The sequence below is a fragment of the Anopheles ziemanni genome, chromosome 2 (genome assembly GCF_943734765.1).
Source record: "Anopheles ziemanni chromosome 2, idAnoZiCoDA_A2_x.2, whole genome shotgun sequence".
In the NCBI taxonomy this organism is placed as follows: Eukaryota; Metazoa; Arthropoda; class Insecta; order Diptera; family Culicidae; genus Anopheles; species Anopheles ziemanni.
Genome location: NC_080705.1, coordinates 81,244,241 through 81,388,419, shown reverse-complemented (window position 1 = coordinate 81,388,419; position 144,179 = coordinate 81,244,241). Strand labels below are relative to the sequence as shown.

General features: G+C 43.4%; 6 protein-coding genes across 6 annotated transcripts; 3 read left to right on the top strand and 3 right to left on the bottom strand.

Moving 5' to 3' along the window:
• Positions 1 to 48,918: 48,918 nt before the first annotated feature.
• On the bottom strand, positions 48,919 to 61,235 carry LOC131294525 (transient receptor potential cation channel protein painless-like). Its single transcript, XM_058322571.1, has 7 exons — positions 61,206 to 61,235; positions 56,309 to 56,527; positions 52,324 to 54,244; positions 52,121 to 52,251; positions 51,472 to 51,563; positions 50,962 to 51,401; positions 48,919 to 49,052 (listed from the first exon to the last, which is right to left on the bottom strand). The coding sequence occupies exons 1-7, from the start codon at positions 61,233 to 61,235 to the stop codon at positions 48,919 to 48,921; spliced, it is 2,967 nt and encodes a 988-aa protein (XP_058178554.1).
• Positions 61,236 to 61,873: 638 nt separating this feature from the next.
• Positions 61,874 to 123,265, bottom strand: LOC131281975 (uncharacterized). The gene is made up of 9 exons (XM_058311355.1): positions 122,879 to 123,265; positions 83,545 to 84,060; positions 83,433 to 83,514; positions 75,318 to 75,386; positions 67,256 to 67,308; positions 64,448 to 64,517; positions 63,324 to 63,818; positions 62,496 to 63,233; positions 61,874 to 62,413 (listed from the first exon to the last, which is right to left on the bottom strand). The coding sequence occupies exons 1-9, from the start codon at positions 123,160 to 123,162 to the stop codon at positions 62,327 to 62,329; spliced, it is 2,394 nt and encodes a 797-aa protein (XP_058167338.1). The 5' UTR covers positions 123,163 to 123,265; the 3' UTR covers positions 61,874 to 62,326.
• Positions 123,266 to 127,934: 4,669 nt separating this feature from the next.
• Positions 127,935 to 128,204, top strand: LOC131281992 (uncharacterized). The gene has a single exon (XM_058311373.1). The coding sequence runs from the start codon at positions 127,935 to 127,937 to the stop codon at positions 128,202 to 128,204; it is 270 nt and encodes an 89-aa protein (XP_058167356.1).
• Positions 128,205 to 128,648: 444 nt separating this feature from the next.
• On the top strand, positions 128,649 to 131,277 carry LOC131281977 (phenoloxidase 8). The gene is made up of 4 exons (XM_058311357.1): positions 128,649 to 129,173; positions 129,340 to 130,423; positions 130,731 to 130,986; positions 131,076 to 131,277. The coding sequence occupies exons 1-4, from the start codon at positions 128,649 to 128,651 to the stop codon at positions 131,275 to 131,277; spliced, it is 2,067 nt and encodes a 688-aa protein (XP_058167340.1).
• Positions 131,278 to 133,202: 1,925 nt separating this feature from the next.
• On the top strand, positions 133,203 to 133,745 carry LOC131294524 (mucin-2-like). Its single transcript, XM_058322570.1, has 2 exons — positions 133,203 to 133,214; positions 133,281 to 133,745. Exons 1-2 carry the CDS (start codon positions 133,203 to 133,205, stop codon positions 133,743 to 133,745), a joined length of 477 nt encoding a protein of 158 aa, XP_058178553.1.
• Positions 133,746 to 135,678: 1,933 nt separating this feature from the next.
• Positions 135,679 to 138,017, bottom strand: LOC131294522 (mucin-2-like). The gene is made up of 3 exons (XM_058322569.1): positions 137,997 to 138,017; positions 136,246 to 137,438; positions 135,679 to 136,174 (listed from the first exon to the last, which is right to left on the bottom strand). The coding sequence occupies exons 1-3, from the start codon at positions 138,015 to 138,017 to the stop codon at positions 135,679 to 135,681; spliced, it is 1,710 nt and encodes a 569-aa protein (XP_058178552.1).
• Positions 138,018 to 144,179: the final 6,162 nt, after the last annotated feature.

Sequence of the window (144,179 nt, the reverse complement as noted above, 5' to 3'; positions counted from 1 at the left end):
GAGGTAGTGAGTTTCATAGGAAGTATATTTAGTTCAACAAGTGATTTAACAATCACCGGGTGGGTTGTTCTGCTTGAAAGCCAACGGATGTTGAACAATTTCTCCGAATCCAACGCGCATTCCACTAGAGGTTTTCTGGCGGCATTGGATGACAACGACCTCTACACACACTGGTTCAACGTACTGGTCAGGGTAATTATTCGCTTAAAACAGCAAGGTTGGCTAAAAGAATTGGAAATTTAGTCAAAACTTGCCTAATTAGGCTAATACTTGCACTTTAAATTGATGTTGTCGCGAAGCCAAGCATTCAGTGCAACAAGTGTTTTCGAAATTAAAGACTATTGAAATTCTGTATTTTACTGTTTTTTATTTTACGTGTAATCAATTATCCCAGATGAATAATTTAATGTTTATGACAAAAAAGGTTTTTATAGAAGCATAAATAACTATGCGATAATGATACATTGAAAGTAGCTAAAGAGGACGGTGTTAGATGAATTTCGTATCCATCTTATGAAACGAGGGAAACATATAATTTTCATGGTATGTTTAAAATAATTTTCCAGTTCTTTGATGGTGTTCTCTGTATCTTATGTAACGAGAGACACATATAATTTTCATGGTATGTTTAAAATAATTTACTAGTTATTTGGTGGTGTTCTCTGTTTAACAAAAATAGTGAAAAAAGTGTAAAATGCTGAGGAGTGGTTAAGAATTAGTTCTACATTCCTTAGTGTATCCATTTTAAAATAAAATTATTTCGTAAAGAGGAAAATAAATCATAATAAAACAATGTTTTAAACAAATTAACTTGATAAGATGCACTATCTAAGTTACCGTACGCCAACTTCGCAACATCAGCATCGCTCCCACGATGCTCACGACGACGCGTGCGGCAGCCCGTAAACCACCGGCAACATGATGCGCGCATAGAACGCAGCGTCAGCACCGTTCCCACGGGAGGGACACATAGGGACGCAAGATCAAGAGAGCAAAATAAAATTAAAATTAGTCTGAATAAGACCGTCAACCAGGACGGTATCTTTTTTAAAAATACCGCCCCTCGGTTGAAAACTTAACTGGCGCCCGAAGTCGGGACCCTTGTGCAGTAACAGTATAACAGTTGCACCCAAAAACTGAAGACACCTCTAGCTGCCTCTATAACGAGAATTCGGTAACCGGACTATTTTCCATCGCGGATCAACTCTACGATTTGCGTTACCGGAGCGCGACCAGGTGCGCTGCATAACAAAGGGCATGAATTTCCTGATCACCATCTTATTGTGAGTATTTCCAAATTCCGAAAAGTGAAAAGTGTTTACTCGCATAAATATTAAGAAGTGATTAGTGAAATTGTCACACATTGAAAGGCAAGTAGCTTTCATACAACGTGGTGACGTAAATGAAAGGCAAGTAGCTTTCATTGGAGGAAATATTAGTAAAATTGTCACACATTGAAAGGCAAGTAGCTTTCATAAAACGTGGTGACGTAAATGAAAGGCAAGTAGCTTTCATTGGAGGAAGTGAAGTGATCGAAAGGCAAGAAGCTTTCGTTTAGGAGGAAGTGACGATAGTGCAAGGCAAGTAGCTTGTATTCTAGAAGGTCACATAAGTGAAAGGCAAGAAGCTTTCACCACAGGAAGTGAAGTAAGTGAAAGGAAAGAAGCTTTAGTTGAAGGATACTGAGCAAGATGGCAAACCCAAACCCAATCATCTTCCCAGCACGCCTTAACGCGTCAACCCATGTACCGATAGCTGATCCATCGGCCTCCGGACCGATAGCCGCTCCTCGGTTTACTATCGACACAACTATAAGTTTCGAAGATCGTGGTAAAATCCCGCAGATTGTGAGAGATCTGCCCGATTTTAATGGGAATCCACGAGACCTCAGTCAGTGGATGTTGGACGTCGAAGATGTCCTAGAACTCTTTGACGATCTAAAGGATAGTTTTCAGTACCATCTACTGATTAAAACTATTCGTAGGAAGATAAAAGGGGAGGCAAACGATGCCTTGATAACAAGCAATACCCCTACTAAGTGGGAGAACATCAAAGAAGTGCTGAAGTTGTACTATGCAGATAAGAGGGACCTTATGACCCTCGATAATCAACTGAAATCGTTAGTACGAACCAAGCAGGAGAGCATAGAGAGCTACTACTCTAGAGTTAGGGAGCTCGTAACGCTCATTAGTTCAGCCATTTCCATGGATGACCAGTGGAAAGGGCACGAACTTGTGCTAATGCGATTGTACAATCAGATCGCACTAGACACATTCATTCGTGGACTAGGTGACCCGCTCTCCAGATTCTGCAAAAATTTCAGACCACAAAGCCTCGCTCAAGCATACAGCTATTGCGTGGACTATTTGAACCTGGACGCACGTAACGCCCCTGTTAACATACCAGCGTGGCATCCGATTCCAACTGCGGCACCCCGCCAATTGATCGCACCACCCAGACCAAACCCCATTGCGAGAGCACCTGTCCCGCCACCGAGACAGTTTATTGCTCCGAATAATTTCACAAGGCCACCACCAATCCCGCAACCCCGAAATTTTAAAACAGATAATGGACCGAATGTATTCGCACCAAACAGAACCTTTGTTCAGCCACAAACACGTCCGGAACCAATGGACACGAGTACACTTCGTACCCAGCAAATTGACTACGGTAATAGACCAACAGGGCAAAGGCGAGGGCCAAGTGATTCTATGAGAGCTCATGGACCTGACGCAAAACGATTCGCGCATGCGTTGGAAGAAATATTTAGTTCCGAAGAGTACGAGAAATGGTACGATCAACAGTACGAACAAACCAAGGAACCGATAAGCATCGATGAATGCCTTGAAACCCTCGGTAGTATCAAAATCGAGGATAAGGAAGACGAACCCATTGAAGTAGAGGTACACCAAGCCGAAGACGGGGGAAAGGAAAAAGATCCTTTTTTAGAAGAAACGGAATGGGTATCGAAGTGGTTCGGGTAAAACCTCTTCCGTACATTTTGATACCCACGTCTAAAGGACCCCTCAAAATGCTTGTTGACAGTGGGGCCAACGTTAACGTTATTTCAAAAAAATGGGCCTTAGCATCGGGAAAACCAATAGAAACCACAGGAGCACAGAACGTAAGAGGAGTCACGGGAGATCAAGAAATAAACCAGTCTGTGACACTAAATTTATTTCAACCTCTTTTAGACACAAAATTCAAATTTCTAATTTTTGACTTCCATTCGTTTTTCGATGGAATCTTAGGAACCGAAATAGTTTTTGGAGATAGGTTTAACCTATCTTCTGGAGCAAAGACACTCCAGATAAAATGCAACTCAGGAAAATTAAAAACCATACCATTGGAATTTTACACGCCCACTCCAACCCCAAGACGGACCATTAATAAAGCTGAAAATATCGATAATCTGAACAAAATTCGAATATCCCACCTGAATGACACTGAGAAAGCTTCGCTTCTCAAAATCCTAACCAAATCGAAACCAGTTTTCTATAATCCTGACAGGAAGCTTACTTGTTCAACTAACGTCGAATGTAGCATTCGCACTACAGACGACATCCCAGTGTATCAAAAAACATATCCATACCCACTAGCATACAAGGCAGAAGTAGAGAAGCAATTAGAAAAACTGCTTCACGATGGCATAATAAGACCATCTAGGTCAGCATGGAATTCACCTGTGTGGGTTGTCCCCAAAAAAATGGACTCTTCAGGTGAAAAGAAATTCCGACTAGTAATAGATTACCGTAAGATTAATGAAAAAACAATTTCAGATAAATACCCCATGCCTGAAATAGCTAACACCATAGACCAACTAGGCGGCAATAGTTATTTTACTACTCTCGATCTCGCGTCGGGATTCCACCAAATCAAAATGAAAGAAGAAGACATCGAAAAGACAGCATTCTCTGTCAATTATGGTAAATATGAATTCGTTCGTATGCCATTTGGCCTGAAAAACGCGCCTGCAATTTTTCAAAGGGCCGTGGACGATGTATTGCGAGACCACATCGGTAAACGATGCTTCGTTTATATTGATGACGTAATAGTCGTAGGTAAAACCCTCGAAGAACACCTGGAAAACCTAGAAATCGTCCTAAAAACCCTGCACGAAGCCAACCTCAAAGTCCAGTTGGACAAAACAGAATTCCTGCATAAATCAGTAGAATTTCTTGGTTACATCATTACAGACAGAGGCATAAAACCAAATGAGAAAAAAATAGAAGCAATTAAAAAATTCCCTGAACCCAAAAATCTTAAGCAGCTCAGAGGATTTTTAGGAATGATGGGATACTATCGGAGGTTTATTAAGGATTTTTCTAAAATAGCCAAACCCTTAACTAAACTCCTAAGGGGGGAAGGAGACTCTAAGAGTGCGAAAAGAATAGATTTAGACGCAAAACAGAGAAAATGCTTTGACAACATGAAACAAATTTTGTCTGGGAACGATATCTTAATGTACCCAGATTTTTCTAAGCCATTCTGCTTAACTACAGATGCATCTGACTACGCCCTAGGAGCTGTTTTAAGTCAAGGCACCACTGGAAACGACAAACCAATCCACTTCGCTTCTCGAACCCTTAACAAAACCGAAGAAGCATATAGCGCCACTGAAAAAGAGCTTTTGGCCATTGTCTGGGCCCTAAAGGTTTTCAGAGCGTATCTTTATGGGCAGAAGGTAAAAATCTTCACAGACCATCAACCACTCACCTACAATCTCTCCTCTAAAACTTGTAATAGAAAACTAATGAACTGGCGAAACTTTATTGAGGAACATGACTATGAGATCATGTATAAGCCGGGAAAAGCGAATGTAGTAGCAGACGCTTTGAGCCGGATCCAAATAAATTCATTAACGCCCACCCAACATTCCGCCGAAGATGATGATTCGCATTACATCATCTCTACCGAAGCACCTTTAAACAGTTTCCGCTCACAAATAATTCTCGAACAAACGACCAATAATCCGGAAACAGTGGTTTTACAACCCTTCCCTGGTTATCGCAGAATTTTGATCAAAAGGACCAAATTTAATGAACAAATTTTGACCACCATTTTAAAAGAATTTTGTGACCCGTCAAAAACCAATGGACTATACACCTCTGAGAAAATTCTGGGACAACTTCAGGAAGTATACAAAAAATATTTCAGCAGAGCTGGTCTGCTCAAAATTCGATTCACCCAAACACTATTGAAAGATGTTACAGAAGAAGCCGAGCAAGAAAAAATCATTCGTGAAACTCACGACAGAGCTCACCGCGGTATACAAGAAAACAAATTTCAGATTTTGCGTGAATTCTATTTCCCGAAAATCACACAACATCTGAAAAAGTACATACGAGTTTGTGACAAATGCAACACGTCAAAATACGATCGCCAACCGTTAATTATCCCAGTCCAGGAAACCCCCATACCAAACTATCCCTATCAAATTATCCATTTAGATATATTCCAGATAGAATCAAATTATTTCTTATCATGCGTCGACAAATTTAGCAAATACGGTCGCATGATACCGATAAAGTCACGACACAGCATCCACGTTGGAAAAGCTTTATGGAACGCAGTTACTTCCTTTGTAATACCAAACACAATCGTAATGGACAACGAACGAGCATTCCAATCACCCGACATTAGAGGGAAATTGCTTGACTTGAACATTACGGTTTACCTAACTCCCAATAGCAAATCCGAAGTGAATGGTGCTGTCGAACGATTTCATTCCACCATCCTCGAACTATATCGAATCCAAAAACAGATCACCCCACATCTACCACCCCGTAACCTCATCCATATAGCAGTCGAAAAATATAACAACACGATCCACTCCTCAACACTGCGAACTCCGAAGGAGATTCTTTTTGGCAAACAACGAGACCCAGACAGACAGACCGACCCAGACACATTAGAACAAATACGAAGCAAATTACATGACGAAATAATTCTTAGATTGAAGGAAGCACAAAGAAAGCAACTTAGAACTACCAATAAGGATAGGACGCCTCCTCCAATACTAAGACCAGGCCAAACAGTATACGTAAAAGATAAGATCATCAAACCCAAGCATAAAAAGATATTCAAAAAAACTGTTGTCAAAAACAATAACGAAGTAACATTCAGGAATCAAGGTAACGCTAAATTACATAAGTCTAACGTAAAAAACATTGATCTTTCCACAGAATCCCAGCAGCCTTAGGGAACCTCAGCATACAAAACCTCAACAATGATCATGTCGCGATAGTCCACATAGCGCAAAGCAAAATAATCCAAGGACATTCAAAAATCATTCATAAAATTAACACAACCGAGCTACGACACACAGTTGACGACATCAAAGACAAAATATTAACACTCGACTACAACGACACCCAAATCACTGACTTAATGACATGGAAGTTGAACGAACTCGAAGCAAACCTCCAAATTATCCAACCAAACCATCAACGGCAAAAACGATGGGATGCGCTTGGCAGAGCCTGGAAATGGTTAGCTGGTTCACCTGACGCTGACGACTTACTTTACATTAACAACGGACTAACAAACCTATCCGAAAACAGCAATAGGCAAATAATCATTAATAACGAAGCTTTCGAGGGAATCAACAACATTACCGATACAATCAACAGCATAATAAGAGAAGAGGAAAACATGTTAGAACAAGTTAAGTCTGTAAACGTTCTATTAAAAATAATTCTTAATCTAGACATCCTGAACCACGAGGTAATTAAAATCCAGAATGCTATAACATTCTCAAAGTTAGGATTAGTTAGTAATAGAATGATAAAACTAGAAGAAGTAGATTTTATAAACAGAATGCTCTCTGATCAAGGAATACCAACAGAACTCCCCGATGAAGCAATAGGTTTAACTACGTCTACCGTAGGAACGGACGGAGAAACTATCATCTATGTAATCAACATACCGAACCTGAGCAACGCATTATACCAGCTTTTGAGAATCGAACCGATAATTTCTCAATCAATGCGGATAAAACTGGCAGGAAACGAGTACCTTCATGGCGACGGTAAAATCTACCTTAAAACCAACCCCTGTTCTGGACTAGGCAATTGGAGCCTCTGCAACTTTAATAACCTGAAAGATGTTTCGTCGGATGACTGCATAGCCAATATAGTTAAAGGGCATGACAGCAAGTGCGTCTACGAATCCACCGAAGACCACCCGATCGTAACCGTAATGAGCCAAACCATTCTACTGCTGAATGACGTGAACGAGACGCTCATCAACGATTGTGGAATATCCAACAGGCATCTCTTGGGATCATTCTTGGTCACATACAAGAATTGCACCATCTCGATCCGAGACTTCACTTTCACAAACCAAATTGTGAACACCACAGAATACCCTATTTTTTCGTTGACCACAGGCCTAAACGTCACCAAACATTCCATCGAGCAGCGAACCGATCTTCATATGCTGACGAAGCTTCAACATAGAAATTTAAACCACCTCTCGGATCTTCAAACAACTGCAGCCAACCACCACTGGACAATCATGGGAGGATTCACTTTCACCACCCTCGTCATCATAATTCTGGCAGCCTATATCTTTTTTCACTTCAGAAACCAACCGCGCACCATGCTAATCAACACAGCCACCCCGGTCCAGTTCATCGGAAAAGAATGCGCCAGCCTGCCACGTTCATACAGACCTCCGTCTTTGAACGTTTAAACATCGAACCAGGAGGTTCGACACTTCAGGGGGGAGCAGTTACCGTACGCCAACTTCGCAACATCAGCATCGCTCCCACGATGCTCACGACGACGCGTGCGGCAGCCCGTAAACCACCGGCAACATGATGCGCGCATAGAACGCAGCGTCAGCACCGTTCCCACGGGAGGGACACATAGGGACGCAAGATCAAGAGAGCAAAATAAAATTAAAATTAGTCTGAATAAGACCGTCAACCAGGACGGTATCTTTTTTAAAAATACCGCCCCTCGGTTGAAAACTTAACTTCTATCATACATGTTATACAATTTAGTGTACCAGCTCGTTTTTTGCACAAAAAATGGTCATGGTAATTATACTCGTTTGTTTTATCAACCGATACAATATTAGTTAATAGTTGCAGTTAGTAATTCTTACCTGTAAAACAACTTCACCTAATCATAGAGTTTTCGAGCTATAAAAAGTTATTATTTGGCCATTCGTCATTTGAGCAAAAGCAATAAAAGTAGATCGTCCGTAAAATGATACAATCGATTACCGTTCAATCAATCAACGAACATAGTCGAAACCCCTTGTCAAGGTATTATCGTGTCTTTTCGAACGCCTTTCGGGTGTCCATTCGAACGAATCACTTTGGCTCAGCGTGGCCCGCAAAAGCCCATCCGGGTTAGCGAAATGGCCTTAGCAGGGAACGTCCAAACACACCGAGAGAACAATCGTCCAAGCGACCCTCATCATCCGGATGCATCCGAGGGATTTGTTTGGAAGTTGTTCGCCAAAGCTTACCACCAGCTCGGCCCGTACACACGTACACACTCGCACACGTACACTAATAGAGTGCGGTTTGGGGGAGTGCGTGCGAGCCGTTTCCTTATGCGAATGTAGGTCGGGTCAGCAAGCCACGGGTCGTCGGTTCGCCAGGATCGTGGCCTGGACTGCCGGGCACCGCGTAATCTGCCACCGCGTCGTGGGTAGTTTTGTTTCGAAAAATAAACTTCAGCTCGAAAGGACCCCACCGTTCACCTCTTGCCTCTCAAGATGGCGGCATATTTAAATTCATACGCTCCGGTTTGCCCATTCGCCCGATGGGAGGACCGTTTTCCGCCAGGCGCGCCACGCCACGAGGACATATTGTTCCCGGGTGGACTCCCGGCAATGGCGACGACTTGGTCTGGCGTTGGTGACAGTTCTGGACGCACCGAACGGAGAAACAAAAACCACCAAACGCTTACTTCCGTCAACCCGGGGTGAGGCCGTTCCGGGGGAAACCCGGTGGGGCGGAGGTCGGAAAAAACCCGGAGCAATGATAGAAAAGGGCCATAAAAAGAAGGTGGGCAGCAAAATGTTCCACCGCGTTGGTGGGGAGTGCCTTTTTTGTTTTCCTTTTTTAAAGTTACATTACAGCATACTTTTTAAATTATTGCGGCCTCCGCTTACATGATGGTTTCCCTTTTTCTCTCTCTCGCTTTCCCTCTCCCTTTCCCACCGGAGTGGGTCGCAAGTGGCGGGATTTACTACGAAGCAATAAGTATATATATGTGTGTGTGTGTGTGTGTGTTTTCAGGGACATGGTGCTTCATTTTTCACGTTCACCTACCCATCCAACTTTAATGAACGCTATTGTTCTGTTTTAACATAATGTTTCTCACTCCGAGAGGCCGAAGGCAGGGGAGGCACCGGGCAGGGCAGGGTGGAACCGAACCGAAGGCTTCTTGAGGTCCTTACCATCGCCACTCCTGCACCTGCCCTACCACCCTACCGATCCCGACCAAAATCCCCCATTCACTACATTTATCCTTATGGTTTATTCCTATGCGATTCAATAGCGTCCACATACCAGCGTAACGTAACGCCATAATCCATCCGTCCATGTCCAACACGGACTGGTTTTTCTTTTTCCTATTTTTTCTTCGTATTTTCCCCCGCTTGCTTACTCTCCGGGAAAGCCGATGGAAAACTCATCTCCCATTCGCGCGTGCATGTATGCACACCGCTTCGTTCGTTCCGAAAAGCGATGGGAAGGAAGAGTCGTATAAGAGTAGCAGCAAAAAAAAAAAAAAGCGAAACATCCCATACAAACCTTAAAGTATGAAACGCAAGAGAAGAGGAAAAAGATAAACACATCCGATAGCATAGGATCTGCTTTTGTGTGCGTGTGTGTTTGTCTGCGGATGCTGCATGAAGCAATAGTGGAGCCGCCTGATAGTGGAAAATTGAGGAGAAACGGTTATCAACTTCTGTTTTTTCGCATCCATGCATGTGTCTCTGTGTGCATGTGTGTGTGTGTGTGCACTGTGATAGTTGGTAAACACTCATATTCCATTTACAGTGCAATGAATGCAGTATGCGGCGTTCAAGGCAGTGTTGCACCGGATTGCATTGCATGTTGCTTGTGTGATGCGCCGCGAGGCCCGACGAATATTTTTGAATCAAATTTATGTTTCCCATGCTCATCTCGGAATGTGAAAAGAGGGAAAGCAAACCAAAAAAAAATACACACATACATGTACAGTAAAACACCAGCCCGCCGGTCCTGGCCCATTCGTTGTTTACAGGCACGTTTTCGAATTGTTTCTCGCCGTTCGAGAGACGGACCGCAGTTGAAGTGCGGTGAAGTGCGATGGGAAAACGTATGCAGCGTGCAAAACTATGCCGCACTTTTCACGCAATAGGGGTTCCTTTTAATGATAATCATATGGTTGATAAAGTTGATGGGTGGTGTTGAAACCACGATCCGCCGGACGGGCGATGGAAATATGTACGCCAGATACAGTGATGACGACCATCAGGAATGGATTCCTTCACGAAATCGTATAATTTCGTACTTGAACATGTGCAAATGGGATGTTTTTAGAATAAATAAGAACGTTTTGAAAATGAAATGCTGCATGACGTCTTAAGTTAGGAACCTTCAAAATAATTCTAGTCGAAAGAGTGAAATGTGAAATATTAAATTCATCCTATATTTTGCATAGTCCCTTGCCCATATAATATATATTTTTTATGGCAGTTTCCCACAACTTTCATAGTTCTACGAAATTTGTTAAATCAATTTGTTGTTTAATGCTTACAATTTTTGATTTATGTTATTTTAGAAATATGCTCACATAAATCTCAAATTTTTATCTCATTTTCATCTCAAATTTGAATTTTTTCTTCAAAAATTTTCTATATCTGAGAATAGACAAAAATCAACCCAAACTATTTTGCATACAGTTAACCTAGAACATTTTGCAACAGTTATCCTAGAAATAAACATGAAAAATGACTCCAATCTCCTCTAACTGAATTAACTGTTTAAGAATATACTTCATTGAAGCATTTGAGCTATAAAAGCTTAACATAACATAAAAGATATACCAACATTATGTAAAAAAACCTTGTAAAAGCTGTGCTGTATGTGATTTAAAGGTGGTAAACATTATTCTTTGACCTTCGCGTTGAGAGCTTACTTTAATGCTAACTGAATTATGACATTCCATGAAACAGCACAATATAGGTTCATTTATGTATTAAAAATGTTCTCGTTTGCGCGTACAATGTACAATCACACAGCAAACGAGCAAAATAACGATGAAAAATACAATGTAATTCATGGAAAGATTATTACCATCGTTGATCAAATAGTGCCAAGTTTTTCGGAAGAAAGTGTAATTGAGTCCTAAAACTCGTTAAAAAAAGTGATAACAAGCACATTCAAGTTGGCCATATTTCACCGGAAAGAGGGAGATAATTGCGAGAGGCAAATATGTGTTGTCCATTGTGCTTATTTGGCTTCGCTTTGTAATGAACATTCATGGAAGGAAATCTTTTATCAATATGCGTATCGTAACGAGTAAATGAGAGTTTTTCTGTTAACTGAAAACAAATCGTTCAAAAGCTCATTTTCAATTTTACAAAAATGATACGCGATTGATCGCTGCCGGTATGATTAATGGCTTTCCAGTTGGTTATTTGGAAAGACGAACCTGCTCGATGCCTTCAGAGAAAATGTCAACGATTTGTTAGCCAAAGCCTCGAACCCCGAACAGCAGCTCCGCCCAGCTGGCCGGAAGGTGTGGAAATCAATTAGAGATTTTAGCACCCGTTCGAACGGAAACGACCGACGCCGTGCGTCGTTTGACCAATTTCGTTAATTTGTTTGCACATTCTTGCCCACGCTCACTTCCTTCCGCTCGGTCTGCACGCTGGTGTATCTCACACTTTTCCACTCCGAATCGGGCCAAGAAACCGTTTGCCGAACTTGTTTCCCACGCCAGCTCCCTTCGACCCTTCTTCGGTGATGGGTGTCAAAGCAACAAGTCCGAGGGTGGTCAAGAAAAGAACGAAAAAACACTGATTTAGCATACACAAACACACACATACACGAAGCGCCATATATGCCCTTCTTGGGACCGCAACTTCTTCTCGAGCACGAGGACAATCTTACACGATTAATTACACTTCGGGCGGGGGAGGTTTCGTTCATTTCTTTCGTTATTTTCCATCGCCCACAAAGAACCGATTTTCCGAGTTCGTTCACGCCCGGCGAAGATAACAATTTGACGGCGCGAACAAAATGCCAAAAATAGTTTTCTCCACACTCGCCAGACACACAACAGCAACAGCAAAGCGCGGAGAAACACAAACCATCCATAACTCTTAGCGGATAATCACCCGTAAGAATGGATAGCGATGTAGTGAAGGGAGGAGAAAGTCGTTAACCGATGATCGTAACAAAAATGCGGCATCTTTTATCATAAATCTGGTGACACCGAAGAACAACAACGATAGAAAAACGGAGAAAAAAAAATACGCAAGAAGGGGTGTGTGAAAATTCCGGTCCTAAACCGGAAAATTCAATCCGAAAAATCACCACAAAAATCACGACGAAGAGATTTTTTCCCGGGTGGGTTTTTTTCACGCGACTTCTCTAGCGAGGCACCAAAACCGCACCAGCATCCTTTCGGAACCGATGCTCGCGGTCAACTGACTGATGTTCGCTGCCAGCTGGAGCTACCGGCGAACCGTGTCCCGCCTAGCGTTAGGTTAGGGTTTTCCTTGCGCTTGCGCTCCCGGTTTTTCCAGCGTTCGAACCCGAAACCGGTGCATCGGAAACATCAGCTTGGCCCGAGCGGTCCGCATCGTCACCATCGGCGTCGTGGCCTGCCGGAATGTGCAGGGTTCACTTTGTTTATGCCTCCACCCCGCCCTCCCCCGTTACTTCCTTCCCCGGGAAGATATGTTTACAACGCCTCGCAGTCGTCGTTCGTCGAAGGAAGCGCAAAGGCGGTCGAGGAAAAGGGGTGGAATTGGCGCGTTTTTCCAATGAACCCGATCCAGCTTGACACGACTGCACGACTTCCGACGCTTGAGCGACGATCTGACGAATTTTTCCCGCGCCAATTGAAACGTCCCTTCGCCTTGCCCGAGGAACATATTTTCCCTCAATGCAAATGAACGGATTGTGCTTTCTGTTCGCCTACACGAAAATTGCACACCGCACAAAAAGGGAACGGATACATCAGTTGAAATCAGTCGCCTTTGAATGAAGGTGGCAACGGAATGGGGTTGTTTTCCTTTCACCTCCCCCGCAGCGGGTTGGTGGATTCTTTGCGATTGATTGATATTTCCTTTGCGGCGCTTTCGAGAAAGGTGTAGATATCGATTGCAAGCGTGTCAGTTACCGATCCGCTTGCTCGTGGGGATCGGTTCAAATGGTTTGAAATACGTTCCCACTCCCATTTTCCGTTTAACATAAAATAAGAGAAAAAAAGCACACGATGGTAAACTATTTATTTTAAAATATCAAAACAAACCCCCTCACTGGTGAGGGAAAACATTAGTCGGTTCCATCTGCAGTCGGTTCTTGTGAAAAGTCACTTTTTCCGATACGGTGTTCTATTGCTTCTAACGTCATCGTTGGCACGCAGGTACGGAGTAAAACGAAATTTACATCACCATAACGTGACAGTGATTTGTCAGTATTTAGTTTACATTTCAATTACATGCTTCATGTTACGTGGTTTACCTTGCGCGTTTATTCCAAAAGAAGGTCCCATTTTTGGCACTCAAGGTTTTCTTGCAAAAACTTTGTCCGTCTTGCTTTGTTTTCCATTCTGTGAACGGAGAGTTTATTTTCTTCTTAGTAATCTTTCTGGGTGGAAAGGTGTGTGTTTTTGTTTACCTACAACTTTCTTGCACGAAAAGGTATTTTGATTTGATAACTTTTACTAATAGGTAGGGGTAATGCTTTTTTACAAACTCATTCAAACCACACAATACCATATCATCTAATCGTTAATTATAGAACAAAATTGATCTCTATCGGATCAATTATAAATATCTTCAGCGAATTTCTCAGCAACAGTAAATACACCGTAAGGAGCATTCGATGAAGTTTGTAAAAAAACGATTCTTTCTTTTGTTGTTTGGATCGATTATTTCCCTTCGGGGTGTATTTTATTATTCAGTAATACTTTTAAATTAAAAAGTGTTGTTTCACTTTTGTTCTCCATGGTACCAAAGCTATAATCAACTCAAATAAGAGTTGATTTAGAACAATGAAGAATCTTATTTTCCTTACAATATCTTTTCCTTGCAACATTTGATTTGGTAAAGATCTCAAGTATATTTTCTTCAGACAGAAGTACGAAAAACTGATCGTTGAAGAGATATAAAAAAAACATTACATTCTAATTTCCTACCATGTTTAATACATAAGTACTTTTTATTCGCTCTTTAATTCTTCAATAAATAGATCCATTTTACATAATTCTGCTACGAACAACTCACAAAGAAAATGTTTTATTGTTATCGAATAATTCTTCTTCAGAGAAATCGAAGGCGACCTTATGGACATTAGAAGTTAATGTTTCGCTATAATATATAGTCAGTTAAATTGGGTAGTAATTTTAACAACAGTGTAATGGGATTCAAAAAGCCCTGTGCATGTGTTCAAGTGGTTTCTTCGTTCCTTCCTACCATGGGACCATCGTACCTTCTTATCAGATATTTAACATTAACCTGATCTTTTGATATGAGAGATATTTTAAAATTTGATTCTCACCTAACTAAACATTGTTGTAATACTAAGCCCATACCAAGTAATCGTCAATGTATGAGAACACGTTGCAATGGACAACAAAACGAAGAAACTACTGTTTCCATTCAACTATGGGAATATTTTCATCATCCACTATTCTATTGTGACTCAGACAAGAAACGAACAACAATCTACTTGCTACCCACGGCTTACATTCTCCACCGGATCGAGCAACGCTGATGGGTGCTGGTAGAAATAGATCACCTGTAACCAAGCGAACATACGATCCACCGAGTTCGACCACACCAGACGCGTGCGGTTTCCATTTGGCAACGGAACGCACAATTGTGGGTGGTTGGTTTTCCACACGCGACGCTCGTCGACCACTCGCGTATTATTGAAATAATAAACCAGCGCTTCGTTGTGACACATGGAGATTTCGGTTTCCTCCTATCCCGGCTGGGACAACAAACATAGCCGATTCCCGCCGCCAGCGTTAGTTACGATCGGCAGACGTCTATTAATAGCACTTATCGAGCTGAGTATCAATTGATTTAATGGATCGATTGGAGTCGCGCCAGCGAACAGACATTGTTGCTCATTGTGACTAATGTCCGAAAAATAGAAAGCATTTTTACTCACTCCAAGCAAGAGTGCACCTTCAAGAGCTATTCCTCCAAAGGCAGTATCGGCTGAAGCGTTGTGTGCATTTTCGTTCTCTATTTTGTCTCAAAATATCTTGAAGGTCGTTCGACGGGGCTCGATCCAAAATAAACATCCCCGACGGACGCAGGAAAACTGAAGGTCGTCCGTACGGCCGCCACATTATGCCTGCCTCAGTGCTCCCGAAAAAGTTCTACCATCAATTATCAAAAACTCCGAACAAGTACGCACCCTGCCGACCAACCGGACCGGAAGCGGATCGGGAAAGCGAGCAGAAATTATGAAATTATTTGAAATGAAATTGGCGTTTCTTTGGGATGGAAAATTGGATGTCCACTCGCTGGACGATCTTACGGACGAATGGAAAAAGCGTGAAAATACGACGAAGGATCGTTTGATCTTCGTGGCACGTGGAAAACGCGCCAGACGCTCATGGAAACGAATTATTCTTCTCGACTTGTTATTTGAGAAGTTATTTAATTTTCTCATTTAAAATCTATTCGTACAAAACGAGTAACTCGTAGTTCAGTGATTGAATTCGGTTTTCGTGAAAAGATAATTAAAATCATTTTTGGATAACCACTTTGAGACGCTTAACGCATGTTTCCTATAACTTCGAATCGTTCTTCTCTGAACAATAAAGCCGTCTATTATGTGCTAAAATTATGAATATATTTCACACAACATAGCGCCAGTAATGACTCCAACAATTTTCTTTAGTCACAGTCAGAGCCTAGACACTTGTTCTTGTGGCTCATTCAAACCACAATCGACTCAACGTGGAAGGAAATGACAGCATTTTTATGAGAATAAATCGGTTCCTTCGCGCAACACGTGTTCGCATTTGACAGCATTGAAACATTGGGGCGAGTCGGCAGATCATAAATCATAAAAAATGGCTACTAGACCTCACCATTGGACAGCTTTAATGCGCCAATCTGTCTGCTACAACATGTTGAAGATCGCGGGTCAACTCGAAATACTCATACTCGAAAACGCTGCATGAGGAATGGTGGTGCGTGTTTTGGTTGTTTTCTTAAAATTTTCCCTTCACCAAATTTTCCTACCATTACATTGAAACCCAGCAATGAGTAGAGGGGGGAGAGGGGAGTTGGGAAATGGGAACCCTTTTTTTCGTTTTCCTCGTCGCCATTCTTGTCAAAACCGATGGTAATGGTGGCATGTTGTGGTAGGGTTTGTTTTGCCTTTCCGCGTACGCTTTTCCTCAGTGGCCGACGCTGCCGGCATTGTACGTACATGTTGCGTTTTTTTCCACTTGCTTCGTTTGGCCTTTTTTCCCCCCGGTGCCTGGAACCCCGTTGGTCGCTTATGGTACCAGCTTTTGTGGAGAAAACGAAATAAACACCGTAAATCTTCCAAACGACCACACGGACGGGGAATCGTAGCCAAACGTCGTGGCGTAAGGGTAAACTTTCCCCGGTCAGCCTTCCATATGCTAACGCACCCAACATAAGCTGGCTGGCCAGGAATGCCACCCGACCAAACCAGACGCATGGAGGGCGTTTGAGCGGGTCCAGGTCCGAAAGAAAGAGGTCGAGTTTCGGGAGGCGGTTGGTTGGTTTAAATTAGATAATTTATGAACGCTCCTGTGTGCACACAGCAGTGGAGGTCAGCCGCGATTGTTTCGTGATTTTCATTTCACACTCTGTTCCCATTAATTACCGCGAGCGCATAGATTATGCTGAATACAATTAAACGCTCAAGTGAAATCCTTCCGTGCAATGGATGAGGTTTCGATTGTAATTTGCCATTTGGAGCAATGGGTGCGATTGCTTGCGGTCAAATTAGAGAGATAAAGAGGAGGCTCACCTTCGCCGACAGGATTGCTTTAGCCGTTTTGATGTGCATGAATCATTTCCTCCATTGAACAGCACTGACCGCACGAAACATAATACACGGTTTCATTGGATTTGTTTTGAGCTACATTAATTATCTTTTGATGGTAATTATAATCAATTCCGATGGCATTTTGATTGCGTAATGTTGATGGTTTTGTAATAATCAGTAGCAATATTTTTTCGAACCCAACGGATCCTCGGTCCCAAGTGTCGTCGGGGTCAGGATTTTAAATGTGTTACTTAAAATCGGCCAGGAAATATTGCACATTTGTAACCAATTTGATATGATGTAAGACTGTTTGTTTTTAGCCAGACATTCAACAATTATTAGTATTTTTGTATCACCTAACAACATCGACTAATCGTTTTTTACCTTTCTATTTCATTATAATCAAATATTGGTTATTTTTAGTTCTTTTTTAATTTGCAATCCCTTGATTATTTCGGTTCTAAAAAGCTTTTATTCAAGTACTTTTGTTGTAAATTATATTCTTTAAAAAGAAATCGCATAGGTAGAACACAAGATGTCCCATTCTACCAACTCCGCGAGCGCCCACCTTTATTCATCCCCACCCGCCGCTCATTGTTCGCTCAGAACGACCCTTGGCTGCGTGCCCTGCGTGCCTTCAATGCCGTAGGTGATCTGTTCGACCACAACTTGTCCATTGCTAGTTTTCGTTCTCGTTTATTGTCTCCTTCATTGTAACCGTTCCTCTTTTCCTACCTCCTAATTGCTCCATCCATTTCCTATCTATTGCGTTCCGTGTGATTGTTTGATGAGGCGGTATTCATTGTATAGCCCTAGCGGCAAACAATATGTAAAAAAATAAACAAATAAACAAACAAACAAGATTCCATAGATGAAAATTCAAAATTCGGTACAAAAAAGAAATAAAGTAGTTCCCGTCTATAAAATCATGTTTTCTTCAATGATTTTGTATGGAAACTGTGGTGTTGTTCGTGGGGAAATACTGTATTTTTTAAGCAAAGCAAAGTACTATTATGGAAGAGAGATGATTGATGCAGTTATGCTAATACATTCAGCTACTATTAATTCATAATAGTAGGAAAAAATCTCATGACAAATCTCTTTCGGTAAATAATGGAAAAAGCATTGTTAAAAGTTGAATGTAAGCAACAATACTAATGCCTACCTGGGGAGTTAAAATTGCTTTACGAGAAGCTATATCTTTGGTAAATAGTAAACGATATACTTTTCGAAATAAGATTTAAAAACAGAACACAGTACTTGTTTTGATGATAACATAAAACTAAAACCAAAATTGATTTCAATCTTATAGTTTGTATTAATTAATTTATACTATTCAACACGATAAACTGCTTTTTTGAAAATGCCCCTCAGTTGAAGTTAATTTGCTGATTTTCAATTCCAAATCCCGAAATAGCCCGCATGGAAGCAAATACCCGAAAATTGTCCACCCCATGTATCGAATGCGATAAAATCCACTGATTAGAAATTTCCATTAGCACTACCGGGAAGGAAAACTGCGATTAAATCGATTTCCCTTGTACCGAGCCGTGGGCCACAAAGCCACGCGTCCGTTCGTCAATAATTAGTACCATCCATCTTGCGAAAAGCTCGAAGCTTAAGTCCGCTAGCGGGCGGAGGGGTGTTTCAGGATCCGAGCAAATGGTTTTTTGGAAGCCGAGTTTTTCACGGCTTAGAAGTAAATCTGCGGTCACCAAACCTAAAGGGCCCAGACACAGTTTTTTTTCTCTTCTGATGATGTGTATTTTTATTATTCTGTTGCGTCTTCGAGTGGTTTGTCGTCAACAAGCGGAAATCGATTCCATGTCCGGCCATCCCTCGCCATCCACGCACACTCGAAGGTGGGGATCCGATTGCTGACTGTGCTTTCCTTTGCGTGATTCCTTTTTCCAAGCATTTGTAGTAATATTTCGAGACGACGCGCCGACGAGGGACGGAACACGGATCGGAACTTCATCGTACGCCGGGCATAATATAATACCGACACTATTTTCAGTCCCATCAACGCGATGGATGGATGGTTCGGTATTGCTGTTTACGCGGCAGGAAACATAATGCTGATCAAATCCATCCATCTTACTTCCAGTTTTGTCACGGCTTTTGTTCAGTTTTCTTTCGGCCCGAGCGTTCGAGTGTTCCCGTGTTTACGATGATATAATTAATCATTGTCACGAAACGCACGCTTATGCATTGCGTGAAATCATTTTCAGCATTGAATCATGCCGTTGATGTTAATTATATAAATATTAGGGCAGTGATCGTGAGTCCTTCGTTTTGCTAGAGGAAGTTAAAAACATTTCATTTAGTGGTACCGCTATAACCGGCATAAAATGTTTGACGTCAAAAAATGTCTAGAGCGCTCTTAAAGTAGACCCTTAATCCTTTTAACCTTTTACACTCCCGAGGCAGGTCCTGGAAATGTTGCCTGGTACCCACAAGCATTTTTAAGACATGCTTCCATGATTAGCTTTCTGCTTAAAAAGAAAATGAAAATATTTCGAAACGGTACCTTTGAACCTACACACTTATATCGAGGAGGTACGTTTAACGTTCTGCAAGGAAATAAAAACCCGCTCGAAAAAATCGTGGGTGCCAGCACCACTTCATACCCTTAGGGCAGATTAAATATCTTAAAGATTGATATAAGCTTGAAACGCATGCTTCATGGAGCCTTTGGAAGGATTCATACATTAAAGTTGCTAGGCTTGCCTTAAGAATGTGGTCGGAAAAACAGATCAAAGTCAGATTGAGACGGATTCAAATATTACTCATCTCAGTACTACAGGGAAGTGCTCTTATCTTAGCTTACGGGATGCGAGATTTCTGCTTATCGGTTCTTGCATCATTAATTCATGAACCCTACACGAGCCTTCGAAATGTGCGTATGTGAAACAAACAAAACAAATCTCCATTTTGGCGTGGGGCTTTCCAGCCCAAAACCACCATCGCAAACCATCAAGCAAAAGGTTCACGTACGATACCGTTAAATCCGTGCTTTAATTTCCATCGTTTATGCATGCGTACACTCGTAAATGCGAGTATTTGGTATATTTTATTTTTCAAACCCGTTTTACTTTGTGTTGATTTTTACAATGTTTCATTGTGCCTGTAATGAAGCGGAAAATTGCACATAGCGAATTAACAGCTCAGGGAGCAACCTAAAATTGCCCCGATTAACACGACAGTCCCAATTAGAGTCGCTTAATTAAGTTGTTTGGAGCATAGAAGCGTAAGCTGCAAAGCTTGGAGTTGAAGACAATCCGAATAAATTGGTTGTTTAAAATGCAACCGACGGTACCGTTTATGGCTCTTTATTCTACCTTAGTCTACATTAATTCCTTCAAGTAAGTTGTTTGTTTTGTTTCAAGAGGGACAACATCAGCCGTTAGTGTTGGTGATATGGTCTCTGCGTTCGTTGATTGATGGGTAATATGAGCACAATGTCTGTAACGAAAATCACAGATTTGTCCTATTAGAAATACAAAAATAATACTCAAACTCTATATTTACTTTCGAAAATAAGACGCTTCATTAATCGTCCTTGGAAATCTTTTAAGCAAAATATATTTGCAACGAGCGAGGAGTTTGCCGAACCTTACTTTTGATATTATTTTAATGATGTTTTACTCTAACCCACAATTGAGTATTATGAAAAATTTAAAAAAGCAACACCAATCTCATTTGGTAATATTACATTGTGATGAGCACATATTTCAATATGAATTCTCTTGAGAAAAAATATTGTTTCAGTTAAAGTATTTGAAATTCCTCTTCGATTTGCTTTATTATTCGACTTTTAAAAACGATTGAGCTTTGTCTCTTTTCACTTTCACAATCACTTTTACCTCGCTTTAAATTTTTAATAGATCCACAGGAATTTCAAAAATAGCATTATATAGCAGCACGTCCAAAGATAAAGTCACATGTTTTAAGTCAGTTTTTCCGCAGTTAAGCACGGGAGAGCGAGCATCAAACATTATTACGCTAGATGAGTATATCCTTTTTGATTTTTTTTTCTCCCCAACGCGAAAAGCTACGTCGTATACGTACCGAAATTGATTTCATTTCGTAGCTCCACCCGCCTGTAGTCGTTCAGTATGTCGACTTACGTCGTCTAATTCCAGCGGACGCACTTGAAACGGATACACGTAGTCAACTCCTAATGGGTTTCGGATTCAAGGCAAGGCCAAAGCTCACATTCCCCCACCCAAGTGGGTCTTCGGAGAAGAAAAGGAAATAGAAAAGCCACCCGAGCCCCACTTTAAATACCCGTAGTCGTCCGTTTCGGCCAAACACCGGTCGCTGAAATTGCTGCCATTTTGCGTTAGCCCTCAAGCCGGTGCTCGGGAAAATTAACCTGTTAAAAGCGAATGGGATCGCACCACCCACCACCGAGGGCCGCCGTACCGTTGCGTTGATGCCATGTGACAGATACACAACATGTCCCGCATCCCCGCTCATTTGGCCTCACCCTCCCCCCTTGTTCGACAATATCCGAACGAATGGACCGGTATTTTCGAGGAACCGTTGTAATGTCATGGTCCCGGCCTCTAGTTGAATGTCCCCTCAGACGTCTAGCAGGCGTCTTCTCGGGCCATCATCTGGGTGTGTTTGGGGTGGCGTGTTTCGTGTTTCACCGGGGCCGACCCTTCTTACCACCGAACCGCCAAAAAGTCCCCCGGGCTTGACTGGCAGAAGCTTTTCAGCGGAGAAAGTCGAAGCACGAATCCTCTTCAAGCTCAAGGACGATTATTAACTGTGGTTGGCTCATGGGGGAAGGAAGGGCCCTTTCGGTGGGACGAACTGCTTCACTGATGTTTATTTCATTTCTGGCCGTTTCTTAGACCCCGGCTCTCATTTTCCCTCCGCACGTTCTACCCTTGATTGAAGTCGTCAATCAATAGAGCAGAAGCCAATTGATTAGCTAACGAATCGAATCCGTGCACGGAGGGTTTAAACATTTCTTTCTCGCTTTTCCTCACGATGTGTGATCGTCACTTTCACACACATATACGTCGATTTGTAAAAGCATAAGTTGACCCAGTTCTATTGAGTGTTTCCGGCTTCGTTCCGGACCGACGGTGGCGTCAAGGGTCGATGAATTTGATAAATCGGATGCTACATTTCTATTGTCCTGCTCCGCATGGTTGATGAATGTTAGGAGTGCAATTATCGCTGTATATTATACCGGACTCAAAACTGAGCTGAACGGAAAATAATTAGTGGGAAAAGGGTAAAATATCATACGGTTGGGGCTCTATAAAACAACTCCTAGTAAAATTTTAACTGATGATTAACGAAAAAGACTTGACGCAGAGTACTTTTCCTAAAAGTTTCTTCACTAAAATATGTTTGTTGTACCAAAACGGGGTGAGAAACTTCGTCATTTACTTGAACATGAGTCGATCAATTCAATTTCATTGAATCAATACCAACTATAGCTGAGTAAGAAGTAGATATATAGGACTGAGAACCTGATAGGACTGAGTAAGAAGTAGATATATTTAATATTGAAAAACATGTTATGACTTCAGCCGCGACCGAGAAGATTAATAATAATGAAAAAAAAAAACAGTAATGTAGCGTTTGTAATCATTCTCCTAGCTTTCGGACACTCGACGCAAAAACGTAAACGAGTGACAATAATCAAGCACCGCATGTTTTTTTTAGTACAAGGCGCTGTCTTTCTCGATAGCAAACAGAAATCTCAAATTACAAACAGCCCCGAAAGCAGCAACGTAAAAACTTTGTGTATAAATTTTATGTAGAATCCGTTTGTATAATTCGCTTTATTTGTTGAATACATTCGTTTTGATTGAACGAAAATAGTCAAGAAAACTAATCCCAATCTTAATGGATTCCAAATCCGTATCCGCAATGCATTATATGATCTATCTGCCTACAGACTTGTCGAATAGGAATCTTAATGCATTGCTTTGAGCAAAAGTTATTATGAATTGTGTTTGATTTGTGCGATGTCTTCTTGTATGGTTTTGATATCTTTTTTAATCGCAACCCAAGTAACATTTTCAAGACCTAATAAACTTTAACAAGTTTTATCAATGTTTTAACATGGGTGTACCAAGTCCAATTGGTTTTATAGAGGTTTCTCAGCAGGCAAAATAGTTTTAGTAATTTTGACATCCTTAAAACCTTTTGAGGATAGCTATAAAACCGCTCATTAAGTCTAAAATCTTAGTAGACTTGAAGAGTCTGTAAATACGCTGTTAAGTCCTTCTTAAAACCTTCTCTTAAAACCAATCAGTGACTTTTGGTCTAGAAAAGGTTTTAAGGGATGGTTTTGACAACGTTCTGTAGAGTGGGCCCTCTTACACTTAAAACGGGTGTACGAAGGTTTTATCACAGCCTTTAAGATATTTTACTCTTGAGATGAGACTTAATGATGAGCATGAACAACATCGTTAGAACCATGATAAAACTTAAAATGTTACTTGGGAAGGATGGCCTGTTTCAGCTCGTCCTGAAGCAGTTTTATGTCCGTTTGCAAGCCCTCGCTCCCTTTATCGATCGCACGCACATGTTGATGGTTTACGATTTCAATAGCACGTTCAACTATCTGCTTGTCCATTTGTTTGAGATGCAGTCTTTTTGTGTGCACCTTAGAGCTTCCATCGATCTCCACCGTCAGTCGACATTCTTCAGTAGTGCCGGTACATTCTTCATTCGTTCGTGCTTCATCTTTGATCGGTCCCTCCGGATAACTGATCTCGTTTGATTGGTACGGTTTGATTGTTATATGTTTATAGCCAATTACGTATGGAAATAAGCGCAACCCGTCAATGGGTAAAATGCAACTAAGCCAATTGGTTACCTCGGTTATTATGGGCCTGGGAGGAAATAAATGAAAAACTGGTGAAATGAAAACATATAGTATAGTTGGAAAAAAATAATCACACAACACTTACGTTGACCTCAGTCGATGCAAGTTTTTCAGCTGTCTTTCATACTTTCTTACAAGGAAGACCTTCTCTTCGATGCCGGTAAGCTCCGAATCAGCCACAATAGCCTGTGTGGTTTTAAATGAAATAAGTAAACAAGGTAGCAGTGAGAAGGGTGATTCGTAAAGCTTACAATTTCTTATTTCTTATCCATTCAGCAGTAAAATTACTGTTTTCAAAATAACAAAAACCATTTCAGTAGAGAGTAAAAGAATGGTTTAGTGAAATACAAACACGGTGCCTTACACTAGGACTATTGTGTGAATATTTGCATAACATGTTTTGCAGAGTATTTTAACTAAAAGCCATCAGTAAAACTACTGGACAGGAATATTGTTTTGTCACACTCAAACTAAATGCTAAATTTAAAACATACTTATACATTTTTGTGTTAGAAATTGTAATAATAACGAATAAAGTTGACATGACTCTCTCACTTGAAGAATTTTTTCGTATTTGCCAGTACATTTTAAGGACATTTACTAACCAACTATTAATTATGTTTAACGTAGCTATTCTAAAATTTTTGCAACGAAGGCACGTTTTCCTAATTTTTCTACTTACTCCAGTATCGCCAACCGCCACACCGTTCATCACATTGTAAAGAACGCAGAACGCAACGAACAGGAAAACCAAAAAGAGAATAGTTCGCCAGACCGACTCGTGCAGGTGCATGTTGGCCGCTTCAAACTCGCCTGTAACCGATATGGATGAATCAGGTTGCATATAATAAGTATGACATATTAAACACCACTCCCGAAATTTACCTGTAAACATGACGAACATCTTAGGCAGCATTTGGCCAATATCGTTAAAGGTATTGAACGAGTTATCGTCGCTGGTGGAATTTTCATCTTTTCCCGAATCAGCGATTGTTGTCTCAGAGCTTACATTGGTCCCGAAGGTATCGTTTTCCCATGATTTCGTCTGTCCGGATTTGTTGGCGTGAGGTGATTGATACAGAATGTGGAACATAACACCAAACGGTAGTAAAATGACGCAGTACGGGATGAGGAGCTGAAGGAAGTTGGCACCGACTCTTTTCAGCATAATGATGTGCGTCGAGATGTGGAGCAACGGTATCGTACCGATCAGCAGTACAAACTCCACCGTTAGAAGACCGCAAGCTAAGATCGACAGTACTTGACGCGAGCCGTGTTCCACAGTTGGCTTCACTAAAACGGTGACACAGATGATGATCAAAAATATCTCCAGCCAGTTCACTATGGACTTGAAGTACGACTTCCAGGTTAGTATGAGCTGAAACAACTCGCGCAGGACAATGTAACCCAAACCTCCCCAGGAGATAAGTTCGGGAATCCAGATCCAAGCCGAGCTATCCGTGTGGAAGTCAAGCACCAAATAGGTCATGAACGATAGGAAAAAGCTGGCGCATAGAACGATGTTTGTATAGAAGCACCCGCACAGTAGATGCCACTTCAGCAGCAGCATGCTGGCGATCACCGGATGTCGCAGAAGTTCCCTGGAGGGGCCAAGCGAACGGGCTAACTGCACCACCGGAGCCAGCTCGCTTATTTGCTCGCCGTCGGGTGGTACAAAATTGCGGAAATCGATCGTCAACGCGTACTCTTTGTAGTCGTTGGAGGAATACAGTTGATTGCCTTTAATGCACCAGTCCAGATGCCGCTCGAGAAGGGCCGAGTTGATCTGAGAGATCGGTTGTTTCCCGAATACGTCCTTAGAGCCCAGGTATGCGCCTTTCTTGAGTAGTAGTTCCTGTGCTTCGTCAATCCTAAGCATGGCCGCGTGATGCAATGCTGTGCAATCTAGCGGATCTCTTTTGTCGATCTCACATCTTCCATCCTCCAGCAGTAGGTTGATGCATGAAACAAAGTCGTCCCTGCTGTCCTTTGGCCGTTCTGCCATTTGCTTCACCAAAGTCACGAAGAGCGGGTTGTTATTGATCCAAGTCTTGTTCGAGCGAGGTATGATTTGCAGGAACCACTTCACTGCTTCAACGTAGCCGTAGGCGCAACATATCTCCAGAAGATCGGATATCCACGGTCCTGGATCATTCAATTCTTCGTTGGCCAACAGGTCCTCCATCAGTACCTGCGTCACCAGTAGCTTCCTGTTCTCCAAGGCCGTGTTTATCATTTCTTGACGCACGTTTGTAGTAAGTATATCCCTTGCTTCCTCGTAGAACTTCCTGTACTCGGATATAAACTTTTCCTGGTCGGGGAGCCAAATATAAGATTTCAGCAATAGAATCGGCTTCTCGCCAACCGTTCGCACTTTCTTCATCAGGTCGGGAAAATGTTTTTCAATCGCTCTGTGAAGCTGCTTGTTACGGGCATCCAGGCAGAGTTCATGATTTTCGATGCAGTATTCTAGGATACTTTTACGCCAATCATCGTCACTAGTCAGAAGAATGGTGAGTGGGTAAATGTTCTGCTTGTTGGGTTGGTTGATATCCGCATGGTGTTGCAACAGCAGTTTAATGTTTTCTGTAATAATTCCACGCACCTCCGCATGTTTTTTTTTCTCTGGTATTTTCTCGAACAGCTTTTCGTCTGTTATTTGCTCGAACAGCAGAAAGAGCGCAGTTCGATCCTCGAACTTTTTGTCTACCAGTACGTCTTCGCATTGCAGCAACTCGTACAGATTGTCACGATTGCACGACAGAGCGGCCAGATGTATCGGGCATAGGTTGGTATTTGGGTTTACCTGAAAAAAAAAACACATTTGTTCATCGCATGGTATAAGAAAGTTTATTTACGTCCTCACAATCCTGGTATCATTTGTGGTACGTCTGTCGGTACTACAGTTATTAAAGAATATCAAAGGCAATATTTTAATATTACTAGGTTATATTAAAATGGCCACCGGTACACAGGTCCATGTTGATGAAATAATGTACATTAAAGTCTAGTAAAGTTCCGGTAAATATTCAGTCCATTTGAAAGCTTCAGTCACTCTATCAAACTGTTAGAGGCTAATACGAATCCTGATAATTTAGATAGTATTCTAGGTTACTGGCTGGCTAATGAGATGCTCATGGCTGAATGGTAATGAATAAATTATGGGACCAAAAAGAGGAACTATTGGTTACCACGAAACAAAACTCTAACTGAGAAACGTCTTGAGCGAGCGTGGTCAGGCAAAATGGCTGAACAACCAACTTCAATGTTAAAACTATTCCAGAACAACTGAATGAAAACGCGACGCGCACGGATTGCTGTTTCCCTTTATATTACAATTAAATGGTCTTATATACTATAACCAACCCAGTTGTCCCTCCAGCTCTCCGCCCCTTGTTATCGCCGCAAGCCTAAGCCTCCACTTTGCCGCTTCGTCTTCATCATTCCGTGATGGAAACATTCGTCGATTTCCGCGATGTTTCTGCTACATGATTGATCAAAAATTGCTGGAGCTGACCTGGGTGTGCATCCAGTTGGTCCACGCGCCTATTTTCGTGGACGCAGTGTACATTCCTCCCGACCGTTGCTCTCCTTCCAGCATCGACGAGCTTTACGACAACATCGGGCTAATTCTTGAACGCGCTAAATCGTCCGATCACCTCCTTTTGTTTGGTGGACGGACGGGATGTCCCTTAACCCCTGGTCACAGCTTTACGCATGCATACGCATGCGTTTGCGTGGAACAATATTTTCTATTGACATATAAAAACGCAAGAGTCTGCGGCAAGAATCAAACTCGTTTGATTTATAGTACAGAAAACTCACGGTCTTGCGTCATTGGTGACAGCCCCTATCTCTCCCATGGGAAAAAAACGCAAACGCTTGCTCTACGCCGATGATGTTCAGATTTTCCTGCCTATCTCCTCACTTGCCGACTCCCGTCTCCTCCAGAGTGTCATTGACGATTTCTCGGCTTGGTGTATCATCAACGGGCTTACGCTTTGTCCCGGTAAATGTTGCGTGGTGTCGTTCGGCAGACCTCGTAACCTTGTTCATGCGGACTACACGATTTGTGGGATCCCCTTATCCCGTGTGTCCGTGGTCATGGACCTCGGGGTCTGGTTGGACAACGCCCTTACCTTCGACGCACATCTGGACGCGATCGTCGCCAAAGCGACCAATATCTTTCGGCTTTATAATGCGAATTGCGACCGAAATTTGCGACCCTCTTTGCCCCAAGTCGCTTTCCTATTGCTAGGTTCGCTCTGCCCTCGCCTACGCCTGTGACGTATGGTCTCTTCCTGGGGTGACCTCTATGAACAAGCTCGAGGGCATGCAGCGAAGGTTTACGCGGATTGCCGTCCACCGCTTCCTTGACAACAGCTCTTCTTCTCTTCCTCCCAATTCATCGCGGTGTCATTTCCTGGAGTTGGAGGAGATTTCCGTGAGGCACAAGAACGTACAGGTACTCTTTGTCACGAGGGTTCTGCTCAATCGCTTAGACGCCTCTTCGCTTCTCTCCTCCATTCCTTTCTAAGTCCCGTTTCGCCCGCTACGCGATAGGCTTGCATTGGCCATCCCGCGTGGCTTCACCCGTTACGGCGAAAATGATCCGTTCTCCCGCGCACTGCCTGCCTTAAATGATGTTTACAGTCTGTTTGACTTAAATCCCGCTATTCCTCAATTCCGTTTTCGTCTACTTTCCTCTCCTGCTTAATTCATCTGCAAATTGTTTGTTACTTAAGTTTAGGTGTTATAACGCCCGCAGGGCAAATAGGCGTATAATAAAAATTTAAAAATAAAAAGTAGAATAAAGAAATAAATAAATAAATAAATAAATAAATAAATAAATAAATAAATAAATAAATAAATAAATAAATAAATAAATAAATAAATAAATAAATAAATAAATAAATAAATAAATAAATAAATAAATAAATAAATAAATAAATAAATAAATAAATAAATAAATAAATAAATAAATAAATAAATCCTCATTGATTCTTAATGAATTTTTCAAGTTATGTTTGTAAAGTTATGTTTTGTATAGCTTCATAAAAAGATAACTCAACAAGATTTGTTATTTCTACCACCAGAAATGATCGCTTATGCTTAATGATCAATAGCTTTCAGCATCTCCTCAATCGCTATACAAATTGCAGCAACTAGGTGGTTCCATTAGATAGCACGATTGAGCGATGCGAACACGTAAGCGAGATGCACTGTTCGGACGCTTTCTGACGCTAAGCTTAGATAGCAATATACGGAGCAGCGAATGCGAAAGCGAGATACACTGTTCTGACACTTTTCTTACGCTTAGATAGCAATATAGCAACGTACGAGCGAAGCGAGCGTGAAAGCGAGATGCACTGCAGCATACCGGTTTTCCCACGCGTTCTGCTTTTGCTAAGGATACTAAGGATGAAGGGGAAATTTTTGTTGCGCTCTGATCCGGTGAACGATTTGATGAGCGAATTTTTTTTGGTAATCGATGGTTACATTGATTATCGATGGTTACTTTGCCGGAAAATAAAACAAAGCAAAGCGGAAATCTGCAGACATAGTTTCATTCAAAGTTTGTAATAAGATGGAAATGAAGCGTTTTCGTGATTATGGAAACTATTTTTTCGAACATTGCATTTAATCTTGGGAAAGGTAGTGCTTCAACGTGATGAAAATAACCAATGTAGAATAAAATTAAATTAATAAAAATAAAACTACATCCATAAGGTTGGGCCCTGTACCCGGGACCTGTAAACGGGCCCTGTAACCGGGTCCTGTAAACGGGCTCTGTAAGCGGGTCGTATAAACGGTCTATGTAAACGGGCAACGTTACCAGGCCGTGTTACCGGGCCATGTAAACGGGTCCTGTAAACTGACAATGTAACCAGGTCCTAAAACTAGCCTTTGTAACCGGGACCTGTCAATGGGCCGTGTTACCGGGCCATGTAAACGGGTCCTGTAACCGGGTCCTGTAACCGGGAACTGTTAACGGGCCAACTTACCGGGCCCTGTAAATGGGTCCTGTAAACGGGCCCTGTAACTGGATCCTGTAACTGGGTCCTGTAACTGGGACCTGTAAACGGACCGTGTTACCGGGCCCTGTAAACGTGCCGTGTTACAGGGCCCTGTAAACGTGCCGTGTTACCGGGTCCATGTGAACGGGTCCTGTAAAATGGGTCCTGTAACTGGCCCGTGTAACCGGGCCGTTTTACCTAGTTCTATACATATAAGGGTAACCTCCAGTAATCCAAAACCGTTGAGCTTAGTAAAAAAAGTGTATTATGTCTATTTCATTGTGTTACTGCGATTACACACTAACGTTTTCCAGATCTCAGTAACGTTAAATAACCAGATGTTAAATAAGTAAAACCAAATCATTAAAATGATGAGATGGTAAATTGAGAATACGCAAACTTTTTATGGAACCTTTTATTTGAGGATAAATATACAAAATGCTTAGCGTCTTATCAATTTTGACTGTATTGATATATTTTCAACTGCATTCAAACGTGCATCATATATTTGAGATGACATCGGTCAGTGACCGATTAAAATTCTGGTATTGGTTTCGTCGCATAAGTTTAGTAACTGGTCAATTTATTTAGGGGGTTAGTGCAGCTATAACCGTCAGCCCGAAAGGTCGGCTGTTCAGGAAATCGAATGAACAGAAAAGTGATCGCCAAATGTTCTCCCTTCTATCTGACTCTGAGGAAGCGTGATTTTGGATTAAAATGAACCCTAAAATGTGCAAGTGAGTAGTTGGCGATTTGGAACGACGAATGTTATCAATGAAAAAGTGGGTCGTGTAAGTTCTTCTAATTAGAAGTAGAGCTGTGCTATAAGGTTTATGCATCGCTACCAGAAATCATTATTTGGAATTGGTGATCCAAAAACTCCAACTACAAAGTGTCTTCGAAATTATTAATTTGCGTTTACCGACACTTCTTCGAACCGTTCAGCATTTTTTTCTCACGTAAAATAGTTTCGAAGTAGACACAACCTTGACCTAGTAGAACCTAGGGTATTTTAAAGTAGACACAACCTTGACATAACGTTTATGGATAATTTAATTTGTTTACACTGTTACGATTATCGTGAAACCAACAGCAGAAACGAAAGATAAGTTATCAATAACTATCGACGGCTTAATTTTTCGTTTTGTTATATATTTAAAACAAAGAAACAGTAACACATTAATCACTTCTCGTTACGCCTTGAGGTTTTGAGCAATTTAACTTAAGTTAAATAAGGTTTTTGGAATTCATATTCGTTAGTGGAATGTCAAATGTCTTTCGGCAGGATTTGTACGATACGTACCGCGTTCACATCTGGTAGTGAATCACTTTTCACCTTGGCTCGACGCTCAATACACGCTTTGATGTACTCGCTTCTTCCGGGTGTCTTGCAAGCCTGCTCGAATAACGAGAGTCCAGTTTTTCGATCACGTTCGTATGCATTTCCACCGTCATCAAGTGCCCGGATAAAGTTTTGCAGATTCTTTGCATCGTAGCTGCCGATCAGTCGTTTCTACAATAGTTTAGAAACACGTGAATGTTTTTTAGCGCCCGTAATCAAAGATACGGACGTTGATAAACATTTGGAAACGAAATGGTTCACCTTCAGTCCACAATCACTGTTATCCGTTTGGTCTACACAAACGCACAGAAACGCGCTACTCCAGAAATTGTAATCTGGAATGGTATCCATTAACACTTTTTGAAAATTTAGTCAGAGTAAGTCGATGCTTGAAAGATGCTGACGGACGACTAAGCGATCTGTTAAGTCGTTGGCTTATATAAACTGTAGCGAACAGTTGTGGGTGCAACTTTGCACAACTACAGCTAAGATAACGCGTAAGCATAGGATACGCATGCTCGTAACGATAGGCGTAACGCTGTTGTTTAGTAGATGCTGATTCCTCGAATTCTTTTGTTTGTCTCTCTACACTCCGCCGGACTCCAGTTCTGCCATACGAATCATCAAACTTTTACGAGACTGTGTGGGCGAAGTACCCTACAAACGCAAGCTTTGGGTCGAGATAGGATTTCCATGGGAAAAAGCGAGATGGTGATAGCCTTGTCTCTTTTACACTAACGCGGAAATTCTCCACTTCCAACTCCACCAACAATTTCTCTCTGCCGCGCTCATCAATTCACTCGGGTTTGTTCCAGCGCGAGCAATCGCTACATGACCCATGCAACACGCGTGTTCGGGACAGGATTTAAAGCCAACCAAATCCCCTACAAATAGAAAAGAGCGAGCTGGTGTTAGCCTTTTTTCTTTTACACCAACGCCGAAATTCCCCAGTCCCGCCACCGCCAGAAATTTCACCATACCGCGCCTATCAGCTGCCGCGACAGCCGATCCGAACTGAAAAGTTGGGGCTTGTGATTGGCTAACCGAACCCTCATGTGTGAAGCCCTCAAAGTGCGCAATACGATACGAAGTTTAAATGTCCCGCTTGGGTTGAGCATGCACTCTGCCATGTGAGAGCAATCCGAAATGCTCTGAGCGTAATAGTGACGAGCGCCCATATGTCCCGCTCTTGGTTGTAGAGTTACCGAGCGCTAACGAAGCATTCCCATACAGCCCACTCAAACGGCTACGCAGTAGATATATATTGCGCCTTTAGCACACCATTCTCAACAAAGAGCGACGGTCTTGCGGTTGTTGAGCACAGACTGGAGTGGAAACAACGCGGTTCAAGTCCGCGTAACAGCTCGAGACATGAGAATGTGTAGAAGAAAGAGAAGAGAAAAAGTGGGAGGGCCCGAAAGGGGCCGACAAATCTGAAAATCGTAATCGGATAAAAGTCGGCCTACGTACGGACCGCGTTTTACAAGGCGCGGTGGCGCTTGGGATATGTAGAAGGAAGTTTTACGTTTTTTACCGCGGCAACTTCGGTTCGGCAATTTTCGACCAAATTGTTCTGAATGTTTGGATCCCGATTTGGCCAAATTTTGTTTTCCATTACTTCGTGCCGTGCTCCATGGGTTTTGCGTTGGTGTAAAAGAGACAAGGCTATCACCATCTTGCTCATTCCCATTGAAATCCTATTTCGACACGAAGCTTGTGGTGGTAGGGTATTCTCTGATTATACCGACGAGAATCCAGTTATTACCCAGCCGCGTTTTACAAGGCGCTGCGTCGCCTGGATTAAAAATAACCTAACATTATCACGGGGACGAATACTTCGATGCGAGATCCGTGGTTTCTACTGGTTTAACATTACTCAGCATTGTTTGAAGGTTAGTTACAAACTCTGGAACGATCTTGGCTGGCGGTTGGTGGCTTGAGGTGGGAGACGGCTGGAGTTGGCTAGCTGTTGGGCCAGCTGGATCGCTTCATGTGATTGGACGCCAAGCTAACCAATAAATGGAGAAAGAACAACGAAAGGGTAGAAACGGGGATTGAACATTCCACACTGTTTATACTAGACTTGTTTCCTTTACGAAATTTAAATATAACGCAATTTCGAAAATACAGCAATTAGGAATATTGCGCACATATTTAAGTCGAACATAGCGCATAGACTTCAATGGTTCATCGATTAACCATAGTAACGTGTTCTCGTACAAGAAGCGGTTACAATGGTGTACACCAATTTCTGCGATTAATGCTGCTGTAGCATACGCCATGCACAATCAACGCTATTTTTACCAATGTGCCAAAAATACAAAGTGGAAAAATCGGAACTAACCAAAAGGAAACAAAAAACTGATGTCAACTTATCACATAAGTTCGATGAAATAATTACTATAAAATAAAGAGCACGGCTAATGAAATTCGTTCATGCGTTGCGCAAACCACCAACGGAAAATGTACTTTGGACTGATCCACCAACTTCGCAACGGACCTTGAGGACTTCACCCCGTTGGACCCAACGATTCGGACGAGTAAGACCGAACCCCCACACTGCTCGGGTGCTCGGGTCGATGAAATTTGATCATCTCATGATTAGATCTTCCCGAAGTAATATACAATTAAGAAAGAGAAAATTTACGATTCATATTTCTCAGCAACAAAAGCCACGAGTCATCAGGTTTGAATAGAGAGATACAAATTCAACGACCGGTGATTTGATTAGTTCGAATAGATTGTAATATTAAATGCTACAGTTATTTAATTCACAAACCCTACAATGTTTCCTGGTGAAAAACCTTTCTAGCTCAACTATGGTTTATTTTCATTTTTAATATAAAGCGATGCTATATTGTGGACGACAGAAAAATGACGTGAGGTGTTTCGGTAACGATGTGCTGGAGCCATGGCTGTGTTTTGATGATGCGATGTTTTCGCTTTCGCCGGCCTTTCGATTGCGATGTGTCATACACAGTGTTGCTGAGTATTCATTCTGCTGACATCGTTGTTTACGACCTTGGCTGGCGGTTGGTGGCTTGAGGTGGGAGACGGCTGGAGTTGGCTAGCTGTTGGGACAGCTGGATCGCTTCATGTGATTGGACGTCAAGCTAACCAATAAATGGAGAAAGAACAACGAAAGGGTAGAAAAGGGAATTGAACATTCCACAATGTTTATACCAGACTTGTTTGCTTTTCGAAAATACAGTAATTAAGAATATAGCGCACATATATAGCTCGAATATATGCATAGACTTCAATGGTTCATCGATTAACCATAGTAACGTATTCTCGAACATGAAGCGGTTACAATGGTGTACACCGGAGGTGTCAAACATGTGGCCCGCGGGCCACATGTGGCCCGCAAGAACGATAGATGCGGCCCTCGACCTCTTCGAAACAATACATGGAAAGTTTTCAGTTTTTAGTATTGGCTTTCGTTTGAATGACATTTTTTTTGTGAACGTGGTTTCACGAACTGTAAATTTCATTCTAGCAAGAGGACTAAACCACCGTAAACTTTAAACAATTTCTATAAAAAAAAGTCATACTCCCCATTGATCTACATCATTTCGACATATATGATGGATATGAGCAATAGTTAAATACATTTTTCGAACAAATCTGATGAACTACAAGAGCTTTCAGAATAAAATTACAGATGTGTAGCAGAGTTGCAGATGTGTAGCAGTATTATCCAACAACCTAAATTGCAGGGATCAAGAGAATGTTTTTGGAATTGCTCAAACTTGTCCATTACCTGAGTTGAATTGTGGTAAGACGAACAGAACAGATATATTTTTTTCAATTAGTGGTATTCGATCTGTGTTCGATACAAAAAAACTGATTATTAGTTATCCGTGATTTTATTTTTTTCATTATGTAAAAAAAGTTACTCAGGATAAAAAGCTATTCCCCACAAATTGGTAGAATGTTTGTTTCTGATTGAATTAAATTTAGAGTAATTTGGAATAAGTTTTTTATAAGTGTAACCGCATTGATGAAGCGCCAAACATTTTCAAATTTGTTTGCCCATATTTTGCAATCAAACACTATTGTGCTTTTTGGTAGAGGGTTAAGATAATTAATAGAAATGAATAGAAAATTGATAAAAAGTATTATAATGCATCAAAAATGTAATAGTGCAAATTATAATTGTTAAATTAAAAGCACACTCATAAGAACCTATTTTCAACGAATCCATGAATCCAATGTTACGTTTTGGCCCGCAAACCTATTTTGGGAGGAAATGCGGTTCGCGAGGATTTGAAGTTTGACACCACTGGTGTATACCAATTTCAGCGATTAATACTGCTGTAGCATATGCTAAGCACAGCCTTAACCCGACACACTTTTATTGCTCAGTGATGTGTCTGGTGATAGTCCGCTCATCTGGTGACCTGCACATCACCAGTAGAGGTGGAACAGTCTTGCAGGATACTGTGCAGTGTCACCACTCATCGAGTGCTCAGTTCTCAAAAGCTGATGGAGGTAATGCTGGCAGGTCTCGATGGTGTTGCCGTGTATTTGAACGACATTGTGGTTGGAAGACCAAATGGAGAAGCCCATATAAAAAACCTTCATGCTGTGCTTAGAAGAATTGAGGATTATAGCTTCACCGTTCCATTGGGTAAGTGCTCATTCCAAAAGAGGTACTCTTTGTCACGAGGGTTCTGCTCAATCGCTTAGACGCCTCTTCGCTTCTCTCCTCCATTCCTTTCTAAGTCCCGTTTCGCCCGCTACGCGATAGGCTTGCATTGGCCATCCCGCGTGGCTTCACCCGTTACGGCGAAAATGATCCGTTCTCCCGCGCACTGCCTGCCTTAAATGATGTTTACAGTCTGTTTGACTTAAATCCCGCTATTCCTCAATTCCGTTTTCGTCTACTTTCCTCTCCTGCTTAATTCATCTGCAAATTGTTTGTTACTTAAGTTTAGGTGTTATAACGCCCGCAGGGCAAATAGGCGTATAATAAAAATTTAAAAATAAAAAGTAGAATAAATAAATAAATAAATAAATAAATAAATAAATAAATAAATAAATAAATAAATAAATAAATAAATAAATAAATAAATAAATAAATAAATAAATAAATAAATAAATCCTCATTGATTCTTAATGAATTTTTCAAGTTATGTTTGTAAAGTTATGTTTTGTATAGCTTCATAAAAAGATAACTCAACAAGATTTGTTATTTCTACCACCAGAAATGATCGCTTATGCTTAATGATCAATAGCTTTCAGCATCTCCTCAATCGCTATACAAATTGCAGCAACTAGGTGGTTCCATTAGATAGCACGATTGAGCGATGCGAACACGTAAGCGAGATGCACTGTTCGGACGCTTTCTGACGCTAAGCTTAGATAGCAATATACGGAGCAGCGAATGCGAAAGCGAGATACACTGTTCTGACACTTTTCTTACGCTTAGATAGCAATATAGCAACGTACGAGCGAAGCGAGCGTGAAAGCGAGATGCACTGCAGCATACCGGTTTTCCCACGCGTTCTGCTTTTGCTAAGGATACTAAGGATGAAGGGGAAATTTTTGTTGCGCTCTGATCCGGTGAACGATTTGATGAGCGAATTTTTTTTGGTAATCGATGGTTACATTGATTATCGATGGTTACTTTGCCGGAAAATAAAACAAAGCAAAGCGGAAATCTGCAGACATAGTTTCATTCAAAGTTTGTAATAAGATGGAAATGAAGCGTTTTCGTGATTATGGAAACTATTTTTTCGAACATTGCATTTAATCTTGGGAAAGGTAGTGCTTCAACGTGATGAAAATAACCAATGTAGAATAAAATTAAATTAATAAAAATAAAACTACATCCATAAGGTTGGGCCCTGTACCCGGGACCTGTAAACGGGCCCTGTAACCGGGTCCTGTAAACGGGCTCTGTAAGCGGGTCGTATAAACGGTCTATGTAAACGGGCAACGTTACCAGGCCGTGTTACCGGGCCATGTAAACGGGTCCTGTAAACTGACAATGTAACCAGGTCCTAAAACTAGCCTTTGTAACCGGGACCTGTCAATGGGCCGTGTTACCGGGCCATGTAAACGGGTCCTGTAACCGGGTCCTGTAACCGGGAACTGTTAACGGGCCAACTTACCGGGCCCTGTAAATGGGTCCTGTAAACGGGCCCTGTAACTGGATCCTGTAACTGGGTCCTGTAACTGGGACCTGTAAACGGACCGTGTTACCGGGCCCTGTAAACGTGCCGTGTTACAGGGCCCTGTAAACGTGCCGTGTTACCGGGTCCATGTGAACGGGTCCTGTAAAATGGGTCCTGTAACTGGCCCGTGTAACCGGGCCGTTTTACCTAGTTCTATACATATAAGGGTAACCTCCAGTAATCCAAAACCGTTGAGCTTAGTAAAAAAAGTGTATTATGTCTATTTCATTGTGTTACTGCGATTACACACTAACGTTTTCCAGATCTCAGTAACGTTAAATAACCAGATGTTAAATAAGTAAAACCAAATCATTAAAATGATGAGATGGTAAATTGAGAATACGCAAACTTTTTATGGAACCTTTTATTTGAGGATAAATATACAAAATGCTTAGCGTCTTATCAATTTTGACTGTATTGATATATTTTCAACTGCATTCAAACGTGCATCATATATTTGAGATGACATCGGTCAGTGACCGATTAAAATTCTGGTATTGGTTTCGTCGCATAAGTTTAGTAACTGGTCAATTTATTTAGGGGGTTAGTGCAGCTATAACCGTCAGCCCGAAAGGTCGGCTGTTCAGGAAATCGAATGAACAGAAAAGTGATCGCCAAATGTTCTCCCTTCTATCTGACTCTGAGGAAGCGTGATTTGGGATTAAAATGAACCCTAAAATGTGCAAGTGAGTAGTTGGCGATTTGGAACGACGAATGTTATCAATGAAAAAGTGGGTCGTGTAAGTTCTTCTAATTAGAAGTAGAGCTGTGCTATAAGGTTTATGCATCGCTACCAGAAATCATTATTTGGAATTGGTGATCCAAAAACTCCAACTACAAAGTGTCTTCGAAATTATTAATTTGCGTTTACCGACACTTCTTCGAACCGTTCAGCATTTTTTTCTCACGTAAAATAGTTTCGAAGTAGACACAACCTTGACCTAGTAGAACCTAGGGTATTTTAAAGTAGACACAACCTTGACATAACGTTTATGGATAATTTAATTTGTTTACACTGTTACGATTATCGTGAAACCAACAGCAGAAACGAAAGATAAGTTATCAATAACTATCGACGGCTTAATTTTTCGTTTTGTTATATATTTAAAACAAAGAAACAGTAACACATTAATCACTTCTCGTTACGCCTTGAGGTTTTGAGCAATTTAACTTAAGTTAAATAAGGTTTTTGGAATTCATATTCGTTAGTGGAATGTCAAATGTCTTTCGGCAGGATTTGTACGATACGTACCGCGTTCACATCTGGTAGTGAATCACTTTTCACCTTGGCTCGACGCTCAATACACGCTTTGATGTACTCGCTTCTTCCGGGTGTCTTGCAAGCCTGCTCGAATAACGAGAGTCCAGTTTTTCGATCACGTTCGTATGCATTTCCACCGTCATCAAGTGCCCGGATAAAGTTTTGCAGATTCTTTGCATCGTAGCTGCCGATCAGTCGTTTCTACAATAGTTTAGAAACACGTGAATGTTTTTTAGCGCCCGTAATCAAAGATACGGACGTTGATAAACATTTGGAAACGAAATGGTTCACCTTCAGTCCACAATCACTGTTATCCGTTTGGTCTACACAAACGCACAGAAACGCGCTACTCCAGAAATTGTAATCTGGAATGGTATCCATTAACACTTTTTGAAAATTTAGTCAGAGTAAGTCGATGCTTGAAAGATGCTGACGGACGACTAAGCGATCTGTTAAGTCGTTGGCTTATATAAACTGTAGCGAACAGTTGTGGGTGCAACTTTGCACAACTACAGCTAAGATAACGCGTAAGCATAGGATACGCATGCTCGTAACGATAGGCGTAACGCTGTTGTTTAGTAGATGCTGATTCCTCGAATTCTTTTGTTTGTCTCTCTACACTCCGCCGGACTCCAGTTCTGCCATACGAATCATCAAACTTTTACGAGACTGTGTGGGCGAAGTACCCTACAAACGCAAGCTTTGGGTCGAGATAGGATTTCCATGGGAAAAAGCGAGATGGTGATAGCCTTGTCTCTTTTACACTAACGCGGAAATTCTCCACTTCCAACTCCACCAACAATTTCTCTCTGCCGCGCCCATCAATTCACTCGGGTTTGTTCCAGCGCGAGCAATCGCTACATGACCCATGCAACACGCGTGTTCGGGACAGGATTTAAAGCCAACCAAATCCCCTACAAATAGAAAAGAGCGAGCTGGTGTTAGCCTTTTTTCTTTTACACCAACGCCGAAATTCCCCAGTCCCGCCACCGCCAGAAATTTCACCATACCGCGCCTATCAGCTGCCGCGACAGCCGATCCGAACTGAAAAGTTGGGGCTTGTGATTGGCTAACCGAACCCTCATGTGTGAAGCCCTCAAAGTGCGCAATACGATACGAAGTTTAAATGTCCCGCTTGGGTTGAGCACCCAGTCCGCAAGAATCAGTCGGGAGCTTTAATATTTGTATGTATTGTCCTATCTGTACACGGGCGAGCAGCTCACTCTGCTCCCCTTTCATTCCTCTCCAACACCCCTCTCCCACAAAGTTGATGAGGCGAGATTCTCATTTGGCTCATTCTGCGTCGTTCTCTGTTCCAAGCGTCGAACGGCGCAATTAAAAATAAGCTTTACTACTTTTGTCTCGGTTTTTATTTTTTTCCCTCGCTTTCACACCTGCAGCAGGGTACCCCCTGCGATTTAAGATGTGTAAATATGTATAGGTATATACGGTATATACCTCTTCTCCATGTGTCATTCTTACCTTTCGGGTTGCCACCGCCGCAATACCAGTACAGAACATTTCAACTAGAACAAAATTACAAATGATCTTCGCTCGGATAAAACTGTTTTCTAACGTTTCATTATGTTTCTTGCAGTACCTTACAGTCAAGGACAAAGTTTTAGTTAATTTTTTGAATGCAAAAAAAATTAACGTTTTATTAATTTTATTTATATTGGGTGAAGGCAGCCTCGGAGACGAAAGTGGTGCAAGTAAAAAAGTTGTAATTTATTGTTAACCAAAACTTTGTCGAAGACCGCAAATAGCTATCTTCAACCATTTGCCCGTTAGAGCCGAAAAACTGTTTCCCTTTGGGTCACGAACCAATCGATTACATCAGTATGTCGTCAGATGATGCACATTCAATTTCTGAAACAAAAAAAAAATACTGAAAAATTCTGTATTTGGACTTAGAATTTTTTTTTGTGATGCCTGAGCGCATCAAAACGTATTTTATATTGGACGCAAGAACGGTGATTGTTGGAGCCAGCGATGGCCTAACGTGTATAGTTTGCTATTTTCAGAAGGAAGGAACGGGATCGACACGCGACGACATCGCACCGCATAGAAGACCCCCGCCGCATGCATGCATGGAAGAACGTGTGCGCAAATCGGACGGAGCACGCATAGCCAACCGACTGAGACTGCATCGTACCAGCGCTGTGGACATACTGCCGAACAGACACGCGCGATAGATTCAGGAAGTCAAGCTGGCTAAAGAAAGAAAGAAAGAAGAGATGAGACAGAGAAGAGGCGCGAACGGTGACCGAGCCACGGGTGCACGACCACCAACGCAGAAGTCAATGCGAAGCAATCGCGGCGCGTGGCTGGTCAAAGCTTACGCTCCGAGCTTTTTTTCAAAGCTTTGCCAATTCCTACAGGGCATGAAGGCAGAACCAAAATGGGGCCAGCTAAAAGGCCACTTTTTCACTATGGTGAGAAAGCTTTCATCAGTGAGATTTTGTGGCACTGGGCATGCACTCTGCCATGTGAGAGCAATCCGAAATGCTCTGAGCGTAATAGTGACGAGCGCCCATATGTCCCGCTCTTGGTTGTAGAGTTACCGAGCGCTAACGAAGCATTCCCATACAGCCCACTCAAACGGCTACGCAGTAGATATATATTGCGCCTTTAGCACACCATTCTCAACAAAGAGCGACGGTCTTGCGGTTGTTGAGCACAGACTGGAGTGGAAACAACGCGGTTCAAGTCCGCGTAACAGCTCGAGACATGAGAATGTGTAGAAGAAAGAGAAGAGAAAAAGTGGGAGGGCCCGAAAGGGGCCGACAAATCTGAAAATCGTAATCGGATAAAAGTCGGCCTACGTACGGACCGCGTTTTACAAGGCGCGGTGGCGCTTGGGATATGTAGAAGGAAGTTTTACGTTTTTTACCGCGGCAACTTCGGTTCGGCAATTTTCGACCAAATTGTTCTGAATGTTTGGATCCCGATTTGGCCAAATTTTGTTTTCCATTACTTCGTGCCGTGCTCCATGGGTTTTGCGTTGGTGTAAAAGAGACAAGGCTATCACCATCTTGCTCATTCCCATTGAAATCCTATTTCGACACGAAGCTTGTGGTGGTAGGGTATTCTCTGATTATACCGACGAGAATCCAGTTATTACCCAGCCGCGTTTTACAAGGCGCTGCGTCGCCTGGATTAAAAATAACCTAACATTATCACGGGGACGAATACTTCGATGCGAGATCCGTGGTTTCTACTGGTTTAACATTACTCAGCATTGTTTGAAGGTTAGTTACAAACTCTGGAACGATCTTGGCTGGCGGTTGGTGGCTTGAGGTGGGAGACGGCTGGAGTTGGCTAGCTGTTGGGCCAGCTGGATCGCTTCATGTGATTGGACGCCAAGCTAACCAATAAATGGAGAAAGAACAACGAAAGGGTAGAAACGGGGATTGAACATTCCACACTGTTTATACTAGACTTGTTTCCTTTACGAAATTTAAATATAACGCAATTTCGAAAATACAGCAATTAGGAATATTGCGCACATATTTAAGTCGAACATAGCGCATAGACTTCAATGGTTCATCGATTAACCATAGTAACGTGTTCTCGTACAAGAAGCGGTTACAATGGTGTACACCAATTTCTGCGATTAATGCTGCTGTAGCATACGCCATGCACAATCAACGCTATTTTTACCAATGTGCCAAAAATACAAAGTGGAAAAATCGGAACTAACCAAAAGGAAACAAAAAACTGATGTCAACTTATCACATAAGTTCGATGAAATAATTACTATAAAATAAAGAGCACGGCTAATGAAATTCGTTCATGCGTTGCGCAAACCACCAACGGAAAATGTACTTTGGACTGATCCACCAACTTCGCAACGGACCTTGAGGACTTCACCCCGTTGGACCCAACGATTCGGACGAGTAAGACCGAACCCCCACACTGCTCGGGTGCTCGGGTCGATGAAATTTGATCATCTCATGATTAGATCTTCCCGAAGTAATATACAATTAAGAAAGAGAAAATTTACGATTCATATTTCTCAGCAACAAAAGCCACGAGTCATCAGGTTTGAATAGAGAGATACAAATTCAACGACCGGTGATTTGATTAGTTCGAATAGATTGTAATATTAAATGCTACAGTTATTTAATTCACAAACCCTACAATGTTTCCTGGTGAAAAACCTTTCTAGCTCAACTATGGTTTATTTTCATTTTTAATATAAAGCGATGCTATATTGTGGACGACAGAAAAATGACGTGAGGTGTTTCGGTAACGATGTGCTGGAGCCATGGCTGTGTTTTGATGATGCGATGTTTTCGCTTTCGCCGGCCTTTCGATTGCGATGTGTCATACACAGTGTTGCTGAGTATTCATTCTGCTGACATCGTTGTTTACGACCTTGGCTGGCGGTTGGTGGCTTGAGGTGGGAGACGGCTGGAGTTGGCTAGCTGTTGGGACAGCTGGATCGCTTCATGTGATTGGACGTCAAGCTAACCAATAAATGGAGAAAGAACAACGAAAGGGTAGAAAAGGGAATTGAACATTCCACAATGTTTATACCAGACTTGTTTGCTTTTCGAAAATACAGTAATTAAGAATATAGCGCACATATATAGCTCGAATATATGCATAGACTTCAATGGTTCATCGATTAACCATAGTAACGTATTCTCGAACATGAAGCGGTTACAATGGTGTACACCGGAGGTGTCAAACATGTGGCCCGCGGGCCACATGTGGCCCGCAAGAACGATAGATGCGGCCCTCGACCTCTTCGAAACAATACATGGAAAGTTTTCAGTTTTTAGTATTGGCTTTCGTTTGAATGACATTTTTTTTGTGAACGTGGTTTCACGAACTGTAAATTTCATTCTAGCAAGAGGACTAAACCACCGTAAACTTTAAACAATTTCTATAAAAAAAAGTCATACTCCCCATTGATCTACATCATTTCGACATATATGATGGATATGAGCAATAGTTAAATACATTTTTCGAACAAATCTGATGAACTACAAGAGCTTTCAGAATAAAATTACAGATGTGTAGCAGAGTTGCAGATGTGTAGCAGTATTATCCAACAACCTAAATTGCAGGGATCAAGAGAATGTTTTTGGAATTGCTCAAACTTGTCCATTACCTGAGTTGAATTGTGGTAAGACGAACAGAACAGATATATTTTTTTCAATTAGTGGTATTCGATCTGTGTTCGATACAAAAAAACTGATTATTAGTTATCCGTGATTTTATTTTTTTCATTATGTAAAAAAAGTTACTCAGGATAAAAAGCTATTCCCCACAAATTGGTAGAATGTTTGTTTCTGATTGAATTAAATTTAGAGTAATTTGGAATAAGTTTTTTATAAGTGTAACCGCATTGATGAAGCGCCAAACATTTTCAAATTTGTTTGCCCATATTTTGCAATCAAACACTATTGTGCTTTTTGGTAGAGGGTTAAGATAATTAATAGAAATGAATAGAAAATTGATAAAAAGTATTATAATGCATCAAAAATGTAATAGTGCAAATTATAATTGTTAAATTAAAAGCACACTCATAAGAACCTATTTTCAACGAATCCATGAATCCAATGTTACGTTTTGGCCCGCAAACCTATTTTGGGAGGAAATGCGGTTCGCGAGGATTTGAAGTTTGACACCACTGGTGTATACCAATTTCAGCGATTAATACTGCTGTAGCATATGCTAAGCACAGCCTTAACCCGACACACTTTTATTGCTCAGTGATGTGTCTGGTGATAGTCCGCTCATCTGGTGACCTGCACATCACCAGTAGAGGTGGAACAGTCTTGCAGGATACTGTGCAGTGTCACCACTCATCGAGTGCTCAGTTCTCAAAAGCTGATGGAGGTAATGCTGGCAGGTCTCGATGGTGTTGCCGTGTATTTGAACGACATTGTGGTTGGAAGACCAAATGGAGAAGCCCATATAAAAAACCTTCATGCTGTGCTTAGAAGAATTGAGGATTATAGCTTCACCGTTCCATTGGGTAAGTGCTCATTCCAAAAGAGGCAGATCAAGTATTAAGGACACTTGTTGGACTCGAAAGGTATTCGATCAGACCATACTAGGATTGGTTGATCTATCCTTGAGTTACAAGTGCCAACAGATGTAACAGGGGGTCCGCGACAGCCGAGGGGTTGGGTTCCCGATCGCGAGTGGTAACGAGAATTTACATGTTGGATTCGTTTCGTGGCGCCGATCGATAATTGTTGTTTCTGATCTACCCTAAACTGATGCGAAATTGTCCTATGCGTTTGTTGTCTATTATTCTAGGCATCTCGTTTCCGGTACGTCGTGTCCTGCTCGGAAAGTTTTATTTGGACCAACGATCATACCTGAGGATGGGTACTGAGATGTTACAGTTTATGGTGGGTTTTTTCCTATGTTGTGGTTCGACTCTAAGGGGCAGCGTTACAATTTTCTTGGGTTTTATGGTGCAGTTCCGTTCGGGTTCAAACTGGCCGTTTTTATTTTGTTTTTAAATCTTTTTCGTTGAGCACCTCGTTGGTGCAGCAACAATTACGTATTTTTGGGTCAAAAATGGGAATACTCGTTTACACTGCCAATCGACTCCAACGATATGCTTTAATCTTGTTTTTGTACGATTTTGAAATGGAATACGTGCCTACCCATAAATTTGGAAATGCAGACATTTTATCGAAATTGATTAAAAAACATGAGAAGCCTGAAGACGGCTATGTGATTAGATTATGCTGCCCCTATAGATTAGGACTTCTTTCTACTATCCGTCGACGCTTTTTCAAAGGGGCCGGAAATCATTCCTACGAAGAGCATATCTGCACGTATGCTCTACATTGTATTTGCACATTTTGGGATGCCGAGTCTTGTTGTGAGCGATAATGGTATACAGTTCAAGAGCCCATACTTTGCTTTTTGACTCTGAAGATAAAGAACGGAGGAAGTGCAGTATCGAAGGTGATAGATACGTTTCTGCTGACGTACAGAAGTACGCCTTGCAAACTTCGGGACCAAAATACACCTGCTGAGGTAATGTTGAACCGGAAGATAAGAACTTGTTTGGAGCAACTAAGACCGCAAAACAGTTTGGAATCTGTACCAAAAGACGTTGTGACGCCACTTCCGAGGAAATTTGAGAAGAACGACCTAGTCTACGCAAAGCAATATCGCAAAGCACGTCGGTCTTCGCGGGTCAATATTAAAGAAGGAAATAATAAATGGAAAAAGGGCCTTGTTGCAAATCGTTTGTAACAGTAAAAGATAAATTTTGGTCGCTTGTGTATGCGCCACAAATTTAGTAACTTTATTCACGATTGTTCGATTTACAACTTTTTAATGGTTTCTTGTCTCTACAATTCTCCCGCTTATATACGCAAACCTTGGGTCGGCGTAATCCTAAATCGGTGTAATCGGTGTAACTACACCGTAGTTTGCGCCGGCTTGTTGACGAATATCAGCAGTGTCAACCCTGCCTTGTTTCCATTCGTGACATTCCTCCCCTCGTGGCACATAGTGCCACTTTATTGTTTTAATCTTGGAACGTGGGGAAACATTAAGTTTACACGCTGATTTTTTGCGCCTAGCCGTAACCTAACAGGTAAGTGTAGTTTAACTAAGAATTTCATTAACACGCCTCCTATATTTTTAGACAACTGCCATAGGGTATTTGTCGCAGTTCCTAAATTGATGACACTGGTATCGACCAGTGATAACGATAACGTCGATTCCCTTGCACCTAGCAACACAAAGCAACAAAGCTAGTGACCCCACGAGACACGTCGGGGCAACCAAAAAATGCCAGTAGCATTTGTGCTCCAACCGTCGCGCCTGCCTTCGAAGCCGCCGAGCACCAACACACCAACGCCTTCGCAGGTGCGGGCGACCGATCGCCTGACCGCATCATCCGTTCACAACCATCCTTTTTTGCAGCCTTCGATGTGGGGCACAGTTGCATGTTGTGATGCTGGTGGCTGCCCGGTTGCTCGCTGCCGCTCGGTCGTGGATGATGGTAGTGCCGGCGAGAATAACAGTTAGGATTCGGAGTCATCGCAATGCAGCATGGATCCTGTGCCGATAGTAGCAGTTGCTTTTGTTGCTGCTGCCAATGGTCATGAAAGGATGTCCAAGCCTTCACTAGTTTCGGCCGCAGGCGCCCATGGAGCTTTGAAATCAATCGCGCTGGCTGGATCGGTCGTACTGGTTGGGCTGATCGCGCTGGCAATTTTTGGTAAGTGCCAACTCTTTTGCCCGACACTCGTAGTCGTCTCTTCTTCGTCGTCTGACTGCAGTGAGATAGTGGGCTCGTACTGTCCAAGGGAAGCATCGATCTCACTGGTCGGTTTTTTGTCGCAGGAATCCACATATGCAGGCTTGGCGAAGTCGATCGCGCAGGGTCCGAACACCGTCCAACCCAATGGAGTTTGCGTCGCGATAGGTTTATCCCAGCCTCCGTCGTGGTACAGCAAAGCCTTGCCAAGATGGCAATTATCAGCACCTTTGGTAGCGTGAATATTTGCGCAGTTTCGTGAACGCCGGAGATGCGCAAGGAAACTGCCACCGATTCCGCCTCCAACCTGGTCGTCCCTCCAGTCCAAATCAAGCAGAACGGACTAGACGCTCCGCTCAACCCCAGCCGTTCAATCAACTCCTGATCGACAAGTGTTGATGAAGCTCCTTCATCGAAGAAGGCAAAAGTGTCCACGGGTTTATCCTTACCGTGGATTGTGATAGGTACGTACCGAAGCAGCACGCCATCGTTGGCCGTCGTATGAGTGTAACAGTGTTTAGTGGGTGCGATTTGTGTGTCGATGAGTTCGCGTGTCCGTGTGCCCGTGTCGTTGATCTCACCGTGAAGAAGACATTGATGAACATCCGCGCATCCGTGTTTCGTGAGTGCTGTGATTTGCGTGCCGTCTGTGTGATGCCGGGATGCGGTCGGCGTCTTCAAACGCCAAATCGTTGCGAGGCCTCCTTCGTCTTGCTGGTGCACATCCGCCATCGCGCCTCGCTCCTCCCGGTCGTTGCACTCGGCTGGGCGATCAACCGACGCCATCGCGCTATCCTCGCTGTGGTCAACGCTCACGGTACGATCAGCTGACGCCATCGCGCTAGATGCCCCTCGGTCGACGCACCCAGTAACACCTTCGTTTGGCTCAGCGCTGCGCCACGGCGCTGGCCACCTTTGGCCATCCGTTCTGGACGACTCGCCTCTTTCCGTTGCCAACATTCGTTCCGCCAACCGCAGCTCCCGGCGCTCCATCTCGAGCTCAAGCTCGCGACGCTCGATCCGAAATCGTCGTTTCTCGATTTGAAACTCGCGCCGGGCCAAGCTTAGCGTTGCCGCTTCGGAAGCACCATGTCCGCGGGTGCTCCGATCGCATTGTGACCCAGGCGGATGGTCACGACAGCGTCCGCTGCTGGTTGGGGGGTTGGCAATGGGAGCGTTCTTCTGCTCTACGGTTTCCATTTGATATCGTTCCGTCGCCATCGTTTTCGCGGGGTTGCACACTCTTCGGAATTATAACAACTTCTCGCGCGAAATTTATCGATTTCTTTCCGCCGGTCCGACACTCTCCGGGATTACACGAACTTCGTACGGATTGATCGATTGAACGATTTTCGTCGCGGATTAAACACTCTCCGGGATTATATTAATTCGCGCGACTGTGACTTGTGGAACGCACAATAAATTTGTGGAAACTAAATTTGTGGAATGTTGCAAATCGTTTGTAACAGTAAAAGATAAATTTTGGTCGCTTGTGTATGCGCCACAAATTTAGTAACTTTATTCACGATTGTTCGATTTACAACTTTTTAATGGTTTCTTGTCTCTACAATTCTCCCGCTTATATACGCAAACCTTGGGTCGGCGTAATCCTAAATCGGTGTAATCGGTGTAACTACACCGTAGTTTGCGCCGGCTTGTTGACGAATATCAGCAGTGTCAACCCTGCCTTGTTTCCATTCGTGACAGGCCTTTTTCATCAAGGCAAAATTGATTGATCCATTTCACTATTTTTTAGTTACCAACTATCGTATACTATTCCATGTACAGCTCATCGCGGACTTCAATTCTCATTTGTACCTTGGCATTGGTCGATCGTTGTTTTTCGACTGGTGGTTTGATCAGCACCCCAAATGTGCCATGGGATTGTGGTCCATTAATGTGAGGAACTGTTTTGAGGGAGTTAAGCACATTATACGACACCAGTACCACACGACGCACCATGTAAAGTTTGTATCGTTGTCCTACTGGAGAGAGTAGTCACAAAGTAAGATGATTTTTTTAACGATACATTATTACACAATACAAAACGAGTGGCTTTGGTTGTGCTGCCAAGAGTTTCCTATCAGTTTCCTACGAATTTCCCGTCTGTTGTGGGAACCGAGTTTGTCAGTTTGTCTGGGGAGAGTGCGCTATGTGAAGATGAACAGTTAGGGACCAATGGTGAATCTCTGGAATCGAATCTGGTTGCTACCACATCATCTGCCTATTTTATGACTCGAATAGACCGATTTAAGTCTAATCGACGAACAAATCGTTTTATCTGAATTCTTTTGACGTTACAACATACCTCATTTCCAAATCACCGATCCATCATCATCTACACCTTTTGAAAAATAGGCTTTTTAAAAGTAATTTAAACTAGTAAAATGTTCCTGTGAGAAATTCCCCAGTTGATGTTAGCCCTGACGTACCTTCTATTCGTATCAAGTAATTTCTAGACGGATGTTTTGGAATTCTTTGTAAGGATTCATTCTTAGTCTTCGAGCTATTCTTCAATCGTCGACTGTTATAAAAATTAATTTCGTCCTCTGTTGGTAAGGTTTTTAAGTGTCCCTTTATTTTTCTCTTGTGCACCTCTGTGAGTATTGTAGATCGAGTCCATTTGACCGCTAGTTCTAGTTCCCCTAACCACTTTGTGAAGCAAAACATATTGATTTCCTTGGTACAAGTTGCAATAGCCTTTTCGGTAACATTTGGGTCAAAAAAACTTGCCCAAGTGCTTAATTTATAGACTGTCCAGGCTGCTGGACAAACAAACTACTAAACAAACATTAGGTGGTATTGCAAAAGCATTTGTTTAATTTTAACCATGGTTTAAAATAAGCGATCGCCCATTTTTATAGACCAAAGAACTGGAAATTAGCCTGGGAGAGTAAAGATCGTTTGTACTGATTACACTGTTTTCAGGGCCAGTTCGTCCGTATGAAGCCTGCCGGTAGTAGGCTTTGAATTGCACGCGAAAGGCTTTTGTTTGGCATCGTTAGGAAGCACTTTGGGCTTGTTAAGTTTAACTCAAAGACAATTAACACACAGGTCGCAGCATACCATGTAACGAGCCGAAAACCGTGGGAAAATTTTTGACAGTTGGTTAAAATTTTGTTTACTTCTCACGAACAGAGAAGAAAGTGGGGTAAAATTGCAAATTTGGTATGTTTCATCAAAAGAACAAAGAGTTGAGGCGGTCGAAATATGTTGTGGAGGAAGGCTCCGTATAAGGCAAACAAACACACTTAATTTTGGGAATCACGGCGAGCAGAAGGATCCATATCCCATGATTTCACACAGAAGAGCAGTTTCTATCCGCAAAACCATGGATACTGTGATCTAGAATTACCAACTACCTATTTCGTGAAGATATTGGCGGAGATCTCCCACAAGTATGCTGGAAATTTTTGTAAACACTTTTTTAACCAACTGTCACAACAATAGCGGAGCAAAAACCAGCTTTAACCCGACGTGTCTGTTGATTGTCTTTGGTTTAACTTTGCCGTTATCGGTAGCAACATTGGCGCGCCGAAAAAAGGTCGCGTTCTCTCTTGTCAAAAGTTCCGGGATTGTTTTACATAAGCTGGTATTGTTCGTACGTACGATTTCACTATATCTTCCTATACCACTACCTCAAAATATAATACCAGCTTATGTTAAACAATCCCCATTTACTATGAGACCGACTTCTATCGGAAGATCTATCTGTCTACAGACTTGTCGAATAGGAATCTTAAGGCTTTGCTTTGAGCAAAAGTTTTTATGAATTTTGTTTGATTTGTGCGATGTCTTCTTGTATGGTTTTAATACCATCTTGCATCGCAAGGATGGCCCGTTTCAACTCGTCCTGATGCAGTTTTATGTCCGTTTGCAAGCCATCGCTCCCTTTATCGACCGCACTCTCATGTTGATGGTTTACGATTTCAATAGCACGTTCAACTATCTGCTTGTCCATTTGTTTGAGGCGTAGTCTTTTTGCGTACCCCTTAGAGCTTTCTCTACGCTGAAGCGCTGTCCTCATTACGCCCTGTTCAACGTCCTTCCTCATCAGTGGAAATTCTTCAGGAGTGCCGGTAGATCCTTCACACGTTTGTGCTTCAACTTCAATCGCTGGCTCCGAGTAACCGATCACGTTTGATTGGTAGGGTTTGATTGATATTGTGTTGGAGCCAACCACATGTCGAAATAGTCGCAAGCCATCAACGGGTACAATCCAACTCATCCAATCGATCAGCTTGGTTATTTTGGGCCTGGGTAGTAAAAAAATGGAAAGATGGTGAGATTGAAACATATAACTAGAAAAGACATCACAACGCTTACCTGGTGTTAAGTCGACGCAGCTGTCTTTCATATTTTGCTACAAGGAAGACCTTCTCTTTAATCCCGGTAAGCTCAGAATCGGCCAGAATAGCCTGTGTGGTTTTAAGTGAAATAAGTAAACAAGCTATCTTGATTAGAGTAGTTATTCGAGTTATGCCTGATTTCAAAATTGCAAGAGTTATTTCAGCAGAGAGTATGTGTATGGTATCTAATAAATGAAAGTCAACGTTGTCTGTATATATGTAAATATAATTCTTCTTCTTGGCGTAACGACCTCTTGGTCATGCCTGCCCGTTAAGGGCTTACGAGCCTTGTTTCCCTGTTGTGCGTGGATAGTCCTCTCGTACAGGGGAGGGTCCGGTCTCGGTTGGGATTCGAGCCCACGTCGTCGAGGTGGTGAGCCCCGGCGCTCATGGGTCGATTTTCTAACCGGCGCTACCGCTCGGCGCTTGCGGTCCCCTAATTAGGGCGTTATAAAATGTAATGAACATATTTCTAAATGTTTGTGATGTGACCAAAAATTATGATAGATATTTTGATAGATATTATATATTTCGAGGACATTTACTGAACAACTATGAACTATCTTTAACATATATAGTTTAAAATTTCCTCAACGAAGGCACGTTTTCCTAATTTTTCTACTTACTACGGTATCGCCAACCGCCACACCGTTCATCACATTGTAAAGAACGCAGAACGCAACGAACAGGAAAACCAAAAAGAGAACAGTACGCCAGACCGACTCGTACAGGTGCATGTTGGCCGCTTCAAACTCGCCTGTAACAGGTATGGATGAATAAGATTGCATATAACAAGTATTACGTATTCAACACCACTCCAGAAACATACCTGTAAACATCACTGATATCTTGGACAACGTTTGCAAAATATCGTGGAAGGTATTGAACGAGTTATCGTCACTGGTGGAATTTTCATCTTTTGCCGAATCAGCGATTGTCGTCTCAGAGCTTACGTTGGTCCCGAAGGTATCGTTTTCCCATGATTTCGTCTGTCCGGATTTGTTGGCGTGAGGTGATTGATACAGAATGTGGAACATAACACCAAACGGTAGTAAAATGACGCAGTACGGGATGAGAAGCCGAAGGAAGTTGGCACCGACTCTTTTCAGCATAATGATGTGCGTCGAGATGTGGAGCAACGGTATCGTACCGATCAGCAGTACAAACTCCACCGTCAGAAGACCGCAAGCTAAGATCGACAGTACTTGACGCCAACCGTGTTCCACAGTTGGCCTTAGCAAGACGATGACACAGATGATGATCAAAAATATCTCCAGCCAGTTCACTATGGACTTGAAGTACGACTTCCAGGTTAGCATGAGCTGAAACAACTCGCGCAGGACAATGTAGCCCAAACCTCCCCAGGAGATAAGTTCGGGAATCCAGATCCAAGCCGAGCTATCCGTGTGGAAGTCAAGCACCAAATAGGTCATGAACGATAGGAAAAAGCTGGCGCATAGAACGATGTTTGTATAGAAGCACCGGCACAGTAGATGCCACTTCAGCAGCAGCATGCTGGCGATCACCGGATGTCGCAGAAGTTCCCTGGAGGGGCCAAGCGAACGGGCCAACTGCACCACCGGAGCCAGCTCGCTTATTTGCTCGCCCTCGGGTGGTATAAAATTGCGGAAATCGATCGTCAACGCGTACTCTTTGTAGTCGTTGGTGGAATATAGTTGGTTGCCTTTAATGCACCAGTCCAGATGCCGCTCGAGTAGGGCCGAGTTGATCTGAGAGATCGGTTGCTTCCCGATTACGTCCATAGAGCCCAGGTATGCGCCTTTCTTGAGCAGTAGTTCCTGTGCTTCGTCAATCCTAAGCATGGCCGCGTGATGCAATGCTGTGCAATCTAGCGGATCTCTTTTGTCGATCTCACATCTTCCATCCTCCAGCAGTAGGTTGATGCATGAAACAAAGTCGTCCCTGCTGTCCTTTGGCCGTTCTGCCATTTGCTTCACCAAAGTCACGAGGAGCGGGTTGTTATTGATCCAAGTCTTGTTCGAGCGAGGTATGATTTGCAGGAACCACTTCACTGCTTCAACGTAGCCGTAGGCGCAACACATCTGCAGAAGATCGGACATCCACGGTCCCGGATCATTCAATTCTTCGTTGGCCAACAGGTCCACCATCAGTACCTGCATTGCCAGTAGTTTCCTGTTCTGCAGGGCCTTGGTGATCATTTCTTGACGTTTGGCTTGAGTTAGTTTAGCTCTTGGTTTCGGGCAGAACTTCCTGTACTCGGATATAAACTTTTCCTGATTGGGGAGCCGAATATAAGATTCCAGCAATTTAACTGCCGTCTCGCCAACCGTTCGCACTTTCTTCATCAGGTCGGGAAAATGTTTTTCAATCGCGCTGCGAAGCTGCTTGTTACGGGCATCCAGGCAGAGTTCATGATTTTCGATGCAGTATTCTAGGATACTTTTACGCCAATCATCGCCACCGGTCAGAAGTTTTACGAGCGGGTGAACGTTATTCTCGTTGGGTTCGTTGATCTCCGCATCATGTTGCAGCAACAGTTTAATGTTTTCTGTAATAACTCCACGCACCTCCGCACGTTTTTTTTCCTCTGGTATTTTCTCGAACAGCTTTTCTTCTGTTATTTGCTCGAACAGCAGAAAGAGCGCAGTTCGATCCTCGAACTTTTTGTCTACCAGTACGTCTTCGCATTGCAGCAACTCGTTCAGATTATCACGATCGCACGACAGAGCGGCCAGATGTATCGGGCATAGCTTGGTATTTGGGTTTACCTGGAAGAAAGATATGTTCTTTACATACATGTAGTAAAAAGAGGGGTTTAAGATAGCATAGCATAAGTTTTAATGAAATCTTTCTTATGTTAAGATATAATAACAACAAAGGTGCAGATTAGCGTGAGGCCTTGCCTTCTTAAACTAGCATACATGTTGTTTAATTTTTTATAGATAGCTTTATCAAAAACTAACTACAGATGTTATGTCTATAACAAAAACAGAGAGTAATGAAGAATTTAAGAAATTATCAAGGAGCTTATGTATTACTTCGATTGCATACATTTAGGGGCAACCTACAGATATTCAAAACCGTTGAGCTTTGTGAAAAAGTTTACCATGTCTATTTTATTGTCTTACTGCGATTACCCACTGACGTTTTCCAGCCCTCAGTAATTAAAACTAACCTTTTTTAAAATAATTAAAACCAAATGATCGAAATAACGGGATGGTGAATTGAGAGTATGCACAATTTTTAACGAAACCTTCGATTTGAGCATGAATATACAAAACGCTTAGCGTCTTATCAATTTCGACTGTGTTGGTATATTTTCAACTGCACCTACCATGCAAACGTTCATCTTCTATTTGAGATGGCATCGGTCAGTGACCGATTAAAATTGTGGTGTTGGTTTCGACGCATAAATTCATCAGAACCACATCAACTGGTCAATTTATTTAGGGGGTTAGTGCAGCTATAACCGTCAGCCCGAAAGGTCGACTGTTCAGGAAATCGAATGAACAGAAAAGTGATCGCCAAATGTTATCCCTTCTATCTGACTCTGAGGAAGCGTGATTTGGGATTAAAATGAACCCTACAATGTGCAAGTGAGTAGTTGGTGATTTGGAACGACGAGTGTTATCAATGAAAAAGTGGGTCGTGTAAGTTCTTCTAATTAGAAGTAGAGCTGTGCTGTAAGGTTTATGCATCGCTACCAGAAATCATTATTTGGAATTGGTGATCCAAAAACTCCAAACACAAAGTGTCTTCACAAGTGTTAAATAATTACTTAGCGTTTGTCGACACCTCTTCGAACTGTTCAGCATTTTTTTTCCACGTAAAATAGTTTCGATGGGGTATTTTAAAGTAGACACAACCTTGACATAACGTTTGTGGATAATTTAATTTGTTTACACTGTTACGGTTATCGTGAAACCAACAGCAGAAACGAAAGATAAGTTATCAATAACTATCGACGGCTTAATTTTTCTTTTTGTTATATAATTAAAACAAGGAAACAGTGACACATTAATCATTTCTCGTTACGCCTTGCGGTTTTGAGCAATTGGAAAACATAAGTTAAATAAGGTTATTGGAATTCATATTCGTTAGTGGAATGTTGAACGTCTCTCGGATGACGGAAATACGATGAATGTCCAGTTACCCTACTACCAATTTTGAATGAACTCAGGCCTATCCCCGTGGATCGGAGCGAGACGCAGCGACTGACTTATGCTCCGTCGCATTCGCGCTGCAGGGCCGACAATTTTCGACCCGCCCGCGAGCGTAACTTATATGAAGAGTGAGCAAAACTTGTATGAAGCCTGAGCACGCGTGGATACAAACAAGTGCGAAGCCCTCAAAGAGCGCAATTCGCTCCATACAATTACACGCTCTCCACCGTACGGCAGTGCAGAGAGTGTACGCGAAGACCCCGCGAGAGCCTTAAATGGCCTGCTCTTGGTTGAGGCCTACGCTAGCGATCGCTAACGATGCATGCAAACGCATGTAGCTAGATATATATTGTACATTTAGCGCGCCATTCTCAAGCAAGAGCGCCGGTCTAGTGGATAGCGTACACAGACCGGAGTTGGAGAGGTTGGGTTCGAATCCCGCTGTGTGCTCGAGGCATGAGAGTGTTGTAGAAGGCAGAAGAGAGAAGGGGGCCCATCAGGGCTCTCCTCTTTTTGTTTTTGCCGGCTTTGCTCCGAATGAATTATCCCGGTTTAACTGGACGATCGTTGAGAGAACCGTTGACAAAACCGGGACCCATTTTGTATGGAGAAATGTTCATTTTGTGTTGGATGGGTATCTCTGAACGGCAGGATTTGTACGATACGTACCGCGTTCACTTCGATGTCATCAAGTGGTGAATCACTTTTCACCTTGGGTAGACGCTCAATACACGCTTTGATGTACTCGCTTTTTCCGGGTGTCTTGCAAGCCTGCTCGAATAACGAGAGTCCAGTTTTTCGATCACGTTCGTATGGATTTCCATCGTCATCAAGTGCCCGGATAAAGTTTTGCAGATTATTTGCATCGTAGCTGGCGATCAACCGCTTCTAGAATAGTTTACAAACACGTGAACGTTTTTTGCGCACGAAATCAAATTTACGAACGGTAATAAACACATGGAAACGAAAAGTTTCACCTTCAGTTCACTATCACTTTTTTTATCCATTTGGTCTACACGAACGTTCGTTACACGAATGCAAAAGAAACGCGTTACACTAAAAATTGTAATCTGGAATAGTCTCCAATAACACTTTATGACAATTCCGCAAGAGTAAGTCAGTGCGAGGAATTTCGCCTTAAAGATGCTAACGGACGACTAAGCAAGGAAGCTCTTAAGTGGTTGGCTTATATAAACAGTAGCGAACAGTTGAGTTGGAACTTTGCACAATTACAGCTAAGATAGAGCGTAAGTATAGGATTCGCATGCTCATCACGATAAGCGTAATACTGTTCCTCAGTAGATGTTTGTGGACTTGCCCCACTTTTGGATCGATTTCGGATGTTTGCAGAGACAGGTCTTGTATTATACCAACGCAGTGTCTTGTACTAACAGTAATTATGGTATAAAAATGTTGTCACCCGCTTAGTTGCGGGGGTCGAGTGACCAAGAAGCAATAGCTATGCGTAATGTCCGTAACGCTACATAACTTCATCCTTACATTCAACATTTTCTGACGTGAAAGCCTGCTTAAGTCTTTCTATGATGATGTTAGTGTTCATTTCCTTCTTTTCATTAGTGTGAGTTTTTCTTCTCTTTTGTGAAACTTTGAAGGAGGCCTCATGAGGAGGGCTTAAAGACGGCCTAACACTAGCTGTGCGGACGAATACTTGCAAGATAAGAACGAACGGTGTTTCTGGTTTTGTTGTAATCTGTGGTTTCTACTGGTTTTACATTACTCATAATTGACTTAAGGTAAGTTACAATCTCTCGGGTTGCGATGTCGACTTTCGTAGAACTATCGAAATATTCTCGGGGTAAACGCAAGTTGGTACCGTATGTTAGTTCCGCGACTGTCGCGAACTCATCCTTTAACTTTGAACGTATCCCAAACAGTGCCAATGCTGCCGTCCATTCGGTTCGATCGTGTTCGATCGATCCATTTACCTGTGGATGGGGAGGAAAAGTTTAAAAATGAGCTATTCCCAGCGTTGTCGATATGTTTTTGAAAATTTTCGGTGGTAATTTTACCTGGGATTCAAAATTTCGCCACCCAGTACGTCAATGCGTTCACTTCCGGCCACCTGGTGAATTGATCAATGATCCCAATAGCAAAAATCGGATACTGTTCGGGTCTCTCACTCTAAATCTGCACTTTCTCTCTTGCTTCCACTCCCACAAGCTGCGACTGTATGGGTGAGCCATGCATGAATCAATTCGGCCACACCCTAAACATACCGAAACACCGCAAAAATCGGATGATGACAAATGCTCATGTGTGTGTATAATGCTACGCGCTTCGACCGCGACACCCAAAAATCTTGATTTTGGCGATTGTTTTGGAGCTAAATCGGATATCCATTCTTCTATGTGTAATATCCAATTTAATATCCAAAACCCGCGTGTTCAAGTGACTGGGTGGGATGGTCAAGCAGTAGGTGTATCCATGAGATGGGGCTAGAGGTCCGACGAGGTCCATGTGTACGTGGTGAAACCTATGTGATAGCACCTTGATTTTTTCTATCGCTGCGAAATTATACCGAGTTACTACACTCTTTTGGCATTGAATACATGAAGCAACGATTTCCTTGCAGGCTTTTCCGACGGATGGCCATATATATCGCTGTGACCCAACATGGATTGTGCCTTGTATGCACCGGGTGCGCGTTGCTATGCAGTTTTTCAATTACTTGTTTCCGCCCATGAATTTCCGTGCTTTCTTGGCAATTTTCGGTCTATTTTTTAACTAAACAAATGGAAAATGGAACGCATCCAGCGGGGAAGTCCATTAAAATCTCTTTGCCTAGAATGCAAACACCAAAATGGCTGATTGTTGGATAGTTTTATCAAATTAGTTTGATGATCAAGCGACTAACAGGATCGGATGCCTTATCCTACTAACTAAACTATAGCATTTCTTCAAATTCTTGTAACAATCAATAAAAATGTGGGCAAATGTGGTAGAGCCACAAAAATGCACCCTACTTTGAAACAGTTGAAGCAAATGCAAAAGTAGGACAACAAACGTCACTTTATTTAACCTCACAGCAGTTATCGTTATCGCAGTTCCGGTTGCACCGAAGATGACGCTATCATTCCGTGTGCGCAGACCATATATTATGATCTCAATCAGCTGCCAATGAACGTTAGCGTATTGATTTATTGACTTATTGACGGTACTCGATGCGGTAAACGGTGAGTAAATCACACAAAAAGACATCCTCAGTATATCTTTTGAAAGAAGCACTGAAGGTAGCATTGTGTATAACGTGATTGGACGCCAAGCCAAACAATAAATGGAGAAAGAACAAAGAAAGGGTAGAAAAGAGGATTGAACATTTTATACTGTTTATACCAGACTTGTTTGCTTTATGAAATTTATAATATAACGCCATTTAGAAGATATAGCAATTAAGAATATAGCGCACAGATTTATTTAGAATACAGCGAAAAGACTTTAATGGATCATCGTTTAATCATAGTAACGTGTTCTCGAGTAGGAAGCGTTACGCTGATGTAACACCAATTTCATCGATTAATGCTGCACGGGTCCTCGAATCGATGAAATTTCATGGTCTCATGAAATATTACTAGATTATTACGATGTAATATACAAGAGAAATTTTTCACAACAACAAAAGCCACGTGTCATCACGATCGAATAGAGAAATAAAAATCCAACGTCCGTTGATTTGATTAGTTCGAAAAGATTGTAATATTAAATGCTATCATTATTTTTTTTTCACAAACCCTACAATGTCTCCTGCCAGTGAAAGACCTTTCTAGCTCAACTATGGTTTATTTGCATTTTTGGCCGACACACTCTGCACTCTGCGCCTAGCCATCCTTCGTAGCCGGCGCGCTCGATTCCAACCGACGATCTCTTTTTACCCTACGTCTAGTTGAGGCAATGTTACGTTGTTCGATATATAAATAGTGCCTCCGTTCTTCAGAGCTTGAACCTATTACAAAAGTAAATAGTGTATAATGCATTACGTCGTCTCAGTACGGTTTGTAACGTTTAGTATTGTATGTATGCACAACAAAATAATGTTAGATGTAAATTCAACCCGCCACGCAAGGAAAGCTCTACCACTTCCACTTTATTCGCCGTCAGTTTCGATGCCCTCCCTTGCAGTCCAATATGCACCATGAATGATGTGTGAGTGAATGATTGTTGATATCATGAGTGAAGTGTACGACGATCGGTCGGACGAGTAGTAAATTGGTACAACGAACTTTCTTACACCCCCACACTACCTCCCTCGTGCCACTGTAAGTGGTCCATTCTAACGGTATCCCCGGGGTATCCCCTACTACAATCCCGTACGCAACGACACCTAGTGATTAGTTAGTACCTAAATGCGACACGGCAAAATGACAAGGGCCCACGCATGAGCCAGGAGATAGGATGTTGGTGACTACTAAGAACAAGTGGTATTACAAATACTTGCTAACGGAAACGTGTGTGTTTGCTTGAATAACCGGTAGATAGAAGATTTTGATTGGGTTCATTGGCTTGACTACTGCTACTCTCACTTTAAACATTCCTACAGTTCCATAACATTTCACTTATCCCACCATTCCTATAACTTGCGGACCATTTTTTCCCTCGGTTTTATTTCGTTTCACTGACCAAAAACACATACACACTCTCTTGATCCAATACTCTATTCCGAATACAACAACTGTACCGTGTAACTTTAAGGTTGTTTTTCAAATCTACTTGCCTTCAAATATCTTATCTTCCTCATCAAATGGTTGAGTGAGTACGCCAAAGGAACTTTATTTTCTATTGCCGAGATCAATTGCATGTTGTTCAAATCAACTGTTTCGAGCGATGAAATATTTCACTGTTAAGGGGGTTATCGAGTTAGATGGTTCGTATTTGTATTTAAAAGGAAAGAAAAAAAAGTTAATTATTATAGCGGGTAAATAGTTGTTTCATAATTTCTTTGTATGTATTTTTTCCATGAAAATCAAAGGAATTTAATAGGAATTTTAGTATGAGACGAAGCACACATTTTCGAAAAAAACGATGCCTCTGAAATATTTCAAAAGATTATGCTAGACAAAATGTTTGCCTGCTAAGTTAAAAAAATTAAAGAAACCCGACATACTTGCTATTCACCTGTGTATCGACCACTATGCGAATAGAAAAATTGTTGTCTTTCAACAACAATCGCTAGTGGGATACAACTGGAAAGAATAACCCTTAATAAGCAGCTGATTTGATAAAGCGAAGAAAAAAATAAAATCAGTGAATGTCACCAATCGAAAATACCGTTACGGAGCAAGCGAAAAGAAATGGAATAAGGACATAACCTATCATCATACTGCTCGAAGTCCTTTCGGCAACCGTATTGTCCTTTCTTGTGGTTGAAAGTTCTACACTTCCCTTAACCATAGATTTATGGAACGCACAAACCATTAACATTTACAAAGTCTGGGGCATTACTTTAATAATTTGTTTGGATCTACAAAACCACGTGTATATGTAGGCGTAAGAAAGGTGTTGGATGAGCGTTCGCTTAATTCTTTTCCCTGGTATCCTTGACGCGCATTACCTTCCGGGTCACAACCAAGTGCTCTGCCATGTTGTAGGTGCTAAAGCTCCCCTGAGGCTACCTTCCGTTAGGTTCGCGTGATCCACAAATCATTTCCTCTAATTCATTTTCGACGCTTACAACCGTTCCATTCTACTAAACTCCTGTGATCCTGTGAGAAATGGGTGAATAAATTTCTTATTGTCCATCAGTTCCAACCACTTTGCGACCGTTTGCATCCTGCTTCTAATGTTGCACTGTACATCCAATGTTGCTTGTGTGAGGCGAGAAACAGTGTACGATGTTTCTTCTGGCAGTAAACGGGGCCATTGTTTGAATCGATCCGAAACACTGGAACTTGCACGTGCATCGTGTGTTCGTGTATATATGTGTGTCTTTGTGTGTTTGTGTGTGGGCTAGTGTAGGTTTTTGCTTTAACATTCGTCTACCTTTTCAGTACAATTTAACCGTTCCCTCCCGTGAAACGTGGAGCACACACTATTAGTTCGTCTCTTTCTTCCTCTAGTTTTAAACGTACTATCACAAAAGTTGGTATCTTACTAGCTAGTGTTTAATAGGTTGTCCCGTTTGCTTGCTTATTTGCTTGTTTTGTTTACTATTTATGGTGGCGCAACAGTATAGCGAAGTCTGCATTTCTATTTCGTAATACACCACACCACGCTTAATTCGTTTCATTTGTTTTTCACCCAAATACAATGCGCCCACGAGTTAACCTCTATTTTTAGCATGTAAGGTGTCGGTATATATGCCTGTTGTGTATATACCTATACACAACCTCTAGATTTGTAGAACGTTCGTAGTTCGTAAGAAATATTTTGCAATCCTTTTACGCTACACGAGGACAAAATATTACGAGCTAGGGTATGTATATATCAGTGTAAACATACGCTTAAATACGCGTCTTTGCTATTGCAGTAACCTGATTAGTTCTTGTCGACAATTTCATTTTGTTAGTTCTTTTTTGTTTAGTTTTGTAAGTCTTGGACCTACAAGAAGGGTCTTCCGGACTCTGCCTCGGGAGGCTGTCGGATCCAAAATCGGATCAGGTTCCGGACTAATATATCAGACGCCTGTTTCTATCCCACGAAATACAGTTACTCAACGCCATCGGGTACGGTTGGCTAGCTGGCGTACGTCCTGCGTATCGGTACTGGCGGTGGAGACTTGAGCCGATCTTTCGCTCCGATTGGAACGGGGATGTGAGTTTCCTAAAACGAAGAAATAAAATAAAGTTGAAGTGAGTGGGTGGAAAATGTAACTTAAGGCGGGAGAAAAAAATTGGACACTTACGTGAGCACCATTGCCACGCTGTACTCTCCTCCAGCCCGTACTTCTCCGCCAGGTCGCCGAAGCTGGCGATTGTGCGATCGAAGGAAGCTTCGTTGCGTGACCCTTTCCGTTCAGTTGGCTGTGGCAGGTGATCAGCACGTCCTGCAGCAGGTCGGCCGTGTGCGACATCGGCAACGGGGTCATCCGTCCACCGTGGGACCTTCGAATACCTTCGCTGTCGTCGTTAGCAACAACGCCCGCCGGTTTCCCCACAAGCGGACGTCGGATTGGCGACTGCGGAAGCGATTGAGCACCACGTTTTACGGGCGATGATGGGTGACACCGGATGACTACCTCCTCGGAACTATCTACCTCGTCGATGGTTGTGTTGACCGCAAGCGGAGGAAGCTGCAGTTTCTCCGTCAGGGCGTCACTCGATTCACTCGACGAACAGCTGTGAACCTGCGCCCAATTGCCGTCGCTCGGCGTCGGACTCTGAGACCGTCGGCCGTTGTTGTCGTCGTCCTCGTCGCTGCTGTCGGCCACCTTGCCTTCGGTTCCAGCCTCTAGCGTGCTGGTGCTGGTATCCTTCGAGTCACCGGCCGTGCCCGAATCGATGCACGCAGCGTCACCATAAGGACCGCCCGCGGCCGACGGTGACTGCAAACTGCGCGTACTCCCGGACGTGAAGCTGACTAGTCGGTAAAAGTCCCGGGTGAAGTTCGTACACGCTACCTCCTCATCTTCGGAGTACACAATCTATGAAGTCGAAGGAGAAAGTCAATAAAAATAAAGTTAACGTGGGTTAGTGATTTCTCTTCTTCCGGTGCGGAACACGTGGAACTCTACCTGATCATGCAACAGCGCGGTAATGTCTTCCGTTTGCGTTTCCGCCGTCGTCAGAAAGCTCGAGTTCCAGATCCACTCGTGGTTCTCCTCGTCCAGTGCCGTCGCCAGCTCTTCCTGTGACATGCTCCAGTCCTCCATGTCAGCCGTGCAGGGTTCTGCCGACATCAGCCACTGTTCCGGCTCTTCCGGTAGCTCCTCGAGATGACCTTCCGCCGGGGGTTGCGGCTGCCCCGAGCTCATCGTGCAGTACCCTTCGTCGCGGCTCTTCGCCGGGCTGGCGTGCGTCACGAGGGCTGCATTCTGCGCCTCCAGGTCCCGCACACGGCCCTTCAGTATCGCCACCTCGTCCCGCAGGCTATCCTCCGCCACCAGTGCGTCGACGACCTTGCGCATGATGTCGTCCAGGCACGTCTCGTACTGGCGCACTCTTTGGTGTAGCGATTTGTTTTCATTCTGCAACGTCAGCAGACTGTTTTCCTGTTTCTGAAAGCGTACCTGAATGAGTTGAAGTGGATAGAAATCGAGTGATTGATTATTCATATGATCTCATTGTTGAAGCAGTGCTTATTTATTCGTCTGTCAAACGATGAATGGAGACAAGAACAAATATGAAGATGATTTTTAACGGTGTTTTTAACGAGCGTAACAACTGCTTATCTAAGCTGTAACAGAATTTTTCAACATTGTCTGAAATATAATTTAACGCCCAGATGTGTTTTGCTTGAACGTAAAAAAGGGTAAGAGTTTAACACTAGAATACATTGCTTCGAAATTTGTTTCCTTCATGCAGATTTGGGTTTTATGAAAAGCCTCTTTGGTTTTTAAATACTCAGCCGTTTTCGAGATTTATTTATATCCGAAAGAACGGCATGACCGCTCTCGAGAATGAAATGGCCGTTATTTGGTTCCTTTTGATATTTCATCTCATTTTTTTTAATCGAACCGACTTTTTTTAATCAACATTGCATTTTTTAACAGAGAAAGACATTTGTTGAACTTTAATTTTGATTTGCCTAAAGTTATACAACGACGATTATTCTGGTGCTTGGGGTGCTGACAGCTTTCATGTGTGGCATCCAAATCAAACCAAAATTCAACAAAACCTTCGACTTTGGTTCACTTACCTGCAATGTTTTATGCTCTCGGCAGACTTGCATCGATTTTCGGTCCTTTGTTTTCATCGCCTTGGTCATGCTGGGGGAAAAGAAGGAATCGTAAAACGAGAGTAGAAAACATTATTCTAGCTTCAATCGGTTTCAAACGTAGTCGTTCCGACATCTCTTCCCGATCCTTTTGACAAAGCCAAATGGGCCGTAACGCGAGTGGAGTGTAACTGCCGGACCGAAGGGGAGGGGAGGGGGAGTAGTACATACTCTTACTGCCAACCATTAACCCGACCATTTTTGGTCAGGCTGCACAGGATTAGCGTGTAATAGACCCTTCGTCACTGCTGGGAAAAATGGGGATCCAGATCCAGCATCCGGTAGGAGGAACCCATTTCCACCAAGCGTTTCCATGGGGATGAACTGGATGATGATATGAGAGGGGAGGCGGACGATCGGTCACCATGGAGATAAGGCCAGGCCTCCTTTGTCCATGGGGTGCTTTATGGGGAATTAAAAGTATCCGTTCCCGAGCGCTGTAGATGCAAACAACCCTAATTTCATTGCCCCCAGGGATGTCAAAACAAACACGAGCCGAACTAATTCCCGTTCCGTTCCGGGATGAAGGGTGCAAAAGTTTCCAAATCCCCGGTGTTGGAAATTTCTTAATCGATAAAAAATGCATGCCTAACTTCTAAAACCTCGGGTAACAATGGGTTTCCAATGGCCATTGAGACTTTAAGGCGTAGGGAATTATTTTAAACTAGCTACCTTTAAGCATCCATTTTAGATCATTTTCAGTCCCTCTATTGCAGCATCGGGGACCCAACGGCAGGTGCGTACGAAGCAGGGAACGTATTTACTAAAAAGATTACGCTCCCAAGAAAGAAACAGACCGTTCAAATATCCTTGTTTCGTTGCGAACGGATCAACCACCTTACGGATGATTTTATGTAAACAAAGAACCATCGAAAGGGTTCGCCCCAAAGAACGCAAATGACGTTGATGAGGGGATGCTGTAGGAAACTGGGGGGGGGGGGGGGAGAAATCCTAAGTTTGCTTTCCCTAATCGCTTCCATGCTACCCGTACGAAGAAAGTCTCCCTGTTCGAGGGGATCCTTCAACCGTCGAACTCGTCCTTAAAGACGCAAATTTTCCTACCGTTCTGCTCTGGTCCCAAGGCGCATAAATCTCCACTTCCCACTCCCCACTCCTCGGGCAGGCAGTCCCCTCTTTGCTTAAACGGAAAAGCCACAACACCCAACGCAAGCCTATAGAGGAGGGGGATTTTTGATGGCTTCGACTTTTCCTTCCCATCGTTCGATCGTGACCAACCAGGGAACTTGCTCCCAGGATGGAGCTGACTTTTAGCAGAGAAAGTCTCAACATTCGGCGCATTTCCTCACGAGCTAAACACTTCTTTCCTGTACCTGGTTGGCGACGGCACAGAGTCGGTGTGAATCGGTTGACAAAATAAAACCGCTCCTTCCGGCTCCTAGCAACAGGGGAAGCGCCAAATTAAACCGAGCCCGGGGTTTTGGCGTCTTCCGCACCAGCTGTGATTCTCCTATTTAGACAACTTATTATGAACGCATCGCTGGAACAAAGAGCCAAAAACCGGGAAGGTAAATATTTGCACGTTTTTTCGGCTTGTTGCAGCCAGCCAACGAGGGAGGAACCCTCTAACCCGTGGCCTACACCTTCCGTGGCTCTACAGCTTGTCTGCATCTGCGCCTCACCGGTAACCTTTTTTCTGTATATGTGTGTGTTTATGCGTTTGTCCTACGTGCTTACAAACATAAGGGTGTGATTATTTGGAAACGGCGGGTAAAACGCCGTGGCAGAACTCCGACGCTTCCAAAAACGTGGAAAACCTCGTTTTTTACCATGCTTGGCTGTTTTCTTTTTCCAAACGTCCACAAACCGAGGGGGTTTTCAAAGTAAATAAACCAACAGTTGCTACAGACATCCTGTTATCAAACGGGAAACGATACGTTTCAAAGGAATTGTTAACTGCGCGAACGAAAAACGTTGCAAATACAAACAAGTTGAGGTTATTCAATTACATTGAAAGAAAAAACAAATGTTGGGGGGGCTCTATCATATCTTTCCTTCCTTTTATATTTTATATTTACCAAGAGACATAAATTGTAGAACAGTAGTATTGCATGGTGACAGCCCACATTTTTTTAAGTCTTCTTTGATCAATATTTCATGGAACATTTTCCTTACAATTTACTTTTTACTTAGTTTGGACGAACACGATTTGCAAATTACCTTGGCCTTCCCATTAGATCTTTTGCTCTTTCCTAGAGATAAATAATAAAGAGCTCCAGAAAATACAAATTGAAATTAGTTTATTTGGAGCTCCTGTCATTTTGAGTCAAAGAAAGAATGGTGTTCCGTCTGTCTCTTAAAATAATCTTGATTCTTTGCTTCCATTTTAGATTCAAGCTTCTTTTGATCTGTAACGAACAGACAAATAAACGCAAAAAAGTGACCGAAATTCGAATAGAAAGACCTCCTTTCTAGTCACTAGATGCAAAGCCAATCAAAAAATCATCTACATTCGGGAAAGATTCATCAATATTTTGGGTTTAGAATCTCTAAAGGATCATAATTTTATTTGAAAGAATCTTGGGTGAAAGACGCATTTGAATGAAGATTCATAGTGCACAACTCTAATTTCTTTACATAAAGAAAGGCTGAGTATTCGAACATCCGAATAAAACTACATGGTAACATAAGAACATAGTATAACACTTCGTAAAATTAAATCAAAATAATATTTGATGGTTTAAGTTGTCCCAGTTGTACCCGAATACTTACACTTCTAAATGCTCCTTTATCTCCTTCTCCAATGTTGGTGAGTTGCATTGGCTCTGAAAGAAACGTAGAACAAAATAGAAACTGAGACGGGTTTCATGATAAACGGCTATCGGAAAAAAGAAAGTATGAGAAAACGCCAACCAATGTTCGAAGAAAGTATGATGGAAACAAACGGAATCCAATGGTCAAAGAAAGTATGATGAAAGCGTAATATTCAATGGTCAACGAAAGTATTGACGCTACCCATCGGGCAACTTTTAATTTAACTCAACCATTTCCGCCGCAAAATCACCATATAACACACGAAGAGGAAATGAGCAGTTCCCATGCCAACACTCTTTTCGGCTCCAAGGATGAAAGGCTCCCCCCTTCAGAAAGGAAAACTTTTGCATTCAATTAAAAACCCCAAACCGAAAAGCGTCACACGGTATCGGTTGCAGCCTCGCAGACCGGAAAAAAGAAAGCCACGACTAAAAACAAAAAAAAAAACACAACACTCATACACACAAAGAACCTGAAGGAACCGGCGTCAGCCGCATCATCTCATCGTCCTGTCACCGACGCAGGAGCAGGAAATACAATCGCAATCCGTACCCTAACCGCGTCGTTCGGAAAGGGAAAAGGCCGCCCCAAAACGAACGACCACCACCAACACCAAAAAACGGAGGATGAGATGGGAAATGGGGAGAATTTAAATTCACTTCAGGAAGGAAAACTTCATCACAAAGACACAAGAGCCATTCGGAAGTCATCTTTGCGCAGGCCACCAACCGCCGGCATCGCCCTCAGCAGCATCATCATCATCATCGGCATCATTATCGTCATCAGCATCATCTTTCCTGCCAGCAAACCGAACACACAACTCCGGATAGAGTTTCCTTTGCTTATTCATTGCCACCACCGCGCGTCCCTCAGTTTTTCCGTGTGGGGCGGGCGTTTATGTCACGTTGACGTTGGGTGATAGTTATGGGAACTCGCACTGGCATTTCCGCTGAATTGTCCGTTAAATTAGAACCAAGGCAATATGGGGCCGATGAGGGGGGGAGCTTGAGAAACAGTCTGTCTGCTCTGCCCGTGTTGTGATTTGGATCTCTTTCACTTTTCCCTCGATTCGGCTGCTCTCTTTACTCTCGTTCTCGTTCTCGTTCTCCCCCGTACAAGTGTCGTACAATGTTTGCCCGGGACTGAAGGGTTTGGGCCTTTTTTCGCCCGTTCTTTTGAAGTTTAATGTGTTTTCTTAAAGCACAGCCAACTTGACCGTTTAAGAGCAGCGCGGGCCCCACAAAAAGAACAAAATGGTTTATGGGCCATTTTCCCACCCGTTTATTAGTGGGCACCGGCACCGAGAAGAAACAAAAACAAAACGTGATGGCACGAAAGGGGTGGGACGGAGGGGGGTAGTGAATGAAGTACATAAACAAAACTGAAACCTTTTCCCAATTATATCTGCCCACCTTACCGAGCGAGAACACGTTCGAAAGAGTTTTCCCACTTTCGTTTAGAAGGAAAATGGCGAAGGTTAGATTTTGCCACGTGATGCGAACTCATCAAAAGGGTGTTTTCCCGGGTGTTTTTTTATCTTTTTCTTTGCACTGCAAAAACTGTTCACTCAACTATGCATTGTCGAACCTTTCGGATCATCCGGGGACAAATGGACACACTCTGTGTTTTACTTATTATTTAGTCGGGCTTTTCTTTTCCACGAGGGGGAAACGATGGCGATGGCGAAAATCAAAACCGTACCATCGGAGGCATTAGGTTTTCCTCGGCACCAAAAGGGGGCGGTGGTTTCTATTTGGCAGTTGAAAAATTTTCACGCACGTGTTCCGTTTCCAAAGAGGCGCTCCGGTCCTTTCCGTCCCATTAACACCGCGCCATCAAAGCCGCGCGGCTGCTTTATGAGGTAGGAATGCGTAAACACGCATAAAAAACACTGTAAATGTGCACTCCGTCAAACGAATGCCACACACGCGTGTCCCGGCAGCATAATGAAGCATAATTCTGTGCATATTTCCCAACGCAACGCAACGCTGGCTGGCTTTCTGTGTGTGCACGCTTTTCCTGGTCTCCCCCTTCATTGATTCGGTGGGTTTTCTTCGCTCTTTTGAATACCCCTTTACTAGTGGCGCACTTGTGGACCCTCTTCCACCCTTTACTGATTCACGCTTTTCCACAGTTCTTTCCCTGCGAAGCGATGACTAATAGAACCAATCGAACGGAAAGCCACTAAGTGGTGGATGGCCGTTGGATTAGACGGCATGGTGGGTCCTTGAGGAGGAGAACGAAAAAGCAAAAAAAACTAAGAACCTCGGTGAAATATTCCCTACCGAAGTCATCAAATATGGTGGCGCAATCGAGAAGAATTGTACACAATTCAATTACAACGCCTTTCACTGCGGCTGCCCATCGAAATAATAGATTGACAGTTTCCATCACTTTTTTTATATTGAATGCGAGTCGTACAGTAGCGTGCAAATAAATCGCTAAAACATGATCCACAGAACTCTAGTAGATGCGCTCAATATATGAGATCAAATCAATTCAATTCGACCACATCACACTGACTGTAAACATTTTGATCTGACTGATTCCTTAAATGTCATGCTCATCACTTTTGATGATGTATCCGTGCTGTTTATTTTAATATCCAAAAACAAAGACGAAACAGTGTTTTAAATAAGATTACAAAAAATTAAAAAAAATTTAATTAAATTTAAGAAAAACTAATTTACAAATCACTGTCGATATCTTTACAATATTTTAATTTGAATTTTAAAATCGATTACTTCGCACTACGTCTTTCTGACTAATAATTTTCTAAATCAAAAAGCGATGAGTGCAACAAGTAAGAATGATTGATTGAACAGAATTTTATTATTGAATTAAAAAAAGTAATTATAACGGATACATTTTCTAATAACTTTTAGACTACACAGAGTGACTGACACAAATAGAGATTCGAAACAAAAGAATGAATAGGAAAAAAAGAGTTCGTTTAGTCGCTACATAGATTTTTATTCTCAAGGAAAGATACGAAGTGCTACCTCATTCACTTATTTAATCTGTATTTAGGAGTCAACTCTTTATAACTCTCTATTGCGTGATTTAAATAAAACTCATCAGAAGTTGCTCATCAGAATCATCATGTTGATTATTCAATTTGATTCAAACCCTTCAAAAAGAGACATATTTAGAAACATTTGCCGGTCCTAACACCAGCTGTTAATTCAGCATCGAACAGGCAACCTGATCGACAAATAGAAAATAGGAACATCAGGCGATCACGATCGTAAGGATCGATGACGAAGATATAAATAGGGCAAGTTAGGGCAAAATAGGATAGTTTCGAGTCAATAAGTACGAATAAAAAGACTACATTTTCGAATCGCTGCAGCTAGCGATCCTATCGATTTCCTTTTAGTACTTTTTTCCTAGTTCTAGTTGGGACGAATCTTGACAGTCGTCATTATTATCACTTATCCAGCTCACATCCAATAAAATATTCACAAAATTTGAAAAGTTTTCATTTAGAATGAATGTGCAAGTATATGCGCACACGAAACAGAATAATATTTTCTATTATTAGTAAATTATTTCATGGTTTTCCTCAAGTCCGCCATAAAAAGGAATAAATTCAAGTATAACCGTTTTGGAGTTTCTTACGTACAACACTGTTCCTTGCAATCAATGGCCGTGCACTGTGTAGTTTTCTCTTCTATCTGGTCACTCTGCTACCCGTTGTCGGATTTTGGTCGAAATAGTGCGGTTAGGAATCAAAATAATTCCTTGTCATCAATTATTCATTTTTTTTGGCTGCCCACTTCCCCTTCATGTGGCGTCGTCCAGCCATTGCCTTCCATTGCCATCAGAGATGTGTTTTCCCCAACCCGAAATTGCACTTTTTGTTTTGCTCTATGTGTGTGTGTGTATGTAAGTACGTCTGTTACACTTCCGGGTATCGGGCGCACCAACTTCTGGCCACATTCACTGCATGGCATTAGTCGAAAGGGAGGAGATTCCGTGAGGGCGTAATTCTGGTGGAGCCCACTGTGTTTTTTTTTGTTCGCCCGGACTGACGGCACCACCCCGTTTTTCCTTCCGGTACACCGAAATGGAAGTAAAGTGTATTAGTGTTATTGAAAACAACCATGAAGAACCGCTCGTCAGATTCTCGTCACGAAGGGCGAAGGTCAGCCAAGCAAGGGACGTCGGGGAAGGTTAGTAGCTTTATTCCCCCCCTCCATTTCACTTGACCACTTCTCCACCGGCGCTCGGAACTTTCCTTTCGGCTGGTGGCACTGATTTCCAACCCCCAAATCGAAATCGGCAGTAAGGAAAAACCCCCGCGGAAGAGAGAAAAAGTTCGGAAAAACCACCGACGCACGCGTCCCGTTCGGGGGCAAGTGTAATGACTCGAACGGAAAACGGAACCCTGACTTCTGGGTGTGTCCGCTCCATTTGGCGCCACAACCGACCGGGGGCGGCATTCATTTCGTTTTCATTAACGCGGGACACAATCGCCGGGCACAGCAGCGACCGTTTGCAGCGGAGGAGGAGGAGGAGGAGGAGGAGGAAAAACGCACCAGCTCTGGCACTCGGCGTCTTACTCACAAGCGGGGGCTGGGGTTTTCCCTTGGCGTCATATCACTTCCCCCCGGTATTCACTTCCGGGAGGGACGAAAACTTGACGCCGCAAGAAAATCCCTCACCCGGAAAGCCCGCTTTGGCGCCCGTCAGCCGCATCGGGTAGGCCTGGAGAAAATGGACGAATGGACCCCGATGGACGGAGGGGAAAAGACGACGTTCGTCAGTAGCTGTCCTTCCCATCCAGTCCTCTTCATGGCATGGTGTAACAAACAAAACGAGGGACCGTTTTTTCTTTCGCCCGAACGCTTCTCCTTTGCCTTTGCTTTTCGTTTTTCGAATGCAAAATCGTTTTCCACTCAGTCTTACTTATGCAAAATCAATTACTCGGCAAACAGTGTTCTCGCCCCCCGAGGCGAAGCCGAAATTTGATGACCTAAACTTGCCATTTATGTATTTAAAGGATACACGCACAGGGAGAGAGACAGAGAGACGCAGAGGGACAAGCGGGTGGGCATAAATTTCCCGATCCTTTTCCCTTTTCCATACTTCACTTTGCAGTGAACTTCATGAACCGCTCGCGACACGCGGGCACCGCTTTGTTTGTATGTACCAGGAAATATAAACACACACAACCACACCGAAACAATCCCTATCCTCCGAGGATCCCCCATCATCTGCACCGGTCTTCCTGTTGTTTGCGTCTCCCTTTTTCCAACACCCTCTACTTCGCGTCGGCTTGGGTTTTTCTGGATTTGTAATAAAATGCGGATCATATTTCAGGTAATAAAGCAAGATTTTATCATCTCATACGCACACCGTAAAAAAACAACCCGCACCGGATGGACCCAACTTCCCAACCCCCTCCTCCTTCCTGCTGGCATCCCTCGTCCCCGGGAGCGAAAAAAGCGAATGGAAAACCGAACTCATTGCTTACCACGGAAAATGATCCCCTGGGATCGGACCCGTTTGGGACACAGGTTTCCCATATATGAGGTGGAGGAGGGCGGTGTGTGCAACAAACAAAAACGGTAGCGAAGGGCCCCCTCGCCGGGGCGAATCCGTAACAATCTATCGCTATCTTTTCCCGTGCAGTACTACAAAACACGTTTGGGAAATGCATGAAGGTTTTGCCGGCACAACACAACCGGGTTGAGTTCAATCGCAACCACGCCAGTATCGGGGAAGTTCGGCAGTCATTTTCCCGGTGTGAATCCATTATAAAGCCATTTCCCACACACACACACACACACACACACACACACACACACACACACACACACACACACACACACACACACACACACACACACACACACACGCATACATAAACCGAAATATTCATCCACTTGGTAGAGGGTTTTGGATAAAGGATTGGTTGTGGCATTCCCGATCGACCGACCGTCCGGGTTGATGCGATTCTCGTTGGGTCACCCCCCACAAACACACCCTCTCTCTCTCTCATTCTCTTCCCACCAACCTATCGAATAGGACACCTACGATTCCGCATGGCGCTGGCTCCGGCCGGTGATAAAATGCCATTCCCCACGCAAACCGAAAAAGGGCACCAAGTAGCATTCAATCGAAGCCTCCAACACTGAGCAGGGGACTCTGGTCGGAAATGGACGGAACGGAAATTCACGTTCACGCAGGAAGCACGCCCGGCAGTACCTTCATATTTTTTTTCCATCCGGAGTGTGTAATCCGTGATTTTAATTTTCGGAACATCATAAATTGGAATCCCATAATGCCATAAATTAGGCCCGGCCACAAACGGAACAGCGCACGGTGGGAAAGCGGGGTTCTGTGTGTACACTTATCATAAATCTGCCTGGCCCGGTTGTGCTACATTTTGATGTGTAGGAAGGGATTGGACAGTGCCCTTTCCAATAAGGTAAAAAAAAGGCGTTGGTATTCGATTCGATGAGAATAAAAAAAGGGTTCTTCTGGAAATAAATAACCTCATAACATAATCGAGTCAATGTTGCCAAGAGAATAATTCAGAAAATAGGCGTTATCCCCGCGTAGAGTAATCTTATTACTTCAGCCAGACGTCTTTAGACGTCATTTGATTTCCATTGCAACGTATCATTCCCCAAAAATTCCCTCAACCTGACAAACTTCAACTCGTAATCAAATTCCTGGTGAAAAGTGTCGTTCTTTTGTTTCAATACTCGACCGACTTCTTCGCAGACAATGGAAAAACAACCACTCTTTAGCTCTATAATAAGTGGAAGCGATCGGGCGAGGAAAATGGAGCACGCCGAAGGAAAATGAAGGCAAACCCCGGGTGCGCTGATTCACTTCGATTGCCAGATTATAAAACCAATTCCGGGGGATAATTCGAATAACAGATCATCTCAAGAAATCATTCTCTAAAGACTTTCCACTGAAGTCGAAACCGAGGGGGGGGGGGGGGGGGGGGAGGTTTCTCCGGCTGTGCCTTTGTTTTTGTGCGACTTCTGTGGTGTGGGGGGGCTTTTCCCCACCCTACTCCCCAGTAAAAGAAAACGCACGAGACACGACTGCGAGAAGACAAAGAGATTTTCTTTCAATTTCATCGCTTTCTTCCGTCCTTCTTGTTCGGAAAATTGGGGAGCGACGGTGACGGCAAAAGGGGAACTTCTTTGCCCGAACGGAAGCACTCATCCTGAACTTAAAGCCTATCGGGGCGTAAGGGAGTTGTCTACTGTTGGGTGTATGTGGGTTGAAAATTTAAAACGGGAACAAAAACACAACAACTTGTTTTTGGCGTTTTTTTTGTCAGATTTTCGGAAACAAAATTGAAACAGATAAATCGTGTTGTTTAAAAAAAACTTCGACCATTTTGTCGAAAAATATATCCTTGACAAGTAATGGTTTGCTCCCTGGCACCAGATAGGAATCGGCATTTTGTCACTGCGTAGTAAAAAACCAAAAGCGCTGCGATGTTCCGTTCGACTTTTCCTTGTGACGCAGCCGGGAATCCTTTTCCCTCTTCTCCGTCCTCCGTCGCAAGGGACACATTTCTTGTCGTTCATTTTTGGGCAAAGCAGGTCGCCTGAGAGCGAGGGAACTTTTTCGATTCCTTTTTTTCTATTTGCTACGTGAAACTTTCAACGGAATTGATAGTTAAGCCCGGTTTCCCTCAATTGGGACAGCCGCCCGATGTCCGATGCCGAGGCAATCGGGCGAGAAAGTCCTGCGTCGTTTGGATGGCGCTTTCCATCGTCGGAAGGATTTGCTTTCGACCTCCCCGAGTTGCCGCCCCCAAAGGGGACCATGGAAAGTGCGTCGTAACAAGCGGAAGCGGATGGAAAATCCCGTGAAAATGAAAAACACAGCGTGCGGTAGAAAGCAATGGAGGCCGCAAGTACGTTTCATGCAGCGCAAACCGGGGGGGTTTTTTGAAAGTGAACATCGTGTCACACGAAGTTTTCACCTTTGGGGAGGTAAATTTGACACATCGATAGGAACATTTTCGGAACCCAGAACTTACTTGGTTTACTCGTTCTTGTAGCTTAAATAAGGCCTCTTCTAGTTCCGCAATACGAGCTTCCAACATTTCCTGTGGACGAAAAATAAAAGAAGGAAGGAAAAACATAAACAAACGAAAGCAAATTAGAGGAAACAATGAAAGGAAACGGGAACAATTGTGCTGCCACCGGGGTGTATTATCGACGTGATTTTCACACCCTTCGACACGCGGACCGAAGTGGAAAATGAAAAATTGGGCACAATTCCTTCGCCGGAATCAACTGCCCCTATCCATGGTTGAAGGAAAAAAGAATTAATTCCACTCGTCATCAGCACGACCACCGATAAGTGTGTAATCTTTCATTTGGTTTTCTTTTTCAATGACAGGTTTTTTGTTCTGATCTGAAAACTCACAACCAGAAAAAAGGCCTTCAAAGACACCCTCCAAATTCGTTCAACCACTTAAAGTGAAAAAGCATGGAGATCGTCTTCGCTTGCTTTGATCTATTGCTTGATTAGTTTCCACTCATCTCTCAGCGCCTTCTTCTTTTCCCGCAGCCGAAAAGAGAGACACCGAAATCATAACAAACGGCTTAGACCACGGCGTCGCTGTCAGGGCGAAGTAAAAAAAAAAACCCCCGCTCCAGAGGATTGACTGACACGGATTCCCCGGCGACAACGCCGGAAGATCAATTTTGAGTTATTTTCAAACTCTCCGAACATCGGGCGCGTTGAAATAATAGAACACACGTCCGTCTTTCCTCCAAAGCGACCAAAAGCAAAGCGACCGACGTTTTTCTGAAGAACTTTCCTCCGACCCGGGAGCAACTTGCTTGAACTCTGGCAACGGACCGCGCCGTTTCGCCGCCTTCAGGGCCACGGAAATGCACTTCGGAGCAAGGTTAGCTGGTTGGTGCACCATTTTTTTTTTTTAACGATGGGAGGGGTGTTTCGGAGGAGAAAGGAAGAAAACATGTTTACAATTTATTTCCCGCTAATGCTCACTCGACGAAACGTGAGACATGCATGAGATGAGAGGCCATCCTAATGGTGAGAATGTTTCTTGGGGTACAAATAGTTCAATGAGCCTTCGACGAACACTGGCTGTAGCAAAACGAACCAAAAATCTGACCAAAACTAATCAAACAACGGGTTGGAATGGGAAATATTGTTATTTTACGAAACTACGATCTCACAGTTTCGTGTGATTTTTGTCACTTGTCGTCGTGCTCGAATGGGCGCAATAAAAATCAAGTACAAATAAAATCTGTGTACACCCTCGCAATTTGGCGGATGGGTAAACAACAATGTGTTCACCGTAAACGAGCAGCTCTTGGATCAGTTCTTGTGAAAAAAAAAAATATTTCTTCATCCACATCTAGGTTTTGTACCACATCTTAAAACAATACAGGGTGCTTGACAAATGTTAACACATTTGAACAAATTGATTCTTAGCTTTGCGTCACAATATTCAGATAAAAATAACAGGACTGGAAAGGTTATTCCGTTAGGTATCGGAAACAAAATACCCACGAATTACTAAACGCAACGATATCGAACTAAACAAGTAATTGATTGGCCACCGCCCGTTTTATGTCGCGCAGAAAAATGTGTAAAAAAATGTATTCAGTCGGTAAAGGTATCAGAAAGGACAAGCTGAAACAAGTTGAGTGCTCCCCCAAATTTCGCAAAATTATTGTTAAACCCGATAAGGATACTGTTAAAGCCCGTCGGGGTATCGCTCATTCTCGGTATCAAATCGATAAACTCAGATAGGGTATTTTTGAACTTCATTGGCGAATTATAAGATTGGACCCCGGTTTGTTTCAAAACAAAATCTGACCTTTAGTCTAACAATTCTAATGAAATTTAAAGATACCCAATCGAAGTTACTGAATAAGCACCGAGGTGTGATAATGCCCTGATGGTAGCGTAGGTAGGGTCTTATGAATCTTTTGGCCAAGATTTATTCAAACGAATCTTGCAGCTAAGATTCATTCAGATTGATGCATGAATCTTTCGGGATTCGAATATTAAAACATTGATTAATCTTTCGAAACCTTATTGATTCTTCATGAGTTTTTCATGGATCTTTCAAGAATCTCCTTGATTCTTGCAATGGCGTTAATAAGCGACCAAAAAACAGGTGTTTCTCTACTCATTTTTTTGGGATAAACATTTCTGTTCTTTTAACAATAATGAAACGTCTCATGAATCTCTAGTTAAAAGATTCATGAATCTCGAAAACGGTGCAAAAATTTAAAAAAATTAAAATTTAAAACTTTTATTCATTTCTGTAAATTTGCACAACCTTACAGCATTTTGATTATAGCGGATAGCATTATCTTGTACACCAAGCTGATTTCCATGGTTGAACCGTTTCAACAAATTTACGCTTTAGCAACAAGTCAGTTAAGTATTCACTTTAAAACTCCATTTAACGAAGACAAACCGACCGATTACCGGGTTTTGCAAACACGTCAGTGTTGAAAGCACCTACCATCCAACCCAAAACCCAACACGACTTACATTGGAACCATCAGATGGTGGACCACAGAAAGGTTTACGTTCCGCTGATTACCCTTTCGGACGCCTCGTGACGGGTGACCGATGAAAGGCTGTCAATTTTGGCAAGCAGAATCGTTTGATATTTTGCGCATAGCCAGCATCCTCCGCACACGCACGCATATCGGACGAACAGATGCATATCATTAGCTCCCGCTCCGGGGCCCGAAATGGCCAGCCTTTGGCTGCCGAAAGGTGAATGGGAATGGAGCGTTTGGCACGATGTTTGTTTTTCGCAGAAAGTGTCACACCATAAATCATCGCCATTACCGAAGATGACCGCGGGACGGGACGACGAACGGTCCGGTGGAATCCGAGGGGGGGGCGATGTGGAGCGGCGGCGAATGTTGTGCCGGCTTCGTTTTCTTCGCATAAGCTGTAGCTTTTTATTGGCGAGTTCTCTTTTTTTTTCTCGGGCGAACGCGTGGGGAAAACAACATTCGTTAGGAAGCAAGCAAGAGGAGCAAGACACGAAAAGCCCTCTAAAACCACCGTTTTGGCGGTTCAATGGTCGCGCGCGGATCTTTCCGCGGAATCGAGTCGGGGGTTCTATATTTGCTGGCCGTTTATTTACCGCCGTTCCATTCCGTTTTCGGTTTTTTTTATCCGCCCCGTTTCGCGTCTTTATTTACATTTGTTTTTCATCTTTCTAGGTGGGTGAAAATGGCAAGCAAACAACGGAACGGGCTCGCCCCGGGGCCGGCCACATATGACGGGCTGTGGAGTCAACGGGAGATCGTGCCTCGTGCCCGCCCCGAACCTGTTTTATTTACTCGTCTTTACGTAAAGAGAGTCGACCCCGTCATCGTCGTCGTCGTCGTCGCCCATTTGCATACCCGGCATAGGCTGCGAGCCAACAACATCCGGACCGTGTGGACCTGTCGTGCCCCGACTGGCCACCATAGCGTTATGCTAAAGGACCGTGTATATTTATGTGTGTGCTCGAACCGCACGCACAATCGTTAAACGATACACGATGATCGTAAAATTACGTTTGACTGCGTTCCCAGGCGAGCTGCACACAACGGATGGGCTATTTTGTTTTCCATTTGGTTGAAATGAAGAGAAAATTGACCATTCACAGCGATGGGAAAACGGTGCGCTTGCAGCCAACGGGTTGTGTTTAATGAAAAATCGATCTATGAAACTTTCCCTCCTCTATCAACCATCCCAAGTGGCCTCTTCACGACTCCCAGTTGACCAGTTCAATTTGATACCATCAAATGATCGCTTGAACAAATCGAACCCACGGACGACGCCCGGATGACGTTCATGATGATCACTCGAACCTACGTGATTACACACACACACACACACCCTTGATTTATGTGGGTCACTCATAACCCATCGCTCGATTATAATTTAATGACCGGCGCATAAAAATGAAGCAATACGTACGATGATGGGTATCCTCAATTGCACTGCATACACTTATGTTACGTTCGATCAGCATAGGGCACACACACACATTTCAGTAATGGGTTTGTTTGGCCAAGTGACGAGGAGCTTTATGAAATAAAAATGATGTGTTTGGTTTTACAAACGACTCAGGGGGTTGGTTTTGTATTTAAATTACTGGAAACCAACCAACGAGGGGTTAAAAATTTACGACCTGAAAAGTGCTTGATATTGATTCATCGATGTCCCTGAATCACAATTTGCTTGTTAGGTCCATTAGACGTGATTGTTTCAATAATTATCGTGATAAATCAGAGTGCACACAACTTTAAAAAATGGTTACTTCCAATTCTGGGAGCACACATTTTTTATTTAGGATAAATTTTTTGCTGATAATTTCCCTCGATGATTAGGTTCATGCTTAAAAGAATGTGTTCTAGTGGAACTAAGTTGCAAAAGTATTCAAAAGAAACCAATAAACGCAAGAAGGCATTTAAAACTTGAGATTAAAAAAAAGAATATACATACAAAATAAAAAAAAAATAGAATTTTCAAATACATTAACGTATACGATAGCTTGGTAATAATTGACCATGAATATGGTTAAAACCAAAATTTGTAGTACACATGTAAAAATGTGAATCAAAAAGTTTGTCAATTTATTTGGGGCAATAATCGCATGGTATGGCTGTTCAAATTGAAATAAATAAATGAATAATTAAAAATGTATTCTTTTCGTTCAGATTGCACGCTCATGCTATATTGCGTCATAATTTATTATCAACATTGTCGGTCCTTCACATTGTTTTGGCATTGTATAACTTGTGATTCATTCACATAAAATTTTATTGATCGTTTCTTTTACTAAACAATAAAGAAATTAAATCCCTTACAAGATTTCAGTTTCATCTTTCATGCAGCAAAAATCACGCTGTAAATGAAAGATGGATTTGTTCGTTCAATACAAAATGCCGGTTGCTTCGAAAATAATCGATTTTTAATACTTAACCATTTCTCTTTCATGGTCAACGGCATTATGCCTTTCAGCATGCGTTTCTACACTGATTGAATAAGCAGGCGTATATGATAAGCGCAGCCTTATAGCACCTCAACCACCACATGACCATCTGGGCGCTGCAATAAACCGAAAATGGTAAAAGGCGCAGAAAAAAAACATGGCTAATAATAAATTGTGTTTATTTATTCCTTTCTCGACATAAAAATGGAGAATTTATCGTGTGGAAGAGATGGAAGGAAAAAATGAATTATATAAATCCTGCCCAGCGAGACCGGCCCTTCTTCTTCGCGCGCTGCGCTTTTCACATCGCAGCGTGAAACACTTTCCTTCGATGCTGTTGCTGCAAGTCCGGCGCATCATCACCGAAATGCATACAGCATGTACCGTTTTTTTAGCCGTGTAAGGAACAGAAACGGTCGAAGCCGCCGCCACAAGTGTGTAATGACACATCGTGCTTTGCGGTGTTGGTTTTTTTCTCCATCGTTTCAAGATTAAAACCAACGGCTTTAGACCAAAGGCGAGACGAGAAGGGGTTGGAGTGAGTGGGGATTTTCTTTTTGCATAAAATTCGAGATAAAACAAGTCAATTAATGATCCCGCCCGGGCAGGAGTGAGAAAACTATCCGCCAGAGAAAGCGTGATCCATATTTTTCCACCATTTGGCAGCGGCAGCCTTTATTTCTCCTTGCTCAGCCATCGTCCCCTCGTTTGTCCGTTTCCCGAATGGCTTATGCAGCCGGGATGCAGCGCGCCGTGTTAATAGTTCGTTAGCAATTCATAAACAACGCCGTCTTAATAATCCGCGTTAAACATGAAAAAAAATGGCTGACGAAACCCCCGTAAAAACTGTCTTTCAATACGACGAGAGAGTGGTGAAGATGCCTTCATCGTTCTGCGAACTGCGGCGCATACAGTTCCCATCAGGCTCACGTAACGGTGTGCCGCAATTTTTTCTCGATGAATTATTTATTATTGAAGGAATAAAACACCACACCGGAACCGACGGCGCGCGATCGGGGGGCGTTTTGTACTTCGCGCGAACGGTTTGTGGGCACAATATTTGTGTTTGGTGTACTTTCGCCACTCACTCAAGCCATCGGCTTGTAAATGGAGCAGCAGCAGCAGCACTTGGCACGGCCAGTTGATGGATGGACTGCTAATAGATTATGCAGTTTTTCGCGGCCATTGCCGGAAGCATGCTGTGGCATTATGCTCCGTCGACAGCGCATTTCGATCCAAGGCGGAACAATTGCTGGCGCGCTACAGCACTTCTGTGCGAAAATAGCTTTATTAGCGGGACCAATTAGACATTCGCGGGAGTTAAGAGAGTTCGTTAAGCTGTATAATTTTATTCAAAACAGCGAAAGGGTCACCAAATAAAACCATTCTTTTTCTTCCACGAAACGCAACCGCCCAATCAACAGCAGATACAATTAAAAGAAGTGAGTGTTTGAAAAGCAAAAACCATCCCATTCACAAACTGTTATCACCAGTGCCCGCGCAATGGCAGAGATTAATGTTTCCGCGAAAGGAAATGAAGAATCAAAAGCATGCCTTGTAAAGTCAGCATCGCTTTAAACCAAAAAAAAAAAAATTAAAAAACGCTCGGCTTTTTAATAATCCGGAACAAAACAAACCACTTTTATGGCCATTCTTGTTGGTTGCCGTAGCCCGAATTTACGAGGATCCCATTTAGAAACATGTTTGTGGCTCTTACTTTTCATTGTTGTTGTTCCCTCTATTTCATCTTCCAAATATTATGAATAGCTGTCACTTTTCCTTGATTCGGATGGCACACGTTCCGAGTGTGTTCCGGCGCCGGCCCCCGTGGGGAAAAGGCAACCACACAACACCCCACGGCAAAATCGCTCGGTCGTATGGAATTTAACGAGCGTGTCCCGCTATTTAAAGAAGAATACATCTGAATCACAATTCGCCTTCCACCACCACGGCGGTGCTACGATGGTTGTTCTAATTTGGTGCCGTGAAATGCGACCATCATTTGTTGGCGAATAGTTCGCATAGCTTCCCGCGTTCGAGCGAGACATCGTGTAACTGTACGCACATACACATTAGCGTTTCAAATCGTTCCATCTCTGGGCCCGCGCCGAGCCTCCGTTTGGTACATCTTTTTAATGTACCGTTTTTCCTTCCAAGTTCAATTGTCCCTATCTCCGCGCGCCCGGCATATGCCGACACTTTTCTCGGGTCAAAAAGACAACACCGATCCTCGCCGTAATCTCAACGATCACACTGCAAAGGCACAGGGTCGTACCATCCACATTGCACCGCTTCTGTCTCTCTCTTTCTCTGTCTCTACCCCCACGCAATTCGAGGCTAAAGGGAACGAACCATCAATCCCGGTTGTGGATGTGGCTTCCGTAGGGCGTTCAGCGGGCGTTTTTCTTCGGGCATCAACGCCTGTACGCACTGTTACGGGAAGGTGGTACTGGACCGGAGCGCTCGGTGTAGTTACAAGCGACGGCATTAAGTCAGCGAACGAGCCTGGGTCAGGTCGTTCCCGGTTCGGTTCGGTCTTTGACGCACTCAAGCATGCGCGCCCTTAAGGGCATTCGCAGCTCGGCAAACAGAACATCGGCACAACACGCGAAACAGCGGGGGCTAATAAAACACAAACAGAAGAAACGAGCAAACGACCCTCGCTCTCGCTAAGTCGTTCTGGATGAGAGCGCCCGGTAATTACTGGAGTAGACTCCGTCGAAGACGATCCAGATAAAAGCGGCAGTAGCGCTTCCAAGCCGAGGAACCGAGACCTGTGCTCTGTCACGGTGCGCTCACGGTGCATCAGTTCGTTCCTCTGTTCTTCTGTTCCATTTCGTTCCGTTCCAAGGGAGTCGCTTTCCCGCGCATCGGACGGCATCATCTGGCGAACGTGTGGGAACATCGGGCAGGCCAGCGCGCAACGCATGGCTGACTGGAATCGTGCGGTACGGCAAAGACATTGATGGTTCCTTCCCGATTGTGCGAGCGCCTTCCCCGGTCACTTCGTTCCGCACCCGCGGTTCCATCGCGGTTCCTTTCGGGCTCCCAGGCCTGTTTCCCTTTCGCTTCCCATTTACGTCGATTCGGTGAAGAGGGTGGCACTACGGTGAAACGATTTAATTACGATTCCTCGGCCTTTGCGTGATCGCTTACCGTGTTCTTGCAGGAGTCCGACATCGAACCGGAAGTGTTGCGCACCAGATTCCCACACTCGTGCTGGGGCGACGGTTGGCTGCTGGTGGCGGCGGAATGGTGGCTCTCCCACTCGCCCTGTCCCTGGTGGGCGGGTGGTGGCGGTGGCGGGGGCGACGGAGGCAGGGGTGGAAATTCGGACGGCACGGTATTGGTGTCCACCGACGGGGGCACCGGATATCCACCGGCGGCAACCTGCTGCAGCAGCTTGTCACGCGTGATTCGTAAAACCGAATCCCGGCCATTCTGCTGCTGATGCTGCTGGTGTTGGTGTTTGTGTTGGTGGTGGTGGTAATCAGTCTTGTCGCAGTCCGGGGGCGCTTGGACGCCGTTTCTGCTTGGCAGTGGAGGTTGCTGTGGCTGCTGGGCGGAGGAGGAGGTGGATGATTCGAGGACGATCCGACCCTTCCGTACCTCGATGTAGCGTGGCGAGGCGGAGCCGACGGCGAGGGTAGGCGATTCCGGCGTGCCAGCGATTGCCGCCGCCTCCTCGCGGTAGTTCTTCAGGAACTCCAGGTAGCGCGGGGTGGCGATGATTTCGTTCAGCCCATCCCGTTCCGCCTCGTACTGATTGTCAGCTGACACGGATCTACAAAGAAAAGAGAGAGAGAGGAAAACAACACCATTAGCAAAGGGTGGCCATACTTGAGGGGATCGAAGTTTCCAACCGGCTGCTGGATGAAGATGTACAAACAGGTGGATGCGAAGGTAAACAACAGCAGGAGGAGGTAAACACCTTACATCACCGCCGCGAGCGTGACGTATCTCTCCGGAACCCGAATCGGAAACGAAGCCGCTGGTTCCTTCTCGTTAATCTTCAATCGCTTGAGTTCTAATCATTTCCCTCTTTGCTTCACCAGGCCCAAGTCACGCTCATTGTTGTGTGTACGCCGTTCCGCCCATTCCTCAACACACAACAAACATCTCTTCGCCTGTTGGGCTCTAGGTAAGAGATCTACGATCGTCGAAGGCACGCTCTCTTGCTGTTTGCGCACAAGATGATTTCATATTTATAAATCTATTTGCCAGCCGCATTAACGAGGTGAGAAAAATACAACACCTACGCGAAGCCCCGCGGCTCGTGCGAAGGAAACGCTACACATGACGTACAGGTGACATCAACCACTATTTTCCCAGGTCAACACGAGCGAAGCCGTTTACCTATCGAGGTGTCACATTTATCGAAGCCTTTCGAGATGTTCAGAGAACGAACGGTCAGTGGTATATCGGAGAAAAACAAACCTGACCAAACCAGGGTTTACTAGAAGTGTTTGAGTGGTTCAAAAAAGACGGACAGAGATATAATATTTTTGACGTGTCTTTTTTAAACAGCAGGAATTAAAAGAAATTTTTATTAACTACTTGAAATAAGCATAAGTATTTTTAAAACGAACAAAACACGTTGTCAAATCGATATCATTGCATTGTTTTTGGAAATAGAATTTATTTTCGTAGATTTCAACAAGGGCCATCACGTGAGTATTCTTGAAGAAACATAATCGCACTTAAAATGAAGCTAGCATTTCAAAAAGTAAAGTGACGTGATATTTGATACAAAAACTTTAAATGTAACAATCTAAATAATTGAAATTGAAAATAATTTTAAATGAAAAGGAAAAAGGTGGATATTCGAAAAAGACTTAAGAAAAAAGAATAGAAGAAATTTCAAGCACTAGAAACATTTCAAATGGAAAACAGAAATGTTACACACAAATTATTGAAATTGAAAATAATTTTAAAGGAAAAAAGGTGGATATTCGAAAAAGACTTTAGAAAAAGGAATAGAGGAGTTTTCAAGCACAATAAACATTCCAATTGACAGCAGAAATGTTACACATAGTGTTCACCAGATTTTGTATTTGAGACCGACAAGACAAAATAAGTATAATAAATAATTGATAGCCAAACCTTAAATATAAAACACCATATTTGCTACAGGAAATGTATGATCATCGCGGAAAATTGACTTGATGAGTTATTGCTCTAGCAAAAGGAACAAATTTGTTTTGAAAATTCAACCCTCAGCGAAAACATTGTGTATGCGCAAATTTGTTTAGCCCCTTTCTTGCTGCGATTTGTCGTATTCAACGTTATTAAAGTCTGCTAAATACTGAAATTATCGTCTCAAAGTTTTGTTCACTTCATCATTTATGATGGAAGTTTGGTTTGTATCGTGGATGAGAACACAAAATTTCCTCCACAAACAAATGCGTCGTCATGTCAAAACTCCGGAAAACACCTGTCCCCGAAACGGTAAACACTTTTGTTACCATCTCCCACCTTCCTCCCCCTACCCATCATCTGGTTACGAGGCTTGTCCTTTACCCGAGGTTTCCCCGGCGAAATCTTTCCCCAATTTGGCTTACACATGCCATCCCGTTTCCCAGGAGCACGGATTTGCGTGTCCCCGGTCGTCTAGGGCGATCATGGGGCGATATAAATAATCCAAGTCATCCACCAAGGACCCAAACACACACACACACACACATGGGTGGACAGGTCCAAAGGGGTCCCGAAAAAAAACCCCCGCTCATGATTTTATGCAACTTCATGACGAAAACTCGACGTCGAAGGCACCAACCTGTGCCCGTGACACACAATCGCCAGCCGTAAAAGGAAACACATAAACGCCTTTCGCCGTTTCGCCACGCAATTTCTCCATCCGACCTCATCATCATCACCATCATCATCACCATCATCCTCCTGGAGCCACCCGTTCCCGCAGGGGAGGCGGGGGAACCAAATCTTATCGCGTACTCCAATCGATTGGATCTCTTCGTTCAAATTTGTTCAAAAATTCATACACCAACCAACCGAAGAACCGCCTGAAAGACAGACCAATGTCCAAAGTTAGAACCCTTGTGGGTGGGGTTGGGGAAGGTGAGAGGGGTGGGCGGAATGCTTTTCGACAAATTTGAATATGAATACCCGAAATACCAAACGTCGCATCGGACAAGAAGGCGTGCTTTCGTCCAAAACAGGATACGATCCGGAGGTTGGCGGGGTTGGGAAATATATTGTAGTTTTAGCGTCCTTCAGTCACTGAATACTCGCATCACACTCACACAATACACACACACATGACAGGGAAGGCAAAATACGGGGTAGAAGGCGAAAAGTTTTGTGCGAAGGGATCAAATTCATATTTTACATAATCGCACGAGAACTTTAGCAATTAACCTTTCCCGGATGGCATTCTAATTTATTCATTCGGCACTTTCGACCAAATTGAAATAAGTCTCACAAGACAAACACACACACACACACGCTTGGGGAGGGAACAGAGCTGACACGCCGGACAGAGAACATATACGGCAGACACGAAAACCGGCGTGAATTAATATCCACACCACACAAGGATTAGGAACGCAATCGTGACCCAAATACATCTTCCTTTGTTTGGGAGTTTGGCGTTCGCAAAACCCGCTTCAACCCGCGCGGAAGTTTCAGTGGATTCACGGAGAGATTTTCCATCGCCCAAAAAAAAAAAAAGGGAACGACCCCGGTGAGTCACCGGGCATAAGCAAAACGATTCAACCGAACGACGGGCAGCATACAGTTTGTGACCCTTTTCGTAAAATAACAAACGAGAACAGGAAGTGTTCCAATTTGGCCTCAAATCTTCCCGTTTAAATGGGAAAGGTTTTTATTTCCATTCCACGCGCGCGTGTGTGCAATTTTCAATCCATCATCCGAGGGGTTTGCTTTTTCTGACGTGCAGATGGCGCGTGCCGGGGCGGTGGGCGGAAAAATTCGGGAAAATTATACGGACCTGCCACTGACAGAGCCAAGTCGACCTGGCCCTTCGCTTCCTAATTGAAACGTCCGTTATGGGTTTGCTTTGGTGTGCGTGTGTGTGTATCTTTTCCATGTAACATTTTCCACCCTCAACCGAATTCGGATTCGCATTCGCGAAAAACGTTCCTTGGAGTTGTGTTTTTTTCCCTCATTCTTTTGCACATCATCATCGAGCGACCCTTGTCTACGTCGTCGATATATTAGCAACACGAAAGGAGCACGACGGGACCACCATCATCCTGCGTTCAACGTTCGTTCTTCGCCATGGTGTGCGGGTAAATGAAATAAGGGCCACAGCAGGATGCTTCTTCTTTTTGCCGGCCTCGGAGTGCCTGTCATCGAACAAGTTTCCGCCGTGAAAAACCGTCGTTCAAGACGAAAACGATGTCTCAAAACCGTTCAAAATCTCTTCATCACGGGGAGCCGCGGAAAATCGATACTCTGTCCCCGGTTGGCCCGCATCCACCGAATCGTGTGATTGACTGTGTGTATGTGTGTGTATGTCTGTGATATAAACTTCACCGAACCAGAAAGACGGAGTTTCGAGACCGGTGTATATACTCTGCCATCCAAGCACCGGGAAACTGTTGCTCGGACGAAGAAAGTCGTCGTGCTAATTAATTTGCCGTCGGAGGGACGCGAGCGCCAAGGAAATGTTTCCAATTTTCCCAACTAGCTCTTCAGGGGTATGGCGGGGGGGAGTGTTATCGGCAGCCTGTGATGCGGATGGAACCGACCGTCTTCTCCGGTGATGCGCCGATTCCGATGGTCAACTTGGCCGTCCGTATCCCGACGTCGCCGCTATTGGTCTAATTTAATCTTAATAAAGCAACCATCACGACCCCGACAGGGTGGCTTTAACTCTTCGGTCGAGCTTAGAGTAACTAAGTGAATGTTCTTTGGGCATGACATCGGGTGGCAAAACGGGTATCGCGTGTAAAGTGTAAATCTGGTACAAATTTGACGACAAATGGCTAGACGCGTTTAGAAAGCTGCCAATGAAATCGTGTGTAAATTGGAGATAGCGAAATTATGCTCTCTATTTTAAGAGCTAGAATTAAAGTTTTATAATTTAGAAATTAAAGGACCCTTTTGCTGAGGTTTCAGATTCGATTGATCACAGAATAAGCATTTTAATAATTAAAAATGTTTTAAACTCAATCTGCCAAGCCGAATTTTTATAATGTTAACAAAGGTTAATTGTTTTATCTGATCGTTTACGCATTTTGTTAAAAGAGGCATTATTTTTACAGAAACATTTGTAATGCTTCTTACTTTTACTTAACATTAGAATCCAAATAAGGGGTCATTTTGACCCCAACGCAACTTTCGATGTCAATATCTTGAAAATGGCAATTTACGCCAAAAGATAGTAAAAAAATATACTAAAAAGAAACAGTTTGAGGATTTGAAAAATCTTCTAAAATAGTGAAGTTATAGTATTTTAAAATTGGGATCAAAATGACCCCTAAAAAGCATTCGGGCAAGATTTCAAAGCAATGTATTCTAGCGTTAAAGTATCGCCTTTTTCGGTTGTCAAGCATGCTTGAAAGTCATCAGATTATTTTGCCTTTATTATTTTCATTCATTTCCCCTCATTCTAACATCTAAATACCTAACAATTGACTATTGACTATTTCAAACAAATTATAGTGTTAAATCTATTCTTTCCTAACCAATTACAGTAGATCATCGTATGAGTTATAATGGAATGGGTACTCTAATCAAAATAACTAAACAAATATTTAAGTTTAAAACGGTTCCCGGCATTTTAAATTATCTAATAATAAAACACTTATAAATAACAAACAACGAAAGGGTGCAAATTTGTAATTACAACAACGAAAACTCACATTCCTCGTTAGCAAAGGTCGTTTGTTTTCTCGATGCCAAGAAAAACCACAATTGACATTTCCACCGTCCCAACCGTACGCGGCGCGTTTGTCAAAGTACTTACCGGCCAGCCTCTATTAGCATGTGGTTGCGCCGGTTGCTATTTACACGCCATCCGAAGAAGTTTTCGTCGGGCTACCGTGAGAAGCCGAAACTTTCTCTTTCATGTCATCATCTAAGCGAATGCCCGAAAGACCCACCCGTGTAAGACTTCCCCCCCTTCTACCCTGGGCTAGTTAGCACAAGACGGTGGTAACTCGCCTAGCTTCGTTTTTCCCACTTTGTTTTCTTTCGGGGGAACGGACGCAACGGACGAACGAGTTTATTTATCATGTGACAGTGATTTAATTAAATGATCGCCGCTGTCCGTGCGGCCCATCGCGTTCCGTCCGTCACGGATCACTGAGCTTGTCCGACGTCCGAGCTCCCATCGTACCCCACCGCTGTCCGTCGACAAGAAAGAGCACTTCAATTAGACGTATGATAAAGCGCGGTGCACGTTGGTCGGGCCCTCCTTTCTATCAAAGGGTGCGATGCGACGTATCACTTCGTTGCACAATTTATCTCGCTCATATTGCGACGGACAAAAAGGGGGCCTGTGCAACGAAGGGATAAGGGCGCTATCGTTCGTCGAACCTATGCTTCCAATACAGTAAAGTTAAAAATAATTACACAACTCACAGCGGCAAAAGAAAATCTTAACACACATTCAATTGACTTCAATACAAGTAATACTAGTTATATTTATACCGTGTCTAACATAGTCTTATACAATTGTTTCACCGATCCATAGAGCATACCCCACAGTTCATAAACTTTCAACATAGTTTTTAAATATCCTACTTTCCTTGCACAAGACATAAACATTGTTTTTTTTGTAATTGTCATTCATTGTAAGAATGCATATACTAAGAATATAATAAAAGATCCCGGAGTCCCGGGAATAGGTGACAAAAAGTTTGTCCTGTAACGTTCCCAGGTTGTTTAAAATGACAGATTGTGGTCTCATAGGTCCAAGGATCTGTAGAATATTGATAAAAAAATACCGCGATTCCACAACCCAGGTCCCATGGCGGTGGGGAGATATTGTTAAAAAATGGCCAAAATTGTTTTCCTTCAAGATCGGTAAGGTCTAGAGGTCGTTGATTAGAAAGAATGGGCTCCCAGTTCACTAGAACTGAATTCAATTAATTATTTTGAGTGTTCATATTTTCTATCATAACTAAGCATATGATGTCCACTTTGACCCAGTTCCAGGACGCAATCCTTTGCAAGAAAATAGCATAGCGAGCCGCTTGAAATGGGTTTGAAAAAAAGTTTACAGTATTATTTCAATACATATAATCACACAGAGAAAATCAGAATTACTCTTATAAAATGATTATTGTTCGAATAGCATGAAAATATTTTTTACACCGTGTAAACGTGAATTGTGTAAGACAAAATATTGAATTGATGGAAAATGAATAGAATAAATTATACGTCAATAAATTCTGGACAAAGTATTCATAAAAATTAACTAGTTTCAATTGTTTAAACTTCGTTCGTTTAAGTTATAAAAATAAACAAGTACAAGTATATAATTTAAGAGGAAACGTGATATTCACGAAAAAGGAATGGAATAAAAGCTCTGTCATTAAATTCTAGACAAAACTTTTAGAAAATCTCTTGAGATGCATGGTATAGGCAAAAATGGAAGCGGACTGTAAAAGTGTCACAATGGAACGCGATGTACCGTGAATACGGTAGCTGCCTTTTCAATATTGGCGTTGACTCATCAAAGCAGAAGGCGAACAATTTTACAGTTTAACAAGTTTTTCATCTCCCCTTGTCACATCGGTATGCCCGTGTGTGTGTGTGTGTGTGTGTGTGTGTTCAATTAAATTACGACGATCTTCTTCGAGAGCGCGATCATGTTCGTGCTCCCTTTACGTTTCCCCCTTCCCAACCCCCGGAATCAAGCGTAGAGTGACACACGACCCGATTGAAATGAAAGACAAAAAACCCGCACCCCTTCCTGCACAACCCGCCGGAGGAAAGGGACGGCGCGGCCGGTTGGCGTGAGGTCTCATTTCAGCGAAGATCAGCACTTTCATCACGTCACGCAGCAATTGGGAGACATCGCGTGAAAGGGGTTCAGAAAGTGCATTGGCACAGAAAATTGCATTGGCATCGTCCAACGGACATGCTGTTGGTGCTGCTGTTGCTGCCTCTGCTGACCACGATTGACGTAGCGCTGGCGTGGAAGAGCATAACCGGGAACTCAACAGCGACCCACGGTTTATGACGGTATGCAGCGCGAAATGCGTTTTCGTTACACCTCACGAAAATACCATTCCGCGGCCGACTGACAAGAATGGCCCTGCCGCCTCACTCAACCCGACTTCCCCGCCCCTTTCTTCAACCGTGTCGAATTGCTCAAAAACCGAACGGAGAAATTATGCTTGCTTTTACCGTTGCACTCGGTTGTGTGCCCTTAATCTCCCTGCCTGCGTGCTGCGTCTGCTGACGCGTGTAGGAGATTTACAGCAACACGCCGCGATGTCTCGGGATGGCTGCGGTTTCCCGCCCGCTTCGAAAGAGAAAACCCTTTCTGCTGTTTGACACTGATCCAGACACAATTGTTAACAACATGTCACCGCCGTCGCCGCCGCACACACATCGCCGCTAGACGTGGTCGCCGTCGGGGGGTTTTGTCTGGGCCCGATCTCGGTCGGTTAATTCTGCGTTCGAAAGGCGAGAAATGGAGACTTTTAATGCAATTACAACGTCGCCCACGAACGGCAGGTATGGACGTGGCACGGATTATGGTACTAGTTTGCGTTTCCCATTTCGCCAAGACTGTGACTCGCACCGAAGTGCTAAGAGGAAAGGAAAAGGTTTCAAAAAATCAATTCTTTTGAGTGGATCCTGATTCGTAACTAAAATTGGAGGTTATAATACATGAAAATGTTTAACACAAACCAAAAGACGAAGAAAAGTTCAGCGGTCACATTAAACAGTGCAAGCAAAACAGAGACTAATTAAAGATGAAGGAAAGAGTAACAATACTATGAGCATACCGAACTACATCACAAAAACGGGTTTTAAACGATATGAAAATAAAATCCGTTAAAAAGAGTTGTCAAGAGTTGGCAGCAGTACAATTATTTAGAAAAGTAAATGAAATCGATTACATATGAACTGACATATTCAGTTGAAATTGTTAAAAAATAACTAACATCAACTATATAGATATATAAAAAAGGAATACAATAATACCAAACTACTGATCAAAATTGAAACACTTTTCAATATATTGGTATCAAGTTATTATTTTTGCTACAACTGTTAATTGTGAGGAAAGGAATCCAACTTTCCTGTATATGTTATCCTTTTTCTTAATGTTTATCCGTGTTTTTTCTTCAAACTACAAATGAGTTTTATGTTAAAGATCTCATAAGAAAACAAAATTAGTAAAGATTAAATTCGAGAACGACGTATCATAAATCGGAACATTATTTACCAAGATCTGAACACTTCAAAAAGCATTTGAAACGTGTTTTTCTAAAGTGAGTCAAATTTACCCTTATCTATGCTTGTGAAGATGGTATACCATGGGTTGGTTTTGTATTGAATAGAACTCAACTTCGCTCAAGCAGACAACCGATATGACTTACTTCGCTACTTTGTTGCGGAACCAGATGCCCGCATATGCATGTCGACTTTCATGCCGATACTTTGGGACCGATAGCGCAGCAAAAGTGATCAACGAACACAAGTTATATCTTGCCAAGCTCGCTCTCGACCTGACTTTCATCATCCCACGGCCGAAGGAAAAACAACAGGAGAGTTTCCCAGAGCTCTAACTCTACCCTCCGGTGCTCACTTCCGGTGCTATCTTTCCGCACATTCAGTGGGAAACTTTTGTCACCCGGGCCACACCCCCACCCATGCCCACGGGTGAGGAGGAAAAGAACAAATCGGAAAAGTTTTATCCACCTCGCAGCAATGATGCGTGTATTGGAAACACCGAAGAAAACGGCGGACGAAAACCGATAAAAACCACACATCGAAAAATATTCGAATGGAAATGAAGCGTACGTGCGGTGGCCAGCATCCGCCGGGCATGACACGGTGGGAAAAGCGACACTCCCGACTCACTCCTCCGCCACGTTATCTGGCGAAGACCAGCATCGAATTGTTCCGCCTGTTTCGAAGGGGGATGAAAATCATTTCCAGGCCCATTCTTTTCTCCCGAAGCGCCCCACCATAAATAGATAGTCCGATGCGGTGGATAGATTAACCAGATAGACATAGGGAGACGGGCGGCCAAATTGGTTAATAGTGTAGAAAAATACTGCCGACGCCATATTATAACTGCAAACGAAATTATCGATAACGAGAGACCGCTGGAAGGAGCAACGAGATTCCCGGGAGTCAGGCGGCAAAACCCGGACATTATCAGTCATTTGTTCACCTCCTGCGGGTGCATTCCATTCGGGGCTGGAAAATGGTCGGAGAAGCATTAGTCGTCGGAGCCGCGCAAAAAAAAAGAAAGGAGAAAAGCAAAATGGCAGCACGAAGGAAAAGGGGCCGGGAATGCAGAAACGACACACAATCCACTTGTGCGCTATTCGGCGGAAATAATGGTGGGCACGACGCGGCCAATGCTAATGCTTCCGACCTGAGCGAGCTGTGGTGTTGGCGATGCACCATCACTGTCGTCGTCCGAGGGCCAATCCGGCGGTCGACATCCGGAAGGCATCGAAGAACGGAGCAAAGGCGGGAAAGCAAAATGGAACGTGACTCGAACGGCCTCGATAGGAAGATTGAATCCGTCCCGGGGCACAAAAGCACACACACACATACACACATACACAACCGGCACAAGCTGGGAAGCGGTAGATGATCTTCAATGATCTTCGAACTCCAGCCCCGACAACGATCGCGTGTGTGAGGTTTGGCGTTTGTGAGTCAAAGTCTCCGGGAGGACGTTCTATCCCAAGGACCGGGGAGGGATGAGTATTTCTTCAACAACCGAACGAACCACCTCAAACGAGAGTGGGGGCGATGACTGGGACTGGGTGGTGAGGAAGGGCACGCCCCATTAAGGAACGAGAACTCTCCAAAAGCTATAAATACCGTCAATTATGGCTGAGATAACTTCTCGAACTCACCGGCATTCGATCGAGTGGAGCGCGAGTCGACCCGTCTGCTCCGTTCGGGTACTTTCGTCGAACTGCCAGCCATTTCATTTTTCGCGGGTTCTTCAAAGCTGGTGGGAGAACTCTGCTTCTTTTTTTACGCAACACGCCTCTTCTCAACGCGGTCCTTTGCACCTTCGTCTGACACTCTCCACAGGCCTTTCGGTGTTGAGAAACGGAGGCATAAGAGTCAAAGATGTTGGGCAATGTCAAAGAAACACTCACGCCGTTGAAGGACTGTGGGCGGAGGGAGGGCAGGGCAAGCAGGGGGAAAGGGCCAAGGGGTCGCAATATGGGAGAATGTTTCCGAGGCCGGGAAAAATGTGCAAAGAAAATTCCTGCCCGTCAGCAAACATTCTGTCGCTAGTCGAGGGCGCAACGATGGTGAAAGAAATAGGGAAAAGCGGAAAACGCACACACCCAGAGCGGACCTTCGGGCAATATTTGTGTCAGCTCTTTCCCAGCAGAATCCGAAGGAAGGGGCCAAATTTATTTTCTATCCAAATTCCATAAACTCCAGATATTCGTGATTGTCGACATCCCGCCCCGATCTACTTCGGGGCCTGTGCTTCTGCGTGTGTAAGAACCACCGACACTGGATGTGTCCACATGCGCTCACCACCCCCCCTATCATCCATTTCTGGCTCCCCGTCACCCTCACCCCGCCCGGGAAAAGGATTGTTGACAATTGGCCAAAAATGTGTCACCGAGCGGAATTGGGAGTTCCTGGGAGCGCGCGCGCACGTAAACGCTGCACACACGCCCGGGATTGGTGGTGATGTTCCAATGGCCGATTTTGTCATTTGGATTTCGGGTAGGTTAAACAATGCAATATACTCCCTCCTTACTCTCCCCTCCCCCCGGACCTATCACATTCCCGAAAACACATACCAGAATGGCGCCGCTCATCCCCAGGAGCTGAGCGCCGCTCATCCCGGAGTTATGTTGTTTCTAGGTTACGCAAACAATAACAGAAGATAAAGCTGAGTTTTATGGCCCAAACCAAGGTTTGACGACTAAGGGAGTTTCAGTTTTTTCTACACCTTTTTTTTTGTTTTTTTGGGCCTTACAGAACGAGTGTAGACTTTTGGGAGCTGATTATTCGCCTGTAAGCCCTTTTACCCACGGATGGGTTGAGGGAGATAAAAATGGTGCCCTCCAGTGGAAGGTACGAGGAAGGAGGTACACATATGCTGCTAGCGAGAAAAACTACGCCTAAGAATGCTTCCACCATGATGATAACACAATAAGAGACCCAGTCTAACGTACATCCACCAAGTCGGTATTTAAGTCTCGTATGGACATACATCCGCAAATAAAAGAGTGCTCAAACACAAATCCACCCTTCGCCGCATCCCTCTGTCTGTCTGCCTTTCCAGGAATTAGTGGACGAACACACATACCAAAGGGTGTGGTGGAACCACTTGCACCCTTCAGCAGAGGGCTGCGGCGGTGCTGTTGTTCTTGGCCGCAGCCGAATAAACACCCTGACCCAATTTCTAATTCGTTGTTTTGCGAGCACTTAAACACCCATCCACTAATGGAGTGGAGGAGCGCTCCCCCTCGGTGGCGAAGGTTGAAACGTTGGGCGCCCGTGGTCTCCAATAAAAACCTTCGGCCCCATAAATAAAGCTATTTGTTATAATTCGTACGATGGCTGCCAGCGACGGGGTGGCAATAATGCTGAAAGCACCCTGCCCCGAACCCAAGGTACACCCGAATGGAATAATTTAATTGAAGAACTTCCTGGATGAGAATTCTGGAATTTGGTTTTACGAGCCTCTCTCAGCGGAGAACGACGGAGAACCGGAAAAGGTACAGCCTGAAGGGCTCATCAGGACGAAAAGCAAGGAGCAACAATTCCTCCACGAGTCGGTACACGTTCATCATCTTCGCCACTGGAGAAGCGTTTGCCAGGTTTCTTCCTTTGTTCCATCAACCGATAATTTTCCCGAAATCCTACAAGATTTGGCCATTTGCGCCAAACGTCACCACGCGGCCTGATTGTTGGACCTGGTAGGTTCTTGCGGATTCGTTGATCTTCTTTTTTACGTGCTTGACGTACGCCTCTTCCCTTTTTTGCTTTCCCGCTCTCAGCTAATTAATCCACCTCGGAGGAACTCTAACTACCGGCCGTCCTCGAAATGCGGCGTATCGTAAAGCTGACAGTCGATATCTATAAAACCCAACAATCTGCACTAATTAGTCACCGTCGGTCCGTGCGTGCACCACCACCACCACCACCGTGCGGCGGTGTGGCAGGTTGTTCGGTCGGTGTTCGATGGTAATTGAGTGCCCATCCCTTCAGGTTTGACTTCTTCCGCGAGGCACGTCGTCGACGGTACCTCGGTAATAAAATGCACTCGGTCTGCGCGGAAGTTGGTGGTACTGGGTGGGATGTGTATATATTGGTCGGTTAGTTTTCGGCGCAGCACAACCCTGACGATTGGCCCTGACGATTTGTTTTTTTGTGTTTCCCTTGTTTCCACCGCACAACAACGAGGTCACGCCTTTTGCTCGGCGACGAATTTCTCAACGACGGACTCCGGATCCTCACGGGTCGGTCGTCTGTTGGACGCCATGGTTTTCGTGTTTCGTAGTAGCACGTTTGGGGGTCCGCGACAGCCGAGCGGTAGCGCCGGTTAGAAAATCGGCCCATGAGCGCCGGGGCTCACCACCTCGACGGCGTGGGTTCGAATCCCAACCGAGACCGGACCCTCCCCTGTACGAGAGGCCTGACTATCCACGTACAATAGGGTAAAAAAGTCTCGTAAGCCCTTACGGGCAGGCATGACCAACAAGGTCGTTACGCCAAGAAGAAGAAGAAGTAGCACGCCCAGATTCGCCTGGTGAAATTAAATAATGCTGACAGCAATAGAGACAAACACCAGGCCTACTAAACCTGGCAAGGAAGTTGAACTTCCTGACCAAATGTCAGCGAGCGGCAGAGGCTTAGGCTCCGGAGTTGGAGCCTACAGAGGAGGCGCCACTAGCTGGAATAGACGCTATTCGGTCGTCCCTACAACACACTGTTTTTCTGCCTTCTCCTTCAATAAAAATGTATTATGCGCCCATCCATCGTCGGCAGTCCCCCCCTTCCACCCCAATGCACAACCTCCTCCTTTTTTACCCACGAATTCTTATCCGATCGCGTTTTCGCCGAATGGATGACATGATATAGACGAATGAGGCAAGATGGGAGGGGAGAGCAGGGCCGGGATGGATGTTGTAAATATGTCCACAATTTACGCGATGGAACGTGACACGATAGATCTTTTCGTGCTATCCCTGCCGCGCACATCCCTCCCTCCCTCCCAAGGGTAACCGGATAACAAGCTCTTGTTAACTCGGACGGAACCGCTTGGAGGATGAGGGAAGAAAAATGGAAAATCTGCATTATTACTGCGCGACTGGCTAGCGATCGGGAGCGTCGGGAGTGGCGAAAATAAAGCAGCAGCGTTACTTTCACGGCACGGCGGAGCTTTCGCTATGATTGCGCACAGCCATTTTGCATGCGACATTTTACCGACACATTTTTCCCTATCTCGACAGAGGAGTTTTTCTTTCTCCATTGGAAGTGGAGGGGTCGGGAGGCACGTAATCAATCAGTCCCGATGTTTGAGCGCGGTGGAGTTATTAATCTTTAGGGAAAACATTTCCCACTCATTCCCCGAAAAATAAAACATGTAAGAGAAGCTTTTCTACAAGAATGGTTAAACCCCTAATTGATTTTTGAATAATATGAAACAGAAGTATAATTGAACTAAAATTTAATGAATCGTAGAAATAAGACTGATTTTAGTATTTGATATGTTTTACTATACACAACATACGATAATTTATAAAGTTAACGTGTTCAATTGAAATAGAAAATAGAAATATATTCTTTACTTTTCATCATTTTTAAATTATTTTCGAAGTATTTTGATTGTACACATGTGCTATTCTTTTCAAATTATGTATTTTTTTGTTGTGTTTATGAAAAGCAAGGAGCAATAATTTTATTTCAATTGTCAATAATTGTATTTCAATGCAATTTTATTGATGTATGTTTATATTTACCTACGCGATCATAATTTAATATTTCTGACTCTTATTTGGGATCAACAATTTCCACATATAAGATTCTTATATTGCATTTCACTTTTAGAATTTACGGTAAAAATTTAATTTTACCATTAGAAGAAAAGTAACTTTACTTTGGCACTGTGTATCTTAAATTCCAATTACTCTTCAATATCGTTAATTAATATTGCCGTTAAAACTTATATTTCACTAGCTTGACGCCCCGACGATGCTCCATGGAGAAGGATTTGAGAAAAGCGTTATGGTGTTTCTCTGTACTCGAAAGTTTTATTTTAATTTCATTTATTTAGGAATATTTATATATATTATTCAGGAATATTTAAAACTGTTGAAACTTCATCGATTTCCCCGTGTTGTATAAACCCTTTTCGATGAGCATGAGCCTTAATCTAGATGAAAATTTATGAAATCCCCGAAATTCCTACGATTCATTAGAGATCTACGTGAAAAACTACCGAAAGCTGAAGATAATCTGGTTTGTGCAACAAAAAGCCCATATTTTGTGCATGTTAGCAATGTATTTTTTATATTATTTGAAGAAGTGTAGTATGCGGTCGTGCTCGTTTTGTTTGTGAAGCTGAGTTTCATTTGTAAAAGTTAGATGCTTTTATCACAAAAAAAAATGTTTTTTTGTGTTTAAACAAATCTTCAACAAGATCAACAGTGCATAAACTTAACTGAGTCAAAGTTTCAGAAACGGCGGTTCAGTATTGGTCGAGGTTTTAGTGTCCATAGAACTCCATACATAAAAAAGCTAAAATATGTAATAGATTACAATAAAATATGACTAATTTAAGATCTTTGTATTAACTTGAAGGTTTTTCTAACAAAATAAAATATTTCAAATCAAGCGCATACTTTTACCAAGCTCTATATCAAACAAGAATGTTAACCCCCGCAGCAAACATGCCGATTGAATTGAAGTCAAACATTTTTCGGGAACCAATAAAAATGCTAATCAACTGCGACCAGAGCTTTTACGGCCCAAAAAAAAAAAAAACATCAACCAGGCAGGCGGCAGTGAGTCCTGAAAATATGGCGTTCCACGAAAAGGAGGATGTTGCAGGAACCCGAGGCAGCAACAAAAAGGCACAAACCAGTGGTGTCCACCTCCCTTGTTTGGGTCCGGTTTTATGTCCGTGTCCGTGTCGCAGGATTTACGAACTGTGCAGCAGGAGGCAGCGCGCGCGGCACGAAAATTAAATTTTTATTGAAAAATCGAACCAACCACTAAAACGAGCTGAGAGACGACGGATGGACGGGGGACGGCACAACGGAACGGAAAAGTTCACTCAACTGCCGCGAAAAGATGACGAATCGTTCGCGGTTCGGTCCCTTCTTCTCGAGCTCTTCTCGTTTTTTTTTTTTGACCACCTCGCAAGACGGGCGAATGTGCGGCCATAAAATCGGTGGCGGCCGCATGTTTCCAAAGATGATAATCGTTTCCGTGACCAGATAAGAGCCCCATCCCGATTCGGGAAAGGGTCGGGAAGGCGGTGGAAAGAAGGAGAGGGGGGGGGGGGGGGGAGGCAGCAGAAGTCTGCGATTTTCGCCCGTTCGTCCGAGAACAAATCATAAAACCACAATAAATTACGATTCATCATCATTGGGGAGAGGAGAGAGAGAAAAAATACGGGACGGGGGAAAAAACGGTGAACCCAGCGAAGGGACGCAAGGGAGTTGTACGGCCATTTTTCTTTTCTTTCCACCGTTCTTTTTTTTGTCCTCCAACCGCGCCATCGTGCGCCAGCTTGTGTCGGCCGTTTTCACTTTGCAATTGCTGCAATCGCAAATCGCAACGAATTAGATCACTTATATTATCCACGTGCGTGGAGAAGTGGGAGGGGGACACGGGTGGGGGGGGATCGGTCCATTGCACAACCACAGAATGCACCGTGGTTCCGGGCTGTCTGCTGCGTCCCGAGAGTGTGGCCCGGGCCAACTGTGTCGACGGCCCGAGATGGTTTCGTTTTTCCCTATCATGGTCTCCTCTTGAAAGCACTCGGAAGCCACGACAAAGTGAACCGGGAAAAAGGGGGCCCCCCTCGGAGGCGACCGAAAAGACGAAAGTTTTCTACCGCAAAGCGGTCGTTGTGTGCGACGGCGGCCTAGACCAGACTTCCGCCCGACTTGGCGTCCGTCCGCCAGCGCTTCTTATCTCCTCGCTAAGGCGAGCGCTCTTGCCTTATAGTTTCCGCTGCAGATGGAGACCCGGTTGGCGCTTGCCCAGCCCGAGCCAGGATGGACAAAAGTGTTGCCCACTTGCGGGAATCGGGACGGATGTGGCGAGCCAGGCCCGCCACGGTTTTGAGTGCGTCCCATCCGTCATTCCTGAGGTTGCCTGTGTGGTTTTGCTTGGTCCACGGCGTCCGCCCTTCCGTAAACATGTGCCATTTCACGTCGGACCCGACTGGTGGTTATCGCTCTCTCTCTCTTCCGCTCGCCCTTTTATTTATTACATTTTGTCAAGCCATAAACGAACGGATGACAAAAAGATCACCAAAGGGAAACAAGAAGATTAACGCCTGAACGGTTTTCCTACTCTATTTGTGTTCGACTTCCCTGTTGCAATCCCGGGGCGGGATTTGAGAATTTGATAAGTTGTTCGTGGAGGCCGCCGATGTAACTGTAACCTAGAACGGTTTACGGCGTACTTTTAAAAATACACAAACATCTACGGTGCGTAAATAGATTCGTTGAACTATAAAGCAGTGGAACGGTTATCGCTGGAGAACGGAACTTGAAACAACAGATTGTGAGGGAAGTAAAATACGCATGTTTGAATAAGTTGTGATTTCATTCGTGGAAGCTAGTAAGGACAGTAGTAGGGGTGGATGGGGTAATACGCACCCCTTAAGAAAAACTATAAAATTTTCGAACAACTTGGCTCTTGATTGTTGGTTTTATCACGGAATAGGATTCATAAAGGTTCAAACTAGTTACCAGTTCAGGAATGTTTGCCTTTTTTGCTAATAAAAACGTAGTTTTTTCAGTTTTGAAAAAGTTTAATTTTTGATCGATCTGTATCTGGTTGAGGCAAAACGCACCTTTGCTAGGGGTAATACGCACCCCAACAATGGGGCAATACGCACCACAACAAAGAGGCAATACGCACCACAACAGAGAGGCAACATCCACCGTCAAATAAAGATAGTTTGTTTACAAACTGGTGCATTTTACCCCGACATACTGGGTGCATATTACCCCCATTCATAGTTGAACACATTTTCAACTAAAATATGACTAAATCTGCATACTTTCCGAAATTTTCATTAACAGTCTCAAGCACTGATTCTCAATTCATTAAATTTCGTATTCGTCGTGGGTAAATATCGGTTTTTGCACTTAATATTCCTTAGCGGAATGGTACGTCACATTATAACAAAAACTGTCTGAGCTGAGAATGATTTTGTTTTGCGTTTATTTCGCGTTTCTGTTGATGTAGAGCTATCAAACTCACAGGGTGACCATATTTTAGTTTGATTTTACTGGGTGACTGCTTTTTACGCGTCCAAAACTAGTTTTCCAAGGGAAACGGGAAAGGGTGCGTATTGCCTCAGGGGTGCGTATTACCCCAGCCACCCCTACATTTACTAAGCCGATACAAAAGTTTGCAAAACAAGATTCATGTTGTTTTTTCAATCAAGAAGAATTTCCAAATATATCGACAAAGAATAGTTTAACTAAGATTATATTAAAACATTGAACACTACATATTTTTGCAATAAAATATGCCCCACATTTTTATTCTAAAAAGACAAATAAATAAGGCAATCAATGTGTTTGACTGTTTGTAGGAGGTTTGTGAATTCTGGAGCGTGCTATAAACAAATCGAGCTTCTTCAACCTACTTCTCACCTTAAGCAATTCGGTATCCAAACATCCAGCTTGATATATTTAATCTTGTGTACAATAAGGATTTGAAACCGGTGTAAAGTGAGAAAACTAGAAACGATGCGTAATGCTTCGTTTACATGAAGCGCAAAAGAATGCAAATACATGCACAAATTTTGACGTTGCTTTCGTTTTGTGTGTGAGCCAATGCAAGTAAAATCGCCTTCAGAGAAGATTTACGTCTTTAGCATTAAACAAACAGCAAAAAGGGAATGTGTTCACCTAAATGTTATCCCAAAACGTTTAACATAACCGCAAGCAACAAAATTCCTTATGCTTGAACTCAATACCAAAGTGCATATCTTTACAAACTGAATTTTTGACTCGCTGACCGAAAAACACACTTGCGGATTTTGACATTCTCGCAGCATTTTGTATTTTGTGTATTATAACTACATTCTGTGTTTTGTGTATACAATCGGTGTGTTTTATTAGTACAAATACATCAAAGTTTCAACGACAAAATAGAACGGCAGAAGAGAAGAAAGCAGGAATAACTTAATTTTACTACAATTTTTACACTCCGTACAAAGCAGCTTAGATAAACGTAAACACGAATGTTGCACGTTTACAAATAGCGCGAAAAAAGAGACAGTTTACAATGACTTTTACGCGAGTTCGCGCTTCTTGTGGGAAAAATACACTCCCCTAATGTTAGCCATTGCTGAACATTTCAATATATTGTCTGCTATTATCGTACATCTCTATCGAAAAAGGGTAAACTGAATTGAATTGAATTCCTCTGATCCACTGTACCAGAAACTTTGCAATCAGCTGTTCCATACTGTTGCTATTGTGCATCGCCGTCCCACCGGGCAAACCTGAATTCCAACGAGCATAAACGCACGAAAGTCAACAATGACAACATCATAGCATTACAAGTAGAAAATAAACCCAAACGCAGACAGTCTGAGCGAAGGCAAAGCGCTACATAATACGGTCTGTTCCTGTGTGTCTCTCGATCGGTGCATTGCAATGTACTGCAGTTTGTCGAACTCTCCGACAACGACCCGTATAATAATACCTTCTGGACACACCCCACACACACACATACATTGCAGTCTGCCCACCCAAAAACCCTCCTATGCCATCCAATCTCTGAACCTGTCCCTCCTCTGTCGGTGGTATTTTGTTGTCGTTTTGTTTCGAGCTATTTTCTGCACCAACATGATGATTCGCCCAACCTGACGTCAGCAGCGTTCGTCGCCGCCTTGTGTCTGGACTCGGGAACCTTTTTTTTTGTCCCGTCTCGGTCAACGGATGCAACAGACCGAAGGCTCCGACCAATACGCTTTGGCGGAAGCGGACGTTACACAATACGGAGCCACCGTTAATAATGCTGTGCCACCTTCGGGTGTTGTGTCCTTTTCTGTTCTGCTCTGGCGTAGGTTTATGCTGCAGCGCCCTGTCGACTGGACACCACACACGCGGCCCACTAAACGCCCCACGCGACGTTACGACCCCCGTCAGTGATCCTGTGAACTTGGAGTTGGTTCGCGAGCGAGACAACGAGCCCGAGCGGAGGAAGGCAAAGGACGAAAAATCACGTGCCATGTCTGGGAAGTGCACTGCATTTAAAATCACTTCCTGTCCTGTCCGCCGGGGCCGGGGGAAATGCGATGCAAGCGCCTTCGCATACCACGCACTCCAGACGGAGGCGAGGAAGTACACGACGGACCGACCAAATCCTCTCTTTATGGTTCATTCAAAAGAGCTTCCTTCCCGGCGGGTCCGGGTGGGCCGGGATTGTCCATTCATAAGTTGGGTTTCTTCATTTTCCCGTTGTTTACTTTGACGATTGCTTTGGCCTTTTTTTATCGCCTCTTGTTCCGTTGAAACTGGAGATGTCGTCAATTGAATATAGATATTTGTGCAATCAAAGTAAGCTGTAGGTAATTTTTACTATTAAAGATTTATAGATGAAATTATTGATTTAGATTTAGTTAGAAGAAATGGACGATGAGAAGAACAAAATAAATTCATTGATAATTTATTTTTAAGAATTGTAGGAAAGACGTTTATATTACACGAATAACAATTGAACTAACCGAACAAACTATTACTTTCAAATCGGGCATGATAGCAAGAATTTTTAAGCTGCCTGTAGATAAATATTTGTTCCAATTACATCAACAAATCCACATTTCAAAGACAAGAAGTGCAAAAAATGTCCATGCGTATGCAAATAGTTCAGAAGTTCTAAAGATTCTTCTGGTGTAGAAAAGTGAGTGATTATTTTTGGAGGTCGTAACGTTATCCAAGGAGGACAAGGAAACCGTAAATAAACATAAATAAATTGACAAATGTGAATAATTCACAAATAATATGTTCTTCCCGCAAAGTAAGCTCATGACGTTGTTCATGGTTAAGTAATGTCCCTCACATCGAAAGATCAACTAGCAGCTTGTTCTGCATTTATCAAACCAGCTCTAATCAACTTTGTCGTATATTCGTTCTCGGCACCACGAAACATACACACACACACAGATGTGTCTTTTCTCCGCGAAATTACCTTCTCGTTGTCCTCCATCGACGCTTCAGGGCACCCAACATCTTGACGCTGCTTCTTCGGAACCGCTGCTACTGCTACTGCATTCGCTTCTGCTCCGGCATCGACGACAGGCAAAAGTGCATACTCGGCGTCGACTGACGGCACAGCACGACGCGGAGGACACGCTGGGATTCTACGACACACGCACACGTGTGGCCGTCGTCAGAATGACCATAACACCGCAGCAACGCGCACACCAAACGACCGAGAGACGACAGACGTCCGATGTTAGAAGTCACCACTCGGTAGGATTTCTTTTTATCTCTCGCCAACCTCAAGGGTATTTTTGCTGCATTCGACCACTAAAAGCACCACTATGGGAAGGGGGTTTTTGTTTTTAATGCAACCAATTTTGTTTTTGTACCTCCTTCTCCCAGCGAAGTTCTTCCCGGAACGTTGCACTTTGTTCGCGGATCGGGTTTTGTTTGCTGCACGGAACCGCAAATTAAATGGTTAGCACTCATTCGACATCTTCGCAGCCAGCTGAAGCATAATTAGACACACTCGTTACATCATCTTTCTTGCGGATGAGTTCAAATCCGACACGAACACGGTTCATCTGCAGAAGGCACGGGAAAGGTTACAACCAACTACTTGACAGTTGCATGATGGCAAAACACAGAAAAGTCCTTAACAAATTGTCTATCATTTAAGATGCAAGAATTTATAAAAATTGGATAGGGTTTTCTTCTTCGGTAGGTTATCAACAATGTTCATTTTAACAATTCTTGGTGCAAACTTTTAATAGTTTATGATATCTCAGTACTTCTTGAGTCAGTTTGTTATGTCTCAGTACTCCATTTGTTAGTCCTCGAATCAAATTCAACGCATTTGGTATGAAATCACTTCTACTTATCTAGCTTTCTTCTTCGGTAGATTATCAACAATATTCACTTTGATAGTTCTTGGTACAAACTTTTAATAGTTTATGATATCTCAGTACTTCTTGAATTAGTTTGTTATATCCCAGAACTACTACATTATTTAGTCCTCGAATCAAATTCAACGCATTTGGTATGAAATCATTCCTACTAGTCTGGCTTTCTTCTTAGGTAGGTTATCAACAATATTTACTTTAATCATTCTTGATGTAAAATTTTAATAGTTTATGATATCTCAGTACTTCTCGAATCAGTTTGTTATATCTTAGTACTCCAGTCTTTAGTCCTCGAATTAAATTCAACGCATTTGGTATGAAATCACTCCTACTAGTCTGGTTTTCTTCTTAGGTAGGTTATCAACAATATTCACTTTAATCATTCTTGATGTAAACTTTTAATAGTTCATGATATTTCAGTACTTCTTGAATCACTTTGTTATATCTCAGTACTCCATTCTTTAGTCCTCGAATGAAATGCAACGCATTTGGTATGAAATCACTTCTACTTGTCGATCTCAAACAACTCCACCTACGTCTATTAAGTGAACCTGCAGTGCATTGGGGGGAAAAAAAACCCCTAGAGCCCTTCGTTAGGCAAACGTTAACCACTCCCCGAAGGCGGCCGGGTCAATAATTCTCCGCGATCTGCCAACTACACCTAATAAAACGCGATCGCGGGACTTTATTTATCTTACGGTCCGTAAATTATCGCCTCCCGGCTCTCCCCCGTTCACTTCCACTTCCGTCGGTGCAAACCCCCCGCCCGATCCCGAGCGCATCATCCGTCCAAACGTCGTCGCCAACGCAGAGTGCGAAACTGAGCAAAACTGAGTAGCTCAGCTCGGGCCGCCGCCTGTTCTTCATCAGACACGCTGTCTGGAGAACGCAAAGGCGAACGCACGGCTGCGTGCGTGTGTATCCTACATAATCCCAGTGCATTCCAACGCCACCAGGCCCCGCGGTGCGCGCCAGCTCTGTCGCTTGATTTATTTTGCCTCCACGCGCTCGAAACGGCCTTCTCGAAAAAAATGCCCTCCAGCGCGCAAAAGGGTGGCGTTGGGTGGTGGGGGAGACCTTCTGCACGTCGGCAGCGCATCCTCCACGCACCCATAATAGTAGAAGGCTTCCAACAGCACACAACAAGCGGGTTTGCTGGTGTGCAAACGGTGGCAAAAGAAAAGGCAGGTGGAGACAAAATCAACAAGCTTCTTCAAAGGAAAAATAATATTTAAAAAATTTTGTTACGAAAACTGCTGACAAACACACACACACACACAGACGTGAGCAAGTTGAAGAAGATCGACAGGGTCGGAAAGGGCAGCGCAAACTCCGCCAAACGATCCTCAACTCGATCGTCTTCTGAGACTCGGGTTCCATTTTATGCCCTACACCTTGCCGTCCTTTTACCCTGCGGAGTTTGTTGCAAACGGTCCTCCACATCCACTCCCCCGCGTTGCCTTTCCTCTGGCTTGCTGAGATGGAAATTTATGCCATTGGAATTGGAACTGAATCGCGCCGAACCAAACCAACTCACACACACCCATGTGTTGCTCGCGGGGGCTTGACGGTACATTGAGCACACTGGCTCGTGGTATTCCCTTGATGCTGTTGCACGTACCGTGGCCGTGTGGGAGTTTTCAAACGCCAGCGCCACCTTAGCCTCCCTTCCCCTGTCGAAAGCATCCCCCCGCACCAGGCAAACGGGGCCAAAGTATGTGCGTACTATATTATGCACCATTAACGATCAACTTCGTCACATTCGAAAACGAAACGACGGCACACGCCGTTTGAGCAGAAGATGTGCGTGCCTAAGGCACGGGGGTGGATGGAAAAGTGTCGGGAATACGAGTTGAAAAATGTAATTACACCAAGGTATGTTTTATTGATATCGCTAGAAAAAATTATATAGAGAAACCAGGGAAATTAGAAGCATAGGAAAAAAAGGTATTTTAGTATGACCATGAATATGTACTAATATATTCCTATATTTTTGCGTGCATAAATATGATTGAAATTTCAAACACGCTGATAGCTTAAATCATTTGTAAATTCTCAGTTTATACAATTTTTTTTTATTTTAATTTACCTCATTAAGAACAAGTGAAAGGTGTGCCTGGAAAAAACCATCAATCATTTATGAAATGACTACAATTTAGGGTCTTATAATTTACAGTTTCTTTCGTTAATGTTAAGTGTTGGCGGGTTTCTGTAGTACTGTCATATTTCATCTAGGTATGCTGCTTTTATACGTTTATTCTCCAAAAGCTACTTCAGTATCATAATATTCGTAAAATATAGCTGTTTTTAAACAACTTTAGAAAGGTTGGATAAAATAAAAGTTTTCAAATTTGGAAATTGATTAATTTGGGATAAAAATTTTATAAACTTTCGCACTAAACAATTATTTTCAAGATCTTTTTAAAAACAATGTTTTCAACCTTTATTTTTGATTAAAAAATAAAATGGAAAATTAGCTGATGGACATTGCCATACATTGCACAACGTTTACAAGAGAATGCCACTTCAGCAACGCCAAGATCATAAACTATTTGACATCATTCGATAATGAAGCACGACATTTTATTTCCAACGACAAACCTAATAAACTGCTAGTTTAAAAGGGTTCGGTAAAGTTTTCCTCATATCTGCTTCGAGATATTGCTGATGTTGTGTTGGGTAGGGCACTTCCACAAATGTTCTACACCTGCCCAAATACTTTTCAAGCATGAAACGGTGGTTCCCCATTCTTAACCCCAGCGGGGTCTCGAAACATTTGAAGCGACATAAAACTCTCTGCACTGGCAACTCCAGTGGGAGAAAGATTGCGTCTGGTCATCACATACCATCCGGTCACATCTTGTGGACATCGTCGTGTGTCATCGATAGCATACATACACATACAGATACACGTAGGAAACACTCCGTTGGTAAAGTGATTTTCCTACTCCAACTTTTACTTGCTTTCGGTATTTTTTTTTTTGCGCAATCCATTCCCTGAGAAATGTGATCCAAAGGAGGAACACTATTTATAGCTCACCGCAAGCACCACCCCGGGCTTGTCTCCTCTCCCTCGGGAGGGCCAACGAATGCGCCTTCGGTTTGGCAATCGATGGCATTAGACAGGGTGGCCCGACCCGTCGGAACGCGTATCAACGATCATAAAGTGTTATTTGTGAGAACAGCGCGCACACTTATGCGCGCCTATTACGACGTCATAAAACGGGCCCGAAATGTGCCGTCCATCCATCACCGTCTCGTCCAGTTACTCCCCACCACCACCCGCCCGGCACCGCGTCGCTCTTCAAACGTCAAACGTCAGCCGTCAACGCACGGGCGGGAAAAGAAACATTTAAATTTCGATCAACCGTCACCCCGTTTTCGGGCGGCGGATCGGGCAGGAACCACCAGCTGATCAGTTTTCGATGACGGCAGCGATCGAGCGGCGCAAGCAGTGGCAAGATCACCGAAGTATCCCCCCGATCTAAAGAGGCGGTCGGGGTTGCTGAGTGTGATCCGGCGTAGATTTGCTAAATAGATTTTAACGCCGAACGCCGCGAACCAACTCCTCCTACCGTACATGGACACACTAAATTTCGAATCGATGACGGTGGTAGTGATGGCGGCGGTGTGGTTGGGTTCGTTAATTCGGGCCGTAAAATTTTAAATGCTAAACAAATCACCGAAAGCACCGCGCGCGAAATGTTATTATATGGTCAAAATGCGTTCAACGGCGACGAACTCAGGGGCGGCTCAATGGCGGACAACAATGGGTTAATTTGCGGGGCGAGGTAAAGGGGGCTGCCTCCCATATACGCCTTTCGGCAATCGCGTCTTCGGCCGGTACATATGACCTTTGAGAGCAATTTGCACCGGTGGACTTCTTCAGCGGTCGTTAAGCAAAGCTTAAGCACCGAAGCTTAAGCCCGTGCGCAACGTTAGACAAGTGAATTGGACAGTTCAGATAGAGGTAGAGTAAAACTGGTCCAAGGACCAAGGGGGATGAAAGTGTTGTATTCAGTTGTCCTGATTCAGCGTGAAATACAAATTACATAAGCAGTAAGTAATGCCCATCGATGAAAAATGGACATATTCAACGGTTGAAGATGAAAAGAGGAGTAGAAGAAAGTAATTTTGTAAATTATAAGTGCGATTTACCAAAACGAAAATAGAGATTTGAAGATTTGAATGAATAGAAGATTTGAAAAGCTTGATTTATCGCAAGTCGCTTCAGCTTAGTTTTCATTTTGATTGTTACCAATTGAACACATTAAAATGTCATTACTGAAAGTGTATGCTTAATAGATGGAAAAGTAGAAAATAAAAAGAAAATTACCATTCTTAAATAAAACTATGCTACTCTTTGTATGATTCCTGCTCTAGACTCAAATTAAAAACAATTAAATAAAAAAAGAATCACATCATCCACATCTCCTTTACTTTCCTTCAAAAACTTCTCTCAATTAATGTACAAACCAAACTTCGAAGGACTGAATGAGACATGATTGATAAGTTGTTCGAAATGGAAAAGAAAAACAGAATAGAAGATAATTTAAATCAAAACAAAATAACAGAACTTTTCAAAAGTAAAAATTTCTATTTCTTCAAAAAACACAAAAGTAAAATTAAAAAAGTTGAAAGTAAAATCAAAGCAAAGATCCGAATTTCTTCTTATATTATGCTACCATATACGTTTTGTTTTGATAAAAACATACTAGAAATGGCAAGTAGAAAACGTTTACTCTCCTCAAACTGATTCTTCTGCACGAAAGTTTCAACAGACATTTTAGGAGAACAAATGTATTTCAATTGGTGACATCCTTTTATCGCGCTACGGCCGATTCGTTCCCCAACATTTATTTTAATCGCAACAAGAAGTGAACATTGCGCGACACAGAAAAGCTTCGTACGACATCGGAACGGCGGATTTTCGAGCTCGCAAACAAAAAGTGGGTTAGGTTTAACGTTTAATTACAACGTCCCATTAGTGCTGGCCGAATTGCTTGTCGATTAGCAGAGCGGGCCCCACATTCTGACAAAAAGGAAGCATTACCGTATGACAGAACACATTTGAAAATCTACCTTTCGACGAAATGTGTCCCTCCGTTCGCTGCAATTGCCAATAACTGCACACCTTATCCGCTTTCTAGCATAGGGCGGGAGGCATGGGAAAGGGGGGTGGTGGTTCTAAAATGTGACTAGCATGAAATTTAATTACCCGTACCAGTTCCCTGCTTCCCACTTCGGGCCACGCCGCAGCGCACCAGTGTGCGAACAAATGTATTCCACCCGTCGAATCATGAAACAAGTGTACCACCTTGCTTGCGCCTCGGAGCATGATGTTGCGCCTCTGGGAAAGGGGTGGGTTTTGGATGGGATTTTTTTTTTGCTTTACTCTACCTTCTCTTCGTGTTCGTTCTCCTCCTCCCTCCTCTGGCCCGGGCCCTAATGTGGTGGGCAAGATTTGCAAACCCGGCAAGAGACGGCGAGCAGCAAAACCAGCCTTCCTACTCATCTCGAACCCGCTCGGTTTTTTGCCCAAACCCAAGACACCAGGGGTGGCTAGGCCAGGGCTAGGGGCATCCATATAAGCCCAAGCACCACCACCATCACCACCAGCAGCAGCAGTAGAACGCCGAGCCTGTGTATCATAAATGTAATGGCGGCAAGTGGTTTTTACTGTTATTCGAAGTGATAGGGCTCCGGCAAAATAGCACTCCAGCAGCAAAAGCAACCACCAAGGCACCGGAGAACCTACGGAGCGGGAAGTTAAAGGGGGCAGCATCGGGCAAGGGAAGGGAGGCGGGCGGGAGGCTGAGCAAAAACCGCACCACACACATAACGAAGCATAACATAAATTACTCAATGCGGATGAAGGTGAAACAAAGCGGGGCGGGAGAAAAATAGAACGTGAGCGTATGTGGGGTGGAGGGGGGGAGGAGATCTTGGGCTCCACGATAGGCACACTCACACACACACACACCTCACATTCAACCCCGTGTCTTTCTTGGATTGGAATCGAAAAAGATCCAACTGGCTTACATTAAGTGATACAAAAAAACAAGGAGGAACACAAAAATAGGGAAAAATAAATGGCGAGCAGGACGAGCTAAGGAACTTCTTCAAATTAATATGCAAAAAAAAAGCTACGGGGTTGGGTAGGAGATCGTTGTGGATCGTGATTGCAACAGGTTCAGCAGGACGGGGATCGATCGATTGGCCGCGAGCAAATCTGCCCACATCAGAAACGTACGAACGTTGAGAGGCCACCAAAAGGGAACCTGATGGCGTTTGGTGCCAACGACCACAGCGAGAGGACCTCTCGGTGGCCGCAAAAATGAATCTAGAGCTTGCCTCACACACACACTCACACACACATATTGAATGGTGAAAAGCCGGAAAAGCATGGGCGTTCGATTCATTGCAGCAGCATGCCCAGTCCGGCCGAAGAAGTGGCCACAATGCGATCGTGGCAGTAGGCAGCGCGAGGCGAGCTATATAATTGCAGCCTAAAACCCACCTCGCAACCGAAGGGAGTGGGTTCGTTCGTTTGTCTGGTTTTTTTTTTCTACCATTCAACGAGTTCAATGTTCCACAGAAGAAAAAAAAACATACATCTCATCATTTGTCTTCGCGGTATCTTGTTTTCTTTTCGCCTTTTCGTTTCATGCGCGCCGAACGATTGTCTGAATGACGCCTACGCAGGCCTGCGGGGCTCTTAAAGGCCTTTAGGGTAAGGCCACCGGCCACCTTCCTCCACATCAACGCGTGCCGTGTCTCGACGTCGTGTAATCTGACGTGAGACGCAACTTCTTGGCACAAGCAAAAAAAAAACTGATCGACCGCCCCGAAACGACCATATGATACCGCATTACCCTTTTTTTGCTACCGTTTCGACACCTTTTCGGTGGCGCTTATCTGGCGCAGGGCGCCACAAGCAAGAAAAGGGAGGTGAGGGTCCTCCCTCCGCCAAGCATGACTCAAATCAACTTCGCTGGTGTCGCTTCGTGTTCATCTTGCTGACATTTTTTCCCCTGCTTTCCCGTCCGGGCCCGGGATTTGGCACTGCTGTCTTCGCAAACACAGTGCGTTCTTATCGCGCCACCGCGACGACCCAGACGAGGACGAATGAGTCGTATTTTAGGCTTTTGCACGTGAGATTATTTGTTTTAATGCCACGGGGCATTTTGTTTTTTATTTTTTCGTTTCCTTTTGGAGGTTCAACCCGAGAATGCCCGGAGGAAACACATGCGCCCGGCATGGGAAAGGGTCATGAAAAAGTAACTCGTCCAGATGGCCAACATTGCCGTCAGCGTTAACGCCGTGCAAAGATTTTACTGCAGAGTGTTTGCTGTACAATGAACAACCCAAACAGTTAGAACTGAGCATTAATATCTGTCGAATCATTTAAGTGAGCGATTGGTTTAATTAGAGCGAAACTATCGTTGGAAGCAAAAATACATATTGGTCAAATCATAGATGATAACTAATGGTGCAATTAAAGTGAAACAATTAGGAAACATAACGCAAAACGTAAAAAATATATTCGTCAAATCATGTAAGAGAATAAATGTTTCAATTAGAGCGAAACATATAGTAAAAATCAGAGTACGATCATAGTATGATGTGCAGTGAACAACCCAAAGAATTAGAACTAACCATTAATGTTGATGAAATCAGATAAGAGAACACAAAGTTCCATTCAAGTGATACAGGTAATGACGTTAGAACCAAAACTACATATTTGTCAAATCTTAGACGAGAATGAATGGTTTAATTAGAGCGATACAATTAGGAACCATTACGTTAGATTAGATAGATAGATAGAAAAATAAAATGTTTAAGGAAATTACAACATGGATAGTGAATTACTTTATCCCACATTTAATGTCTAATGGAGCAACAAGATATTCTTCTTTAAACTGTGCAAAGATGATGTGATAAAATATGCAAATGAGTTTATTATTAACATTGACTACATCAAGAACAGCAGAAAAGTCTTGAATTGGACCTCTCCTAAGAAAATTAACCAAATCAAGCATCAAAATGAATAAAGAAATAGCAAAGTGCTTGCTCTGAAATACCCTTCCACATCTAAATACTCTATTGCACGCTCGAAAATCAGTTTTTTCTACCTACAGGAAGTATTCGCTCACACACATTTATAAGCGACGAAGTAACCAAAACGATAAAACAACGAATAAGATTTACTGCTTGAATAAACCTGCAGCATCTCGTTAAAATCTATTCGTGGCTTCAGCAGCAAGGCGCATTAGAATGTAAGATGAATTTCAAGGCTACGGCACAAGGGGTTTTATCGCGTCTCAAGATCGCCGTCCACGCGTGTCACAATGATTTAACATGCGGCGAAGCAAAAGGGTGGGAAAACATTTTCCCAAAAAAAAAACATGTTTCTTGAAAGCACATTTCCGTAGTACCTTACGGCAGTATTTATTTACCACCTTGTGTAGGTTTTTTTATTCCTGTTTTATGTTTGCTTATTTATTCGACCCTCCGTCGCCGATGCGTTGGCGACCGAAGTCGGCCTTGTGTTGTGCGCAAGCGAGAACACAAAAGTGTCGAAAAAACAAATAGAAATTGTATCGCACATGGGTGTTCGGTGACACGCAACAATCAGCGACAGCAGGCGCCAACCGGCTCCGTCAGGGCAAAAATAGGTGATAACACGAGTAGAAGTGTAGAACGGTGATACGGAAACGGACAGAGAAGGTGCGACCAATTAGAAACAAATAATTGATAGGAAAGTCCTATCGCCAAGCAGCAGCAGAAGTTCACTGGTGAAATCTCAGGGTAGATTGAAACAGAAGGAACTACTTTCGACCACGCGGTAAAGAAAACCACCTTCAACCTTTTCGTCATGTTGCTCCCATTATTTAACCTCTCTTTATGCTGCCACAAAACACAAAGCAGCGAGGAAGTTTTGATGTCTTCCAACCATGTCATTTTTAGGGGCTTTCTTTTTTTTTTCTCGCTGGTCATGATGGTTTCCCTCCCGCATTTCCTCGACCTTTTTTCCCACCCACCCACCCGCAACTTCACACACATCAAACACCCCATTCGCCGTTACAATCATCACTTCTATGCTTTTCTTTCCGCTGCTTTGTGTTTTTGGGCGCTACAACATGTCAACATGATGGTCCCGGGACGCCGGGTGTAGGGCATTCATTTATCAAGATTGGGTGCAGCATTGTTCCCCGATTTTCCGCACCCCGAGCGAGGGGGTGGTGGCTTGTTGTTTTTGTTGTTGTTGTTGTTGTTCGATTCGACTCGGCAACAAAATGGTGTTTCGCCGATATTATGCTGCTACCGTTTGTACGTCCGTTGTATTTTTGCACCAACACACTGCTTGTCTTCCGCAGAAAACACTCCAACTGACATCTCCTCTTGCCTGTTTGCTTAGCATATACACTATCGATTATGTTGCGAGCGTGTTCCAGCAACAGACAACCGGCCACGGTGAGCCTCGCGCACGCACCTTTAAACGTGGAGGGGATTGAATTTTGATGCTTTTTAAAGAGGCGAAGAGAACGTTCCTTTTCCATTGCTTTTTGACTGTCTGATAACGTTCGAATCGATCGTCCACCGTTCTCTCCGTTCCGCGCTAATGAGGGTTGCTTTGATTACCCTAATTTCCGCTCTGGATTTCCGAGCGTATTGTTTTGCTAATCCTGTAAGCCACGGAACACAATTTTTGCTGCGAGCATAACAAACAAACAAATAAACACACAAGGAGCACTGAATCGATTACGTTTGCAAACAACACTCACACAGAGCACCACGAGGCACAAAATATCATAAATGAAACTATATTGTAGCACCCGCTTGAAAACTCCCTCCACTCCCTCCCTTTCGTCGACCATAAACACGCTCGAGGGGGTGCGAGTTTTCCACAAAAAGGGGAAATTAGGGAAATTCCCTTTTTCCTCCCGGCTAACGGGGCAAGCGGCGAACCGAACGCGATGGTACGAGCAAACAACACACACTACCGGAAATAAAGGGACGCAGATTTGCACGGGATCTACGAGGAAGAGAATCTTTTTTTCCCTGGTTTGTTACTTGTTCGATTTTGGTTCGAAGGATGCTCCTTGAACACACAAATTACAGTAAAATAAACTTCGAAAGCGAAAGCGACGGGCACACGCGACACGGAAAAACACGGAGGACAGCGATGTGAACACACCGAAAGCCTAAACGCGACTCGCGAGATCGAACCGTGAAACCAGTGAAACAACAACACGCCAACATAAAGATGCGAGAGACCGAGTATCCTCTCTGAGAGAAAGAGAGTCGGCGAGCGAAACAACGACAACAAAGAGCAACAAACCACCGGACTGGTCGAGCCAACGACCTCGCGATGCTTTTCATCGCTCTCACGCTCCGCTCTCTCAACCGGCGTTTTTCGGGCGACAGAAACGGAGAGAAGGAGAAGAAGAGCGAGAAGGATACGCGGTGCATCGGCGCTGCACATGCACCACCGGGTGGTGCTGGGTGCATTGCGTTTACGCACCGCGAGTTCAATGCAGCCCATTCGCTAATTATGCCGGTTTTGTCAATGTTTACACAAAGATTATGATTACCGCACGGCGGGGAAAGGATGCGCACGTGCAGTGAGCAATATTGTGAGGAATTCGAATGTAAGAAAAAATGAATAAAAAGAAGAAACGGAATGAAAAATCCCGACACGAGGTATACAAGTTCACTATTCGATGGCATGGATGCGGTTTTATCAAATGCATTCTATGAAGAGCACCGTTTGAGGTTTAGCCATTCACTCCATAAAAATCTTACTTCATCCCAATGGCTTATCATACTTATGTTCCGCTTGAGTTTTATCTGAGAAAATTATTCTGGTTCTTTTATTACTTCTCTTTGAATTCAAATTTGGTTTGTATTGTATTTTTTTTACAGATTTAAGATGTCTTAAAAACTTACTGTGGATAGATTAGCAAATAAAACACACAAACGCAAATGTAGAAACCATCACTGGCATTCCTGGAAAAACAGCATTGTTATTCACAAACAGTGGCAAATCGATGAAATAAATGGATGCTTCAACAATTAGGTACTTTTTTGAAAATATATAATATCATCCTGCGTTCGAATGATAAATGGCTAATGACAACAAATGCATTGTTTGTACGCACAGTTTTTTTTTTATAAATTGCCAAAAATCATAAAAATGATGTTATTAAATAGTTTCAAATTTTTATGTTTATTTCGGAAAAACTAATACCAAAAGTTACGTACGCGAGAGTTTGTCCAACATCTAGTGAATCACAAACTTCATCACGACAGATCACCTCACGGTGTTGGTCGAATAAGAGCACAACAATAAACCAGCAATCAAATTTATGACCCTACATAATAAGCAGCCAAAATGTCACCAGCTAATTAAGCTAGATACATAACATCCGCTTAACAACTCCAACTAACCATAGAATCCATTCAAGCCAGAGCTGAAGCTCACAACGTCCGCAAATCGCATTGTGATTTAATTTCGTTTGTCGCGACGTTAGAAAATTCGGTAATTAATTTAAACAAACGTTATTGGATAATTTCTTCCACTTCCTTCCGGTGGAGATTGGCTTTGCTTTGGAAACGTTCTTACTGTCGAAAACCCATGCAACCATGACCGGATGTATGTGTGTGTGTATGGCTGTGTTCTGCACAACGATCGCACAAACATTCGCGCCGATTGACGATTGACCAAAAATGCAGGATTCATTGACCTGTTCGCTTCATCTCCTCGTTCGTTTTGTTCTTACTCTATTTGGTTTCATTTCTACAAAACTCAACCGGCCAAACCCCCCCGTAAAGCCCTCGCTTGAGATCGCGCAACAGCGAGCAATATTTCATGGGCGATCGAGCGGATCTTGCCCCGCGCGACGGTTGGGGCATGTTTGTTGAAAAGATTTTTCGGGCTCCATTTCCACCGGAGGCCACACCGAAGCTTTTCCCTTTCCGATCCGCGCACCCGACGGCCATTTACAATTTTTGTCGGGTTTGATTTTATCAGCGTTAATTATTTTTCGTACCGTGCGCGGGGTCTGGATTTTCACCACCAAGAGCTCCTCGCGAATCCTCCTGTCCTATTCTTATGCTGCATCATTCTTCCCCCCGCCGAGTCCGGGGCCAAAATTGTCCATTCACTTTATTATCCAACCGGATTTTTAGGGGAGACTGATCCGAATAAGATCAACTAAAAGCGTACAATTATTGATGCCGGTCGATTTGTGCCGGCTTTCTTCGTTTTTAAGCCATCCAACAGACGCTTATGCAAGCCATAGCAGCCGTGCCATTTACTTCAACAAGGCTCACTGCTATCGCCCCGCTCCGCTTTTATCGACGGCAGATGTTCCACCCAGAACCATTTCCTTCCTTTTCTGCAGGTCCCACGGGGGTCTCGACTGGATGCTTAATGTTGTCAATGACGACGCAGCTACTTTTTTCGGGGAGTCCTGATGGTGGGTCAGGGAAACAGGAAATAAAGCCGGAATCGGTCGTCCGGCCCCTTGTACCGGTTTGAGGAAGCACCACTGGAACATGTTTTCGAGCGCAACTTGTTTGTGGATGGATTCTTTTTTTTTTCTTTCGATTCCGATCGGTGTTTCACTCCATCTTTCTTTGCTCGGGATCCTGCATCTTATCGGCACCGAAGCACCCAGCCCTAATGGTGGCACCGAGGCAGAGACGAAAAGAAACGGACGGCCAAGAAAAAGAATAACAAACGCAGTCCACCCAAAAGCCAAAGACGTCGGGAAGGTTTCGGATGTGCGATAAGAATGGAACGGACAAGGGGATACGGACGCCGATCCGGAATCGAGCCGAGCGAGGGGAAGCAAGAGCATAAATGCGGCGGCGCACATAAACGGGACACCTCATTTGCAACTGTCTTAGAAAATGACACCAAGTGACAACAAACCACTTCCCCTTCGGCTGCTATTGACGAGAGGCAGCAAACACAATACAAAAAGAAACAAAAGTACACAGAGTATAAGGAGAAAAAAGAAATCCGAGCTGCAAGTCCTGGCGCACGAAGAAACTGAACGAGGATTGTGTGATTTCCTTTTTCTTTCCCCCCCGGCCGAACCTTATTTTCTTGTCAAGCTTCCCGAATCGAAGAAATGGACGCCGGTGGAAGGTGTTCTGGTGGGTGATGTTTCTTCGTTTTTTTTCTGTTGTCTTCATTTTTTTGCAACCTCGCCAAATAAATGCCACCCAGCAGCAAAGTGCAACAGCAGCGAGCGAAAGGTGAACCAGGGGCCCGGTTGACGCCAGCCATTGACCCCGGGCCTCCTCCACGGGAATGCGAACTTCGACGGGCGCCTTTCGGGAAGTAGCGCGTTTTGCATATTTTTCGACAGCTAATCTTTGCAAAACAACGTCCCTTTAATGGGCTCCCGGGGGTTGGTAGATGGGGCCTACTTTACGTTTCTCCCTTTTGTGGCGGCCCAGTTGGACAAAGAAAGGCGATGGGGTTGCGTTAGTTGAATACCTGGTTGCGAGTTTTCAAAGTTTCGATATGTTCAATTTTGCTTTCATTGCCATAAACATCTATCATAAATATCCCTTTACATAATTCATAACATTATAAAGTCTAATGGCTAATTTAAATGAGTAACTCTTATCAATATCAATGCAGAAGATCGTTACAATTCTTCGACAGTTTTAATACATATAGTTTAGCATTATATACTTTAAGTAAAAGAAAAAGTGCCTATACAACTTATAATACAGACAATTTTTTCTGTTGTCTTTTGGGTTACTTCCTAACCTAAGAAACAAATTAGATTCAATAATTTTTCTCTTTATGAAGCAATCCCTTCTTCCAGTTATCGATAAAATATCCTTTTGCGTTCGGCGATACGATGATAATCTGCTTTTATAACAACATTATATCAACTTTTGAGCAATGTTAGACGGACAAAATAAATATCTGATAAAAACAAGGTAAATGTAACTCAAGAAAACTGAAGAAATCTTTAACTCTTGAAAAAAATTATCAAATTTTCCGAGATGAATCCGTCCCACATTGTATAAGTATTTTTTACAAGAAATTCCTTTCCTTTGGGAAGTTGTTTTGGGGTGTTATCTCCGTAATTATTTCCGCAGCTTAAGCTTTCGGTTAAATATTACGCCACTATATCCTATTTTAATCGATTGCTCAACATCTATCTCACCCACTTTTGTCGATCATTCACTCGAAAATCTACAATGATCTTAATGACATATTGATTTAGAAAAACCATCCCGTTCTATCTCGCGTCCCAGCTAGTAGACAAGGTACAGAAAGATTGCGTCGCGCACGACATTAGGCCGTGCCGTCTTTCCGCTGACAGACTTGTCCCATGGAGTATCGAATAACCCGGCCTTTCTGGTTCGGTGGAATTCGCCCAACGTACGACGACCACGCACGGTGTCGTCCGACCATTTTGTTCTATACCCGGATCCGAATTCAAACGAGAATTATGCTGATGGACAAGCATCTACGTCATCGAAATAGAACGAGGCAACGTTGTTTTCGCAGCTCGCCGGTTCTTGGTTCAAGTGGTTACAGGAGATAAACAAAAACAAGCCCGATGTTCGGCTGCCACACATGACGACCGAGGCTGGCTGGTATCGGGTTCTTGTGGTTCTAGTTTCAAGGCGATTTCGCGGGTCTTTCTTGGGAAACGAACAGTAGAGTCATATTCTGACGGGTTTGCTTTTTTCGATGGGAAGTTACCACTAGATTACATCGCATTAATTCTTCAAGTCACGGCAAGTCTCCACAAAGCCGCAGGTTGTGATTTGTTTTAGAATATAAATAAGACAAGAACATCCTCTGGTATTTGTGTTCAGAGGTTCATCATGGGGCTAATATAGTATTATGTAGTTTATACTTCTTTGCCTTGATAATAGCAAAGATTCCTCCTGAAGCACCATTCGCTTTGGTATGAATTAAATAATCATGCAACTATCTATGTGCCATTGCAACACATTGCTTCTATGTCTATGCCACAACCAGCTCTGCGGTTGTAGTTGCTCGGTCCTGTGCCTCTCACGTTTCATCTGCTTGCGTATGCAACTTGTTGTTGGTTCGTTGCGGGGGAAAAAATGCACTCCCCACGTGGATGTCAAGTGAAACAACACCACATGTTTAATGCCGACATCTGTGCGAGGGTCTTCGTCAACCAAACACCACAGACGAAACTGTAGCAAAACGCCACCGATTTAAATTACGCGACGTCTTCCAATGGGTTCCGAGCCCGATTGGTGAAGCAATCGTTGGCGTTGGGGCTTTTTTGGTCGATGCCTTTCTGCCATCCCGTTATGCAGTCACAGTTTGTTGCGAGAACACGGCGTAAGTTGTGTAATCAGAAGCACTACCCTGAGACACTTGATCAACAAGTAGAAAAGATCATAAATTGATTTCGAAAGTTCCCAAGTGCAAACGGAAAAATAAAAGATAGATTCAAATGATGAAATTAGTGAAAGTATGAAATGGGAAAAGGAAATAGGAAAGAATGCTCTAGTATATCATTAAAATTGTAGAATATCATTTCGAAATTAAAATCCAGTTAAAGTCCAATTTAATAAATTTTAAAACAAATATACCTAAGAAATTCAGAATCGTTGATAGTTGAAATTTAAATAAAAAACCACTAAAACATATGTTATATGGATTATATAATCCAATACACAAAGTGAAGGTGAAAAGGAGTGAACGCGAAAAAACATGAGTTAATAATTCTTGGAATCGGGATTAAAAAAAGCTTACGTCCCAGCCCAAACGAAAAGTGGGCCATTTCATCATTCCAGCTCCCATCCAATGGTCCTCCCACCGCCCTACTCCTTATCAACCCGCACGAACCTTTCGCTGCGTAATCTGTCGTTTCCCTGGAAAGAATGGGAAGAAAACAAACGGGAACGAAATGTGGCATCAATCCATCGGCCGGGTTTTTTGATAGCAAGCAGGGATTATTAACACGTTCGTATCAAACAGACCGAAGATTATCACGGAACTTCGATTGAACCTCGCTGCCTCATTCGGTGCGATCATGATGCGATTGTTAACAAACGCGACGACGACGACGACGAACGCCTTCGCGATGCATTCCCCGAGGAACTACTGCGGGACACGCCAATAAAAGTCATTCCAGGATGTCTCCATTGAAGTGCTTTTCACGGGGGGCGTGAACCCGCAGACCCGGGCCTTGCCGTAGGGCCTCCTTGTTTCTCGGAGTCGAATTGAATTGATGTCACTTCCGCGCGCCACAATGAGGAAATAATCAAAATTTATTGCCCGGCCCATAAATTAACCACCACGGTAGTGCCCTCCAAAAAGGGAACGAGCCCGTAGCGACACCGTAGGTTTGGCACAGCGTAGAAAATAATTCGGCGCCCGGCGAAACATAAACTTTGCACGTGAAGCGTGCTGCAAAAAGAAACCAAGTTATAATAAGAGTGAACAAAAAAACACACACCGCAGCCCAAAAACAAAATATGCATAAACATAAATCTCGGTCAAATCGATTCCGTGCCCCAAACACACACACACAGAGCCTACTGCCTGTAAGGGCGGGTTGGCGCCAGCCACGAGCGACGACTGAGGCAATATTTACGAGGAAAACTCGCCCCCGGCAGCGGAACGAGTTCATTGGGACAAAGTAGTTTCAACGGGCATAGAGAGGGAGGGAGGGAGAATAGGAAAAATGAAAAACATCGTCCATTGATACCCCACGGCCTGCATACGACGAACATCTCACCGAAATTGTCATTTCCTCATGGGGTGCCGAAAGCCGACCGGCAAAGAAAATGGTTGCCGGCAAAGACGTGCGGCACCGGATTGTCTGACAAATAAATATGTGGTAAGGACACTGCGGAAAATGCGGAAAACTTGCCGCTAGACGCTGGATCCAGCGAAAGGAAGCGCCTCATTTCCTCGGTGAAAACTCTCCGTTGGGTTTTGATGCACGAAGGGCAGAATGTTAATGTCGTCTTTTAATGGCGGAAGCGTAGTCGCTGTTAAGAATCAAACTTCTGGGTATGTAAATGAAATTTTCCCGAGGCTCGTTCAGGGTTGGAAAATGAGAGTTTTCCTTCGGAAAAGTGCACTTACCGGATAAACTCCCACGACGTGGACAGCTGCTGTGGTGTCGAAGACTTCGACAAAGTACCCGATGCACCGCCGCGCTCCTCGTTCTTTCCACCGCGACCTTTTCCTCCGCTACTCCCGGCCACACTACCCCCATCAGCACCACCACTGCCCCTTGCCGATGCACTCGCATCACCTCCTCCACCAGCTTCACCGCCAGCCGCCGCTGCACTCTTCCGCGGCGAGCCACCACCGAACAGACGTTTCTTGAGCCTCGGCGTTATGGGGGGGTCGGGAAATAATCCCATGCTTCACTAACAATTTTCACGCCTTTCACGCACTTTCCACCTTTCACCAGCGATAGGACAGCGCTAGGATGCCAAGCACAAACGAAAACGAAAGCGAAAGCGAAAGCGACACCGAAACGCGAAACCTATCGAACCTCGTTACGATGAAGCGCTGCACACTGCACCGATTCTGACGCCATTGCGCGAATGGCCACTGCGAGGAACGATAATTTTTGGGGCAAACACGGAGGCGACCAATTTTCAAGCGAAATTAATCAAAACACGCACTGCAAAGGAAAACGATGCACTCGACTAGTGATGAGAAGAAGGAATAGCTTCTTATGATCCGATCTGCTCTCTTGTTTATATGATCTGATCTGATCCGAAAATATGAGAGCAAATGCTCCATTATGATCCTATGACGCCATTACCCGTAGCGGTATGGCGATGTGTTCTGATCTGATCCAATATGCTCTTTGCCTGTATACCTATGGCGATGTGATCTGATCTGCTCCATTATGATCCTAGTGACGCCATTACCCGTAGCGGCATGGCATTGGAGTACGATTATGCTCTTCTGATCTGATCCGATCTTTGACTGAGAGCAAATGATCTGATCTGCTCCTGAAATTTTGGAGGTTTCTCATCACTACACTCGACGAAGGGGCTCGTCGCATTTTACCGATCCCAACACTAGACTAGTGTTGGCTGAATCGGGATTGGGAAGATTTGAAGATTCGATCACTGGACGGATTACAAAGATTCGAATCCCCTTGACGGATTCTACAGATTTTGATCCAATTTGACGGATTCTAAAAATTTGATTTGTTTGTTTTGTTGTTTGTTCAATCTGTTTGAATTTGATGTGACTCGATTTGGACACGAGGTGAGTCGAATTAGTCACGTAGCCAGTCGATCTATAGACAATGTGATTGATTTCAGCTTACGCGACTCGAGTGCTGGTTATAATGGATTGGCCATAGATAAAGGTTCTTGCTCGATTTAACTTAGGCTCGAAAAACATTCATGAACCTATTTTCAACAAAGAAATACAGTAGAACGGATACCGTATTCGTATCCGTAGTGACAATCATGCAGACCAGCACCTGATTTACATTTTTAACCGGGTTTTGATAATCTTCTTAGACAATATTACATGCTAACATAACCGTGCCCGCTTTTCAATACCTGCGAAGAACATCGTTACATTAGTACATTTTTATGATCAACAGAACTGCTAACAACGGTGAAGCTCACATCGAAAATGTGTTTCATGTTTTTATTGCGGACAAAACGAGTTACCAGTGGTGATTTGATGGGGATTCAGATTAGGATAAACGATTTCCAAACCGGCACTGAATGGTTTACAGTCTGTTCTCGAGTTACGCGGTTCTCGACTTACGCGGATTCGGAGATACGCGGTTTTCAAAATTTGACAGTAGATTGGGTTTATTACATCGATTTAAATTCCTGAGATGTACAACCACACGAATAAATATGTAAATTACACATTTGCATAACTTACGCTTTTTATTTCGTTTGTTGTAATTTATGTTGTTTGAATACGCTTGCATTGCATTCATATTAATGAACAAAGAAAAATTTTGAATATTCTATGATACATGTACACAAGAGCTCGATCTCTTAACTCCTAGTATAAACTATGTGTCAAGCAATATTCGAGATACGCGGAAATTCGAGATACGCGGATTTCCCTGGTCCCCATTATCCGCGTAACTCGGGAACAGACTGTATATCGTATCGCGACTGTATGATGGATTGGGATTCGGATTTGGGGATTCGATGTACCCACCACTAGAACGAAGCAGCAGCACGCCAACAAGCTTCAAAAACCTTGGTCACAGCTTCAAACAATGAATGAATTAGCTAATTTGTTAATAACTTTTTAGTGCCTCGGTCAATTTCAGCAACAGACTACTCAAATGAAAGATTTTCTTAAATGAGCAACCTGTTTATGTTATGGAAAACCCAATGTTTGTATTTTTGACAAAGCCAAACCTATAAATGCATAAACTTCGGGCTTCGCTCACGCGAGCCTCACAAAAATATGTTTTATGACTCACTTAGCTGAATTTGTGAATAATATAATCAAGTGTGGTGAGCATTTGAATAATTTTCAACGGCTAAAAGAAGGTTAACCTTCAGGTCTACGACCAAAAATACCTACGTTAACATACGACCGCCTACCCGGGTAGGCCATACGTTTTGTATGGGGGTTTGCATTTTGCTGTGCTTCAAAGCTAATATCTTTTGTTCTAGATGCCGTAGTGAGTTGAAATTTTCAGTAATGATACTTAAGAATGTTTTCTAACACATCCCATTCAAATAATAATATTAAAAATTCGATAAGTAAGTAATTTTTACATTCAAATATATTTTATCCCATAGATCTACAATCGTCAACTCTGTAAACCATACATTTTCAATAGGTTATTGTGTTTGTTTATACTTCTTAAGTTTCTGGTGAAGTAACTTCTTGGTGCCTTCAACATTTTTGCTTATAAATTGAAATTTCAAAGATGTAGAAATATTTTTCTATTAAATTTTACGTTTAGGAAATGTTCATGTTCCTCAGTAAATTCAGTGGCATATCTGGAGGAAATTCTTCATTATACATTGTTACATCTGATATTTATGCCTTAACATTTTAAAACTTAGCTCATATACATAAATTCGATCGTTTTGTTTCAAACGATAGCAGTTTCTTTTGTATTTAATTCAACCCGTTGCATCATGATTTTCTTGCAATTAATAAATTATTATTTTGTGTAGCAAACGATGAAAGTTCACCTAGAATGCTTTCGTTGCCGCTGTGTGGTCCAAAATGTAGCATAATTTGCATATTTGTAGAACGTCTTCGAGTTTATCTCATTACTAATTGTTCCAGGAGTTCGAGGAGTAAAACAGTCTTTCATAGTGTGTCTTAGATAAATTTGGATTGTTTTCAATATAAATATAAAAAGAAAAACCCGAGGGGCACCTCCTTTCACCTACTGGTGGTTTGTCTTGGTACAGAAAAATATAAACTCTCGTACAAAACGTATGACGTACCCGGGTAGGCGGTTGTAGATTTAAGGGGTATAAATAGAAAAATGGTGTAAAAAAATACTTAGAATAAAAATAAAAAGTCGGTTTTCGGCAGAATGATAGAGAACATGTTGCTTGAGGCATTCCAGGAATTTTGAGTCGATATAACTGTTCAATTCGAAGTAATTTCAAAATAAAAGGGCAAAACTTACCCAGGTAGGCGGTTGTAGATCTGAAGGTTAAAATAACATTATTTTACTTGCATTACTATTATTTGTTATCTTTACTGTTTGAGCATAAGTAGCTATAAACATCTCAATGTACGAGATGACCTGTAGCTGTTTGAAGCCCTTGGATTTCTTTAGTGTAGAATGGGGTAAAAGCCCGACCTACCGCCTACTCGGTACATAAAAAATACAAATTCAAGGATTCTACATCATCTGATTTTATTTCAAGAACATGCGCTCATTTATCGTAAAAAAATACATATGTAGCTGTAGACACTTCAATATTTTGGCTAAAGAATGACGAATGCTAAATAAGATATATTTTTCTTGCATTCGTATTTTCTTAAACAAACCCCAATCTATTAAATTACCTACTTTATAAAGCGTACCATATTATATGCCCAAAATGTAGTTTGAGTAGATGAATAAAACCGGTTGTACATCCCAAATCTCAAACCACCCAAATCTGATATTGATTCTTCTTTATCTTTAAAAACTGATGTCACAAGGTAGCTTTAGAATTTACAGATCGTTATCAATGTTATACTGCTGAGTTATCATTATGATAATGTCAGGCATAAAATATATAAAATGTGTTCTTATTTTGAAAATGAAGTTTGAATGAAATAGGCGAATTATAAGTCGATTTCATTTATATCTTGCAACTTTGTTGCAGAGCATGTAAAGATCAAATCAGTGTATGTCAAATTGCACGAGATTTTGGAATAGATTATAATTTGTCCGTAATAACACATTTGGCTTTCGGCGAGTTCAAAATGAGATCGTTCGGTAGTTCCTCCAATAGAGAAGATTTCATTCCGATGTAAACTAAAGCGGAAACAGTCTGAATTAGCTTAAATGTATTTTAAAAGAAGTCAAACTGAGAACATCATTTCAAATTTAAGTCTTGAACCATTCATTAACGAGAATAAGAGGGCCGGGCAAGATTTTCACAATGAACCCGATGCCCGAATCACGGAAATCTCCCCGGTTAGCGATGCACGTTGCCCTTTTAATTGTGCTTCACACGCAATGCGCACTGTGCGTTGCGTAAAGTTCTGACCGATCTATGAAGACTATGACAGTGTAGCAGAAAGTCTCGTCGTGACCCCTTAAACGAACTGGCAGATGAATCACGTTTCTCCAACGGCCGAGGAAGTGCATCGCGTAAAAATTTACTCCGGAAAAATGTATCCCAGCATGCAACCGCCAGACGGTCCCACGAGCTTTCCCACACACAATGATTGTATTCTAATTGAACGCACCGGGAATCTTTCCGTGCGTTCCATTAGTTCCGCCCGATCGGACTTATCGATAGCGTGATCGAATGTAAACAGCTCCATTTGCGAATATCGCCGGAAACCTCCCCACCGGCACTGCGGTGATGGCTATAAAAACTACCAACTCCGGGAGTGTCAGCAACAGTGTTCGATTGAACGGGTTTGCTAGCTGTAGTGCAAGAAACGATCTAATTTTTCCGTCAATTCCGTGCAAGTCCGTAGACCGATTAGCAGCAAAATGAAACTCACCGTCGCGTTCCTTCTGCTGGGGCTCGTGTGTGCCGTGTACGCCCAGGCCGATGCTGCCAAGGACGCAGCCAAGGATGCAGGCGATAAGGCCAAGGATAAGGCCGCCAGCCTGCCGACGGATGTGCCGAAGCTCGACAAGGATGCTGTCACTACGCCCGACCCGAAGGATGCCTCCAAGAAGGTGGAGGATGCCGCCGGCAAGGCAAAGGAGCAGGCAGCTGAGATCGGAAAGAAGATCACCGATACGTTCAAGCTGTAAACACGCGCAGCCCAAATCATGTAGTGGAGCTCGTTCGCTTACGGAAGTGACATAATAATAAATATAATGTGTGGCAGAAGTGCCCGAAACTGAATTCTACTTATGGCAGATAAGGCGTCTGATTGTATAACGATCCGAAAAATGACCTCATTTCCATGCGGTAGTAAAAAAGTAAATTGTAGATATCAGGGTGGAAAGCGACTCTGGTTGCGGTTTTCATTCACTTTGCTGATAGGACGACGATAGAGAACTTGTGGCATTCTTCGCTGGTATAAAATACTGTTCACTCGAGGCAAGCGTTTGTCATTCATCGTTGACATCTGCTTACGCGCGTACAGTTTCCTCAGTGTTCCAGTGCGTCCCGTAAAGTTCCGTCGCGGAAACAATCTACCAGATTACACTTCACACACTTCTGATACTCAACAAAACCCTCCGGAAGTCGTCATGACGGATGCGAACGATCTGTTGGCGCTGCTGCAGCGGCCTCTCGAGCCTACCTTCCTCCCGAAGGACGATGGCAAGACGGTGATCGATCTGCCGGAGGACTTCCTGACCGATCGCTACAGACCGATCGGGGCAGAACTGCAGTCGCGCTTCTCGAACGACGCCGAGCAGCGCATTCCGGTGAAGAAGGTGACGCTGCCGGATTTGACGTTTGCGGCCGGAATCGATAAGCGTGGCGCTTTCTCGCTGTTCGTGCCGAAGCACCGGGATGCGGCCGCCGCCCTGATTAACCTCTTCATCCAGCAACCGGACGTTCCGTCGCTGATGAGCGTGGCCACGTACTGTCGCGATCGGCTGAACGCTGTACTGTTCCAGTATTCGCTCGCCGTGGCCGTGCAGCACCGTGAGGATACGAAGAACGTCAACATTCCGTCGATCGTGTCGCTGTTTCCGGACCAGTTCGTCGATCCGGCTGTGTTTCCCAAGCTGCGTGAGGAGGGAGCTGCGGTTCAGCAGGAAAATCGGGTAAGTGAGAGTAGTTGCTCAACAACCAAAAGGATTCCTCCCCGGTCTGGAGCCTTTTGAACTGTGAACTGGTGAAGTGAACTGTAAAGTGAACATAAAAAATTAGGAGAGACTTTTGGAAGTTTAACATAGAACATCAATATTATCCCATTCTTCCACACCGTAGATGGTGATTGATATTCCACCAGCATACACCGCGTCCGATCGCGAGGAGGAGCAACGGATGGCGTACTTCCGTGAGGACATCGGCGTTAACATGCACCACTGGCATTGGCATCTGGTGTACCCGGGAGACGGTCCGGACGCGGTCGTGCGCAAGGACCGTCGTGGTGAGCTGTTCTTCTACATGCACAGTCAGCTGATCGCCCGCTACAACCTCGATCGGTTCTGCAACAAGCTGAAGAAGGTGCGCCACCTGACCAACTTCCGCGAGCAGATCCCGGAGGCGTACTTCCCGAAGATGATTCGCAGCTCGAACAACCGCTCGTACCCGGCCCGTGGTGCCAACGTGACCCTGCAGGATGTGGACCGCATCGACAACGGTACGATCGTGTCAGTGAGCGACCTGGAGCGTTGGCGTGACCGTATCCACGAGGCCATCGACCAGGGATTCCTGCTCGACAAGGCCGGTAATCGGATTCCACTGGACGAAGAGCGTGGTATCGATCTGCTCGGTGACGTGCTGGAAGCCTCCAGCCTTACGCCCAATCGCCAGCTGTACGGCAGCCTGCACAACATGGGCCACAACGTGATCGCGTACATCCACGATCCGGACTACCGCTACCTGGAGGACTACGGTGTGATGGGTGACGTGACGACGGCGATGCGCGATCCCATCTTCTACCGCTGGCACGGCATGATCGACGGTATCTTCCGCCGGCACAAGGAGCTCCTGACGCCATACACGGCGGCGCAGCTCGGCAACCCGGGCGTCTCGGTGACTTCCGTCGGTGTCCAGCTGACGCGTGCGAACACTCCGGCCAACGTGCTGCTCACCTACTGGCAGCGCTCGCAGGTCGATCTGGCGGCCGGGCTTGACTTCGGACCGCAGGGCAATGTGTACGCGTCCTTCACCCATCTCCAGCACGCACCGTTCTCGTTCCGCGTCGAGGTCAACAACGAGTCCGGAGCGGTTAAGAAGGGCACGCTGCGTATCTGGATCGCACCGAAGGTGGACGAACGTGGCACGGCACTCAAGTTCCGCGAGCAGCGTCTCTTCTTCGTCGAGATGGACTCCTCCACCGTTACGCGTAAGTACTGCTAAAAACCTTGTCTTTCAAACGAACGTGACGAACTATCCTTTACAAATGAAATGTCCAATCCCCTACGGCATTAATTGATGAAATGATAAGTCATTTTTATTGGCAAGAAGTTATTGTGGCAACCCGATCATGTAACGCTAGTAAAAGTTTAAAGCGCAATCGAGTCACTTTCTCTCAAATGGCAACTAGTCAAATGTCAAATAATTCATTGATTATTGAGACACCATAACTTTGTCTGACGAATTATCAAATACTCTGTAACCAAGTTCTAATCTATCCCTTCCATTCACGCCAGTCAATCCGGGCATGAACACGATCGTCCGTCGTTCGGACCAATCCAGTGTGACCATTCCGTACGAGCGCACCTTCCGAGCAATCGGCACCAAGTCCGTACCGACCGATGCAGCCGGTTTGTCTCAGTTCCGCTTCTGCGGTTGCGGTTGGCCACAGCACATGCTTATCCCGAAGGGTGCCCCCGAGGGCGTCCAGTTCGATATATTCGCGATGGTTACGGACTATGCCGATGACGCTGTCGAGCAGGAGCTCGATCCGTAAGTATCCCACAAGATGGGGTGGCCTGAAATGGGGGCTTTTATCTAACCGCTTTCTTTCTTTCTTCCACGTCCGTCAACCACAATAGTAACGCACCATGCGACGATGCACACTCGTTCTGCGGTCTGCGCGATAAGAAGTTCCCGGATCGTCGCCCGATGGGCTATCCGTTCGATCGGCGCACGGAGGATTCGGTTAACACCCTGGATGACTTTGTCGCACCGAACAGCAACATGAAGACAGGCACCATTACGGTCACGTTCAAGAACACCGTCATCGCACGGTCCTAAGTAACGGACTCGAATCTTCTGCCGGCCTTTTGATTTTTTTTCTCCAACAAACGAATGTACTTTCGAATAATTTGCAATAAAAAAGAAAACAAGATTTGAAACCCCAAACCTTCTTACTAGAGCACAGCATTAGCTTTGTTTATTGACAAAAAGAAAGGAAAACCACAACCGTCCACTTTTAGCCACCAGTAGGTGTGCAGGACTCGGTAACGGTGGTCGTTATCCGCGTCGTGATCGTTGCGACCGTTGTCGTGATCGTCGTGGTTGAAAACACCGGAACTGTGAGCGTCGACGGTACGACTACGGTGGAGGTCGTTGTGAACGGGGGCAACGTGGTGGTCGTGGTCTGCGTTACCGAAACCAACGACGTTTGCGTTGGCAGCGTCACCGTTACCGGGATGGTGGACGTTACAACCGATATCGTTAGCTCCGTGTTTGGCACTAGCGTGACGGTTTCGGTAACGCTCGTGACTGCAGTCAGAGTGGCCGTTTCCGTCGTGCTGATAGTGGACGTTGATGGCTCCAGGGTGGACGTCATGGGCAAACAAATGGTAACCGGTTGACTATACTCGTTCGAGTGCAGCAGCGTGTGGTAGAGATGCAGCTCGACTGGCCACCACAAGCCACCGCACACTAAAATGAAAAGCACAAACAACTGGGAACGCTATCGTCCACTTTGGTTAGAAGTTGCCTATTTTCTAAGGTTTACGTTCCTATACTTCACAACGTACCATTTTCCAGTCAAAGTTCTTCCTGTCTGCTTGATGGTTAGCGCGGAACTAAACGGACATTCTCAACCCATCGTCGGCACTCCAGGGTTCAACGGCTTTAGGGAAACTCCTTACCCAAAATACCGGTTTTTCAGTTGGCCCAAGAAGCCACAAAAACAAACCAAACTTAACATCATCTCCCTCACTTTATTGCGATCCTGCGCATGACCCAAAGTGCTGATCGAGGAGAAATGATGTTAAAACAAAGCGAAAAGAAAGTAACCATGACAAGTATTGAAACATGCCTGGTTCATTTTGTAAAAAAATTAGTCAATATTCTAAAAAACATTCCGTCCAGTCAAGTCAGGAAATTGACTCAAAAAATGGTCATACATTTTTGTATAGTATTTGGCCTAAAACTGAAAAAAATGTGTTCCCTAAATATTTTATAATTTTATTCATGAAATGATGGAGTTTGTAAGCAATTATGCATTTTTTTATTTTTCTACCATTTTATATGTTGTTATGTTATATGTTATTTGTGATCGCGATCAGCAGTAATTTGGCAATAATAAGCAAACATTTGATTCAATTGCAAGAATTAGTATCAAATAAATGAATTAAATTTTAAAAACACATAAGAACGTTTATTCGAAGCAGAAGCACTCGAAAGCAGCACAAATTCCATCCGCTTTAGCGAGTCAGGCCCGGGCAAAACTGTGAAGCGGTTAACTTTATTTCTGTCCTTTTAAGATACACTAGAAACTAAAAGTTAAAGTGACTAGTAGTTAAAGATACCACCATAATTTTGCTTCACTTACCTTAAGATGTGATCATAGGTTAATAAATTGATCAAATATAAACTCATTGCGACCAAATCGGGGACGTTTTCAACACATTCTCATCCATGCTTCCCATCGATGTTTAGGTGGATTGATATTCAAACGTCGTCCTTTCTACCACTGAAATAAAATTGCGTTACTCATGTTGCCAGTCTGCGACCCATTTCAGATGAAATAAGGAATACATAAAACTGGCTTGCTTTTGGGGACTTGAACTTCGGTCAAACACCAAAATGCAGTCGGTTCTTGTCCTGTCCATACCGTTGCAGTCAGTCTTCAGTCAGATTCAGAGTCAGAGGCAATCAGTTTACTTTTGTGCTTACTTTCAAACGCATCGCTCGTGAAGTAATTCGGTGGAGGCGTTCTGAATAACATGCGTCGAACGGTAAGTTTTTAAGCCAAACAATGTTAGGTAAAGTTAAACCAATCTTCAATTATTGTTTTATTGCAGCTGATACATGTTGTAGCGCTAGTTCTAACGCTAGGATTACCCAGTGGCCACGGTTCCCACTTCTCTCATCTGCACCATTCACACGAGAATCAGATCCAGCAGGTGACCTGTGTCAAGACGTTCACGCAGCCCGTCGTCACAACGACGGTTCCGATTGCCACCAGCTTTACCTCCACCACCAACACGGTCAGTACCTACACGATCGTAACGCCACCGCCTGTCCTGCTGCTTGAGACGTCCACCTCTGCCATCTCGACCACGGTGGGCACGATCACTCCGAGCACGGTGATCACCAGGACGACTACATCCACGGTCACTTCCACGCCACCGCTCGTGCCCGCCGTCATCACCGTCACCACTACTGTCGTTACACAGCCCACCACCTCCTTCACCATCACCCTTTCCGTCACCTCAACTAGCTCGATCATTAGCACGCGGACGTCCCGAATTCCCATGTGTGTGTAAACCGAACGCGAAATGTCATCTGGCGTTGTTGCAACAAGTAATAAAATGTTTATGGCCGCGATTGAGACTGCAGTTGTTCGTGGTGTCCCGTAAATAAAACCCTCAACTGCAATGTAACTTCATCTAGCGGTATCTCCGACTGGGAGGGATCGCCACCTGCGACCTCTTCCCTTTTAAACCGGCATTAAATTCAACTAAACGAATAAAAAATAATCAAATCACGTAATCATTATTGAAAGCAATGTGTTGTTTGTGTTTGGATTAAAAGGATAGATTAAATATCAAGGCTATCAAGGATTAAATATGTGTAGGCTAGTTGGATTGATGAGAAATGAAGATATCTATAGAAAAAAACTAAAAACGCTTGAAGAAAGGCAAAACGTGTACTAATCAGCAGCCGATTCAAAATGTGAAATATATTCGGAAAAATATTAATTGGCCATCAATGCTGTTGGTTTGGATTTTATTAAAAGTTTTTGTTTGGCGTACGTAATACTTAGACATAAAAAGAAAATCTAATTTCTACAAGTGTTCTAACACAAAACAAGAAAGCCAGCAATCGTCTACTAAAAATATCACAAAAAGTTGCATTTCGAACAAATGTGACAGCGTTACCACTACAATTAAATCTGCTAGGGCAAAAATAGTGAAGCTGTTCGATGGTTTGTTTCGTTATGAAGGAAGCCAAACGGCTCATTCGGAAGACCGAACGAATGAAAGAGCTGGGGAACTGAAAAGTGCAACAGATGCTAAAATAAAAGACTGAAGGCACAGTGGCTACTTCGTTCCTTATTTAGATGGCAACAAGTGATCATATAGTTAAGAAACACTTAGCAACGACAGTCAAGACCAGCCATCAAGACATCACGACCCAGAACTGGACACCAGGAGCTACATGGATGGTGTACCGTGTCTTACGCTATCTGACAACTATTAGCAGGAAATCGGTTACTTCACCCCGCCATTGAAACATTTTATTGATAAGTATTATAAATATCTCGAAAATCTATCTCCTAAACATACTTCACGAAGTAGGACAAAGTGTTTCGACCATGCCTGAATACAGTACATTATGCCCAAAGGTCACTGGAGAAGATGAACTGGAAAACTAGCCTAGCTAAATTTTCTCAATTGGAACAAATATACTAAGTTTCTAATTTTCACATATTAATAGTGGGACAAGAATTGAATTTCCAATCACCCACGATATGGATCAAAGTGTTGATAGATACTCATTGCAATGCTTTACTACAAAACTTACCATGCAAAAGCCTTTTAACTAGCTATTTACAGAAGCTCTTTTATAGAATTATACATTTACAACGAAGCGGCAGAAGAAGAAAAATCAAAGAGATTTTTAAAGCTAAATTTAGTAAAACTTTAAACTTTTTTATTCAAAAAACTTCTTAACGCCAAAATTGAATCTACACATTGAAGCCAAAATAATACTCTCAAGCTTTCTTCTCTGAAGATAAAATCGTTTTATTCGTGAAATCATAATGCACATCACACGCACACACACACACATACACATATAAACATGCTAAAGTGATACACAACCATTGCTGGTACTACGTTAGTCTGCGCTTTCGTGCAGCCGAATGGTAAGTGTCAGTCTAAGCGTTTGTTTTGTATAACTTGTTCTTCGATTTCCCACATCGGGTGGGGGCAGGGGACGGAAACATTCCCCGGCGGAGAGGGGTTGAAACAATTCCATTGATCAAGCTTCTTCTCTAGGGGATTCTTATGTACATTAACGGTTTGGGCCTACAGACTAATCACTGGCCAGGTGAGCGTTACGGAACTACTACTAGGAGTATTTATAACGCAACACCTCACCGCCGTGAGGGACGGACGTATGAGTATTTGTTATCATTTGTTGTTCTCTTCTTCGGGGAGTCGACAAAGTCGACATCACATCGATTACCGATCCTTAGGCGTTCCAGTACAGATTGTTTTGCTCGTCGGCCTGAGGTGGGAGCACAAACCGTTTGAGCTCGGGTACGCGGGCGTACGCGGGGGAAAACGAATTGGCGGCCACGGTCTGCTGGGCGGGTAGATAGAGTCCGGTAGGCGTGCAGCTGATAATAGTCGTGACGAACAGTTCCGTTTTCGTTTCGGTGTGCGTTACTTCACCTGGAACTGGCAGGTAGGTCGCTTTCGGTGGGCAATAAGTTTCGGTAAGCGTGCTGGTAACGGGAGGTAATGGTCTATTCGGCAACGTTGTGGTGCTGGTTTCCGTTTCCGTTGAGTAAATGGTGCGCACCGATGGGGGTAAAGTGGTAGTACTCGTGGTTTTTGGATAAACGGTGGTCCTTCTAGTCTCGGTCTCACTTAGAGTCGTCGTCGTGTAAAAGGTGGGCGTGTAAGTTTGGGTGACGTTTGTCGTCGGGGCTGTTTCCGTGACGATAATCCTTGGTGTAAAGATTCTGTGGAAGAAGGTGGAAACATGTTAATAACGTTACGTTTATTTAATGCCAGCTTTTCGAGCGTAACTCACGTCGTTGCTGTTTTCGTATCGGCCGTCTGCTGCTCCAAGAAGGTTGGTGTGATACTACGCGTTTCTGTACGGGTGTTGTCGAGCGTAATAAGTATGGTCGAAGTCGGTGTAACTGTCCGGTTGATGCTGACCGTACCGACGATATTTCTATGAATAACGGTTGGTGTAACATTCGTTGAGACCGTTACCGTGGGATAGTAAATGTACTCGGTGTGGACAGGTGTTACGTTGCGGGTTGTGGTCACCTCGGGGAAATAGCTCACGCTAGTGTACGTCGGCGTTACATTTTGAGCGACTGTGGTAGTTGCCAGTGAGAAGTAGTTGGTGGATGTCGGTGTAACGGTTCGATTCACTGTGACCGGTGGAAATTTGTTGGAGATAACGACGATCGGTGTGATCGTTCTCGTGGTTTCCACAGTTGCGGCGTAAAAGCGGTTCGTTGAAATCGGCGTTACGTTCCGGGAGACCGTAGCCGTTGACGTTGTCGTAAGATACGTAGTGGTTGGTGTGATTATTCTACTGATTGTCACGGTAGAGTCAAGGGTGGAGAGGCTTGTGACTGTCGAAGTTACGTTCCTTTTAATCGTAACGTAGGGCGTTTTGCTGATTAAGATGGTAGTCGTCGGCGTTATCGTTACATATTTAGTTATGGGTGGTGGACGTTCAGTGAAGGTGGTTATGCTCGGTGGCAGCGTCGTGGTAGTTACGGCAGGTCTGGAGGAGCAGGTCGGCCGCTCCGACATATATAAGATTGACGGGGTTATAATCTGCTCATCATCACACAACGCTGGCTCAATGGTCGACTCGTAGACGGTGGTGGTGGTACTGACATCGATGGTCGTTTCAGTTATTCCACCATCCCAAGAACAGTTGCGCTTTTCTATCGGGTAGCCACACTTATCCGGACCACCGACGCACTCTTCAGGAGGAGGAGGCCTTGCAGGCGGGTAGCCACAAACTTCCGGGCCACCTTCGCAAGGTCGAGGCGGAGGAGGCTCGAAACGTTGAGGCAGAATATTCAGCGGTGGCCTTTCTGTATATTGCAGGTTTGGAATCGCATTTTCACTGGGATAAAGGGCGCCATCTCGTAAAACGGAAGGGTCTCCGTAGTTGGGATTCCCCCCAAGTTCGATGATTTGAAAATTGGCATTGGTGCATCCTAGGAGAGCAAGCCATGGTAGCAGTTTTAGTATCTTAAAGAAACAGAAAGAAATGTTGATAAATGTAAGTTTGACGGCATTTTCAAAACCTTTACGAATGAATATTTGTCTACAATAACAGCATTTATCAAAATCGTAACCAAAAACTAAAACAAACCTTCTGTTGATAAAATTATGCAAAATTGTAATCTGTTTGAAATCGTGGTTTGAAACAAGCTTTTATCAACTTTAATTTCACTCCCAATTTGGTCCCCAGATAAGAGGATTTACACTGGTAGAAACTGTATACGTTGGACTATCTATGCAAAACGAGGTCTATTACGCAGCACAAATGTTGCCTTCTTTCCCTTGATAAAATAGAGAATATTGCTTACGAATGCCGTATGCCATGAAAATTTAAATTTTTGTAATAAAATGGCCACTGTTGCATCCATCCACGACATCGAAATCTGACATGCAATACAAGTGCACGTTTTATTATAGAAATATAAGCAGGAATAATCTTCTTCTTGGCCTCAGCGTCATAAAAAAGATGAGTTCAATAATTAATTTTAAAACAAACAGATATATCTTGTTATATAACATATATACCTCGGCAAATATAACAGTCATTTAGCTGCCTAAAAAGTCATGCTATCCTTTACAATGTCTCCCCGTGTTGTATTGAAAACCAAATCAATTGTTTGGTAGACAAAAGTAGACACTTCTTCAAAACATCCGACTGGCTCGTTCCCTTTGCGGGTCCCTCCATCCCTCTCGGTGTTGAGTTGAGGTTGGGTTGGTTTGATGCTTGACCAATATTTATCCGCCCTGGTCCGCGGATCGACCTCAAACACCGGTTGGAGGTGGTTTTCCTTCCGAAAGTCGCCACTAACTGAAATGCGGGTCGCGGTCGCCGAAAGGTTAACGCTGTTTGCTACCGTTGGCGGGTAGTTTTGCAGGAGGCGAGTAATTTATCTACCAATTAGAGCCACGTGATGCGCAAATGCGTGAGAATCCGTTCGTTAAACAAACACCGAGAGGTGGGCAAGCTCTGCAAAAGCCTGTGAGTCATCTTATTTTGAAATGGCAGTTAGTAGACTTATCGATAGATTTTAGTATTAAATACAAAGTAAGGAGGGAAGCAACTCTGCAGACTGTAGGTAAGTTCTCCATTGAAATTAATTCGCTTCTTATTACCATAAATCAGGTAAAGAAGATGTAAATTCCATACATCTTCAACGCTAGCTGATCTGCGAACCCATAGATCATTTGGTTGGTGCTGAATCGACGGGTTTTGGGAAAGAATGCGACCAGATCCGGCATTAGGTAAAAATTCACAAGCTGTCGTGTAAAGCCGTCATCAGTCTTCGGCTTGCCCGCGTGCGCAATTCTGACCAACCTTTTATGTTGCAGCTCATCTCGTGATAGAGATCTCATCGTACAATGTTTACTGCACTAAGTGTGCACAGTTTCGTTTTGCTGTGATTCACGTAAGCATGCAATGATCTACGCATGCAAATGGGAGGCCGTTTAGTAGTAATTCCCGCGGTTTCCCCCTCCCCTTAGGCTGATGTTATTTAATTTCAGCTGACCAATGGGCAATGAATGTGAAATAGGGGAGTCATGTGGCGGCTTGCACGGCTCGATGCCGATACGCGCCCGTCCACGACGGATTCGCTCATCTTCGCCGGCCTGCGTCGAGATGTGAATGAAAGAATCCGGCCTGCACCGTACCGGATCGTAGTGACTTATCCGGTTTTTGTGTGGCGTCGGCTGGTTCGTTTGCAATTCGCTTTTTATAACTAAATTAACCATCGAGGTCGCCATCGGTGGCCGGGACTTGGCTTTCCCTGGGCGTTGGACTGTGGCAAGTGATTTGTAGTTTGATTAAGCACCCGGGCAACCTTGGCTGCATCCTTTCTCGATTATGAAATTCGCAAACAAGGAAGATGTACGAGGGGAAGATCACTTGGCTTTAAGGTGGCTATGCAGATGAGTTTGTAGGCAATGTGATTTGATTGAAATCAATTCGATGCTGAAATGTTGCTTCCAATTCGGTCACTCGATAGCGATATTAATATGCCACGTGGTTTATTCAAAACGGTGGAATACATTGTATTTCACCTTAAAACCTCTTTCCAAACAAACCAAAGTAGCTTGAAAATCCGAAAGAACTTATCTTAATGTTGTTTCCAAAACCAAATATCGAGTCAGTTAGTAACTTTTCACAATTTTGACATAAATAAGCAAACAAAATCTTACACGTGTACGACGCAAAGCGTGGTTGGCCTTTGGAAGCAAAACTAATTCCAAACCCTAAATTAAGCGACACGTCGAAAAACAAAACATCATATCAGTCCTAAAAATAAGTCTCCCAAAGCCCCGAACGACGAAAAAGTCCAATGAACTGACAAACACAACCAATTCGCCGCTGGAAGCATGTACCTGTGGAGATACTAACCTTCGAGCGGGCCGGTTGTTAGAAGATGCCAATGTCAAGGTGTCGTTACCTTTGGCACGACCCACCTGCGTCTTGGAAGCGCGATTTCGGAACGTTTTCGTGCGATTGATCCTTCGGCAGAGCTTCGAGCTTCGACAGCAATCCCCATGAGAAGCGGAAAGCATGTGTTTACTAACCGGTTTTCTCTCTAGTTTAAGGTCTCATATCATTTCTCGATTTTTTCTTTGCCTGATGAGCATCTCTATCTTCAGAATCGAACAGTTTTTTTACGCAACACCATGCGGACGTTTTATCCAATGTGGGTTGATGACAAAATTAGCATTTTGTTATCACAAAAATAGCCAATCGATTGTAGTACAAATTTGAAAATATTCGCAGATCTCAGAAAGGTAGAAAATTCAAAATTAGCTCCGAAGAATAAGAGTCGAAGAAGAATATGTCTTCCGTTCAATATGCAAATGGCGTGTCCTCCTCATTCGCATGTTAATGTTTTCCTAAATCAGATAGACTATAATTCACCAGCGTCTGGCATTGGCGTTCTGTTACCTAGCGTTGCTTCGATAGGATTGACTTTTACGAAAATTGAAGCGTGATTCTGGGAAAATCTCACGAGAGTACGAGATGTTGTTTTCTTCCCTGGAATTTTCATCGAACACTGATAGGAACAAAAAATTGTAGTTTTCCCCCATTGAAGTCGATTGACAACGTGTTTCATCAGTTGCCCATCATCTTCATATAGATTTATTGTAATGAGCTACGGAAGCTTACCAAGGAGTGATGTTGAAGGTCAAGTTCGTAGAGGGAATCTCATAGGGAAGAAAGAAGAGACGAGTTGTGTGTTGGGAGTTAGTTGTGGTGAGCTTGTTTGCTAATATTCCACATTGGTTCAAACATTGGTTCTTCTGGACCAACATTTTGTAAAAAACTAAAAAAACCTCTCAAGTGATGCCAAGCAACGCAATGTACACAAAATGTAAAGTAAATAAAAATAAATTAAAAGAACGAAACATGGGCTGAAGAGCCAACAGTGCGATGGCATTTCTACACCAGGGTGGCGCAAATCATCCCTCGGACAAGTGTTCCACTCGCCGCAAATGGATGTCTCCTTTGACGTTCAAAATAATTATTGCACATTAATCACGGCATGCAATATTCGCATCGATGAGACAACAATCTGCAAATAGGATTCAGGTGGACACGGTCCGGAGGTATGAACATTATAATTTACTGTTGACCGAGGCTCTGTAGATCACTATCGGTACTATCAGGCTTGAGTTTGCAACGCTAATGCAAACTAATTATGAATCTGGAAAACGACAGTCGGCTCATGGCGTGGTTTTTTAGTTGAGGTTGGGATCAAAATGATGATGACGATCCTCTCTATTCGCTGCGTTACGTTACTTGAGCATGTATAAGATGGCGACGAGGACGAAGAACTTCCTTTTCTGTGTGTATGTATCAACTTTGACCTAGAGCTGAAACGTAACGTGCGTATTTCGCTTGATTACTTCCTGTTATGAGGAGTTTTTGAAATGATTGTTAAGCAAAATAATTCCATTGACTTATGTCCACTGTGTGTCAACTATCAACAACTTTTTGAAAATTTGAAATTTAAGATTTATCTTAATGAGCTAAAGGTAATTTAACTTCAAGATAAACTAAATATCAACAAAATAATACCTATCGTTTGAAGTATGGTATCATCAATTGATAACCTGTTAGCGTAAACCTGTAAGCGTATTTATAACTACAATTTAAAAAAAAAAAGGTGGCCAAGATAGAGTATTAGCTGATTATAAAAGAATGTTCAGCAGAAAAATAAGCTGGACGGCTAATCCTTAAAACAGGATTTACTAGTTTTTCTTTGTATTTTCAAGTTCGGTGCCACTGAAATATGGCAATAATAAACATATTATCATTTATTAGCCGGTTCCATATTTCAACGGGTTTGCCTTCAAAAGGATATGTGTATTTCGAAAATAAATTAATATAATCACGGGTATTAAAATAACGATCGATCTCTAGCCGTATCGGACCGTAGTTTTTCTTCCGCCATCACTTTCGATTATTGTTCAATCCTGTTTGTCGCAAAAAGTTGTTAGTTTGTCCGATAAGGTTCGTCTCGCGCAATTCAACCCAAACACCGAAGAAGAAGGAAAGAACCCTTTCCCAATGTAAGTATCGAGGTATGTCTGTCACCGTTACTAAGAAGAATATTGAGATGACACGTTGACATTGAGCGTTTCGGGCTCAAATCGGTTGAATAAATAAGCGAACCAGGAATCAACGGTCGGTCATCGCCGGCGCAAGGTTCGTCGGTGTTGCGCGTGCGGCCACAGCCCCGCGCAAGCATGCGGCCTTGAAGATGTCTCACCTGCCCACGAATCTGCCGTCGTGAACCAAGAAAACGGCCCAACGGAAAACCTGTTTCTCTACGGACTTCATATTTTGCTGTCGATCGCGGCTGTTGATTGTGTGTTCTTTAGATAATAAAAATTGTATGGTGGGGTGTGCTTCATCTCTTCTGATCATTTTGTTTGATTTTGGGCGTTCTTGGAGAAACTTGAAAAAATATTGCCAGCACGCCTTAAGGCAGAAAATTCATACTATTGCAAAAAGAAAACGATCGATACTTGTGCTATAAAATGGCGTCATGTTTATGGCGGGAAAATTCGTTGCATTAGCGCCGAAATTCGTGATGCCATAAAATATTTAACAGTCGTATCTTAGATTGTTTTGTTGGCAAGCGACTATTTTTCACATGATTTTTTGTGTTTGTCGAATAATTTAAAAACAAACAGGTGACTCATCCAGGATGCAAGGATTTGGCCGTCAATGATGCATGGATGTTTGATAACTCGCCGTAATTAATATCCAAAAAGCTAATGGATCGAAAGGAACAACATATACTCCCGCAGCCGAATGGGGAATGCAAAACGGCATCGCATGCAGCTCATTAGCATCGCAATCAATTTTCCTCCCGACATCCGCGTGCTGAGACGTTACACATGCTGACCAATGATAAATCAATTCCCGCGTCGGTGGATTGCTCAAAATGAGTTTCCATTACCAATCTAACCTCATGAGTTGACACCCACCCGGTCTTGCACATTTTGAGGTATAGGAATTCATTAGTTTTACGATTCGCAAATTTTGACATTTTTTTGTCGGGGACACTTTTGTTTTTGTCTTTCAGATTTGTTTGTGTGCATTGTGAGCTTGATTTAGACAAATTGTTCCCGATAACGTTTCCATGGTAAATAAACATAATCTGGCAAAAAGTATTTCTATGATAAATGAACATAATCTGGCAAAAGTATTTGCCATCCCGCCTCGCTATTCTGAGCAATGAAATGACGATTCTTTGTCTTCAGCTAAGCATTATGAAAACCCGTTTTTTGTGATTTGTATCGTAGGCTGACGGTTTCCCTTTCGACCTAATTTTATTCCCAAATCAGTCGAATTGATCATCACCTTTTTGGGTTTGCGATAAAGTTCTCTGATAAAAGACAACCGATGTGACAGGGTATGCAGGAATGCTATGAATTGTCCACTAGCTTACACCTTCTACCTTCATCAGCCATTCGACAATCATCGTTCTCGTCATGATTTTGGCAAATTTCCCACCCATCCACGCCACAGGCGGCTAGTTACCGGTTCGTACGTGTGTGCTGGTGATGGATGGAATGGATTTATCATCACCCGACAAAGGCTTGGTGTATACAAATTGGCGATTTTTGCTTTTGTTTGTTCACGGTGTCTGAACCCGACATGTGCATCTGAAGAGGTTCGTCACTTGCTCGCGCGTTACAGTCTTTCTCCTCCGAGAACCGGGTTTCGGTGTCCAGCGTGGCCGAACCCGTAAGTACGTGACCTTCGGCGGTTGTGTGTCAATGTGCGTTTATCGTATGATGGTGGTTGGGATAAAAATGTCCTGCAGGTCAAAGCAAACACAAAAAGACAAACAGGTCAAAAGCAACAGAAGCAAAACAACGGAACCTGTTGAACTTGGAAACTGTGCCCTTTAAATTGCGGAGCTCTTTTTTCTCACCAAACTGCTCACTCGGTGATCATCTGTGTACCATTTTAATGTCTGCTAAGGGATCCCTAGAGGGGCACCCATTTAGGCTGATACGAACAGCTGGAATTTATATTACGGACGTAAATCGATCGGAGTTCGCTGTGCGATCTGTGTAGCAGCGATATCCCCAACAAAGTAGACAGTCAATATCGTCTCTTTGAGAGGTCGATTTCACAGCAGGTCCCTCGGGGTGGAGCTTCGAGGGGAGCAATTTCGGACGATAAGCTCCACGTCACGAAGGTCGCCGGTT

Coding starts and splice junctions, on each gene's coding strand:
- LOC131281977 (XM_058311357.1), top strand. CDS start 128,649: ATGACGGATGCGAACGATCTGTTGGCGCTGCTGCAGCGGCCTCTCGAG. Junction 130,424..130,730: donor GGACTCCTCCACCGTTACGC/GTAAGTACTGCT, acceptor CATTCACGCCAG/TCAATCCGGGCATGAACACG. Junction 130,987..131,075: donor GTCGAGCAGGAGCTCGATCC/GTAAGTATCCCA, acceptor CAACCACAATAG/TAACGCACCATGCGACGATG.
- LOC131281992 (XM_058311373.1), top strand. CDS start 127,935: ATGAAACTCACCGTCGCGTTCCTTCTGCTGGGGCTCGTGTGTGCCGTG.
- LOC131281975 (XM_058311355.1), bottom strand. CDS start 123,162: ATGGGATTATTTCCCGACCCCCCCATAACGCCGAGGCTCAAGAAACGT. Junction 83,515..83,544: donor GCCCACCAGGGACAGGGCGA/GTGGGAGAGCCA, acceptor CGCCGCCACCAG/CAGCCAACCGTCGCCCCAGC. Junction 75,387..83,432: donor CGGACTCCTGCAAGAACACG/GTAAGCGATCAC, acceptor TTTCGTCCACAG/GAAATGTTGGAAGCTCGTAT.
- LOC131294525 (XM_058322571.1), bottom strand. CDS start 61,235: ATGGCAGAGCACTTGGTTGTGACCCGGAAG. Junction 56,528..61,205: donor ACTTGGTTGTGACCCGGAAG/GTAATGCGCGTC, acceptor AAACTATTCTAG/AAGCGGTTGATCGCCAGCTA. Junction 54,245..56,308: donor ATGACATCGAAGTGAACGCG/GTACGTATCGTA, acceptor TCTTTCTTCCAG/GTAAACCCAAATACCAAGCT.
- LOC131294522 (XM_058322569.1), bottom strand. CDS start 138,017: ATGACTGTTATATTTGCCGAG. Junction 137,439..137,996: donor TGACTGTTATATTTGCCGAG/GTATATATGTTA, acceptor TGTTTCTTTAAG/ATACTAAAACTGCTACCATG. Junction 136,175..136,245: donor GATACGAAAACAGCAACGAC/GTGAGTTACGCT, acceptor CTTCTTCCACAG/AATCTTTACACCAAGGATTA.